The sequence below is a fragment of the Pinus tabuliformis genome, chromosome Q (genome assembly GCF_031772625.1).
Source record: "Pinus tabuliformis cultivar Carrire ecotype Pingquan chromosome Q, CPIR1, whole genome shotgun sequence".
In the NCBI taxonomy this organism is placed as follows: Eukaryota; Viridiplantae; Streptophyta; class Pinopsida; order Pinales; family Pinaceae; genus Pinus; species Pinus tabuliformis.
The window spans coordinates 676345661-676489839 of NC_142296.1; the positions used below are offsets into that span (position 1 = coordinate 676345661).

The 144179-nt window shown below is 36.5% G+C and overlaps 1 pseudogene; it reads right to left on the bottom strand.

Moving 5' to 3' along the window:
* Positions 1 to 754: 754 nt before the first annotated feature.
* Positions 755 to 95656, bottom strand: LOC149221350 (DNA gyrase subunit B, chloroplastic/mitochondrial pseudogene; annotated as a pseudogene).
* Positions 95657 to 144179: the final 48523 nt, after the last annotated feature.

The following is a 144179-nucleotide window of genomic DNA, read 5'->3' on the forward strand; positions in this document are numbered from 1 at the left end:
TGTAGTGTGACCATGAAAAAGAAGAACGTTTTCAAGAGACCATTCCACCAAAGTAGCGACCAGTGAAGTAGTTCATGAACTACAAAAGTTTGCATAGTCATAGCTTCACAAAGTCACATTACTTGAATTATCTCTTGAGGCATAAGAATGTCGTCTCATGACCTATGTGGGAGTGAGAATCACTGAAGGTCACATAGTCACACGACAGGGTTGGTCGCATTTTCTGCAATGTCGCCTAAGGCATTGAAACGTGACCAAGTGACCTGGCTAGAAGTTCAACATCTTGGAGATAACTCAATTACAGTGAAGTTGGTCGCACTTCCAGCTAGGACTCTTAAGACACGACTTTGTGACTTCTGGGATTTCCAAAATAATGTTACCTGTTGGATATTTGGTGTTGTATCAATCGGTAGCTTCATACTAAGTGGGGTACTATTACAAGGCTCACCACAAATGATAATCATACATTTGCAAAATATTACAAATTTTTTTGTTTACTACTGGAATACAATATGCTTTCCCCTCACTTCCCCAAAAAATTCCTTTAACACTAGCCTTTGACCTTACTCCATGATAATACAAACAGAAAAGAAACATCACCAAAAAAATCTACTCTCAAATTCAAATCTTACAACAAAATGAACAACATACATGGCTTCTAACACATTTAATTTTTTTCTAAATAAATGACTTTTCATAGCCACAACATGGTTGAGAATATACTTCAAAATATCATCTCTACTTGGGGTTTCTCTTAAATATCAAGGTTAAGAATGTTGATTTTAGATGCAAATTTCTCAATAAGTGTTTTTCATGGTTCCACCCAATTTCCCATTAATAAAGAGAAAACCTCATTCACTTCTGGAACATCTTCCGCTGTTAATTGTTTTAGCTTCCTTGTTCTTGGATCAAAGGTTGTCTCCCATAATTGTAAAGTCATCATCGCCCCTAATCCTTTGAAATGTTGAATGTTATATGATGCATTTGACGGAAAAGTCTTTTGCAATTCCTTTAAATAATCATCATAAAAGAACTAATGAGCTTGCATACTCCTTTCAACCATGTATAGTGGTGGAACTCCTAGATATATGGAACCTTCCTAAAAAAGAGATTTCTGATATCTAAAAAAAGATTGCTAATATAAGAGTGTGAATATGAGCACCATCTACATTAGCATTTGTAAGTATAATGATCTTATGATATTGTAAAGCATTTTTCTTGAAATCCTCGCCCTTCACCCCAAGTCCTAACCCAATGATAATATTTTGAATTTCTTCATTTGTATACATAGCTCCTTCATATTTACATTCAATGTTCAATATCCTACCACACAGAGGTAACATAGCTTTAAATCTCCTATCTCATCCTTTTGTTGTGCTACAACCTATAGACTCTCCTTCAACTATAACAATTTCAAATTCATGAGGATCAAAGGCAGAACAGTCAGCCAACTTTCCAGGAAGTGTAGAGGACCTTAAAATGATTTTTCTCCTCAACAATTATCTTTCCTTTCTTGATGCCATGGATGAATTGTAAGCAACTAAATCCTTTGAGATAATGTATCTTAGATCTCAAGGATTACATTCCGAATAATATATAAGATATTCCTAAACATATTGGTCCACAATCCTCCTCACCTCTAGATTTCCTAACCTTGTCTTTGTTTGCCCCTCAAACTTTGGTCTTGAAACTTTAACTAAAATTGAAAATGTGAACCCCTCCCTCACATGCTCACCACTTAAGTTCTCATCCTCATTCTTCATAATATTTGGATTCCTTCCAAGGTTATTCTTTGTATGGTCAATGCAGATTTCACACCATCCATATGAGAAATTCCATCACTTGTTTAGATACATTTTGCATATCCCAATAAGGTTTTTGTACATGCATCAAAGCACCATTGAAGGGATAAGTAAACAATGACTCCATCTCTTTCGCTATTTAAGGAAATTGGTTCATGAATAGGTGCCTTGTCACCGTTTAACCAACAAACGTATTCAACTAAGCCTCCAACATAGTGATATTTGTTATAGATTACATTTGTTGTATCTAAATTCTCCTCCTTCAAGGTTATCTTTAACTGTGGGTTCAGAAATGCATGCTCTTTAACACTTCCATCTACTATTTTATAGTCAAACTTTTTCATTGTTGTGAAGACTTTTTGATCTTGCCAAAACCCTACACATGTTCCTTGACAAAATTTGGATTCATCTAAAACATCATGACAAGTGAGTTCAGTCATTAGCTTTCCACACACAGAGGTTTGATCCCTTTCCTTTCCATCATGCCAAACTATCACTTCAAATTTCTTAGACAAAGTATTCACTATAGAAGCACCAATGCCATGCAATCCTCCAAAAACATTATAGCCACTACTTACCCCACCAAACTTGCCTCTAGTATCCAACACCATCAAAATATTCTCTAAAGCTGACTTCTGTGTAACATGATGTAAATCTGTGGAAATACCTCAACTATTATCTGTGATTCTAGCAGAGCCATCAAGGAAGATAATAACATATATGCATGTTGCAAACCGAGCTTTGGCCTCATTTATGGCATTGTCCAAAACCTCATAAACCAAATTACGGAGACCACGAGATTGCCACCTTCCAATGTACATCCCTCACCACTTTGTTACTAGGTCAAAACATTCCAAACCCTAAATCTGTCCAGCATTATAAGACTTTTCAATAGCCGGATCATATAAAGGCTCTGTGGAAATAGTTGATGACAAAAAAGCCTATATGGTTGTAGAACATCTTGCAAGTGTGACTTTTGTAATCCTTCTGAAGGTGCATTCTCTCTGGCATTAGAGCATCTTAGCGATGTCATGTCAAGGGAATAATTATGAAACTATAGCATAGTTCACTGTATCTCCACGAACTCTTCAAATCACTTATTGAAAAGAAGATGAGATGAAAATAAGTTATTTTGAAACAATGATATTTTTGTGTGAAAATAAATGAGTGAAAAAATTAATTCATTTGACAAGCCTAAATAATAAATGATCCAAACTAAGATTTTATAAATTATATTGGTGGATAAAATCATGCTTAAGTTTGGAGGTAAACTCAAAATTCAAGTTCTTTCATGGATCTATCAATGTAGTTGATTTTGATATTACATAATGCCCAGGGTGATGATGCAGTCATAGAACGAGTTCCTTGAAACATTTACTTTAGTTGGACTATTGATTACCATGATATAGGGCTTCGAATATAAATGGGAACAAGAGCTTTGTTATAAATCATAATGCACACGTTGTGATGAGGAACCAATCATGAACCTAGGGCCATATGACATGCAATAATTTCTTCCATGATGCCTGAAAACGTTGATGGGAATGTACTCGCAGAGGGATGCGAACTAGGTTAAAACTGGAGGGAAATCACTTTTTTTTGCCAATTTAGGGTGTCCGCCAAAACCTTAATATTATCAATTGTAAGGAAAGCCAAATTGAATTTTTTCTTGCCCAAATATAGCACATCTATATATCGTGATGCATATCATGGGTTTCAAAATCATGGGATACTCTTAATCACATCAATGGAGATGTTGACCTTCAAAAACCTAAGACAATCGAAAGGCCTATGCCTAAGGTAAAACATATGTGTGAATGCAATGTATGAGGAGTGAGTCGGTGCATCAACAAGTTTTTCTAGGAAGGGTCACAGGGAGACTAACCAGTTGAAGGCCTTATCGAAACCCTATTAGCCCGGTTCAAGCAGTGGGGTACCCAAAATTTTGATATGTACAATACTTTTAGGTGGTGTTGTAGCAACTACAACATTATGAAAAAACAAAATTAACATGAACTGAGGATGAACATGTCTATGCATACCTAGAAGAGTATGATCGTAAGTTTACCTCATAAGTCTTGACATTGTCCCATGCATTATCTTCGATTTTTCATAGGTTCAAAATCATCTTCTTTTTTAGTCCAAATTAACTAATAATTAATTAGTTGTTGATTTATATTCCCTTCATATTGAATAACAAGGGTGGTGGAGGAACAAGAGTGCTTAATGAGATCACTTAGTCATGCTGGAGAAATTATTATTTCAAATTTCCTAGCTGTAATGGGGTGAAATAAACAAGTGTACCATAAGCATGAAGATGATCTGAAAAAACTAGATGGGAAATATGACATAGACTTTCGAGCCACTCTTTACCTAAACTCAAGTGAATGGTAGAGTAAATGTGTAGTGCTTCATTACGTGTTTATTAGAAATCAAAATATTGATGTTAGGTCCCTATAATACTAGTGTAACCCCTTATTGTTATTAGTACAACCCCCTTATTATATTGGTGTGCCCATGTAGTCCCCATATAGTTATTATTGTGCCCCATACAAGCCCACTATTGTAATTATTGTTCCCTTACATTATTATTGTTATATCGGCTCTGATTATATTATGACCCCTTAGACTCCTATATACAGAAAGGAGGTCTTGTCATTTGTATCATCCAAGAATATTTCATTTGTGTAATGTAAAGGAGGTTGCCTGCTTGAAGAGGCTGAATTCTAAGAAGTTGATCTATTAACATTTGGTATTAGAGCTTTGGATTCTAGGGTTTCACTGCTCCAAACAGGTCATCGTGCCATTTTCACTATAGCCTTTTTTTTGTGACATTTTAGAAGCTAATAAAAAACCCATTTGATTCAAAATCTTTCTAAACCTCGTGTCCAAATTTTAGATCTTGTCTCGCTATCTTTTAGGATATATGATCTAAGGAAGTTATGGTTTTTGCAAGCTCCAGAATTTCATCTAAAACAGGTCATCATGGAATTGTCACTATAACTTTTTCGCTACAAAGTTTCAGAACCTAAACAAAAAACCCATTTGAGAAGAAATTGGTTTGAACCTTGTGTCCAAATTTTAGATCTTGTCTCAGTACATTCTCGGATATATGATCTAAGGAATGTATGGTTTTTGTAGACTCCCGAATTACATCCTAAACAGGTGACCTTAGGAAAATCGTCATAACTTTCTCGAGCATCAGATTGAAATTTCGTTAGATGTCACAGAAAGAGGAAAATGCGTATTTTGCTTTTGTATAATTTTCAGAACCTAAGGTTGAAATAGTGACACGTGGAATGTAGTACAATTTTACTCTACTAAACTAGTCTATAATTAAGTGATCACGGGAGATTGGGAATAAAGCTTTCCTCAGGAATCCAATTGCGATAAAACTCGCAAAGTTAGAAATAAGACTCAGAGTGCTATTACAAGCCAAACTTTCAGAACTTAAATACCTGAAATTACAGAGTTATAGTCGTTTCAATATCGAGCTCCTAAAATCAAGAAAAAGCAAGATGAGGAAGTTTGGTGGCAAGGATCCGGTAAATTGGATACTACACATGGAGAAATATTTTGATCTACATGATTTACCACTATTACAAAAGGTATGTATTGCATCTAAATATTTAGAACCAAATCAATTTTTATGGTATAAAGGGCCTTTGTTCTTGTAAACGACTGTGACATGGTCAATTTTCACAGAGGAAATGATAGAACATTATGAGAATATAAAGAGAAACACCTTCTTTAGCCAATTGATAAATATCAAAAGAAAGGGTTCAATGGTTGAGCACATTGAGGACTTCATAAAATTGAATATAAGGGTAAATGATATTCCAGAGAAGAAAATGGTTGATGTCTTCATATGGACTTTAAAGGATAGCATTCAACACAAGGTTTGTTTTTGGGAACCTGATTCATTGGAGAAGGAATTCAAGTTGGCAAGAAAAATTGAAAGCGAAATTATGGAAACAATTTATCCCACCACTCATGACTATAATTATGGAAGTGTTTTTTCTCCTAGCCTTCCACAACCTACAAGTTTTACACCACAAAAATTGGAAAAAAAAGAGAAAAAGGGCTTTGTTACAATTGTTATAGCGAATACACTAAAGGTCATAAGTGTGTTGAGAAGAAATTATTTTGCATAGATTATGAATAGGAGGAAAAAAAGGATGAAGAAACATCAAAAGAAGAGGATATACACCAAGAACCAACCCTAGAGGAAGAAGAAATAAATCTGACCATATCTTGTAAAGCATTGGCAAGAATTACCACTCCTCAAACGTGCAATATAAAAGGACATATCAAGAAGAAAAAGGTTCAAGAAGTGAAAGATCACATCGAGAAAGAAGAAATGAATCCAACCATATCTTGTGATGCATTGGCCGGAATTATTATTCTTCAAACTATCAAGATAGAAGGACATATCAAGAAGAAAAATGTTCAAGAAGTGAAAGATCACATAGACCATCAAGAAATGAATCCAACCATACCTTGTAATGCATTGGAAGAAATTACGACTCCTCAAACTCTCAAGATAGAAGGACATATCAAGAAGGAAAATATTGAAGCAGTGAAAGATCACGTCAGGCATCAATAACATCTTCTCCAACTTTTAAAGGATAACGCCACTTTGTTGCAGAATTGAATGAAACAACAGGCAGATCAACATCACAGTGAAAGAAGTTTTGATGTAGGCGATTGGGTATTTTTATGACTACATCTCAAGAAAGCTATTTATGAGAAGGAAATGTTGGAAATATAACATGTGATTAATAAATTATGACCTTACCTAATGGGAAGACACTTCAAGGTAAAATGGATCACGATGGTTGTAAATACTTTTTAGAACAAAGATTATCTTTAGAAGAACAGAAAAAATGGGTCACAAATATGTTGGGTTATGACTTCGTTATATACCTGGGGGGGATAATATGGGGTACAAAGGGAGGTACCCAAGGGAATAATGTAATAATGGGATGGGCCATAGTAATAAATAAGGTGGTTAACTCGTATCATGTAAGGGACCGCAAGTAGTTAGTAATAATGTAATGGGCCCATGGTATTAGATAGATGGTATTGAGGGAACCATGGTAATGACCCATGGTATTGTATGTATGAGGCCTATATAGAGGCTAGAGACTCCACATTGAGAGGTGTCAAGGAATATTGTATGAACATGCATATGGCTTGTGGAGTGTTCTTCTTCCTTAAGGAGTGAATGTATGGTGTTGCCCTACCTTAAGGGTTTTATATTAACAAAGAAGCATTTATCTATATTTAGATCTTGTTATTTCTGGTGTTATCTACAGTTATTGGGTATATTGGTATCATTTCATATATTTGCAGGTCATATCTATAACAAGTGGTATCAGAGCTATAACAGACTTTGAAATCATCTTCAAAAAAGGGAAGCAAAATGTTGTTGCAGATGCACTCTCAAGAAATGATGAGGATGTGGAAGTATTATTTTGTGCTATTTCTATTATCCAACCAAAATGGATAAACGAAGTAAGGTATGAATGGAAGAAGGATGAAGAAGTGTGGCCACTCATTCAAAAGTTGCAGAAGATCCCAGTTCAAAAAATATTGTCAGAACATGACGAGGAAGGAAAAATCATATTGGAGCCTGGAGTAGTCACAGAAACAAGAACTCGAAAAGTACAAAATCGATCAATTTTAGAGTATCTCATCATGTGGAGGAACATACCTGCTAAATATTCCACATGGGAGGACAATAATTTTATACATAAGCATCAAGAACTACTCAAGCATTGAGGACATCTTTCGAAGTAGAGGGGCATGTTAGGTCCCTATACTACTAGTGTAACCCCTTATTGTTATTAGTATGACCCCCTTATTATATTGTTGTGCCCATGTAGTCCCCATATTGTTATTATTATGCCCCATGAATCCAACTATTGTAATTGTTGTTCCCTTGCATTATTATTGTTATGTCGGTTATGATTTTGTTATGACCCCTTGGACTCCTATATATAGAAATGAGGACTTGTCATTTTTGTCATCCAAGAATTGTTCATTTGTGTAATGTAAAGGAGGTTTTCTGCTCGAAGAGGCTAAATTCTAAGGCGTTGATCTATATTTTCTATCTTTTTGTGAGGTGGTTTCATAACAATTGGGAACATGAAAGAGAAATATAACTAAACTAATTACACTCTTAATCTAAATACATAAGGAAAAATATGAATAAGTATAGTCATACTTCTAATGTAAACAAGAAAAAAATGTATTTCCCACAAATATATAAATGTCACAGATGAACAACACGAATAAGAGTGCAGCTAGATTATTAGAAGAAAAATTCATCCTAGTATGTACATCTAACAAGTTTGGAAAGATAACCTAATTTACAAAACTCTTACTTCGGAATTGTTCCAACCATATGCCTACAGGGTCATAAAAATCAGTATGTATTTCAATGAATGATTGAAATTAATGCACAATAAGAGCAAACATCAGACTAGGCTTGAATGGTACATTTTCAAATATAGAATTCTATTGAAAACTAGTAATGTTAGAAATCTTCTTAAGCACAGGAACTTCCTGATATTTTTCAAATGAATCAATAAAAGATGGATAAACATTTAAAATATTTTTAGTGTTCCATTGCTGGCCAGAATACAATGATGCACTCTCAAGTGCCATAATTTGTGGTAAACTCATTTAAAAAGAATACATGAAGTGGCCAAACACAAATACATAAAATTTTAAAATAAGAAGTAGTTGATGATCATGCTTGAAACTATGGAATTTTTTTTCATATAATCTTATTAATGTACTTCACAAGTGTCTCAAATTTGAATGCTCAAAGTACCAATACAGTGTCTTTAGAAATTTAAAAATGAAATTCGAAAGAAAAACAAATTCAAAACAAAGGAACTAAAAATAAAACAAATTAAAATTTACATTAATGTTACAAATAATGGTACAACACGACTAGGATTCATTTGAAAAAAATTCCTTTCCGGAAGCATCAACATAGATTATGAAGTTAAAATTATTGTTTGCATTCACTTGTGGGGATGAGAAAAGTTCAAGATTATGATTTAAAAGGACTATTTTGTCATTGTAGAATCATAAAATGGAATGGAGTTACAAATATTGATATCACTACGATTATTTTGAGAATGAGAATGGATCAAAATTATTTCTTTATTAGTGTTCCTTTCATCTTCAAAAATAGATTCACTTCAGGAATTGGTAAAATGGGATTAGTTAAAACCATTCTTGATGAGAGAAGAGGAACAACATTTGCAGTCTTCAATTCATGATCATAAATAATTTCGTTAGTGTTCTCTTCCTCTGAATAAAATAAATTATAACCAGGCAGATAATTAAATTCCAGATTGAGAGAATTTCCAAGATAATTATAAATATTGTTAACTAAATTTTCTCTACCCATATCATAAGTAAAAAATAATTCATTGTTAATAACAACTCCTCTGTTATCTAAAATTAAAGGTAGCACTCATTGATTATGAATTATACTATAGTTACTAAAAATATCAGGATAGAGAGAAAATGAAGAAGTTGAAGATATATACCTGAAGGTTTCTCTATTTACGGATGATTGCTCATTTTCCAAAATAGACTCTTCCACAATTATTCCATTGAAAAATTCAAATTTCTGAACAATGTATTCACAAAAACCAGTTCTTTTTTTCATTTGGATGATCTTTAAATTGTTGCTAAGTTGCTCTGTAACTTGAAATTTATTATCAACAAAAGAGGGTTCTAAATTAATTGCAACAATAGATTGTGCATTGCTAACACCCTCTCGTTGATTTAATTTTTTGTGATTTATTTTATGTTGATCTAATTGATGTTGATTGTTGCTAGTGTATTCTATATCTTGTTGATTTTCCCTTTCATCATATATAGCAACATTATTTAAATTTAGAAAAGATATGAAATCAACATCATTTAATTGAGTAACAACAATTGCTTGAGATTGACAAGTAGCATTTGCAATTTCAATTTGTGGGGAAGTGGAATTATCATTTTGAGAATTGAATCATTATCAACAATGGATATACTTTCTGGCTCTTCATAATTATCATAGGACAAAGACACTAAATGTATGAACCATCCAATTAATTGGAATTAAGGAGGAAAATATCTGGACTAAAATTGCATTAAAGTTACTTTAAATATATTATAAAAAATATCCAAAGTCTCACCTTTCATCCTACACAATTATTCTAACTTATCACACACCTTTTTGTAATCATATTCCTGAAATTCATGAAGGAAAATCATCGAAAAATTGTCCCAACTATGTATGGAGGAAATTGGAAGAGATAAGCACTAGTCTTTGGCTTTTCATGCCAAAGTGAAAGTGAAAATCCTGCAAATAATATCTTCATAATTATTGAAATTATTGCAACTTAAAATAAATTGAAGGAGATGATTAAAAGTAGATGCCTTACCATTATAATGTATATTAGACACGGTCTGGATTACCTTTATTGGAGTAGTATTTGGATGAGGTCAAATAAAAAAACTCCAAGGAGGTATTTTAAATGGAGCCATAGTAATAAAATAAAATTTTAAAGCACAAAATCATCAGAGATACAATTTACTTAGGCCCTCCTAGCGCAAAACATGTTGATGGTCCCAAATGACCCTATCAACTCATAGGGGAGACCACCTGGTCGGGAACTTAAATCAACTCCTTCCTTGTTTTGAATCCTGGTTCTAACCAATGACCATGAGCCCTGTAATCCATAACCTATATTAACTATCCACTAATACTTATGAATCCTAACCCCATATATGTTATCCAATATAGAAATTAACCACTATTACTCTTAGAATCCCTCTAATTTAACCCTAAGGTCCTATATGTTTTAAGTTTATTTTTCCACTACAGAGTATAACCTCTAAATATTACAACATCTTATACCCTTAATAGATCTATCTAAATCCCTACATGTTCCATCCCCTATCAATTGATGAACTACAACCACTAAAAGGTAACCTTATAAATAATAATACAAGTAATCCCTAAACATTAACCCTTAACACTTGTATTTCCCCTAAATCCTAAACCCAAAACCTTAACCATTTGTACTCCTAATAAAAAAATAAGTATCTATCCTTTATCATTATCAACCCCAACCATAATACAACTAACACATTGCCTTATCACCATTATTCCCTAAGCCCTAACCAACATAATCCTTATATATAAACCCTTATAATACATCACTCTTATAATACTTGGTTCATTTTTACCTAAATCGATTTCCTTGGATAACATCGTAACCATTACAACCCTCAAAACATATAATTCTTGGCCCTTAATTATAGCACCAAAGTGTCATTATTCTAGTCCTTTAACCTTTAACCATTCTAAGCCTTAACACGTATAAATTCTAGATGTTACTATTGACCATTATAGCCCCACAACCCCTATAAATAAAACCACTATTGTATAACCCTATAACCATATCACGTAATCACCTACTCACTAACCATATATGCTGACGAAATAAATCAATATATATATATATATATATTATATTATATATTATATATTATATTATATTATATATTATATAATAGGTATGGTGTGGACATTGTCGAGCAATATTTGGGCATTCAAGAAGGGGGTCTATCAAGCAAGTAGAGCATGAGGGAATTCAAGAAGGGTGTTTTTCAAGCAGGTGGTGGCAGGTGTGAGTAGGTGGTGCTGCACAGAATTTCTAGGTGGCGGGATGTCTACACGGGCAACAAAGAGATGGTGGTAATCTAATTTCATTTTGTTTTCCTTCTTTTTCCATAGAGAATAATTTATTACTTTCACAATAAAGAAGAATTTCTCTTTCGCCATAGAGAGGAATGCATAGAGAAAACTCGTTTCAACCCTAATCAATAAAACCATGAATCAATCAGTAACAAAATATCATGATCAAAGAGGCAAGGCCTCTATAATATCTTTAGGGACACATCAAATCATGAGAAGCATATTCAATGATTCCTATATTCAAAGAAGTTAAAATTGGGATGAGATTTCTACATACATTAACATGAATGAATATTCATTGATGTTAAGAATGTCAATTTGATTATATGTCTTGGTCTCTAAAATGATTAATCTACATCAAAGTCCTAATTGTACCACTTCGACCCTCCATCATGTCAAATTTTTTACATCCATATCTATCTTAAAATATCCAAAATATATTATTCTTAGCATTGTTCTCACCTCCCTAACCAAAGTGATTTAACCCTCCTAGTGGTTCCTTTCTTTGCACTCAATACATCTGGCCCAACATGTCATGGCTTCTATTTAGCCCTCCCCTAGGTAGCTGAAGTTATTTTTCACTCCTAATGTTCCATTCTCTAAACTAGATACATCTGGGCCAACTCGTGATGCCTTCTATTGATCCATACCCTAGGAAATTAGGATTGGAGGTTATTGGTTGAATGATTATGTTATCACAAAATCTCCATTTTGTTGGATTGAATGTTATCCTAATTATTCAAAATTATTTTCCTTACAGGTTTAGTATAGTTTTTTTAAGGGATGGATTCAACTGTTGTTGAGTGTTCTATTACAATAATGTTTTGGAGGTGATCTGGCTATAAATGCATGCAAGCCCTAGGTGGTTTCCAAGTCAAAAATGCAAGTTGTGCTTGTTTTGTAAGTCCTTTATGTTACAGGGAAAAGTGTCTATATAGAACTGCTCTATCCCACTAAGATGTGATAGCTTCCTTAGAAACAAACAAAGTAAAGCTATTTTCATTTTTCCTTTATGAATTATAGATAGAGAGGAACAAAGAGACCAACCTCTGTCTTGCGCTAATCTCCTGATTTGATTCTTGTCTTCCTTGATAGTCTTTCGCTACTTGCTCCCTTGCATGCCCAGCTTCACAAAGTACCTGTAAGATCACAGTAGCATAGCAATATACAAAGACATAGATCTATAAACATAAAAAATCTAGGATCAGATGTAAATTGACCATACAAATGTAGAAAATATCAATGACACAAGAGTAAGGAGGAAAACTTGAATAGCTTTTATTGATAAACAAGAAAGAGCCAAGAAGAGTTACAACCAGTTGTTCTGACCCAGCATCAACCTCTCAGCAAGAAAACCCCTCTTCACCTCATACAAAGCTTAGATCACCCAACAATCTGATGTTTGTCTCAAGAAACCAACAACAATTCCTTACAATATGCAAAATTCCAGCCTCTGGATCTCTGGGATCAGGGATCCATATGTAGATAACTGTGAGGGAGATGAGTCAGCTTATGATTTGATTAGTGTCTTCCCTCTGATAGTTCTTGCTTCCACTTGGAGATTGATGATCTCTTACTCATCCTTGGTCGAATTAAGAGAGGCAAGTATCGCAGGAGAAGTTTCTGGAAGCTTCCATTGCCTCTCCACCTCGCAGAATGACACTGCCATTTGTCATTTCTCGCCCATCGCACCCCATAGAAGGGCTTTTTGAAATGCAACGCACCCACACAGTGTATTTAGGTGAGATGCAACGCACTTGGCCAGTGGAGAAGCTGAAATGATCCTGTTTTGACCAATTCTGAGCAGTTTTTCATGGAGAACTTCTAGGAGAAGCTGTAATTTGTTGACCTTGTTCCTTTAGGGGTTAGAACAACACTTTTAGGGACTTATGAGCCCTTGGTTTATGGACATTTCATGCTTGGGGTTGTAGGGCCCGAAAATTTCTATAACAGTTGCCCCCTAAAGCATGAGATCGTTAATTTTTTGATGTCGGGTGAAATGCTTTATTATGAGGATCCGAAGTTCTTTCAAGCTGGGAGGAGACCTGTAATAAGATATAATACAATACATTATCTTCATAATATTTTCATGATCTAGCTGAGGCGAGCATTCCCATGCTCAGTTTTATAAATTTATTTTCATGTACATAGGACAGACAATCGTCTGAGTGTAGACTGATGATTCTGGTAGAGCCATCATCCCTTTGATTGGATGATTATCTATGCAGCAATGATGTACATTTGATGTCTTGATTTCCCTGAATATATATTGCAGCTTGGATGGATGAAACTAGATCCGGGGTCTTCAATCTCATTCGATCTTCACTCGAAGGACAAGTCGATCCATGTGAAAGATGTTCTGGAGTCGAACATGGAAAGACATCGCCTGATTACCAGCCAATGATGTAAGATGTTAACAGGCGCGAGAGGAATCACCGATAATGATAATGACCCTCAAGGTACTACAGTACAATTCACGTGGTGTGAATAAAGGACTTGGCGTCGAACACCACGCAAAATCTTTCGGTCGAAGGCCATTAATGTAAACCTGTCGCCGGAAGTGAGAAACTTGCCATTGAGGCATGCAAGCTTCAAAGTACTGAATGGGGTGTTCCTAGATCGACTTCTTGGATAATGAGCTGATCTCGACAAGAAGCGATCCGTCACAGGAGGGCCTTAATGAATCCCACATCAATGACACAGAACGGAGCAAATGATTTTAATGGAGGTGAAAATGATCTAGTGATATAAGGTTCAGGGTGGCGGTCATGAAAGAATGGAGTATAAATGTATGGTAGTGGGTGAGACACAGGTGAATTCTCTGAATGACTTCTCTTGAACATATCGGTGACACTGACGTGATGGATTGGTAGCATTAACCCTAAATGTGGATGGTATGATGGGACCATGGTGATGTGACCGGTGAATGGAACAACCCAACCCGACTTGGATGCGGAGTGAAAGTGTCATGTTCAAGAGCGACTTGCTACCAACAAAGTTTCTTCAAGTTTTCTTCCCAATTTTCCCCAATCATTGTTGACCAGTACCTCTTTATTTTTGTCAAGCTTGAGGAGGATAACATATGCTTGTTCTATAATTTTCCCTTCGGGTAAACCCATCGCTATGTTTTACCGAGCCTAGCGATAGTGAGACTTGTTCTCATCTATAGACAAGTTTGTCGCTATTAAAATTTTAATGAGTTTAATGACAAAGATAACTCGGTCCTTTTCAATTTTAGAGAGTCTGAAAAGGAACATAAAGGAAACTCCAAAATTCCTTTTTCGTCATCTACTCCCTTAAGTCCGAAAAAGTATAAAACAAGATAGAAGGGATGAATTTTCGATACTTTTAACGAGCCGAACAAAACAAGCACTTGATCTTTTTGTGTAATAATCTCTCAGGTCCAAAAAGATTAAAATTTAGAGGAGAGATAGCACTTCCAGTCCCTTTAATGAGCTAGAGAGGCCAATGGCTCGGCAATCTTTTCATATTTTACGAGTCAGTTGAAAAGAGCTTAAAGGAGACTCGTCTTTTGAGGAACGAGTGATAAAATGGGTAGCAACTAATTCCAGGTAAGGTTTGGAATTTTCCAATCACGGTAGTGTTACAAGGATGGCTAGTGAGATCACTCTTCGTAGCTGTTCCTCAAAATGGGTAAACAATCAAATGGAGGTGAATGATCGGCCAATGCAAAAGTGGAGGTGATGGTGCAAACACGACCAAGGCTTTAATGGCTGAAGTACTACATTCACGAAGGTTATTTACCGGGGAATAGTTCATTTTTTAATGAGCTTAAACGTGGGTGAAACATTTGCTCATGGCTTATGTTTATTTTTTAACGAGCTTGAACTATGTGCTAAAACTGCTTGATGCGGGTTTATTTTTTAACGAGCTTGAACCTTGTGGTAACACTGCTCGATTAATTTAGTCGTGTGATAAGAATGTCCCATTTAAAACGACAATTTTTAGAGTTTTTCCCCACATCCTTTCTTTATGCAAGTTAGGAAACGACCAATCCAAAAAATAGATAAATGATCACTCTTTGCTTGCATGCTAAAAGGTTTGCATGCCCCCAGGTATAACACAAAATTTCAAGGTTACCTCTTCTTCTTTCCTTTAAAACATTTGTTTTACTGGGAGAGGCCTACCTCTTACAAGTCACCCAAAGATTGTTCTATTCACAGCGCAAACAAAACACTTCTTCGGCGATGTCTACCGAAATAGACAAAGGTGAGTGAAGGAGGCTACTCCACTCATGTAAATTTGACAAGAGAATCTTGTTCTAGAATAACCCCTCTTCCAATCACGGACGGGAGTACAGACTAGTCATATTTTCTCGTGGAAACCTACACTATACCTGAAGTTTTCCTGCCGAAGCAGACCAGGTAGCATGCCCCCTGGGTTTCAGTCATGTCCCCCTGATTACTCGCGCTCATCAGGCAGACGGACTGGGGATTGAGACATTTCTTGCGTGAAAAGACCATTCAGGGATGGTATATGACTATTTGCTCTGTGTGATCCGGGAAATGAAAGCTGGTCTATGAGTTTGACCACTCTTCCTTCGTGCGGAAAACACATTACTCTAAAGAGTGAGGAGACAATCGCTCCCATGCAATAAATATAGTCTTGTCCAAGGAGTAGATTATACTCCAGGGGTCCTTGAACTACCATTACGTTCATTTGAATAGTTTTCCCCCTCAATGTTATGGGCACATTGGGAAGGATCCCTAACGGTCGACTGGTTCCTTTATCAAAGCCTGTTAGATTTCTCATCTCAGGCAAAAGCGATGGCGAACCAAGCGCTTTCCAAGCAGTTGAGGAAAGGATACTCACAGAAGCCCCTTCATATATGATGGTACCGGCCATAACCATTATATATATTTGAACAATGATTCAGAATGGTATAGTAGTTGGTAAACGGGTTCTGCCTAGCTGATTCCAATCGAAGGAGACAACTAGGTTGCTTGGTGGTGGGACCGAATAGACGGCCCGGTATGACTCTGACGAACTTCCTTCCTGCGGTAAAGGAATGGGTAAATTGCCCCCATGTTCATTGGAGTCTGTGCTTACGAAAAGAATTTGGACGGTGTCATCCTTGTTCTCTTCGGTGACTGTATCATCTGAAGGTAGAACCTCTGAAGGCAAGACCCTGTCAACTGCCACCTCGACCTTTTGAATTTCATCTGGTATGGGTTCAGATGGTTTATCTTCAATGATAGATGCTTCAGCCGACCACCTGAGCGGGCCAGCCGGATTTTCAACTAGTGACGGACTCGGCAAGATTTTTTTATATCCAGGAGGAAGTCGTAACAGTGAAACCAGACGATCGTCCAAAACTCTTTTAGCCTCATCTAAGAAGGGACAACGGTGGACGACATGATCGCCTTCGCACAGTTTACAAGGAAATCTATATTTTCCTTTTTGTCCTGGGGCTTCACTTTTACTAGTCGACGGTGTGTATTCAACATGATCACTAGAGGTTGACGACACCGGGTTGTGCAAACGAGGAGACCAGTCCCTTAAGATCCGAGGGATGCAAGGACAATCTCTGTGATAGTGGTCTCCTTTGCAAATGACACATGGCGATTTAGGCCTGGTCGGTGCAGTGTGTGGATTTTCGCTAGACGACACTCATTTGCCCCCATTCACTTTTGGCTCCTTCTTCTTCTTCTCTTTCTTCTTCTTTTCCTTCTTCTTCTCAGGTTCTTGAATTTTGCCTTTACCAGCCCCGTCAAGCGAAGAGGAAGGAGGAGAGGAAGAATTAGAGGAAGTAGAAGGTTGGTGGGTAACTCTGGAATCGTCTAGTTGCTGATTCGATTGTTCAGGAATTGCGGTGTTCTGAACGACAGAGGTTGAGAAGAGCCATACATGCAAGCTGATTGTCAGTCCTGGAAGCGACAATATGGCCATATGGGGTGCACCAACATCTCCCCAAGAGGAGAAGGGACTAGGATTTCCTCCAAGGGGAATTCCTTGGTTGGTGGATTCCATTTTCTCAACCCAAGATCAACGTAGGAAAGGGTAATGAATATTCCATTTAAAATAAATTTTAGACACTTTGACACAACTTGTTTTTTCAATTTTCAAGAGTCGAGAAAAAACAAAAGATGACTCTAGTCTCCTTTGATTTTTAATGAGCTTGAAGTGACAGTGTTTAGATGGACCTTTTCTGTTAAAGAGTCTAAAAAGGAATGAAAGGGACTGCTCTAGAAATCTAGGTAGAGGGATTACCAAACCAATCGCAAAACTGCAGAATACTTTTTACGGTACAACAGTCAATCTTCCCGAATGCTGTGTTCAGTGCATTGCGATCGATAGGGCGGCAGACACAGCTTCCTATGGATAAATGATTAAGCCTATTGGCGTCTCGCAAAATATACTCGACGGTACGTGGGAGCACAAGTCCATACTGGCACCTATCGTCTCAAAGTGGAGGAATCACCCAACCATCAATGAGAACAATAGTTACCATGCTTTACGACGCCGAAATATGTCTGTAGCCTAGACTTCTAAATTTTGTGCGTTAAGTTCCAAAGCGTTGTTAGATTCATTGAATTTATTTTATAGTTCATATTGTTTATGAAGTTTTCCTTTCAGGTTCACCGCGAGATGTAGATGTAATTCCTAAAATGCAATCTAAGATGATAAACAATCTTTTATCTTCTTTTTATGCAATGAAAATCCTAGCTACTAAGGAAAGAAAGACAAAATCTTTTCACAAAGAGCAAAGAGCACACTCTAAATGCACTTTCCTAAATCAAACCAATCAGACTGTCTATATGCAAATGCACATGCATGTATTTGTTTTCGACTTTCTTAGTATATAAATGATAAAAAGAAAGTTGATGCACAAATCTGAATTTATTTCCAAGTGACAAATATCAACAACTTTCTTCTCGAAATAAAAAATGGAGACGATCACAACACCTTACGATTTTGAAATGAATACTTGTTTTTGACACTAGAAAATTACAAATTCAGACCAAAAACAATAGTCACAGGATAACCGACCGTCAACAGCAATCAAACTCTTTCCTATGATCGAAATCAACACTTGCGACAGTTTCAAATCAAAGGACGACAATACGATTACCCTACTTTTGCAAAGGAGAACTGAAAATGACTCAACAAACACACAAAAACATTTACAATTCTTTTGTACAAAGGAGGCGGAATAACAACAAGGAAAAGGGGTTTCAGACAGACATATACTGATCACAGGCAGCAAAATTCAGGAATAGAACTGGAAAGAATGAATCACAAAAACTAAAACTGCACAAAGCCTAGTTTGATCAGCGCACCTGTAACACAGAGAATTTGAAATGCAGCGCACCTTCTCCACTCGGGAAGTGCGCTGAAGTTCAGATTGTCTGAACAGTACCTGCGCTGGGCCAGAAACGAGACTCTGTTTGGGTTCCGGGTCACAGTTTGCAGTTCAGTTCACGGGTTTTGGCTGAGCAAAAGGTAATCGGTAATGCAACAATCAGGGGTAGATCTAAGGAGGATCTAAGAGCTATCACAAGGGCAATCAGAGAGTTTGTGAATCAGTTGTTTAAATCATAAACAGGTCCCGTATATGGACTGAAGTAGCATTTATCTACTTTGCATTTGCTATGGCAAATGCAATTCGAATGCTACCTGTAAGTTTATGAAATAGACAACAAGAAAGATAAACAAGCCAACTAATTCTTCCCCAGCTGAGTCGTCATTTTGTTACAGGGAAAAGTGTCTATATAGAACTGCTCTATCCCACTAAGGTGTGACAACTGCCTTAGAAACAAACAGAGTAAATCTATTTTCGTTTTTCCTTTATGAATTATAGATAGAGAGGAACAAAGAGACCAACCTCTGTCTTGCGCTAATCTCCTGATTTGATTCCTCTCTTCCTTGATAGTCTTTCGCTACTTGCTCCCTTGCACGCCCAGCTTCACAAAGTACCTGTAAGATCACAGTGGCATAGCACTATATAAAGACATGGATCTATACTCATAAAAAATCTAGGATCAGATGTAAATTGACCATACAAATGTAGCAAATATCAATGACACAAGAGTAAGGAGGAAAACTTGAATAGCTTTTATTGATAAACAAGAAAGAGCTAAGAAGAGTTACAACCAGTTGTTCTGACCCAGCATCAACCTCTCGGCAAGAAAGCCCCTCTTCACCTCATACAAAGGTTAGATCACCCAACCATCTGATGTTTGTCTCAAGAAACCAACAACAATTCCTTACAATATGCAAAATTCCAGCCTCTGGATCTCTTGGATGAGGGATCCATATATAGATAACTGTAATGGAGATGAGTCAGCTTATGATTTGATTAGTGTCTTCCCTTTGATATTTCTTGCTTCCACTTGGAGATTGATGATCTCTTACTCATCCTTGGTCGAATTCAGAGAGGCAAGTGTCACAGGAGAAGTTTCTGGAAGCTTCCATTGCCTCTCCACCTCGCGGAATGACACTGCCATTTGTCATTTCTCGCCCATTGCACCCCATAGAAGGGCTTTTTGAAATGCAACGCACCCACATAGTGTATTTAGGTGAGATGCAACGCACTTGGCCAGTGGAGCAGCTGAAATGATCATGTTTTTACCAATTCTGAGCAGTTTTTCATGGAGAACTTCTGGGAGAAGCTGTAATTTGTTGACCTTGTTCCTTTAGGGGTTAGAACAACACTTTTAGGGACTTAGGAGCCCTTGGTTTATGGACATTTCATGCTTGGGGTTGTAGGGCCCAAAAATGTCTATAACACTTTAGGTCCAACAGTCCTCAACCTAAGAGTTAGCATGGTATTATGTCATTATCTTAACACATTTCAATTCAGATCTAAAGGTGGTGGGTTAAATATTATGGAACCCTTTTTATATGGGTAATATATAGAGTACGTTAGGCCATATACTATGTAGGCTAAAAAATATTTTGTGCAAAGTTGTTACAACAAAATGTAGACAAGAGTAGTCTTCAACATGTAGGTTGAAGAGAACTCTACAATAATGTTTTAAAGAAGTAGAAAAAATAAATCAGTAGGAGATACATAAATATTACATAATGAACGAAGATTCAAATAAATTCAATGCCTACATAAAGGAAAAACATAACAATCTGACTGAGCCACACACTTCTTAGAGAAAAATAGAACTTCTTGTTTTTTAATGAAGACTACTCCAATAAACTAACATGGACTCCTACCACAAAAAATAAAAAAGGGAAATATTATCCACATGAATAAATTTATAAAATTCATGATTGAGTAGAAAAAAACTCAGTATTTTATTACCCCATGAGAGTATATGTATCGATGTTAATGTACACAATTTTTAGTGTTTGCATTTCTGTCAATATTTATACCATGCCTTTCAGAATTATATTTTCTTATTTGATACATCCAAATTCTTTCTATGATTTTAGATATGAGACTTGAGTGTACAAGAAAACTATTTTATAGATCAGGTTGGGAGGCTTAATCATCGGGATTAGCTGTGAACCTTTAATGCACATGTAGTGTTTGAAATCAACGTTAAATATGAAACAAAGAGATTCTCTCAACAGGTAAAAAGAGTGGAATCAAAATTGTTCGTTACTTATGATTCTTCACTCTATTAACTCCTTTGACCAAAGAGGAAAAAGTAAATTGGGTTGCCTGCATGTTTATTGAACTATTTGTTGTAGGTCCACACAAGATAAAAAATATTGAATATAACAGTTTCCATTTAAATATTCATCAATAGAAGATATTGGCAAACCCATTGCATATAGTGCAATGATAAAATAACTGACTATATAGAAGCTTCAAAAATACCTCATTTCATCTACCATTTTGCACATCAAATTAATTTCATAAATCTTCATCCTAAGATCCAATAATATCAAACAATCAATAAGGTGATTTTTAAAGAGATGTGATTTTCATTTTTAAAAAAGCCTTTGTTTTTAATGAGACATGTGATTTTAATCATGTCTACGGGTCTCCATTTTTTCCAACCTAGTGCCTTGATATAAAACTTTCTTAGTGCCACGTATTTTTCCTATTATTTTTGTTAATTGATGATGCCATTGTTATGATGGTGCCACTATTTATGTGGTAATTTTTGTATACAAGATGATTCATATTTATGATTTCATGGATTACATGTGATTGTCTTCCTTAACCTAAAAAAACATTATGACACATTGTAATGCTTGAGTGTGTATTCTTTATCTACAATATGTACATGTTTCAATTGCATTATAGGTTACATTGTATTCTGAAGAATGGGTGGGGAATTTATATATGGATCCATATGGTTTTCATGTTTCAAGTCAAATAAATGTTAAATTTATGGTTTCAGAGGTAGATTTTGGAGGTAATGTCACTCAAAAAGGTGGCTAGGGGGTGACTAATCTACAAGTAATTAAAAAATATAAATACAATGTAGATATTTTCATTCATTCCTTCACATCACCAAACTTTACCCACAATATGTGGGTTGAATGAGTCTCATATTTTGGTTCAAAAATGCTAAGTAAATTAACAATTTTCTTGAATTATTTGTTATAACAACATTCTTAAAAAATATTACATAAAATTTCAAACATGGCAACTCAATTCACTAGGCATTGATATTATTACAAAAAAAAACAAAAAAAATGAATATAAGAGCATGTAACAAATAAAATGATTATCATTTCTCTTAATTATTGTACACTAGATTGGTTGCAAAGGAATGATTCACCTTCTAGTTGAATCAATTCAAATTTCATCCTTTGTCTAGGCTATCATATAATTTTTTTTCCCAATTTACAAGGGTGAGCAGTGGGGAACTTGACTATGGTTCCTTCGAAGCCTGAGGATCAACGAGGGAAATAGAGTAATTTGAGGTTTATGTAAGCCCAAATTAAATAGTATAAAAGTCCCTTCGAAATTGCTATATAAGTACCCATTTCCATATTTGGTTAGGTTTAGTATCGAGGGATAGTTTTAGTTTAAAACAACTTCTTTAACCAGCTATTCTATATATATTACAACTTATGGTTAATATCTATTTCAATGTTGTATTATTCCATAATACAAATGAATGTTTTCTCATACATGAGTTTTCACAAGTTATAAATATTGGAAGTTATTATGTTCCTTCTATATGTTGCTCTTTTGGATTGCTGTTGTAAAAATTATTTCTTTTGAAAAACAATTGCTTGGAATTGAATGTGTTTGTCATATGTGTGTTTTAGGTATATGTTCTTTTACAAATGTGATATATGTGTTTGAATTTTAGAATTATATATATATATATACACAAATTTCTATTATGTCGAATTTAATATTAAAATAGCACATAAATATTAATACATGGATATCATTATTTGGTTTATTTGAAGGTCACTACTATATAGAAACAATGTTGATATACAAGTGTTTGCAGTGGCCCGATAAAAATTTGGTCCCATGTGTGAAAATTTCCATAAATTACTCTTGTGCACTCTGTAGTTTTCTATTGTGACATTTCTAGAGTTTGTTTTTTTAGATTCATCATGATGATTTCTTCTAATTTTGTTTCTAGTAGGAGAATTTTATTTGGACATTTTTAGTCAATCATGTATCTTATTATTTTTGGATTTGTTTGAGTTCTCATTTCTCTAAAATCATAGGCAAACAATTTTTATTTTTTAATTGCTAATGTTTACCAACATTGCTATAGGTTTTTCGAGACATTATCTTAGACTCTAGAACATTTCCCCTATTTGATTACAATTATTTTGTTTCTTAATTAAATTTGATATGAATTTTAGTTTAAATTAGTTCTTCCTCTTTGTGTTTCCCATCTTTTTATTAAAGAGATTTCTTTCAGGTCTAAACTTTTCTAAGCACCACAAGAGAAAAGGTCATTGGTGAGGGTCATGTCTTTGACAGACCCTCAACGTCCGTCACCAATGTCGCATATGGTGACAGTCCTTCAAAACGCGTTGTTGTAAGTCTATATAGTGATGGTCCTTTAAGGTTTTTCACCAAAGCCATTTTCAATGACACTTTGGTGAGGGTCATTAAAGGCCCATCACTAATTCTCTATTTGGTGATAGTTTCGATGAAGGTCATTAAAGGCCCATCACTAATTCTCTCTTTACTGACACTTCTAGTGATGATCTTTTATTGACCCTCACCAATGCTCTTTTTGGTTACTTTGGTGATGGTAAAAAAATATTCATCATCATTGATCATTACAATGAGTTTTTGATGACTCTATGTACGTGTTATTATATTTTTTGTCAAAACATAATGATTTAAGACCATTGTTGTGGAGTCCTTTTCAATATGTGTCCAAGGCCATATTGGTTAGAGTAAGTCAGTTTGTTAAGAAATAATTAGTGTGTACCATTTCCCTCAAGTAATAAGAGTATAGGTTTCCTATGAGCCAACATATGATTCATCTCTATTAGGTTTATTATCTAGCAAACTCCCTTTAGATAAAGTTCCACTAGTGTATGTAGGAACTATATTATTTAATACGTAATCAAGCTTTGTCAATTCTATTAACAAGAGACACCTAGCACTCCTCAACACTCATGGAACACTTTAACATGTTTTGCCACACACTAACATTCCTTGGCACCTCACATGTCTTTAAACGTATTTATACTTGGATCATATTTGTACCTAGAAAATCTTGCCATGAGTAGGATGTCCAAGCACATGTTTGCATGCCCTAGTAGAGCATAACACTCACCTAATATGTTTTGACACGTCCTGTAGTCCCTAGGATGCCCTAGAACACCTTGGCATAATATTGCATTGGCATACATTAGCACTTGGCACACATTGGTAGTTGGCATGCATTGGAACCTATTATTAGTGTGCCTAGCATGCCCCTTTTGAAAAGGATAAAGTCCTAGCTTACTAACCCTTGTATCTGTTCATTTCCTTGCATTTTAGCTTGGTTATTACTTTTGTTCCCTTGACAATCCTTGATGCATATTGGCATACTCTGGCACCCTACACATCCTAGCATGTCTTAGCACCTGACATGTCTTGGCATGCCTTGGCAATATTTAGTGCATGTTAGCACACCCCGAAACTACCTAGCACATTCTAGCACTTCTTGACATGCCTTGATATTCCTTGGCATGCCTTACTGGTTCTTAGCATACCTTGTCACTCCCTCCTTGGCGGGACAACTATCACTCATTGACACTCCCCGACACACCCTCATATTCATTCACTTCCATGTATTTTTACTTAGTGCTTTGTTGTGTTGTCCGAGTACTCCCTAACACTTCTCATCATGCATTGGAACTCTCTAGCACACCTTATCACTCTTCGACATGCTTTTCTCCTTCATAGCATGAATCACACTCCCTGATACACATTGGCACTTGAAATGTGTTGCCATGTTTGGCATGCGTTGAGATGACTTGGTATGCTTTGGCGTGGTTTAATTTCAAAGTTATTTGAGATCGATTATTGGAAAGAAGATGAGAAGCAACAAAGGAAGTTTGGCACTTAGAATGCACTAACACTTTCACTTGGCACCTATTCGCACCTAGTGTTGGTGTGCCTAGCCTCGCCCTCATGGAAAAGGTAAATTGATGACTTATTAACCCTATTATGTTTTCATTTCTTGGTAGTTTAACTTGCTTCTCCCTTTTTCGCTTTTAAAGTCCCTATCGTGAATTGTCACACCGTTGCACATCTTGGCATGCCTTAGCACTTTGCACATCTTAGCTTGTTTGGCATTCCTTGGCATTATCTGGCACATGTTATCATGCCCTAGCATTCCCTAACACACCTTGGAAATCATTCCCTCAAAACTAGAATTACATTTTTCCACGAGTTGGGAACCTTACATTTCATAGAACAACTTGGCACTCCCTAGTTTTCATACCCTCATAGATAGCCTTACTGTTTTTGCAACATGGGAACCCAACCAATTCATTAGAAAAACAATAGTGTACCCAACCCAAAGTCTCCCTTTCTATGAAATTTGTTTGTCCATGCCTTATCACAACCATAGGCTTGCCTCCTGCAAGTCTTATTTTGAACTTCACCTAAAACACTTCATCCTTGGTACACCTGGAATTCACTAACAATCCTTGACACACACTCTTATTTATTCATTTCCAATCATTTTGACCTAGTTCTCCCTTTTGTTCCCATGACACTCCCTAACACTCCTCAACATCCATTGACAATATCTTCCATGTGCTAGCATGCATTTTCATTCCTTGGGATGACCTAGCACTCCTTAGCTAGCATGCCCTATAACTACCCTTACGTTTTTTAGACTTGGGAACCCAACCAAGTCCTGTGTAAACCACAAAAATTTAAGCAAGTTATAATTACTACAACTAGACTATGCCTTGTTCACCTAAGAACAACCTATAACACATCTTAGGCTACTCATGTCCAATCTCAACTCATACCTCTTGACAAGTTACCAAGCTAAGTCTCACATCCAACCATGGCCATAATTTATAAAACAACTAAGCAACACAGTTTACATCTTGATAGGCCATAACACCTAGCATGTTTAACAATCCCTTAGCACTATGTGGCACGTGTTAGCATACCCTACATTTATTGGCATGCTTTGCACTCCCTACAACTCCCTAGCACTTCCTGACACGCCCTGACACTCTAAAATGCCTTGGCAATTCCTAGCATATAACCTTGTCACTCCCTCCTTAGGACACTTGGAACTCACTGACATTCCCTATCACACAAGCTTATATGTTCATTTCCATAATTTTGAACTAGTTCTCCCTTTTGTTTTTGTGGAACTCCCTAACATTTGTTGGCATGAATTGGCACACCCTAACAACTAGCACATCTTACAATGTTTCCCTGTCACTCTAGCATTCCTTGGCACTACCTAACTATTGAAAACAGCAACAAGAAATTCTAAATATAGAAGTTCTAAATTTAGCACTTCTATAAATAGCATTTCAGGATACCTTCCTATTTTAGCTAGTCCCTGAACTAAAATAGAGCAGTAAAATTCGAATTTGATCTTAGCAACTATTTGTAAACTAATTAATTAATTTATCTTTAGTTAATTAGTTATAGAAAATCAAACATGAAGTCTATGTGAAGACATGCAACAATTTCTCCATTGATTGAGGAATTTATCCATCAGTTAAAGTGATAAGGATGAGTTGTAATTTGAGTTGTAATTAGTTAGCTCAGTTAACTGAGTTAAGTCTAGTTAGATTAGTTCAAATAGTCTGTTGAACTAATTGTGAATTCAGTTAGTTAATGCATGCATCCATGTAATTGCTACACTACAGATAACTGAATATTCTCTCATAAATAACTCATGCATGTTAGTTCAGTCAGAGACCTAGTTGAGATCAGATGGAGGGACAGTGTACTATTAGTTGTAAGAATATTCCATTGTGAATATCTCTTGCATGCAGAAGGAATTGATTCCTTGAGGATTGCAGAGTTACTTCTTCAGTTTAGTGAGTGTGTGATGAGGCCAATCACATATGTGGCATCATTGGACCCCAAGAAAAAATGTGCAAGGAAATAGGAGGCTTGGGGAGCTGAGGAAAGGCATATCTCTTGTCTATTTAGTCTGTGAGTTATATTGCTTGATTGCAGAGGGAGCAGGATAGCTTGAGAGTTGTTTCTTTTTGTAATCTGAACATATTTCCACTTGTATGATAATACAAAGATTGGGGTTTTAGGCTGAGGCTTTCCCTGGGTTATTCTTCCGTGTTCATGTGTGATTGATTTCTCCTCATATGTTATATGTGTTTTATTTTATCTTCCTCATATTTGATTAGGCTTCCATAAAGTTTGTTGTAGAAGTAGATCTTGTATTTTGCTTTAGTATATTGCATAATCTATTGATCTACAATTGGAATTTATACATGGTATCAGAGAAAAGGTGATCAAGGTGAAGAAGAATATACAAGAAGGAAGAAGTTCAAAGCTCCAGGTTCCTGAATATAGAAATCCAGTTCTTATCACATCTCAATTTCACCAATGGCGTTCAAGGGTTTAAGACTCGAGTATGCCCTTGATGTCAGCTCGAATTATATAGCCTGGAAGGATCGCATGGAAGTAGTATTAGAGGATAATGGTTTAAAGGACTTCATTGATCAAGAAGTCCCCAAGCCAGTAGCAGCTGATTCTACAAAATTGGCATAAAGGAAGAAATGTGTGGCTAGAGCAAGGAGAATCCTTATGGAGAGAGTTGGAGACCACATAGTCTCGAGTCTCCGTGGGAAGGAGATATCATTTTCAGTATGGAAAACATTGAAAGATCTATATCAAAACAGCGGCGATCAATAGAAGCTCGTGCTAAAAGACAAGCTTCAGAAAATCAAGTGTGAAAAGGGTGACACGATCTCTACATATCTAAACAAGCTCACCACCTGTAGGGATGAGCTTGGAAGTGTAGTGATCATGACAGCCGATGATGACATGATGAGTCTTACACTCCTCAATCTTCTTAAGAGCTGGCATAGCTAACAAGACTTCGTTAATGGAAGAGAAAAATTGCTAGGTTGAGAATGACTTTCGTCGGATCTGATATAGGAGGAGATAAAAAGAAGCACCAGAGGTGGATCCTCATCAAAGCAAGATGATGAGGAAAATCTAGCCTTAGCGAGTAAGGCAACGAAGGGGAAAGGGAAGGCATCCCATTCCAAATCCAATCTTCCCATGGTGGGAAGAAGTTTGACAGACAAAAGTGTGATGCTTTCATTGCCATGAAGTGGGCCATTGTGCTCTAAATTGTCCATAGAAGAAATCGAAGAAGGGATCCTCGAAGGGTTTTGATGGTGAGGCACTAGCCTCACACTTTGAGTTGGATTTCTCTCTTATCGCATGCATGGTTTCATCGATGGTGGGATGTGTGTGGTACCTGGACAGTCGAGCTTCATTCCACATGTTAGGTGATAAGAATATTTTCAGTACCTTGGAGGAGAAGGATCTCCCGATGCGGATCAAGATGGACGATGATGGAAAGTATCGTGTTTCAAGTGAAGGTGCGGTTGTGTTTCAGAGGGAGCATGGAGCTCCTCTCACCCTAACTGATGTAAAGTATGTACCAGGTTTGAAGAAGAATCTTGTGTCTGTTGCTATGCTAGAAGATAAAGGCTATGATGTAGTCTTTAGTAAAGGAAAGGTATTTCTGAGGCATATTGGCACTAGACAGACCAATCGAATTGGGATTCGAGTAAAGAATATCTACAAGCTAGAGGTAGCTGATTCTGCTGCATTGAGTTCCAAACCTGAGATGGTGCAGAATCAATATGTTGGTGAGCTACAACATAGAATATTCGGCCACTTGCACCATGGAGCCCTAAAGATCATGCAACAAATTTCTATCAGCCTACCCAAGGGAAAATTGGAGCAGAGGAATACATGCAAAGGTTGTACCTTGGGTAAGTATATGAAATCTTCCTTTTCGGATCGAGACAGTAGAGCTGGAGCAATCCTGGAGCAAGTTCACTAAGATATTTGTGGACCTTTCTCTATAGCCTCCACTGCTAAACAAAGGTGCTATGTTATTTTTATTGATGATTTTTCTCGTAGATGCTGGATCTAGTTTATGCAAAAGAAGGATCAGACCTTCTTGAGGTTTTGTGAGTTTAAAGCCTTGGCAGAGAAAGAATCTAGAAAAAAAATAAAATCCTTGCATAGCGACAATGGTGGAGAGTATGTCTCCCAAAATTTTAAGGAATTCTATGTTGCAGAAGGAATTAAACGGGAGTTGACGTCACCCCATAACCCACAGCAGGATGGGGTGGCCAAAAGGAAGAACCGATCAATTGTGGGATCAGCTTGAGCGATGTTGCATGACCAAAGCATACCACTACATTTGTTGGCTGAGGCATGCAATACAATAGTATACTTGCAGAACGGAACCTCGCACCGTATACTGGGAATGAAGACACCTTTGGAAGCTTTTTCCAGGAAGTGACCAGATGTGAGTCACTTCTGAATATTTGGTTCATCATTTTACTATCATGTGACCAAAGATGCTCGAAATAAGTTAGATCGAACAACTGATTTGGGAATACTTGTGGGGCACACGGATACACCCCACAACTATTTGGTGTACCTTCCTACCAATCAAAAGACAGTGGTACACAGGGATCTGAAGTTCGATGAGCAGAAAGCCATGCGAGTATCACTTGAGAGGGAGCTAAAGTTGCATGTAGAGGAGGAACTTTCGGCTCCTAAGGAGGAGGAGCCTCAAATTGATGCAGAGCAGCTACATGCAGAGCATCCAGGAGTGGAGACATCCACTCATTATGAGACTTCCAGAGATGGGTAGAAACGCTTAAGGGAAGCTGATAGGTTGATGCTGGATGTGCAGGAGAATGTGGGACAACCATATTCTTAGCACAGACAGAAGAGGTCACCAGAGTGATACACTAGGTACATGGCCCTAGTTGGGGAGTGTGTAGAGTTTGAACCTTCTTCATTCAAGGAGGCAGTGTAGAAACTAGTCTGGGTTGATGCAATGGTAGAGGAGTACGACTCTATCATTCAGAACAATGTGTGGGATGTTGTCCCAAGACCTCAGGAAGAGTCAATGGTTAGTTCCAGATGAATTTTAAATTTAAAGCAGGCAGCTCATGGTAGTGTTGAGAAACATAAGGCAAGGTTTTTTGCCCGACATTTCTCACAGGTCGAGGGGATCGACTATGATGAGACCTTTGCTCCCGTAGCAAGGTACTCATCTATCAAATCAATGTTGGCACTATCAGCTCAGATGGGTTGGAAGAACCATTAAATGGACATGAAGACAACATTCCTTAATGGGAAGATTGAGAAGGAGGTGTACATTGAGCATCCAGAGGGTTTTGAGACCTTTGATTGTGAGTAGCATTTGTGCCGACTCAAGAGGTCTTTGTATGGGCTGAAGCAAGCACCCCGTACTTGTTAAATTTGCAACTAGGGCCAAAATCCATGTGGGCTAGCTTATTTATGGTAACTGATATTTTTATTGGATCCCTCTCATCGAGAGGTGTAGGATTTATCCAAAGATCATCTGATTTCGATAAGTACATATGGAGATATGAATTTATTTAGATTATGGAATTATCATCTAGCCAACCAGCAACTTGAGTAGGCTCAAAAGCCCAATAGAAGTGTCTATTCATCATCCACGTTTTAGTATAAATTGGTGAGGATTTGAAGTCATTTGGACAAGTATTCTTGAGGTGATCTCCTCTCCACGTTTGGGGTTTTTGGAAGGAGAGAACCAAAAGATACGCTGGCCCACGGGTGATGCCCTAACAGCAGGAAGCCATAGGCATATGAGGATGAGTAGTAGACAGAGGCCTAATACGAGACACGCAGGTCCTAATCTACGTATTCAATGTAGACTCCTTCAATGTAGCAATGGAAACATATATTCATAGCTATAGAGATATATACATGCTATAAAGGAGTCACCTTATACGCTAATCATAAATATCTATATACAGTCCATGAAGAGAAATTTCATGCTGTTCATCATGAGGATATTCTTCTATAAATATATATGCAGGTATATGTAGACACCTATTCCACAGTTAAATGAAACATACCTCATATGTTGCCTAGAATAGTCATGCTCTGAACAGGGTCATACGCTGCGCAGAACAATCATGTTGTGAATGCAGTCAAAGGTTATACACTGCCCAAAACACATAGTCATGTTGTGAACGTATTCAAGGGTCATAACATGCAGTCAATGGAACAATTATAAATGCAGTCACGAGAGCTCTCATACACTGTGTAGAAGATCTATTCATGTAGCCATAAAAGCATAAAACTCACGCGTGAATATATTTGTATGGTTTCACTGTAATGAGGATTCCACATAGACATGGAAACTCATGCAAATATATACTCTGTCTCATGCAGCATTATATGATGTCACACATAGCATCATACACTGTCACGCGTAGCATCATAGACGCTGTCATATGTAGCAACCCTTACACGATGTACACATAACATATACACAGTCAACGCAGCAACCCTTACATGATGTACGCATAACATATACACAGTCATACACTATTCATGAAGACTAATGGAGATAGTCATTACACGCAGTCCATGTAGACAGTCAATGTGATATCTAATCCATTGTCATAGAAGGAACAGCTGGAATCATATAAGGAACAACTACGATGGGGAGCAAGCATAAATGGTCGCCACTGTAGATGGAAGAGCTACAAATGGAGGCACTATATTACGCTGTTCAAGCAAATCTATTCACAGTCAATGGAAACATCGAAGAGCATCAAGGAGACCTGCTTCGCTGTAGGTGATAGCATGATGTTAATCCAACACAATGATGCTACTGATAAATGGGTAGCATGATGATAAACAAGATCATGAGCAGCTTGATAAGGCCATGGAAGACGCAGAATGATGTATGAATGAACTAAATGATGCATAATGATGCATGATGACATGGAGCATGAGAACATGGACATGGGCAACAGTTGAATGAGAACGTGTATATGATGCACAACAGCATGATGATAATACACATCTGTAAGGACAGCAGCATGATGATGGGCAGCATGATAAGATCATGAACATGAAGGGCAGCATGATAACATCATGGACATGAGGGGCATGATGATTATCATGATTAGTGTAGCATGGTGCAGTATGCAGTGGTGTAGCAAGAGGACCAGATGCAGCATGATGATAGGTGAAGGATTCATCTTGAGAATCAGTTGAAGCAGAATGTCTTCAACTGATCGCATTGTTATACGAAATGATCTAATGCTAGATCTAGATAAGTCAAGCACTGACTTCTGTTGTAAATGTAATATCTCTCTCTCTTTCTCTGCTGAACTTTGAAGAACATAAAAGAAGAATTGATCAAGCGTTTCCCCACACATTGTGAGGTTTGTCCTTGGCTAGCACCACATCTTGTGTCCTCTTGTCTTGGCATGTCTTCTGCGATTTATACTTATGTTCTATCTGCAGTTTTATTTAATGCTGATGTGATTACTAACTGTGAATATTTAAATAAATTGTTCTAGCATAGAACATACCTAAACTTAACATGGAACCAAAGCTGAGGTGAAGACAATACCTAAGCAAGAGTGAAGGAGAAATCACCAAAGACAGTAGGGACAAGATAGAAGGATCAATGGGTTCCTCATAATTCACCTAGGGTGAAGTTGAAGCAGAGAATGTTATCAGAATGGCGCAGCGGAAGTTTTTGATGACCCATCCAAAGATGACTTCATTGGGAAATTGGGATCTAAGGGTGGAAGGAAAGGCAGATGCCTTGGTTGCTATAAGTTCAGTTGTCATGTGAAGGAGTGTCCGAATGGCAGAAACACATCTCTTAATGAAGATAACAATCATTCTAGGGACATCTTCAATGATCAAAGGAATGACTAGTAATGCAGGTCATCAAGGAAATGGTCGACTCTTTAAAGAAAGCAAGGAACCCTTAGAATCTCTTTTACATACCTGATCGCAAGAAGAACCTGGTGTCCATCTCGAAAATGGAAGTCAAAGGTTTCAAGGTGGCACTCATCGACGGAAAGGTACGTGTTTGAAAATATATTTTTTCAAAGATGTTTTCGATTTCAGGGTTGTATCAAGTTGTAGGATTTCCACTGGGGACCATATCCATTGACGCATAGCATCAAATATCTGTGAGTAAGATGGTGACAAGGATGCATGAATTAAAAAAGTGCATGAAAGTACATGTCTGAGATGTACCGAAGGAAAATCTTACAAGGGTCCATTCCCCTCATGTAGCTGGTCCACAGGTGTGGAACAACCCGAGAGGTTTGAGATTGATGATTAGGAATCTCACGTATGCAGGTGGAAGAAAACCCTCTATGGCTTGAAGCAAAGCATCCCAGGCATAATATTAGAGGATTGATAGCTGTCAGATGAAGTTGAGAGTGTAATTAATCCTAACCATTACCTGAAGGTTGAGGATGATAGACCGCTCATACCGGCACCTATGTCTGACAGATGTAGACCCTCTCATTAGTAGAAGACAGTGGGAGTTGGCTTCCTGATGTGGAATGTTAAACTGCAAGCCTGTGACTACCTCGAGGATCATAAGTTATATGGTAGTGATGTTGGACCAGATTTGGGAATTCCTCTGAGTTTAATAAGCTCATTTGCATTGATGTTCTTGGTGAACCTCCGTTCGGACATATGTTTTGCAGTTAGCATGGTGAGCTCATATTTCGTTGAGCCTCACTGGTTTGGTGCCTAGAATCATCTAAGATATCTTTAGGGCATAATCTCTCATGGATTGAGATACACTTCCAGAAAGATGAAATTGAATTATTATTTGAATGCTGAATGGGCAGGCAATGTGGAGGATCACTACAACACTTTTCAGTGCTGGTTCTCTTTGGATTCTACTTCGATGCAGGAAGTAGAATTCGGTCACTATAATCACTACCAAGACCAAATACATGGCTATGAGTATGATATCGTATGAATCTGCAGGGTTGTGGAAGCTCTTAAGTGAGCTATTTTTCTCAGTGAAAACCAGAGGTGGGATTCGATTATTGAGGAATCCCGTATTCAACAATTTCTCTAGAAAATAGACATCAAATACTGCCTTATCTGGGATATGGAAAGTCAATGAGAAAGGAGGCTCCATCACACTAAGATGATGTATAGGTCACTAAAGCCCCGTGGGAAAGGTCAAATCTGTGATTTTCTCAAACAACTTAGAGTCGTGAACAGAGCCTTGTACAAGGGTCTTGTATGTTGCATACATTGAGCTTTGGGAGCTCTGGGGGCTTGCGGTTCTTACTGGAAGAACATATGACCATAGGGTGACTCGCCCTCCCCTAGTGGTGCGCACTAGGGTAGGATGATTCGCTCTCCTGTGGACAAGATGATTTGCTCTCCTGTGGACAAGATGATTCACTCTCTTGTGGGACAAGATGATTCGTTCTCTTATGGGACAGGATGATTTGCGCTCCTATGTAGTAGGATGATTAATCATCCTGTAAGGCCTGCATTGATGTGTTCTCCATGGCGATTATAGCAGGATTGATGTGTTTTCCTGTGAGGCCTGGATTGATGTGTTCTCGATGGCGAGTGTAGCAGGATTGATGTGTTCTTCTATGAGGCCTGGATTGATGTGTTCTCCATGGCGATTGTAGCAGGATTGATGCGTTCTCCTATGAGGACAAGATTGATTAGTTCTCCTGTCGAGGCATCCTACCCATGCAGTCTGGGACTCATGGGAAGTACCTCTCATCTGATCAATGAGCAGGGAAATGAAGTTAGGGACCATAGTAGTACTGATGGACACATCGTTGTATCTACCATACTCCCTATGCTAGGATGACCTCAATTGATCTGGGGTCAATGATACTGGTCTGAGACCAGTGGTAGGAGTTGTACCATACTATCACGCTAACTTCGGGTCAGTTGAGACTGGTCTGGGACCAGTGGTACATACTTCGATACTAACTTTTGTGTCAGTGTAGGACTGGTCTGGGACTAGTGAGAGTGGTACATACTATGGCGTTGACTTCGGGTCAGTTGAGACTGGTATGGGACAAGTGGTACACTCTCTGAGCCTGCGATACTGGTCTGGGACCAGTGGTAGAAGTTGTACCATACTATGATGCTGACTTCAGGTCGGTTGAGACTGGTCTAGGACCAGTGGTAAATACTCTGAGATTGACTTCGCGTCAGTGCAGGACCAGTCTGGGACCAGTAAGAGTGGTACATACTATGACGCTGACCTTGGGTCAGTTGAGACTAGTTTGGGACCAGTGGTACACTCTCTGAGCCTGCGATACTGGTCTAGGACTAGTGGTAAGAGTGGTACCCACTATGATGCTGAATTTGGGTCGGTTGAGATTGGTTTGGGACCAATTGGTACACACTCTGAGACTGACTTCAGGTCAGTGGAGAATGGTATGAAACATTCTCAATCAACTCTTCTTCTTCATAGTTCAACAAAGCTAAGCAGAGCTGAGCAAAGTAGAGTCAGCAAAGCTGAATAGAGCAAAGATATCAAAGCTGAGCAGAGTTGGCCAGAGCAATGCATGGCATTGATGGCAAAGATAGTTCTATCAGACTTATGGATCACCGGATGGAGTTCTCCCTAGTTGACAGGGAGTGTTAAATTGGAAACTAGGGCCAAACTCCATGTGGGTGAGCTTATTTATGGCAGCTCATATTTTTATTGCATCCCTCTCGTTGAGAGGTATAGGATTGATCCAAATATCATCCGATTTCGATAAGTACTTATGGAGATATCAAATTATTTAGATTATGCAATTATCATCTAGCCGACCAGCAACTTGAGTAGGCTCAAAATCCCAATAGACATGTCTATTCAACATCCACGTTTTAGTATAAACTGGTGAGGATTTGAAGTCATTTGGACAAGTATTCTTGAGGTGATCTCCTCTCCACATCTGGGTTTTTGGAAGGAGAGAACCGCAAAGATAGGCTGGCCCATGGGTGATGCCCTAATCGCAGGAAGCCGTAGGCATATGAGGATGTGTAGCAGACAGAGACCTAATACGGGGCATGCAGGCCATAATCTACAAATTTAATGGAGACTCCTTCAACATAGCAATGGCAACATATATTCACAACTATAGAGATATATACATGCTGTAATGGAGTCACCTTATACGCTAATCAGAAATATCTATATACAGTTCATGAAGAGAAATTTCACGCTGTTCATCATGAGGATATTCCGCTGTAAATATATATGCAGGTATATGTAGACTGGAGACATATACGCAGGTATATGTAGACACCTATTCCACTGTTCAATGAAACATACCTCATATGTTGCCCAGAATAGTCATGCTATGAACAGGATCATACGCTACCCAGAACAATCATGTTGTGAATGTAATCAAAGGTTATATGCTACCCAGAACACACAGTCATGTTGTGAACGTAGTCAAGGGTCATAACATGCAGTCAATGGAACAATTATAAGTGCAGTCACGAGAGCTCTCATACGCCGTGCAGAAGATCTGTTCACGTAGCCATAAAAGCATAAAACTCACATGTGAATATATTTGGATGGTTTTGCTGTAATGAGGATTCCATGCAGACATGGAAACTCATGCAAATATATATTCTATCTCACGCAGAATTATATGTTGTCACACATAGCATCATACGCTTTCACACGCAGCATCATAGATGTTGTCATATGCAGCAACCCTTACACGATGTACACATAACATATACATAGTCAACGAAGCAACCCTTACACGATGTACGCATAACATATACTCAGTCAACGCAGCAACCCTTACACGATGTACGCATAACATATACACAATCATATGCTGTTCATGAAGACCGATGGAGACAGTCATTACACGTAGTCCATGTAGACAGTCAACGTGATATCTAATCTGTTGCCATAAAAGGAACAACTTCAATGGAGAGCAGGCATAAATGGTTGCCGTTGTAGATGGAAGAGCTTGTCACACGGAATTTGTCAAGGGTGCGGACACAGCTGACCTTCCTAGAAGTCTAAGACATTCTAATGACAAACAAGACAAAATGGAGTGATCTTTCTCTAAATACACCTTTTACAACATGAAAACTACAAGTGTTTAGGCTTACCTTATTCCAAAACGCTGTTGTTGAGGTCCGTTCTTGACGATCCGGATGAGCTCCTCCTTCAAGTCAATTCCTGCAACCACAAACAATCAAACAATTACCAAGCACTTTCATTTCATATAATAAAACATATATTCAACATGCAGACCAAGGAACACATGAAATAACTCATTAACACAAGCTATTGAGAAAAATAAACCAGTTTGTATTAATAACGAAACAAAGAAACTCTTACAACCTGGCCTTGGTGTTGTGCAAGTTCCTCCCAGGGTCCATCAAGGGTTTTCCTCTACTTTGACAAAGCTCACCCTCTTCCAAGTAGAATCAAGTAAAGACAATCTCTCCTCACAAAGGCTCTAATGGAAGACCTAAATCCTGCAGCATTTACCCAAAGAAAATGTATAGCTCCAACCTCTTCTCCTTCTGGCTCAATGCCTTTATTTATAGTGCTGTAAAGAGGTTATTCAGGTCCACTATCAATGGGATTATCCCCCTCTTTGGGTGGGATAGCTCCCTTATTGATGGGATAAGTTCCCCCTTAATAGAGATACATGAACCAACTGGAGGCGCGTCCATTTCATCAAACCGACCTCTAGAATGTTCTAGAAGTAACCACAAGTAACTTTTTCAAGATAAAACTCGCGCATTTTGCCTTTTACAGAGGGACGCACCTGTCCCTTAACATACAGAGCGTCCATGGACGCAGATTTTGTGAACATGGTCAGCGTCCCCGCAGGTAAGGCTAGAGAGAACCTGCGACCCCAGAGATAAACATAGTTTTTACAAGACTTTCTCTCTTCTTTGAGTTTGAGATGGATAACAGAGGCATGAGACTTGCCTAAGAGGGTAGCATGACTGTTGATTTGAGCCATACTAACTGTGAGTAGTCAAGGTGACATTTTTTAGTGTAACAGATTGCCCCCTAAAGTGCGAAGCCTGGAATAGATTTAGGGTTTTGTAATTCTAGGAAGGGTGAAGCGCTTTATCATTTCAAGGATTGTCTTGTGGATGGCCTGGTTGGAACCTGCAATTTTCAACACAAAATACATGTATAAGATTATATCATCACTGAGGTAGGCATTCCCATACTCAGATTCAAAACTTTAACTAATGGACTAACTATTCTGATACAGGAATGATCTTGCAGTACATCATTTTAATAGACTTTTGTAGACACAGTATGGACACAGCCATCTGTTTATGATTAGTCTACATAGATAATGAATACAAAACTCCTCGCAGCCTGGATGGTAGAAACTAGATCCAGGGTCTTTACTTCTACTTCCCGAATTGGTACGATTCTAGCCATGTGATTAAATGATTCGATGTCGAACATGTTAGAAACCACTTGATTACCAGTCGATGATGCAAACTGTTAACAAGCGTGAGAGAAACCACCAGTAATGTCAATGGTTCTCAAAGCACCAAGCACAACCCGTGCGATGTGAATAGATGTTTTGATGTCGAACACTTCACGGAATCCTTTGATCGAAAGTCAATGATGTAAACTGACGTCAAAGGCGAGAAACCTGCCATTGATGCATGCAGACTTCAAGGTGCTGTCGATTCCTAAGTCATCTTTCTAGATAATGTGTCGATGTCGATAGAAAGCGACCCGTTGCAGGCAAGCCCGCAACACGAAATCATTGTTCAAGTTGAAGAAATGTTGCTGTAAGGACTGACTCAGGGATGGTCAAATGGATGACAAGTATTTTGCAGATGAAAGTTTTTGCTTGCAGACCTCTTGAACACATAACGACACGACAGATGGCTTGGTGACGAATAACTCAAAGTTAATCCCCGGAACCCGGTTAAAGACTTTCAAAGTGGTTTGATCAACTGTGAGGTAAAAGATTTCCCAACCCAGGTGAATGAAAAGTGTCGTGTTCAAGAGTGGTAATAAAGTTTCTTTTGAGACAAAAGGTAACAAACAGGTTCATTCTTCTCTCTTTTCCCCCACCATTTCTGGCAAGTACCTCTTTATTTTTAACAAGCTTGAGGAGGATAACATATGCTTGATTATAAGCTCATCCTTCGGACGAGTCCAACCTAGTTTAAATTCAAACCCTAGGAAGGAGTGGTTCGTTCCTGTTTGTAATTGAACAGGTCCTCTACTGTAAAAGTTTAATGAGCCCAGTATAGGAGAAACTCGGCGTTTTTCAATTTTAGAGAGTCTGAAAAAACTAAAGGAGACTCCACGTTGAACTTTTTCGTACATTTGTGTCCCTCAAGCCCGAAAAAGTATAAAATAATACCTGGGGGAACCGCTTGATCTTGCGACCAAGGAGTACTTTCATAATTAGTGCCACTGACCTGAAAAGTAAAAAGCGGTCAAGGACACGTCGTTTTATTTCCGTATCGAGTTTGAAACGACAAAAACCCGGCAATCTTTTCCTGTTTTTACGGTCAGAAAAGAGCTATAAGGGGACCGTCTTTTAGTTCCGTTTTAACGAGTGTAAAAGAAAAGCTCGGCAATCTTTTCATATTTTAGGAGTCTGAAAAGGGCTTAAAAGAGAACTCCAAGGTTTCACTTTTTCTTAAGTTTTAACGAGTTCGAAAAAGGGATAAAAATGTACTCATGGTTTTCACTTTTTCGTAAGTTTTAACGAGTTCGAAAAAATGATAAAAATGTACTCATATGGCCGACTTTCAATTTAATTTACGAGCAGGAAAAGACGGAAAGAACTCGGCATTTTCATTTGTTTTACGAGAATGAAAAATAGCAAAATAATCTCGGGATTTTCATGAGTTTAACGAGTCTTGAAAATAACTGAAATTGACTCGAGATAGGTTTCATTTTTACAAAAGCTTGAAACAGATAAAAACTATGCTTCAAATTAGTTTCATTTTTACACAAGCTTGAAACAGAGATAAAACTGTGCTTGATGCCCCCTAAGCATAACTGTTAGAGCGCATGCCCCCCAGCTTTATTTCATTCAACTAAGGTGGATGAAATGAAGGTTCAAGAACGAGATCATTTGAAAGACTCGACCTAAAACTGTAAGAAAATTATGCAAAAACTGAAATAACTAACCTAAACGTACAACCTAACATCTATGAGGTCTAGTCAAACTCTCGACTCAATTAGAGGAGGATTTGTTTCATTTTTTAACGAGCTTGACACAGGAAAAGAACTATGCTCGGATTCAGTTTCATGTTTATGCAAGCTTGAAACGAAAAACTATGCTTGTTATAAGTTCACATGCCCCCAGCATAATGATGCAAATCAAGGTACATGCCCCCCAAGCTTCATTGCATTCAATGAGGTGGATGGAATGAAGCTTTACTTTCAAGATCTTGGAAAGACTTGTGGGAGTTGTTTCATTTTTTAACGAGCTTGACACAAGACAAGGAACTTTGCTCATACCTGATTCATTTTTTAACGAGGTTGACTCAGTAAAAGGAACTGTCCTCACACACACTGATTCATTTTTTAACGAGGTTGACACAGTAAAAGGAACTTTCCTCACAACCCTACTTTCTATAATCTACTATCTACCTGATTCATTTTTTAATGAGGTTGACTCAGTAAAAGGAACTTTCCTCAAACAAACTGATTCATTTTTTAACGAGGTTGACACAGTAAAAGGAACCTTCCTCGTTGCATCCAATTTCATTTTTTAACGAGGTTGAGAGAGGAACAAACTATCCTCGTACTAGCCTATTTCATTTTTTAACGAGGTTGATACAGGAAAAACTCTCCTCGTATCCAATTTCATTTTTTAACGAGGTTGAGATAGGAACAAACTATCCTCGTTCATACTGATTCATTTTTTAATGAGGTTGACACAGTAAAAGGAACTTTCCTCACAACCCTACTTTCTAACTATCTATATAACCTATCCTTGTTTCATTTTTTAACGAGGTTGACACAAGACAAGGAACTTTCCTCGGAACTCCTTGTTTCATTTTTTAATGAGCTTGACACAAGACAAGGAACTATGCTCATGACTTCCAGTTTCATTTTTTAACGAGGTTGAGACTAGAAGAAACTATCCTCACTACAGCCTATTTCATTTTTTAACGAGGTTGATACAGGAAAAAACTCTCCTCGTATCCACTGATCATGGCTTCCAACTGGAAGAAAGACATGTCAATGGACATACCTTGATCATGGCTTCCAAGAGGTCTTCATCAGAAGGAAGAATACTTCTTTGGAAGGAACACATGTCAAGGGACTCAAAAGGGATAAGAACATCGTGTTCAAGTAATCCCATAGAGTTTTCCATGTCAATTACCGGAGCTAAATCAAAGGAAGATGAGCAAACAGTGAGAGGCTCACTTACATCGGTAACTGAAGTCATGGGACCAGTTGCCACATAATTAACCCGTGGCAGGGTAGATACCACTTTAGAATCAGGAACATTTAGGGGTGTCATATTATTGGTAGTTGAAACAAGACTAGGGAATGAAAGCTGGTCTACAGTCACAATACTGCCATCGTGAGGGAAAGACATCACGCGAAAGAGTGTCGATACGACAGCTTTCATTGCATAAACATAGTCTCGCCCAAGGAGTAAATTGAAATCCAAGGGACCTCGAACTACCATAAGATCAATACAGACAGTTTTACCTTCCAAGGTAATAGAAAACTTAGGAAGGATCCCTAAAGGTTCACTAATGGTTCTGTTAAAAGCTTTCAGATTCTGCGTAATAGGCGCAAGCTGAGGGGAACCCAAAGCTTTCCAAACAGTTGAGGATAAAATACTAACAGAAGCACCTTCATCTACCTGAGTACGATGTATGTCCCTACCACCAGCCTTGACAATGATTTGGAAAGGGATGGAGGAAGGAAGACGAGGTTCTGTCAGTCTATTCCAATCAAAGGAAAAGACCTCAGTGCTTGGAGAGGGTTCTATAGAAACAGGTGAAATACCCCCCGGTATAGAAGAATCTGATGTAACAAGAAGAACCTGAGCGGTATGAAGTTCACTCTCTAAAGGGAAAGTGGGATCGACTGAATGTGAAATTGAATCGACCACTTGATCAACTAACGGATCATCAACCTGAGTGACATGAGTTTCACTCTCCAATGGAAGAGTGTGATTGACGGTACTTGAATTTAGATCAATCACTCCGTTAGATGACGGTAGGTTGGGAGAAAGTTTACGGTAACCAGTTGGAAATTCTTGCTGTAGAACAGTAAGTTTTTCCAACAATGTTGAGGCTTCATCCATGTGAGGGCAAATGTGAGTTTGATGACTCCCTTTGCATAACTTACAAGGAAACCTAACTTTACCCTTTTTCCCAGAAACCTGACTATCACTGGTTGATGGATCAATGGAAAGTTGATGAGATTTTTCTGACCATACTTCCAAGACCTTTGGAATACCAGGACAATTGACAAGGAAGTGGTCACCCTTACAAAGCCTGCAAGGGTATTTGGGTTTACGGTGCATGTCGGAATTTTCCTCAACACAACTAACACTTACAGCCATGGTTGGTTGGTTGACTTCTTTCTTATCTTGCTTCTTCTTCTTCTTCTTCTTCTTCCCTTTCTTCTTCTTCTTAGCCTCCTGGTTACTAGCATCAGGGCTTTTACCAGGCGAAGAGGAAGAAATGGAGGAAGAAAAATTAGGCGAAGAAGGTAAAGGGTCAACAGAAGGTTGGTCATGTTGAGATGGTGAACTCTGTTGAGGTGAAGCATCCGGTTGAGGTGGAACAATTGGAGTATTTTGGGCCAACGAAGTTGAAAATAACCATATCGGTAAACCTATTGTAAATCCAGGTAATGACAAAGTAGCCATATAAGGAGGACCAACATTTCCAAAGTAAGGAAAAGTACTAGGATTCTCATTAGGAGGGGTTCCTAGGTTGATAAATTCTGGAACATTTGCCATTATATTCAACTTCAGTGAATTTTATTAACAATTTAAAACTAAAATTAACAATTCACAATTCACACTTAACAACTAAAATTCACAATTCACACCCATGGTCTCTAAAAGTAAAAACAAACAAATTAACACGCGCTATCAAATCTAGGAGTCAAACCACACACAAACAGTAGCCTTCCGGACCGAAAACACTAGTTGGTGATTAAGCCCAACCTCGCAGAATCCAGTACAGAAATAGTGGGTGGAACAGTTACCCCGACAACCTGCTTAATGAATAGACTGGACCAAGTTCCTCCACTTTAACCGTCTCGAGTGAAGTGAACCCCCCAGAAAATCCAAGTGAGTATAGCCGACGTCTGCTCCAGGTACAGTGGGACCTTCCCTCCACCGTCACCTTGGGTAGAATCCTAGAGATTATGGTCACTAAGGTTACCAACGGCCACAAGTACACCTGGGGGAACAGTCTAAACTCCGACAGCATGCAAGGGCAGAGTAGCAAGCTCAATCCCCTTACCGGCTCCTTGACAGTAATCCAAGGTTTACCGATAAGTGACCCCTGGCTCCTCGACAATGGTTAATCCGAGGTTTACCGTTTGTAATACGTACTGTCTGGCGTCATTCTCAACGAGGGGGGAATGATCCCCTCACTGGTTCGGACACGAGCTCGTGCTTCTCCTTTAAGAGGAGCTTTCCCAGAGTGTAAATGTAACAATTGGATTTGATTCTATCACAAGATCGACTACTTGTTTGGTTTTACTGTCTTGGAGAGTTAAGTACTCACCTACTCCAAGACACTAGCCTAAGCTATGTTGGTGCTTCAGAGCCCTAGAAATGTAAAAAATACTAGATGAATTTTAATTAAGCGTTGTGTTATTAAGGCTGTTATTACTCAAATGGGTAAATGGAGATGAAACCAATGGTGTTATGACCCGACTCAACTGAATGCAATCGAATATGATAATGTAATCTTTTCAATTCGATGAATCCTAACTAAAGTAAGGATAGAGTTTCCATTCACTTCCAACAATGCAAAAAATTGATCACTAAGAGAAAATATAACAAATTCTCTAATGCACTAATTTCATCAAGAAAAACTAATGCAAATCAATTCCCAAACAATTTATTTTTATTTTTATTTCTGTGTAAATTCAAATCAAAGAAAGCTGATCTAAATCTACAATTGATTTTTTCAGAATGTAAACTATGCAATTGTAATCTATGCACAACTCACTTGAAAAGTATGCAAATGTAATCTATGCACATTTTTCATTAATATTCTGAAAATGAAAATTCTAATTGTGCAAATGTGATCTATGCAAAAGAATTCTCAAACACAAGACGATTCTAATGTGATCTAAGAACCAATCAAGTGCAAATTGAGAAAATTGGGTGAGAGTTCCAAAGATCAAAACATAAAAACACTCAAAGGCGATTAACACTCATACACAATTTAGCAAAAACAAAAGCAAAAAGATGCAAAATTGTGAAAAGACTGAGACAAACCTCCAAGTAATGATCAAAGGAAATCAAATCAAGAATTTCTCAAGAAAGAGACTCAAAACACCCAATTGATGAAAGCTAAGAGCAGGAACAAGCTTAGGTGAAGATTCTGGACAAGGGACTAATGAATCTGGGCAGAAAAAACTAAGAAAAAACAAAATCTAAGAGCAAAAAAGGCAAAAAAGGAGTTTTCCTAAATTTTTACAGGAAGACGCAGGCAACCCGTTAGCACAGGTGCGGGCCCGCTCTGTGCACACAGCAAAAGTGCGTCCAGGGACGCACTGTGCAGCACTCAGAGGATGCGTCCGTCTGAAAAACTCAAGAAAAACCAAAATAAAACTAATCCTAAGCTAACCCACCCAGAGACAGAATCACAGAGCCAAAACCAGAAAAATAAACCAATTTTCTCAAAGCAAAGTTCACATAAAGGAAAAGACTTTTCATTAATGGAATCCCCAGCGGAGTCGCCAATTTGTCACACGGAATTTGTCAAGGGTGCGGACACAGCTGACCTTCCTAGAAGTCTAAGACATTCTAATGACAAACAAGACAAAATGGAGTGATCTTTCTCTAAATACACCTTTTACAACATGAAAACTACAAGTGTTTAGGCTTACCTTATTCCAAAACGCTGTTGTTGAGGTCCGTTCTTGACGATCCGGATGAGCTCCTCCTTCAAGTCAATTCCTGCAACCACAAACAATCAAACAATTACCAAGCACTTGCATTTCATATAATAAAACATATATTCAACATGCAGACCAAGGAACACATGAAATAACTCATTAACACAAGCTATTGAGAAAAATAAACCAGTTTGTATTAATAACGAAACAAAGAAACTCTTACAACCTGGCCTTGGTGTTGTGCAAGTTCCTCCCAGGGTCCATCAAGGGTTTTCCTCTACTTTGACAAAGCTCACCCTCTTCCAAGTAGAATCAAGTAAAGACAATCTCTCCTCACAAAGGCTCTAATGGAAGACCTAAATCCTGCAGCATTTACCCAAAGAAAATGTATAGCTCCAACCTCTTCTCCTTCTGGCTCAATGCCTTTATTTATAGTGCTGTAAAGAGGTTATTCAGGTCCACTATCAATGGGATTATCCCCCTCTTTGGGTGGGATAGCTCCCTTATTGATGGGATAAGTTCCCCCTTAACAGAGATACATGAACCAACTGGAGGCGCATCCATTTCATCAAACCGACCTCTAGAATGTTCTAGAAGTAACCACAAGTAACTTTTTCAAGATAAAACTCGCGCATTTTGCCTTTTACAGAGGGACGCACCTGTCCCTTAACATACAGAGCGTCCATGGACGCAGATTTTGTGAACATGGTCAGCGTCCCCGCAGGTAAGGCTAGAGAGAACCTGCGACCCCAGAGATAAACATAGTTTTTACAAGACTTTCTCTCTTCTTTGAGTTTGAGATGGATAACAGAGGCATGAGACTTGCCTAAGAGGGTAGCATGACTGTTGATTTGAGCCATACTAACTGTGAGTAGTCAAGGTGACATTTTTTAGTGTAACAGAGCTGCAAATGGAGGCACTATAATACGTTGTTCAAGCAGCTCTATTCACAGTCAATGGAAACATTGAAGAGCATCAAGGAGACCTGCTTTGTTGTAGGTTATAGCATGATGTTAATCCAGCACAATGATGCTACTGATAAATGGGCAGCATGATGATAACTAGCACAATGATGCATAATGATAAATGGGCAGCATGATGATAAACAAGATCATGAGAAGCTTGATAAGGCCATGCAAGAAGTAGAATGATGTATGAATGAACTGCATGATGTATAATGATGCATGATGACATGAAGCATGAGAACATGGACATGGGCAACAATTGAATGAGAACATGGATATGATACAGAGCAGCATGATGATAATACACATCTGTAAGGACAATAGCATGATGATAGGCAGCATGATAAGATCATGAACATGAAGGGCAGCATGATAACATCATGGACATGAGGGGCATGATGATTGTCATGATTAGTGCAGCATGGTGCAATATGCAGTGGTGCAGCAAGAGGACTAGATGCAGAATGATGATAGGTGAAGGAGTCATCTTGAGAATCAGTTGAAGCAGAATGTATTCAACTGATCGCATTGTTATACGAAATGATTTAATGCTAAATCTAGATAAGTCAAGTCGTGACTTCTATTGTAAATGTACTATCTCTCTCTCTCTCTTTCTCTACTGAACTTTGAAGAACATAAAAGAAAAATTGATCAAGGGTTTCCCCACACATTGTCGGGTTTGTCCCTGGCTAGCACCACATCTTGTGTCCTCTTGTCTTGGCATGTCTTCTATGATTTATACTTATGTTCTATCTACAGTTTACATTAATGATGATGTGATTACTAACTGTGAAAATTTAAATAAATTTCTCTAGCATAGAACATACCTAAACTTAACAGTGCTTGGTACACCAAGATCGAAAACTATTTCATTGGGTTGGGATTCACCAAGAGTGAAGCAAATGCAAACCCTTACCACATCATGGTAGAAGGTAAGCCATTGATCATTGTTCTTTATGTCGATGATCTAATTTTGATAGGTGATGATCAGCTTATCCAGTCTTGCAAGGAGGAACTTGTAAGGGAGTTCAAAATGAAAGACATGGGTCTTATGCACTACTTTCTAGGCATGGAGGTGTGCCAGAAAGATGGTGAAGTATTTATGTCTCAAGGCAAGTATGCCAATGAGATACTCAGGTGCTTTCACATGGAGAAGTGCAAGGCCATGCAGATTCCTCTAGCTGGGAACTAGAGGAAGGAGGATGCTACTTCAGGTGAGGTAGTAGCTGCTACTATTTATCAGAAGTTGTTGGGTTCACTTATGTATCTAGTGAACACATGACCCAACTTATGTTTTGTGGTGAACTAGCTGAGTCAAGCTATGGTTCAGCTTACCAAGTTGTTTTGGAAGGTAGCGAAGCACGTGCCGAGATACCTCAGAGGCACATCTCAATTCAAATTGTGGTACAGATGGACAGAGGTAGTGAAGCTTTAGGACTTCACAGATGCGGATTGGGCAGGGAGTCCATCAAACTGGAAGAGCACTTCCTGAGGAATGTTCAACCTTGGTTTAGCTACAGTCTCCTGGTATAGCAAGAAACAAGAATCAGTTGCACTTAGCTCAGCAAAGGTTGAACACATCGCTGCTAGTCAGGCTGCATGTGAGGTCATTTGGATGCGGAAGATTCTAGTGGGATTGTTTGGTCAGAGGATGGATCCAACCATGATCTACTGCGATAATCAGAGTTGTATCAAACTCTCTGAAAATCCAGTTTTTCATGACAGGTCCAAGAACATTGATATCCGGTATCACCATCTTTGAGACTGTGTGGTCAACAAGATCATGTTGTTGTTTTATGTTTTGACCAAGGAACATGATGTAGATATTTTGATGAAGCATTGTCAAAATGCAAGTTCGAGTTCCATAGAGACAGGATTGGGGTTACTGATAATCCCTTTCTTGTTGAGAGGGAGTGTTGAAAATAGAAACAAGAAATGTTAAATATAGAAGTGTTAAATTTAGCACTGCTATAAATATCATTTCAGCATACCTTCCTATTTTAGTTACTCCTTGAACTAAAATAGAGAAGTAAAATTCGAATTTGATCTTAGCAACTATTTGTGAAATAATTAATTAATTCATCTTGAGTTAATTAGTTGTAGAAAATCAAACTTGAATTCTATGTGAAGACATGCAACAGTTTCTCCATTGATTGAGGAATTTATCCATTAGTTAAAGAGATAAGGATGAGTTGTAATTTGATTTGTAATTAGTTAGCTCAGTTAAGTCCAATTAGATTAGTTCAAATAGTTTTTTGAACTAATTGTGAGTTCAGTTAGTTAATGCATCCATGCATGTAACTGCTACACTTTAGATAACTGAATATTCTCTCATAAATAACTCATGCATGTCAGTTCAGTTAGAGATCCAATTGAAATTAGATGGAGGGACAATGTACTATTAGTTGTAGGAATATTCCATTGTGAATATCTCTTGCATGCAGAAGCAATTCATTCCTTGAGGATTTCATAGTTACTTCTTCAGTTTAGTGATTGTGTGATGAGGCCAATCACACAGGTGGCATCATTGGACCCCAAGAAAAAATGTGCAAGGAAATAGAAGGCTTGGAGGGCTGAGGAGAGGTATATCTCTTGTCTATTCAGTCAGTGAGCTGTATAGTTTAATTGCAGAGAGAGCAAAATAGCTTGAGAGCTGATTCTTTTTGTAACCTGATCATATTTCCACTTGTATGATAATACAGAGATTGGGATTTTAGGCTAAGGCTTTCCCTAGGTTATTCTTCTGTGTTCATGTGTGATTGATTTCTCTTCATTTGTTATATGTCTTCTATTTGATCTTGCTCATATTTGATTAAGGTTCCACAAAGTTTATTGTAGAAGTAGATCTTGTATTTTGCTTTAGTGTATTGCATAATCTGTTGATCTATTGTGGGAATTTCTACACTAACATATATTGTTACTCCTTCCTTACCACACCTAGAACTCACTAACACTCCCTGTCACACACTCTTGTTCATTCATTTCCATGTATTCGAAACTAGTGGTCCCTTTTGTTTCCTTGGCACTTCATAACACTCCCTGACATGCATTGGCACACCCTAGGACCTCACATACCTTGGCATGTTTCGCTAGCCTCTAACGTGCCTTAGCATTGTCTGCATATCTTGTTACTCCCTCAGCACACTGTAACTCACTGACACTTCATGTCACAAACACCTATTTGTTCATTTGTATGCATTATTTAACCTAGTGCTCCTTTTTGTTTCCCTACATGTGTCCAAGGCCATAGTGGTTAGAGTAAGTCAATTTTTTCAGAAGTAATTATTGTGTGTCATTTCCCTGAAGTAATGAGAATATAGTTTTTGTATGAGTCGACACATGATTCATCTCTATTAGGTTTATTGTCTAGTAAATTCCCTTTCGATAAAATTCCACTAGTCTGTGTAGTAACTATATTATTTAATACATAATCAGTCTTTGTCAGTTCTAGTAGAGATACCTAACACTCCTCAAGACTCATGGAACACCTTAACATGCTTTAGCAAAAGCTAACACATTCCTTGGCACTTCCCATGTCTTCTAACGTCTTTGTACCTAGAACATCATGCCATGAATATGATGCCCAAGCACATGTTGGCATGCCTTTTAGTCCTTAGCATGCTTTGGAACACCTTGGTGTGCATTGACATACATTAGGACTTGGCATGTATTGGAACCTATTATTAACGTGCTTAGCATGCCCATTTTGAAAAATATAATGACCTAACTTATTAACCCCCTTATGTGTTTATTTCCTTTCATTTTAGCTTGTTTACTTATTTTGATTCCTTGACATTCCTTGAAACATATTGGCATACCATGATACCCTACACATCGTAGCATGCCTTTGCACCTGACATGTCTTAACATGGATTGGCACTATTTGGCACATGTTAGCACACCCTGAAACTACCTATCACACTCTTTCACTTCTTGACATGCCTTGGTATTCCCTAGCATGACTTACCAATGCTTAGCATACGTTGTCACTCCCACCTTGGCATGACAACTAGCACTCATTGACACTCCCTAAAACACCCTCCTGTTCATGCACTTCCATGCATTTTGACCTAGTTCTCCCTTTTGTTGTCCTAGTACTCCCTAACACTCCTCAACATGCATTGGTACTCTCTAGCACACCATAACACTCTTAGACATGCCTTGCCACTTCATAACATGCATAACACTCCCTGACACACATTGGCACTTGGCACGTGTTCGTGCATGGCAAGAATTAACATGTCTCACATGTGTTGAGATGACTTGGTATGCTTTGGCATGGTTTAATATTAAAGTTATTTGAGATCAATTATTGGAAAGTATATGAGAAGCAACATAGGAATATTTTTCATTTATAATGCACTAACACTTGGCACTTGGAACCTATAGGCACCTGGTGTAGGTGTTACTAGCATGCCCATCATGGAAAAAGGTAAATTGATGACTTATTGCCACTCTTATGTCTTCATTTCATTGTAGTTTAACTTCATTCACCCTTTTGTTGCCTTGACAATCCCCGACACCTATTGTCACAACCTGGCACATCTTGGCATCGCTTAGCACTTGGCACATCTTAGCATGTTTGACATGCCTACGCACTATCTAACACATGTTAGCATTCCAAAGAATGGCTAGGAATTAATTCCCTCACATCTAGCCTTTCATTTTTACATGACTTGGGAACCTTACATTCTATGGAACACCTTGGCACTCCCTAGTTGTCATGCCCTCATAGATAGCCTTACTTTTTTTGCAACTTAGGAACCCAACCAAGTCATTAGAAAAACAATGTTCTGCCTAACTCAAAGTCTCCCTTTCTCTGAAATTGCTTTGTCCACACCTTATCATAACTACAGTCTTCCCTCTTGCAAGTCCTATTCTGAACTTCTCCTAAAACACTTCAATCTTGGGACACCTAGAATTCATTGGGACTACTTGGCACACACTCTTATTAATTCATTACCAAGAATTTTGACCTAGTTCTCCTGTGTATTCCCATGGAAGTACCGAAAACTCCTCAGCATACATTGACATTATCTACCATGTGTTAGCACACATTTTCATTCCTTGCCATGCCCTGACACTCCTTAGCTATCATGCCCTCTTAACTACCCTTACTTTTTTTGAGACTTGGGAATTAAACAAAACCCTACCTTGACTACAAGCTTGACCAAGTTACAGTTACTAGAACTAGACGATGCCTTTTTCACCTAAGAATTCCCTATCTCATCTTATTCTACTAATTTCCAATATCAGCTCATCCCACTTAACAAGTTACCAAGTCAAGGCTCATGTCCAACCACGGCCATAAAACAACTAAGCAACATAGTTTACATCTTGACATGCCATACCAACTGGCACATATAACAATCCCTTAGCACTATGTGGCATGTGTTAGCATCCCCTACATTACTTGGCATGATTTTCACTCCCTCGCACACCCTACACTCCTTGACATGCCTTGGTACTCTAACATGCCTCGACACTTCCTAGCATATAACCTTGTCAAACCCTCCTAAGAACACTTGGAACTCGCTGACACTCCCTATCAAACACTCTTATATGTTCATTTCCATGCATTTTGAACTAGTTCTCCCTTGTGTTTCTGTGGCACTCCCTAACACTCCCTGACACACATTGGCACACCCTGGCACCTAGAACATCTTGGCATGTTACCATGGCACTCTAGAATTCCTTGGAACTACCTAGCATACCTTGTCACTCCCTCCTTAGCACACCTAGAAATCACTGATACTCTCTGTCACCCACTCTTATTCATTCATTTCCATGCATTTGAAACTAGTTCTCCCTTGAATTTCCTTGGCACTCCATAACACTCTTTGTCATGCATTGGCACACCATAGCGGCTGACACATCTTTGCATGTTTCCCTAGCCTCTAGCATGCCTTAGCACTACCTAACATATCTTGTCACTACCTCCTTAGTACACCTAGAACTCACTAACACTTCATATCACAAACTCTTATTCGTTCATTTGCATGGATTAATTTGACCTGGGGCTCCCTTGTGTTTCCCTTACACTCCCTAACACTTCCTAGCACATGTTGGCACATCTTGACATGTGGCACATCTTGGTCGCGTTCCACCCTGACACTCTAGCATGACTTAGTGTTGCCTAGCACACCATGTCACTCTCTCCTTACAAAAACCTAGAACTCACTGAAACTCCCTGTCACACACTCTTATTCGTTAATTTCCATGCATTTTGACCTAGTCCTCCCTTGAGATTCCCTGACACTCCCTAACACTCCTTCGCATGCATTGGCACATCTTGGTATGCTTTGCTAGCACTCTAGCATGTGTTGGCATTGCATAACATACCTTGGCATTTCATAGCATACCTTGTCACTCCCTCCTGATAAAACATGGAACTTGTTGACACTTCATTTCCATGCATTTGAAGTTAATGCTCCCTTGTGTTTCCTTGACACTTAGTCCTAACACTCCTTAGCATGTGTTCACGCCAGAACTTAGCACCTATAACATATTGGCATGCCTTAGCGGTTGGCTTGTCTTGGCATGCCTAACATGTCTTGGAATTGTCTAACATGTGTTAGTAATTCCTGACATTCCCTGACAGACCTTGGCACTCCCTAGATGTCATGACCTCATAGATAGCCTTAATTTTTTTTCAACCTGGGAACCCAAACAAGTCATTGGAAAAACAATGTTGTGCCCAACCCGAAGTCTCCCTTTTTCTGAAACTGCTTTGATCAACCCCTTATTGTGACCATAGCCTTCCTTCCCGCAAGTCCTATTCTCACCTTCTCTTGACACACTTTGTACTTGAGACACTTGGAATTCATTGACACTCCTTGTCACAGACTCTTATTTGTTCATTCCTATGCAATTTTACATAGTTCTCCCTTGTGATGTCATGGCAGTCCCTAACACTCCTCGAAATACATTAACAATGTCTAACATGTGTTAGGATTCATTTTCATTCCTTGGCACGTAGTGAGAGGGCCACATAACCTCTAATTTCATGGGGTCGTTGTGTGGCTTTTCATCATTTTCCATGATCATAGAGATCACCCAAAGATATGAGATGGATTTACCTACTAATGATTTGAGAGGGTTCCTCTATGGATGAGAGAATCTAAGTCAAAATCACCCTCTATCCAATCTTTGTTAAGAAGAAATATGTGTAATATTTTCATAACAAAACCTTTCCCATTTATCTTTTTATTTCAAGTGAAATATCAATTTCTATGGGTAATGTCAATGTGTAAATCCTTTTGGATAAAATCATACAAAATTAAAGCTGGATTTCCATACAAGATGCTCCCAACCGTTATTCTAATGCACCTATGAATTATGTTCAACTCCCTACCAAAAATCCATTGCAAGTTATTCATGACTTTCTCTCTTTAGATAACAGATTCTAGCAATGAGGCTTGAGGATTGTTAAAACAGGACCATAAACTGATAAACATTAGGGAGGTATAAATGTTTGTACCATATTTCGATAGCACATTAAGGTTATTTGGAATCTATCTTTATTAACATGCATAACGTCCAATATTTTCAATGTCATCCATGTAGCTATCCCTCCACTTCTGCCCTCTGGCACTTATAGAGATTTCTTCAACATTATTTATATTCTCCTTTAGGTGTCTTCCATCCTGCTTTCATCAAGCTTCGATTCTTGAATGAATATGATGTATGTTTTTTCTAGCGTGATCTTTCTATTAAGTGACATTTGTTTAACCTTTGGACCTATTCCTCTTACATTTCATGATAGCATTTTCCTGAGGATGCAGAGGACTAGCCATTGCCTTTTCATTTATTATATATGGCATAGCCATAAATGATCATTGAACAATAACAAATTTGCTTCATGAAACCAACTTTTGGAACCATATTCAGTGGTCTCTATAAATGGAGCTCTCTAACCTAGGACAAGTGAACCTTCTTTAGTTCTAATGTCAATTAATCCGCTTTTATTCCTTAAACAAAGTTTAAAATATTTTGTTGACATCTCTTTGAATATTTGTGCACAAATATTGGAATTGTTTTTCATGATTCAATGACTTGGCCATACCAAGATATTTTCAGGATTTTTCCTTATCATCCTTTGTATGAGAAAATATCTAAATTCTTTGCTATATAAACTTAGGTGCCATCCTCCTTGAATGCTCACCATGAACGAAATTTTAGGTGTGGGAATGCAAACCATTCGAGCCGAAATTACATGCCAAATCTACTTTCCTGAATTGCAGGGATTTTCTCATTAGATTTTAAATGATTTTGGGTTTTTCAAAAAGAACTAATTCCCATGATTTTCCTATTTGTATCCAAAAATACTATCTTTTGGAATGAAGACTACAATCACCATTAATTTCCATTCATCCAACCTTATCTATTAGATTTGGAACTTAGCTCTTTATTCCACACGAATTTTGCAAAGACAAATTTTACAAACAAAATGACATCATATTATGTGATAACGTAGAGTCTCCATATAACTTATCTCTCATACATGTTGCATGTTACTTTTAGAGTCCAATTCATCATTATGCCCCCATGCCAAGTCATTCTATATGCTATGTGCCATTTGACTACTAGTTACCACTTGTTTTCCACTCCATGGTCATTGCTCTAGATTATTCTAATCTGGGATGGATACAAGAACAATATAAGGGAGTGGAATGAAGTGGGATCATCCCTTCTTCCTTCCTCCCATCAACACCCCCTTCAGATTGATTGTTGAGGAGCCAAAGAATCAGGATGTAATGGATGCAGAGAAATGAAGCGGGGTGGGTGGTGTGCTTGATGCATAACGACTAGATAAGGAAATGGATTTTCTTACTATATTGGGGATATCTATGACTTGGTCTCAACTCTCTTATAAAATCTAAGTTTTCCAATATAATTTTTCTCTCTAAACTCTCTAGATTCATGGGACATTTCGTGTGCCTTTTCCCCTCCATATTTTTGGATAAGACAATGGAGAGGCCAAGGAACTAGTAGAGGATAATTGATTTCATTGTTACATTTGCTATTGGCTTAACCATTGTGGCTAAAAACACCACATTTTTTTGGGGGGATTTTAAAGTCACATCAATAGCTACTCATGTGGAGGAAATGGAAGACAAGTCAATAGAGCTCATCTTCGATAAAAAATCAGGTGGGTATTGCTCAGTCCTGTTTCTGATAGTTATAGTCTATGGAAGTTTTTTATTGGAATTTGTTTGGAAAATATTATGCAGCAAGTCCTCTGTGTAATTTTAATTTGCGTGGGTAAGTGTAGGATTTGTATCGAACCATGAGTACATGTTCGGTCTCGTAAGCATGAAAATCAAACTTGTGGCAAGGGATTTTGTAGGTATGGACACTACTTTTTATGTCAGTATTAATGATCTCTGTTATTGAACGATTCAATCTAAAATAATATTAACAAAATTTCAATTTGAAATAAGATTAAGATTTGTGTCAAGTGTGAGACCAAATCAAAGTAAAATAAAATATAAATTATTTTTATTTTTTCATCCTCCTCTGGAATATTTGGGAGCCAAGTGAGTATTCATGATCTCTGTTACTGAACATTTCAATATGTAATAAGGTCACAATTTCTAATGTGAGTATTCATGGTCTCTGTTGTCGAACATTTCAATCTGAAACAAGGTCACTTCTTTTCATGGGAGTATTCATGATCTCTGTTATTGAACATTTCAACCTGAAACAAGATTTGTGTGTTTTTGTGAGTATTCATGATCTCTATTGTTGAACATTTCAATCTAAAACAAGGTCACTTATTTTCATGTGAGTATTCATGATCTTTGTTATTGAACATTTCAATTTAAAACAAGATTTGTGTTAGGTGTTAGACCAAATCAAGAAATAAAATAGAAACTATTTTAATTTCTATTATTTTAATTTTTTTCATTCTCTCTGTAGGAGTCAAGTGAGTTGTTCACAACCTATTGCATGGGTAACCCAGGGTAATTTTCCATGATACCAGTTTTTAGGATCATGAAACATCGAGAGATAAAGAATCACCGAGATATTCGAGAGAAGTGGTGGTGTCTTTGCTGGATCCCACTGGACACGGGGACATTTTCCTAGAGTCTTTCTCACCAGACAAGAAGAAAAATTTATCTGGAGTCTTTTCCATTTGACAAAGGACAAATTTACCTAGATTCTTTCAACTTTTAAATAGGTTACATTAATTAAAGATAGATACAAGACTCCACCAGACAAGAAGACAAATTTATCTGGAGTCTTTCCCACTAGACATAGGACAAATTTACCTATAGTCTTTCAGCTTTTAAATAGGTTATATTAAGTAAAGATAGATACGGGGAAAAACCATGGGTTCTCAAAAACTTAAACTTGGAGCTTGAAACCAACAGTTGGAACTTGAAACCATCTATCAAATGTCAAGTCAAGTTTACCTAAATTATAATTACTAAGCCACCAACTAGCAATTATGATTTTAATAAGAGATAAATAAGTTGTTGGTTGTGCTAATAAATTATAATTACATCTTTATTATATTATATAAATATAATACAAACGTAAATTTATCTACAAATTTCTATAATATATAATGGAAAACCTCATCCAAACCATTTCAAAAGATTTGAATTTGAATCGAATCTAATCATTCCTAAACTTGAATTGTGTGACAAAGCCTTTAATTGAAACTCCTTGAAGCTAAATTTAGGATCAACTTTCGAAGTCAAGTTAGTGGATATTATCATATAATACAACTAGTGTAGAATTTTAGAAAGGATATTCATTCAGTCAAGGTTGGAGCTTAAGTCGCTTGCCACTTCTCAATCTTATTGGTCAAGGAAGTCATCATGGGTAACACTTAGTCCATAGATACACTATTTTTTGTAATAGTCTTGTTTTTTAATTGTAATATAAGAAGAATTTCTTTCCCTTTAAAGGGAAAAAAACATTATGTGATATTGAAGGGGACAATAATTATAAATGGAAACAAATTATGTGAGATTGAATGGGACAAGAATTACAAAAAGAAATCTCAAGTGAATTCTAGTTTGTGTGGAGAGATATAGAATGAATTAAATCTCTAAATCAAGAAGTGACATTGAAATTGCTATAGCAGTTTGTAATTTTTAATCTGGTACCTTGAATATTGGAAGTTTTTGTAGTGATGAAATAAGCTAGATAATATTTTATTTGGACAATTACAATTTGTTAGAGAGCATATAGGTATGACCATGCCTTTGATTATCTTGTAAATGGAACTAATTTCTAAATTTGGATGGTAAGAAAAGTAATGCATAGTAGACAAACTTTGTGTTTATAATTTTAACATCTATTTAATGGTTTCATTTTAGGGTCATTGTTATTGATTCTTGTATTTTGACATCTTGAATTAATTAATAATGAGAAGCATTGCCAATTAGATTTATAGACGCTATAACTAGTAGGATTCAAGCATATATCTCATTATTCATAATTACATCATATATACTTACTATTTTTTACTTTTTGACATACAAATAAGTCTTTTAGAGGCATATTTTTATTTATCACAACATATTTACAAGGTCAGAAATCAATCTTTGGTGTAATTCATATTTTAGGTTTAATAATTATAGATCATTTATAGGCTATAAATGTCTTCAAAGTTTCACTTCTTAATTTAGTATTCAACTGAACATATTGAGTATCTTATACATAACTATTTTTCACTCCACCCACTTCTTGTAACTTCCGTAACAATTAGGTAGGGACATGCAATTTCGATGTTATTTTGCTTGTTTAGCAAAATATTTTCCAAGCCTTTACAACGTTTTATAATGTTTCAAGACCTAATTTTTTAAAGTCTAGTTCTTTAAAAGGTGCTAGCTCAATGGAAGAGAACCTTCTTTATAAACAAGATGTTGGTGGTTCAATTCCATCGTGCCCTGATATTCATATGAAATTGTGATAATTAGTTTTTGGTGACAAAGGCTCTTTTGACCATCACAAATGAGCTTATGATAACATTTTTTGACCCTCACCAATATATGAAATGTTTACTATCAATGAACGCCACCATATATATGCATCCACATTGATTACGATAAAAGGTCTATCACCATAAATCATTAGTGTTCATATGAAATGGTGATAGTTGCTATCTGTCATTATAATAATTACTTGTGACAGACCTTGAATGTCACCACAACACTGATATTTTTGGTAATGTGGCCATTGGTGACATTCATTTTTTGGTGACAAATGATTTTTTGACCATCACCAATGAGCTTATGGTCACATTTTTTGACCCTCACCAAAATATTAAATGGTGACAGTTAATGAACATCACTATATATATGCATCAATAGTGACGACCATTAAATTTCCATCACAGTAAATTGTTGTTGTTCATATGAAATGGTGACGATCGCTATCCATCATTATAATCATTATTCACGATAGACCTTGAATGTCACCAGAACACCTATATTTTTGGTGATGCGACCGTTATTGACGTTCAATTTTTTGGTGACAGACGCTAAGGTCTGTCACCATTGCTCATATGAAATGGTGACAGTCACTATCTGACATTATAAATCATTATTGGCGACAGATGTTGAATGTCACCACAACACCTATACTTTTGGCGATGCCACCTTTGGTGAAATTCAGTTCTTGGTGACGAAGGCTCTTTTGGCCGTCACCAATGAGCTTATGGTGACATTTTTTGAACCTCACCAATCTCCTTATTTCTTGTAGTGAAGGTATTCCAAATTCCAACAATAACTAACAAGGATATTTAGAAACTACTTACCATTCGAAAGTAAGACTCAATATAGGACATGGATAGGTTTCATGAAGAGGAAGCTTCCATAAATATCCATCCACATCCATGTCCACCCTTTAAATCATTTCCAGCTAAAGGCTTTCTAATTCTGAATTAAGTTGACCTTTTCTATTTGCAAGAAAGTTCAGCTACTATTTCTAAATGCTTAGATGACCTTGTTGGATAAGCCATGATTTCCCATTGTCATTCCGAACATTGGGAGGATCCTAGTCTTGGTGCCTAACATTGGGGGGATGCAAATCTTCACACCTAACAATGTAGGAGTATTTTTTCTTGTTTGTAATACATGAATTGATGAGCTAATAAATATATGCTAAACCAAATAGTGAGTCATTGAGCTATGAATGATCCCCTCATTCCTCATATAATTCATTGACATAGTAGCACAAAGTTTTAAACATAGACATTTTAATATTAAAAGTAAGAGCATGTGATATTTTTACTTTACATCTCTTCTAATGATAACATTTTTGGACTTAAGTGGAATAAGTCTATATCCTTTGACATCTTCAGAATATCCAACAAAAATACATTTTTCACTCTTAGGGTCTAAAGATTTATGTTTCTCATCTGGAATATGGGCCCATGCTTCACATCCAAAAACACGAAAATGACTTACATCTGGTTTAATTGAGCTCCATTCTTCTTCTGGAGTGATATTCTTTAAAACCTTAGTAAGAGTGCGATTTAGTATGTAATTTGCACAGTTAATTGCTTCTGCCCAATAATTAAGACTAAGTCCTTTAGATTGAAGCATACAATTAGCCATTTCCTTTAAGGTGCGATTCTTCCTTTCAGCTACACCATTTTGTTGTGGAGTATATGGAACAATATGTTGCATTTGAATTCCATTCTCAGTGAAAAGGTTGACGAATTTGTTGTTAACATATTCTTCGCCATTATCATATCTTAGCTTAAGAATTTGATGTCCAGATTGTTTTTCAACAAAGGCCTTAAAGGTTAAGAACATGTTAAATACTTCACTCTTGAGTTATAAGAAGTATACCCAAGTGCATCTGGAGAAATCATCAATGAAAGTTAAGAAATACTTGTAGCCAAAGAAGGAAACAACTGGAAGTGGACCACATAAATCACTATGCACGAGCTGTAAAGGGGCTGAGGCGTGCCAAGAGGCACGTTTTTCAAAACTGTCCCAATGATGTTTTCCAAGTACACATCCGGAACAAACACCATCTCTGCAAGATACCATTGGAAGACCTGTCACCATATTTTCTTTACATAGATTTTGAAGAGAGTGATAGTTTAAGTGACCAAATCGCTCATGCCAAAGTTTGCTCACTTCATCATTATGAGCAACAAATACTGAGGGAAGATTTGATGATCCAAAGTTGTGAAATTTATACAACCTTGTAGAATCATCAACAATGCCAATAGCTAAAATCTGTCTAGGATCTCTTAGGTCCTTAATTACAACATCGTGAGGTGAAAATTCAACGATTTTACCTTCACCTGAATGAGTTATCTAATATACAGATAGAAGGTTGCAGGATAAGGTTGGAACACATAATACATCTTTAAATTGACCATTGTCTATATGAACAGTTCCAGTCCCTACAACACTAAGAGATCTATCATAACCAACATATATATTTTTGGTGTTCAATCATTTAAAGAAGAAAACATGGATTTTTTTTTTGCCATGTGATAAGAAGCTCCAGAATCAATGAGCCACTCATGATAATGAGAAGAAGAAGATACATTTAGTGCATAGCCAGACCGAGATGCTTGACAACCACATGCAGAAAGTGCCATTCCTGAAGATGAAGTTGAAGTTGAAGAGTGTTCCAAATGGATGTTATGCTTCTTCATTGCTACTTCCAAGGCTTCCATCTTCTTAAAGCATTTGGATTCTAAGTGGCCATCTCGATTACAAAAGTTGCAATGTCTATCAGTCTTCTTCCCTTTGTTTTTATTTGTCTTATCATTTTGTTGAAATGATTTTTCATTTTGAGGCTGAAATTGCTTAGGACCCTTGTTTGGTTTAGGACCATTCTTTTTAGGCTACAACTTCTTAGGATTCTTTGGATTTGGTTGCTGTTGCGCGGCTAACGCTTTCTTAGAAGAGTTTCCAAGACTAATAAGACCAAGGCGTAAGAGTTTTTCTTGTTCTCTTATTAAAGAATCACAAAAAGAATCAAAGGAAGGGGACTTGTAGTCTTTTCCTTGAGAAATGAATGCTTCTCTTGTAGAATGGAAGGTAGAAACAAACACAGAGTAGGCTGGTCCCAACTTAGTAAGAATGGAATAGATAAGGTTACTATCTTCTTTCTTAACCTTAACACCTTCCAAAAGAATTCTAAGGGTCTTGAACTTGGACAAAAAATATTCAATACAAGAAAAATTATTGGGGTCCAATGTAAGCAACTCATTTTCAAGTTGATGGGCTCTAAGTTCATTTTCAATTCCAAAGACTTTAGTAATCTGTTTCATTGCTTCATCAGGAGCATCAAGTTCTGCAATATGGAATCTAAGATCTGGAGAAATAGACATCCCTATCAACCCACGTACTTGGTCTTGCCTATTTTCCCATTTAGCTGCCTTATCTTCATCTTTCGGTTTGGTCTCTTGGCCTGAGGCTATTTTGTAAAGACATTTACTTCTAAGTAAATCCACAAAGTAGGACCACCATTGGAAGTAGTTGGTGCTATCAAGAATAACTTGGCATGGACTTTCCATTTTAACAGAAACTGAAGCTATAGATGCTAAAACTAAGTGTTCCAGTGGAAAGATCTCAAAAAATTAGGCTTTAAAAAAAAAAAAACGGTTCTGAAAACGGCTTCTGGATGAAGAAGTTATGGATTTTTGAAAAAAAAATTGATGAAGATGCCGACGAAGTGCGGGAATGTGCGGAAATGAAAAATCCGCCCCCACAAAAAGGAGACTTGAACTCAAGACCTCTACTCTCATAAATTAACTTTGGACTAAGTAAGCTATACAAAACGTTTGAGAGAGAGAGGGGGGGCTTGAAGCTTTGGGTTGCATGCTTGCTTTGAGAAAGCTCTTTTTCCCTACAAAACAAAAAACACAAAAACCAACACGGACATACCAAAAAAAAAACCTTGCGTCTCAAAGTTAGCTTTAGCCGGACACTAAATATTTTTCTCAATGTTTCTGATTTTCCGAGATCACACTAAGGCGCAGCGGAAAAGAGCATACACATGAGAAAAATCCTTCCTTTCTGTTTCTGATTTGCCCAGATCACATAGAGTCACGGGGCTAAGAGCATATGCAGAAATGAAAGGTATAGATCTGGTAATAAAAAAAGCTAAATAAACTAGAACCAAAATAAACAGAGAGAAAATAACTGTAAACTGCAAATAAACACTATATACCTCCAGACCTTAAAAATGATATAGCTAGGGCTACCGGAAACCTTTTCGTATGAAATGAAAGGGGTTCCTCACTGGAACAGATGCTCCCAACACAATAGAGAAGTCCTCTCGGCTCGAAAGTAGTCAAAAATAGTAGATCTAGGAAACGGCAGTCCGATGCAGTTCTACCGGCTTCAGATTTGGATCACCAATGGACGCGGCCCTCAAATAGCTCTGATACCATGTAGGAATTTACAGGGTAAGTTCCTCAGATAGAACACCAAAGGACACCACTCACAAACAGATCACAGATCAATACACCAGTACTTTTGACGTGGTTAAAACCCTCAAAGAGGGAAACAGTCCACGGCCTGAGCCAACACGGCCACTTCAGGCAATTTATTAATAAAAGAATGAAAATTTACAGAAGATTCTCTCATAGATCGATTAACCTACAAATTACCCTCCATGCTCTTTAAATAGAGATCATGGACCAATCGGGTGTTAAGCCACGGATCAAGTGTCGGTAATACCGAGGAGAGAATGAACCGTCGGATCACTACATATCGTGATCGTTGGATTGTAAGTTACAAAATGCACATAGTAAAGAAACACACTTTACCTAACTCTATACTAGACCAAGTTATACTTAACTATTTCCTATGTGTTGGAATATCCTAACACTACGAATTATCCCCTCATTCCTCATATAATTCATTGACATAGTAGAACAAAGTTTTAAACATAGGAATTTTAATATTAAAAGTAAGAGCATGTGATATTTTATCTTAAAGGCTCTAACATAACCACCTTGAAGTATCTTTAAATTTCTTTGTATAAAAATAAGTTGCATGCTACAAGCCATTAATTCACTAACTTCTTCTCTCATTTGATGGACTATAGGCACAACTAGAAAGGTAAGTGTTATATATATATTCATCAAGTAAGGAAGTTCAAATAGAGTGGAGGAAGTTAAAATATATGTTATGTCTAACAGACAAAGATCAACTATAGGTGATAACATCAAAAGAAAGTTTCATAGACACATGAAATTATTTTCTTCCTAAATGGGGATCATGTTCTTATGATGCTGGGAGAATAGACGACATTATGATGCTCTTAAGGTATAAAAATCTAGTGAAAAAATGGTCTCCCGAGGACCTTCCTTAAGTAAACACTGATTTTTGTCTCAACTAGAGGATATATCACATTGCTCCATTAGTGTTACATGGTTTGAGGTTATTTTCCATGGTTGGACTAAAGGTTTGTTACAACATATTAACTAAATTCATGGATTATGTTAGAACCTACTATAATTACAATGATTGGATATGGTTTTTCTCATATATATAATGTGTATGGAGATACAAATTGGCTACAAATTATATACATCTAACAAATAATAATAAAAAAGGAGTGTTTATTTAGATTTACATAAGAATAAAATCATTTGGGAATATTCCAGGGTTTATAAACAGTAAACAACCCACGAAAAAAAATAAGAAACCCAATTTCATATTTGGGGGACATGAAGGAAACTATGTATTCATATGTGAAATAAAATCAACAGATGTAGGAGAAGTGTTGTTGATCAATTACAACTTCAACTAAATCAATAAAAGCATTGGTAGTATGGGGATGTATATAACCACTCATTAATTATTCTTATATTTTATGTTCGTCATTTAGAAGGATAATAATATTATGTAAAATTTTCAAACTATTTTCAATTAGATTTGCATTTTGTGGCCTCCTCATCGTCCTCATCCTTTCCTATGTAGCGAAAGTAAAACTACTAGTAGCTAGAAGCCTCAGAAGAAGAGAAGGACAAACTATCAATTTAACAATACATTTAGAAAAATAATTAGCTTGAAAATCTCTACAATAGACTAACATATGTATCATAAATGAAAAAAACTTGTTTTTTTTTGTTATTGCTAACAATAAGGTGGTGGTGTTGTACTTATGAAAGAACTAGTTCTGTGGTTTATCCTTGAATCATCATGTGTTATCAACACAGGGACAATTCCATGGAATTTTTTTCGTGAATGAAGAAGGAATTCCAATACAGGCACTGAAATTCCTGGGTAATTTTTTATTTTTTATTTTTTTTGTGTTGTCTATCTCAAGCATAAATCATCTAGATTAATTTTTTCAAACTAATGATAATAAGTTTTTGGATGTAGGAAAAAACTTGTTTTATAAATACATGAATGAAAAATTTTTGTTGATTTTTGGGCCCACCATATGCATAAGGTGGAAGTCCAAAAATTACAACCCAAAGAAAGAGTTTATGGACTACCCTGAAGGTCTAGTTAGGGTAGATACCTTTAGTAAAAACGGGGTCACCTCCAAACTAAAACCTATTTAAATATGTACGAGACATGTGTAGGGGTCACTTGGTAAAGAAATATTGGTATAAGTGCCCTCCGATGATTCCCATGGAGGAATGGAAGTCTCTCATCGATGACACAAGTGAGAATAAAATGAGAAAATAAGGAAAATCCCACCTTTCGCACCAAGGTAAATTACATTTTTAATTCAACACTTTCAATTTTCTTTAGTTTGAAATAAAATTATTGTATATAACATACTTGAAACTTGTCATAGCGTCCCCAACACTTTAAAAGCCACAAAGGATAGGCTTGAGAAACATGGGAAGCACAATCTAGGCCAAGGAGACCTTTTAAAGTTACAAACATGACTTGTAAGTACCCAAAGATCCTAATTTTTTATTTTTTATATCTCCTTCCAATTGTTTGGTAATTTCATGAGAAAAAAACAAAAACCAATACTCTTATGTAATGTCAGGAAATCAATTCAAAACTCAAGCCATGGAGGAAGACCTTTGGCTTGGTTTCATGTTCATCCTTCAAGTTGTTGATCCCTAAATAAGAGTGGGAGAAATACTAAGGCCCAATTTGAAGGACATGGTAAATAAAATTCAATCCAAATTAAACTTTGATTACTTATGAAATACGATCATGTTGGGTATTTTCCATAAATTTAATGTGTTTCCTTATTTTAAGTAGGAGGCAACAACATGAACGAGTACTCCATTGGTAGTGGAGATCAACTAAAAAATGTTGCTCATGTGAAACTCCATGATAGTTGGGTGTGACCCCATGGTAGTTCTTTAGATGAGGACCACAATAGTAATATGGATGTATATTAATCATATACTTAATAATTTTTTACTTATAAATTTATAATTCTAATTTTTTATACTTATTCATTTACGATTATGTAGTTATAAATTGTGTTCTTTCAATGGAAGACCATGTCGTACATCAGGATCCTCTACGAGAAGAGGATCACAAGGTAGTCATTCTAATGGTGTCAACTAGTGAACCAGGTAAATAATGACATTGTAAAGGTACTTTTTATTATTAATGAACAACTTCAGTGATATTTCCTTTGAATGAGTTCTTTGTATAAAAGAGGAAAATAAATGATAAATAAAAAATAAAAAATTTAAATGTTAGTTATGCTTATCTCCCATTTATGGTAACCCACTCTTGCCCTAAATGTGATGCAATGGAATATCATGTATTTTTATTGGTCATTCATTGAGAAAAATAAGGTATCAAGGATAAGATCATTATCCAATAGTGTTTATATTGGTCAATAAACCGACCCTATATAGGTTGCAAATAGACAATTGCAATCAAGTCACCGCATAAACTAGTCCACAGATTTTGAGATATAAGCATATGACAAGATAATTAAGATGAAGAAGGGAATAGACAAACCATGTAATTGATAAAAAATATTCACACCAATTGCTACAACAAAATAACAATGACATGTATTAGGAAATTTTATTAACATCAAAAATGTAAATAGCTTAATCCTCTTGCCTTTGATAGTATGTATATCAAAGAGGAGGTAATATTAAATACTAAGAACAATTCAAATATCATTCATGTCAATAATTTGAACTAGAATATTAACAAGTATATATTACACAAGAAATCAAAAGAAAAAATGTGAGAATTTCATACTCAAACTCCACAATTAAAAGTTACATAATATTGTATCTTTGCCTATGCATTGGGTGCAATCACGTGTTAAAATATGAATTTGTTTTCTCTCTGAATCACCTAGCCTCCAGACCCCTCTCGAATGAGAAAACACGGGTTTTATACAAATTTTTAGATAATATTTTTTCATAATTGTTACATAAATTCTTATAAAACAAATACATATTTCGTAGATATTTAATTATATTTAAGTTACGCAATATTATCATATAGGTAAATTTCCAAAGAAATTAACATGTTTTAAATAAATGTTGAATATTGAAAACACATTCACCTAATACATGTTCACTCAAATTATTTTTTGATGAATTAATTTCTCATGAATGTATTGGTGGATTTTAGTAAATCATCATCAAACCCTCAAGAATCTCACAAATCATAAATTTTTGAGTATGTTTCTACCTCCACTGTAAAACACTATAAATATCTTCAAACCATATCAACATCTCACGTTCTGGAGTGTATTGGTTACAGGGGACAATGCACAAGAGAAAATGCATATGCGAAGGTAGGTTAAATTCAAAACCCTAAATGTTTTATGCGGCTCTATAAACCTTGTAAAAAGTTGAATTCAATTTAGAATTAAGTTTATAAAGGCTTCAAATTTTCCATCAAACATGTAGTGGTTTAGAGATGAGAGCCATATTTAATTGATGGTTCATAAATCCCATCGCGTGGAGAGTTGGAGGGAAGTTAATGAGACATTTTTGATGTGATGAAATATTAACGGTGAGCTATATTCAATCCAAGGATGGTCATCCATATCAAGTGGTAAGGTGGTGGTCAGTTAACTTTCCTTATCTACCCCAATGACCTTAGAACGAATGAGTGGGGCCTCGTATGTCAATTCAATTTTTAATGTGATAATGTTGAAAAAGTATTTAATATGGGTTTTATGCAAAACTTGGTATAATGTTTTTGAAGCCTTTGATGACTACCATTCTCTCATTTGTCAACAAGCTTATTAAAATATGAAAAATGGTTTGAAATATTTCCTAGGAACCCATTTAAATAAATGTATTTAAATTTATTTGTTTTAATAATCATAAATGGATTCAAATATATTAGTGTTGAATTTGTTTTGCATGTAAGGCTTAGATATCTGTAAGTAAAGTTTAAAATTTGAAGGGTAATTCATGATAACATCAATGGTGTTAGGTTTGGGAATCATAATTCAGCAAACTCCTTCAACACTTAATTGTCAACTCGGGAGTTTCGTAAACTTAGAGGCGAAGCACAGGAAATGCCATAAATGATATGAACTTTTCCTAATTCTATTCCTACTTCTTAAATCACAAATTCACATAATCGAAAGAAAAATTATGATCAAGTAGCAATTGATACTCAATGAAAGTCTAATGATGGAATAAATGAAAATTACCTTTTCAGAAACTAAAATGGATTCTTAATTCATTGCAAACAATCTTAAGTAATGAAATGACCCTTTATATTTACCTTCAGTGAGACAATGTGATAAATAAGTTATTCAGTGTATCTGTCTTGTTTAAAAATATTATTTCTTGCACTAAACTATTATTCCTGTACTACAACAATGTTCTTGTACCAGAACGTTGTGCCTACACTAGAATGAGGTTTAGATATTGGAAGAATTTTTTATTTTAGTATTTAAGTTATAGCCTTTGTGTAGGAACTCTAAGTCTTCAGGCTAGAACACTTTGATCTTGTACTAGATCTGAGGTTCCTGCACTAGATAATCAATATTTTTGCACTTGGTTTCTAGGTTACTTTTGAAAAATAAAAATCATGTTAAGTGAAATAGAATAAAAAGAAAACAAAATTCAGAAGTAAATTCTCATAATAAGAAATATGCTTCAAGAAAACTTATATTCTAAACACAAAATGATTTTCAAAACATAAAGTAAATATTTATTTAAAACATAAAACTATTCTATACAATTACAAAAAATATCTAATTGTGTAAACAAACTTTTCCTGAGATAGTTCTGCATATAATTTATATATGTCTTTTAATGTTTTAACTAAGAAGGTTCATTTAATAATTAATCATGAAAGTCAATCCTTTCTTCAAAAGTGTTCAGTTCAAGCACATACTTGTAAGTTACTACACCATTTATTCCATATTCATCACAACACAATTAAATCTTAAGTGAAACCTCAGATAATAATAATTCCCTTAGTTTAGAAACAAACATCAATCTTGCAAGGAGGAATAAAGAAATTTTGCAAAAGAAAAGGAGTAAAAGACTTGCAAAAATGAACCAATGAAATCATCTTGCAAAACTAGAAATGCACTAGTACAGGAAGCATGCTTGTACCGATCTTGCGGAAATGAAATCAAGCACTACAAACGAAAGATTATGGAAATTGAAATCAAATATTTCTAAACCTGCACACCACAGATCCATAACACAATAACTGTAAATGAAATCAAATCTATAACTTGTGGTGAGGAAAATCAAAGTAAATAACAAATTCGCACATGCACTTTAAATTAAGTTAACACGCCTTAAAGAAAGGGAGAACAAGTTGGGTTGGTCGGGCCCTAGCCAATGAGCTTGTTTCCCTGTTACGAAATTGAGAAATGCAGTCAGTCAAAGGTTCATCACAATGCAAATGGAAAATCAAAATTTGTATTGGCACATTTCTTTATATTAGTTTCAGAAGAAAAAATACATCTTGGATGTGTGATCCAGTCCAGAGAGGTGATACTACAAAATAATTACAATCTCTTAGAAACAATTTACCATAGCATTACAGCCTAATTCCTATCAGAGTTTTACATTATATATAAGCCTTCAGGCCTACGACCGTAATGAAACCACAATAGTAGCTTAACTAATCCTTTCGACTATTTACAAAATATTAATATAAGATATCTGGCCAAGGTCCTAATCTTCAATCCACTCATTTCTCTCCTGCTCTGATCCCAACTCGAGGTCAACTGATCCTAAAGATACGCATCAGTTGGTGAGATGTCATAGGAGTGTAGGAATCCGTCAGTCGGTGCATGAATCCTACCTACACTCGAACATTCTATCACAATGATTAATACATTTGTTTATCAAATACTTTAGGAAAGAGAAACATTAGTTGCAAGGATAATTAAATGTATAAAATCGATAAATAAGTAATTAGGGCCATGACAAGCATTTAAATATGAAAATACAAAGAGGGTGCAGGAATGTGCATCATTTTGGAGAAATGTACAGGAATAAATAGGTTTTTAGGTTAAAATAGGGGTTTAGGTCATGTGTCTAGAATAGGATAGAGGTTAAAAAATAGAACAATTTAGCCTACCAACATCCTCCCATCCCTATTTTCTTGTGTGTGCTAACACAACCTTTACCTACTGCAAGAAAACCAAAACAAGGGAGCCTTCTTTCATTCCTATTTTTGTATGCTAATTAATGCTTTCACTCTCTTCCTATTCTTGCCTTGAGTCGTCTTGAGCCGTTTGATCACCTTTCTAAGACAGTCGTAGCACTTTGATGCTCAGAATTTCCATATCTTCACTTGGCATTTTTACTCCTTCACTTCTCCTTCCAGTTCTGTGTTCTTCTATTTCTGCACTATCCCTTGTTATTTCAAAGTCTGTTTCAGTACCTCCAACCCATGGATACGTTTCTTAAGCTCCTCTATTTGACTGTTCAGGTGGAGGGTGGGGTCTTCCTTAACGAATTGTTCTTGTGTAGGAGTTCTCTCGACAGTTGACTCCAGACCAGTGCTAACATCATCGAGGTCAATATCACCCTCGTCATTATCCTCCTAAATTTCCATATCATGAAGGGTTTCAGTACCTTGCACTTCAACATCCATTGGATCCTTTGTTGGGCCTTTACCTGCACTTTCATTAGGTGTTGGCATCCTTTTTCCAAGCAAAACTGACAAGGGTGTGATATCTTCTTCATCAATATCCCCCTCACTAATAACTGTATGAGCCACAACATCCAAAAGCATTGTAAGGTTGTCTGTGGCTGGTGAAAGAGGGTGGGAGTTGTCCAAATTAATTGTGGAAGTCGATTGAATGTGGGCTTCCTTCAAGGCGGAAGTCCTCTTTATCGAGCTTCAGGTCCTCCTTTTTGATGTAGATGGGGTTTCAACAATGATATTGCACTCCTATGCCTACACTAACTCTTCTTTGTTCTTAGTCTTGGTAGGCCACACGGTTAGGGTTTCAGGCTTACCCTTCTTTCTTGTAGTCTTCTTCCTAGAGGATTTCCATGCACCTCTTTTCTATAACTCATTCAAAAGTACTTCCCGGATCACATTCTTCACCTCCGATTCCTTCTTAACTAAAATTGAAATAAACCCATTATGGTATAAATTGCATGTGACTTGGCTTGTCTTACCCCTCTAAACTCCTTTTGACATTTTCTCCAAGTTTCTCAGCATAAAATAGGTGAAATTGATAAGCTTACCTGACACAAGATGCAGCAACAGTTGAATCTGATACAAGAAGGTTAATGAGTAGCGACCCCTCGTAGGGGAGGAACTTCTGTAATATGTGTAATAGGCCTTTCCATTTTCCTTGCATGGTGCTACGTGGCAGTCCTTTCTTCCAATTCACTTTTTGTTTTCAGTCGACCACAATCTGACGCCACTACTTCTTTTCAATCTTCTCCTTTTTGAACCACTACTTAGCTTCTGTAGGTAGTCCCATGGATTGTGATATAGACTATTCTGTTACTTCAAATTCTAGTGATCCTAAGTTGGCTCGACTCCCATTAAACATCCGATAAAACTCTAACGCCAAGGCCAATTCAAAACCATTAAATTTCAACAGAAACAAGAGGAACCCAAATTCTTGCAATAGTGGAAGATTTTTCTGGTATTCGAACATTTGCTCTAACTCTTTCACGGAACATGGTTCAATTCTCATGGGCACCATCCTCAAGTCACTGAACTCTATCTAAACCTTTTTAGAAAGATCACACAGTCAAGATTTAGGAGCTCTATCTAAAACGAACCTTGTGATAACTAAGCTATCCTATTGCCACTATATTGGCCACCTCCTAGTGGTCACGCCCCATCATTAAATGTATACCTTAGGACGAATGTGATACAGATAGGTTGTGGCACAAGAAGAGATAATCATTAGTGAAAACGGTGGTTAAGTAGCCAGGATTAATATGGTAGTCATGTGCGGTATGGTATGAGGTCAGGTTGTCATTAACAGGTAACAACATTCTTTTGAAAAAGGTAAGTATGAGATGATGGTTTAAATCATACACATCCCATAATCACTTCATTATTTCACACAAGGTGTATATGGTAATTTAAAAACAATAAGATTTCATAAATTAACTATCCCTGTACCTAAAAGTTTTCCTTCCTATTGTAGCAGATGCTGAAACAAAGCTTAATCATAATAAAAAAATTATTGAATAATATAAATATGGAAGTGGTGCAGTCATTCTTCCTGCACATAATTTTCATGAAACAAGAATAAACTTTTCATATGCACATTCTTGCACCAAGTATTCCTAAAACATATTACAAATTTTTTTCACTAAAGACCATTTTTCCTACACCAGGACATGTATTTTTTTACTCGGGAGTGCTCAGTAGTTCATATTCCTGCACTGAACATTTCTACACTTGAACAGATTTGCACCAAACAATCTTTCACTGAACACTCTTGCACTGAACATTCCTACACTAAACACATATACTTACAGCAGGGATATTGTGGCGAAAAAACTTCTGATAAAATTGAAAGGCTAGATTCTAAAGGATTTGTTGAATCATAAAGGAGATTTATTCACTACCTTTTTTTTATGAATACATGCCTTTTGATCTACTTCATAAGCTTGAATCAGATTCTGCAATATGATCCATGAGGGAGAAAAGAAGTGGGAAAGGGGGTAAATTTTTAGAATGGGAAGGAAATTGTAATAGGGAATTTAATAGTGAGACTCCCAAGAGGGACATATCAAAAAAGGGATTTGGGAAAAAAAATTCTTGGGGAGAAAGAGGAGGAACGAAATCGCATAGGGAAAATTTCCATGTGAAGAAAGGGGTGGTAAAATTTATGGGATAAAAAGAAGAAAAATATAGGGAATTTATGAAAATGGGAATAGAAGAAGCAAATAATTTTACCTAAAAATTTCTTGAATAGTGTTGAACTGAAAAATAAATACAGCGGGAATTGAGTGTTGCCTGAATAAAAATTTATGTGCCAACTATCCCAAACATGGATAAGGTCTTGGTTCCTGCACTTGAACCTGCTTCTTCTTGGTGACAATTAACACATCTAAAGATCAAGAAACATTCCCATGCTATTAAAATTTGATATTCCTTCCAGCAAGCTAGTTTTCAGGGTGATCCTTCTCCAATCATGTTAGTAAATTGATTTTCACGACCATAGGAAAAATATTTTTCTTTGTTGTTCTTGTAGATTTTTTTTTTTTTTTTCTAAATTTTTGTCATTTTTTTTTTTCTTTTTTTCATTTTAATTTCAGTAAAAAAAATAATCAAATTTGTAATAGGTTGCCATAGCCGCCTACAATCTTCAATTTTGATTCTTATTGTAGTTGATGCATAAAATCTTCCTTTGCGAGGGCCTGAAAATATACCTTAATCTATGCCCATTCACAAGGAAAATTGAATCTTGCCAATCAATAGTTTTGATCTCTACTCCTCTATTTTCAAAAAAATTCACCACTTCATAAGGTCCCATCCAGCGTATGTGGAATTTACAATTAAAATGTTTAAATATGGAGTCATAAAGGAGTACCCAATCACCTGGTTGGAATTTATTAGTCTTGATGGACTTGTCATGCCACTTCTTGCGTTGTTGTTGAACTAATACATTCTATTGAACATCATCTCGTCTAAACTCATATAACTCATTTAACTGTACTAGAAGTTTTTGTTGTTCCTCTGAGATATCTATCCCCAATTGAACTGTAGTCCTGAAGGTTTTGATCTAGAACTCTATCGGCAAAAAGGACGTGTTTCCCATACACCAACTCATATGGCATATGTCGTGTGTTGTTCATCCAAGTGGTCTGATATGCCCATAAGGCTTCCGATAATATGCTGGCCCCATACTTCCTATGCATTTTCATGGTCTTGGTGACGATGAACTCAATTACCTTGTTTTTGGATTCTACTTGTCCATTTTCTTGCGAGTGGTACGGTGTAGATTTCTTATGTTGAATTCTGTATTATTCCATCACACCCTATACTAGATTAGAAATAAATTGCAGCCCATTGTCACAAACAATTCCTCTAGGCACACCCAATCTATTAAGTATATCAATAAATAAAAAGTCTACAACAACTTTTTCAGTGGCAAAAGAAACAACTTTAGCTTCTACCCACTTTGTAAAATAATATGTACAAACCAATATATGTGTTTTATTTAAATATGTCGGGTTTATAGGTCCCAAAAAATCAATAACCCATTTTTCAAAGGGCCCAATCATAACCCGGGGACATAAAGGCATCTCATTGACTTGTTCAGAATGACCCATTCACTGACAACTATCACATCATTTGACATATTGTTTGGCATCCTTAAACAAGGATGATAAAAAATAGCCAGCCCGAAGAATCTTGTATGTAGTCCTTTTATCAGCGAAATGGCCTCCGCAATGTTCATCATGGGTAGATTTCACAATTTCAAACACTTCTTCCTCTGTTACACACCTATGGATAATGAGATCTAGTCCAGTGTAAAAGAGGTCTCCTTGAACCCAAGAATATGCAGCAATTTTCTGTATAATATTCCACTTTCCACCAGCAGACAAGTGAGGTGGTGTTTCTCCAGTGACTAAATAGCTATCTATGTAAGAAAACCACAGGGATTTTGTTGACACATCGAAAATATGTTCGTCAGGGAAATTATCATCAAAAAGAATTAATTCACCAAGATTATTTAATATAGAAGGACAATCTGCTACAAAATTATATTCTCCTGGTCTATCAACAATAGTAACATTAAATTCCTACAACAAAAGTAACCACCTAGTCACTCTACTGCTAGTCAATGGTTTATTCATTAAATATTTTATTGTGGAATGATCAATATGAATAAAGACTTCATATGCTATAATGTAATGTCTAAATTTATTAATAAAAAAAGTGACAACTAAAAACTCCTTGGTTACTGTATAATTCAGTTCAGCTGGTGAAAAGTTTTTACTGATGAAGTAGATAGCATAGGACTATTTGTTTTCTTCCTGTCCTAAAGATGCACCAATGGTAGCATGTGAGGCATCAGAAGAAATGTGAAATGGAAAGGACCAGTTTGGTTCTCTTAAAACTAGTGTCTGTACTAATATTTCCTTTAATGTCTCAAAATATTGTTGGAAAGCTGTGGACCAACAAAACTCACTATCCTTAGCTAAAAGTAAAAAAAGGTGCGTAACTATCCTACAAAAGCTCTCAATGAATCTCCTATAGTAGCCCGCATGTCCCAAGAAACCTCTCACTTTCCTTTGTGTTTTGGGTGCAGGAAGGCACAAAATAACTTCTATATTAGTTGGGTAAAACTGGATACTTTTGTCGGAAATGAGGTGTCCAAGAACTACTCTTGCCTTGAACATTAACCTACACTTTTTATCACTCAAGGCAAGTTGCGCCTCTTGGAAATGAAAAGTAATTTTTCGAGATTTTTGAGGGCTTCCTAAAATGAATCACAAAACATAAAAACAATCATCCATATAGATTTCCACACACTCAAGGTCATCAAAAATAGCCAAAAATGCCCTCCAAAAGGTGGCTGGGCATTACATAGCCCAAAGGGAAACACTAGATAGGAAAATGTCCCCCATGGGCATATAAAGGTGGTTTTGTCTTGATCCTCGGGTGCGATCTATAGTTAGTTGTAACTACTAAATCCATCTAAAAAGGAAAAGTACTTTTTACCGGTGAGGGCATGAAGCACCTGATCGATGAAATGAAGGGGAAAGTAATCCTTGAGAGTGGCTTTGTTTAGTTCTCTATAATCAATGCAAATGCGCCATCACCCATATTTCTTCGGGACCAACACTAATGGAGAGACCCACTAGCTATTAGAAGTAGGATAAACAAAATAAACATCTAACAGTTTTTGTAATTATTCCTTCACAACATCTCTTAGAGCTAGGTTCATACACCTTTGGGGTTGTTAGACAGGTCGGGCTCCTTCCTGAATATAAATGTGGTGAGTACATGTTTCAGGAGGGATGCCTTTCATGTCATTGTAGCCTCATGCAAAGGCATTAAGATGGTTAAGATGGTATTGCAACAAACTAAAAATCTTCCCTTGTTGAGATGAATCTAGGTTTGAACTGATATGTAAAGATCTGCATCAACTAATTTCAACAAGAGTGGTTTCGAGTTTGAGAGTGAAAATAGGTGTTGCTAGAGACTGTGGTGAGGAAGGTTAGGGATTGTGACTTTCCTAAAAATCCAAACTAAATATCTCACACAATGATTCAATATTTGGCGTAATGTCTAGATTATTCAGGAAGTCTTATCTCTCACCCTCCTCAGTTGACTCATTATGATCAGGTGTCATAGAAAATGACTGAGTCTCCTCATCGCTATTGTAATCTAGCCAGGAGGTATCTCAAAGCTCCTGGATAGATCTAGTAGGTGGATATAATGTGACTTTCTTCCTAGAGTCCTCATGTGAAATGTACATGTCACCATAATGGCATCTAATGTAAGCATCAACCATAGCAAGCCATGGTCATCTGAAGATCAAGGGATGTACTCCCACAAGATTCTTTGGCTGAAGCACATTGAAGTTTGCGGGATATTCCCAAGAGTATTTCGAAACAACCACATTTTCCAACACTCCTTCTAGCTTGATCTTAGATCTGTCTACCAATTTAAGCATAGTGAGAGTAGGCAAGATGATCCATGTTTTGCTTCATCAAAAAATTAATGGCTACCCCTAGGTCTATAAGCACATTGGAGACAAGGAAAACACCTATCTGAACAAAGAAAACAAGGTTTCCAGGGTTGGTGTATTTTTCCATTTGCACACACCCTGTCATCAACTCTACTGTTCTTCCAACAAATTGAATAGTTTGGGATTCTAATCTTTTCCTTCCTAGCTTCTTGAGACATAGTTCCCTAATGATTTTGGTACAGATGGGGATACATTTGACAACTTGGAGTAAAGGACCTTTATAAAAATATTCCTAAGCTTAGAAGCCAGAATAGACTTGTGAGTGGAGTCATTCTTCTCCATAACTAGCTTCTCTAGATAGGGAGTCCATTTTGAAGAAGATGGAAAAGGCTCAGAAGGTACTGGGATAGGCTGAATGGTGACATTTTTCCTAGAATGGCTAGGAGTTTCCTCCTCGACTTTCTCTTCAATAATCACCATGGGTTGTTTTTTTTTTTCTGATGTTACTACCTTCGCCGATCTCAGTCGGAGGTCATTGACCCAAATCAGCATGGACTAATAAATTGGGTGGAAGAAGAAAGTTCATGGAATGTATCATTTGTAACAATTTATTATTGGGATTTGGTATGGGTTGAGTAGGAAGTTGAGGTGGTTGAAAAGGTGGAGGTAAACGTAATGGTGGCATAGGATTACTTAATTGGGACAATGATGGTTGTGGGATTGGGTAAGGTGAATATGTAGGAGGATATGATTGCGTAGGTGTAGGATAGGAATGATGTGAATGGTTTTTCCCTCTCCAACCTTGTTGCAAAGATTGGGAGGGTTGTCCATACTGATATTGGTTCCCATGCTGCCAATGTTGTGAGTGATTAGCGTTAGGATAGGAATATTGATGTGCACTATAACTAAAAAAATGTGGCGGAAGTTCACAAGCCATATCTGCACTTACCTATGGCCAATTCCTTCATACTCCCATAGCATGCAATGACTGAGGTTCAGGCTGCCCTTCCTTGAATATTGATTTCATTCCAGGTATCGAAGGGTATTTTTTAGTGGCATGGTTCTCTGCACAAATTATGTTAGGTCCCTATACTACTAGTGTAACCCCTTATTATTATTAGTACAACCCCTTTATTATATTTTTGTGCCCATGTAGTCCCCATATTGTTATTATTGTGCCCCATAGAATCCCACTATTGTTATTATTGTGCCCTTGCATTATTATTGTTATGTAGGCTTTAATTATATTATGACCCCTTAGACTCCTATATATAGAAAGGAGGCCTTGTCATTTGTATCATCCAGGAATTGTTCATTTGTGTAATGTAAAGGAGGTTGCCCCCTCGAAGAGGCTTATTTATAAGGCATTTATCTATCTTTTCTATCTTTTTGTGAGTTGGTTTCATAACATTTGGTATCAGAGCTTTGGATTCTAGGGTTTCGTTGCTCCAAATAGGTCATCGTGGAAATGTCGCTACAACGTTTTTGCTACAAAGTTTCAGAAGAAAAATAAAACCCATTTGATACAAAATATTGTTGAACCTCGGGTCCCAATTTTAGATCTTTCCTCGCTATATTTTAGGATATATGATCTGAGGAAGTTAGGGTTTTTGCAAGCTCCAGAAGTTCATCTAAAATAGGTCAACATGGAATTTTTTCTATAATGTTTTTGCTAGGAAGTTTCAGTACCTAAAACAAAAACCCATTTGAGAAGACATCGATCTAAACCTTGTGTCCTAATATCAAATCTTATCTCGCTATATTTTTGGATATATGATATGAGTAATTTAGGGTATTTGAGACTCCCAAAGTCTTCCCACCTATTCGTGATCATGATCATGTTATTCATTTGATTCCAGGAAGTGTTCCTCCAAACATAAGGCTTTATAGATATCCATATGCCCAAAGGAGTGAGAACACATTCAAAAGTTGTAGAAGATACCAATTCAAACAATATTGCAAGAACTTGACAAGGAAGGAAAAATCATATTGGAACATGAAAGAGTCACAGAACCAAGGAATTGACAGCTACCAAATAGACCAATTCCAGAGTACCTCATCAAGTGGAAGAACTTACCCACTGAAGATTCCACATGGGAGGACAAGAATTTATACAAAATCATCAAGAACTATGCAAGTGTTGAGGAAAACACTTTTTGAAGGAGAGGGGCATGTTAGGTCCCTATACTACTAGTGTAACCCCTTATTCTTATTAGTACAACCCACTTATTATATTGTTGTGCCCATGTAGTCCCCATATTGTTATTATTGTGCCCCATAGAAGCCTACTATTGTTATTATTATGTCCTTACATTATTATTGTTATGTCAGCTTTGATTATATTATAACCCCTTAGACTCCTATATATAGAAAGGAGGTCTTGTCATTTGTATCATCCAAGAATTGTTCATTTCTGTAATGTGAAGGAGGTTGCCCCCTCGAAGAGGCTTATTTCTAAGGCATTTATCTATCTTTTCTACCTTTTTGTGAGCTGGTTTCATAACAAATTATGCATTTATTAGTTCCTTTAATATCGTCAGGACATTCTTTCAAAGGATGATTTTTACCACATTTTGGACAAAAAATAATTAGTGACTCTTGTTCTTTTTCAAGTTTTAGCTGAAATTTCAAAGATTCTATTTGTTTCTTAATAGTATTCATTATTTCAATTTTCATATTTTCCATTTTATGCTCCAAACCAATAATCATAGCATCAATAGACCCAAGTTTGTTATTTCTACTTCGAATTCCTTTGCCGGATCCAGATTGGTTTCTTGAGAATTTCCTGCACATGTCGCAAATTTTATCAAAAGGTTTTTGAGCAATATCCCCTTGCTCTAACAAATTTAAATTATTCCTAGCATCATGAGCAAGCCCACATAAGAACAAGGTTCTAATGGTACTTAGATAAATTTTGTGTTTCGACCTTTGGAGGATATACAAAAAAATTTCCAAATAGTCCTCTAGGGTCACATCATCAGCATGTACAATGGTTAAGTTCTCATCCTACACCTCTTGAGTTTTATAATATTCCTAATATTTTAACAAAAATACTCTCTTCATTTTCTCCCAGGAAGCTATAGTAATCCCTGCTAGTCCCATGAACCAGCATAGTGTTGCGTCCTCGAGAGTTGTAGGAAACAACTTTAACTTCTCAACATCAGATCAATAATCATAGCTTTTGCATAAGATATCAAACTCAAATAGAAAAGAATCTAGGTCCTCGTGTACCTTACCATGGAAATGAGGAAGAGTCGATGGAGGAATATTCTTCATTTGCATGACTATATCAAGATCCATGATTGGAAATCTAAAGGTGGATTTTTCCTGATTTACTTTATTTTCCCCAGTTCCCTCGGCATGATCTTCATGTTCTACCATTTTAGCTCCAAATAAACCACTCTCAACATGCTGAGAAGGCTGACTATGGGTCAAATCAGTTTCAAGTCCAGCAATACCCTTCTTCCCCTTAGATGGTTGTGTCACCCCTGAACTATTATTTCTAGAATCCAAGTGGACAGTTCCTGTGTGGTGGGTTTGCATTTGTTTGGAATTTATTCCTACAAGAGAAGGCCCAATATGAGAAAAAGTTTCAGATTTATCAATGTTTCCTCAACCCTTATTGGGCTTCCAATCCCTACACTTTTTAGGCATTCATCTCAAAAATGACAAAATAAAAACTCAATAAAATGTTTTAACTAAAATAAGAAATCAACACTCATAAAATCCTTGAAACAATAGAAGCCCACTGCAGAAAAAATAATAGAAGACTTACCCCTATTGTTGGAAAAAAAATGGAAAACTCTTACCAATTTCAAAATCACCTCTCGGGCAACGGTGCCAAAATGTTAAGTGGAAGAATCACGTTTCAGTAGACTCCTTCAACACTTAATTGTCAAACCAGGGGTTTTGTAAACTTAGAGGTGAAGCACAAGAAATTCCAGAAGTGATACAAACTTTTCCTAATTCTATTCCGACTTCTTAAATCAGACATTTACATAATCGAAAGAAAAATGATGAGCAAGCGGCAATTGATACTCAAAGAAAGTGTGGTGTTGGAATAAATTAAAAGTACTTTTGTAGGAACTAAAATGGATTCTTCATTCATTGCGAAAATCTTCACGAATGAAATGACCCTTTATATTTACCTTCAGTGAGACAGTGTGATAAATAAGTTATTTAGTGTATCTGTCTTCTTTAAAGATATTACTTCTTGCACTAAACTGTTATTCCTATACCACAACAATGTTCCTGTACCAAAATGTTATGCCTGCACTCGAATGAGTTTTAGATACCGAAAGAATGTTTTATGCTTGTACTAAATTTCTGCCTTCATGCACGCACTCTAAGTCTCCAGGCTAGAACACTCTGATCCTATACCGAATCTGAGGTTCCTACACTAGATAATCAGTATTTTTGCACTTGTTTTCTAGATTACTTTCGAAAAATAAGAACCGTATTAAGTGAAATAGAGTGCAAAGCAAAGAGAATTTGAAAGTGATTTCTCACAAGAATAAATATGCTTGAAAAGACCTTATATTCTAGACAGGAAATGATTTTCAAAAGTTAAAGTAAATCATTCTTTAAAACATGAAACTCTTCTATATAATTACATAAATTATCTGGTTGTATAAATAAGATTTTCCTGAGATAGTTGTGCATATAATTTAGATCTTCCTTTTAATGTTTTAACTCATAAGGTTCATTTAATAATTAATCATGCAATTCAATCCTTTCTTCAAAAGTGTTGAGTGTAATTACAGACCTGTAAGTTACTACAACGTTTATTCCATATTAATCACATCACAATTAAATCTTAAGTGAAACCTCAGATATTAATAATGCCCTTAGTTTAGAAACAAATGTCATTCTCGCAGGGAGGAATAAAGAAATTTTGTGAAATGAAAGGAGTAAAATACTTCTAAAACTGAACCAATAAAATAAACTTGTAGAACTAGAAATGCACTAGTACTCGCATCATGCTTGTACCGATATTGCAGAAATGAAATCAAGCATTACAAAGGAAAGCTTATGGAAATTGAAATCAAATGCTTCTAAGTCTGCATAGCATGGATCAGTAACACAATTACTGTAAATGAAATCAAATATGTAACTTGTGAGGAAAATAAAAGTCAATAACAAATTCATATCTGCACTTTAAATTAAGTTAACATACCTTTAAAGAAAGGGAGAACAAGTTGCATTGGTCGGGCCCTAGCCAACCAGCTCATTTTCTTGTTACGAAATCAAGAAACGCAATCAGTCAAAGATTCATCACAACGCAAATGGAAAATGAAATTGTGTACTAGTGCATTCCTTTATTTTAGTTTCAAAAGCAAAAATACATTTTGGATCTTCAATTGAGCCTGAGAGGCGATACTCCAAAATAATTAGAATCTCTTGGAAAAAATTTACCATAGAATCACTTCCTAATTCCTATCATAGTTTTACATTACATACAATCCTTCATGCCTATGACTGTAATGAAATCATAACAATAGATTAACTAAGCCTTTCAGCTGTTTACAAAATACTAATCTAATATATCTGGTCAGTGTCATGATCTTCAATCCGTTGATTTCTCTGCCGCTCTGAGCCCAACTCGAGGTCAAATAATCCTTTAATAAAGATATGTGTCGGTTGGGGAGTTGTCACAGGAGTGCAGGAAGCTGTCATCTAGTGCAGGAATCCTCTTGCACTCGACCATTCTGTCACACTGAGCAATACATTTGTTTATCAAATACTTTAGGAAGGACAAATATTAGTTACAAGGATAATTAAAGGTATAAAATCCATAAATAAGTAATTAAGTCCATGACAAGCCTTTAAATGTTAAAATTCAAAGAGGGTGTAGGAATGTGCATGATTTGAGAGAAAGATACAATAATGAATAGGTTCTTAGGTTAAAACATAGGTTTAGGTCATGTGTTTAAAGTAGGATAGAGGTTAAAAAATAGAACAATTTAGCCTACCAACAAATTGTAATATTATATGAGGTAAAAATATTGATTTAACATTCATGAAATCCTATTTCCAATATTTATTACATACGTTCTCTTGTCGATCCTAGAGACGGTCTCTGGATTGCACGAAGACTAGTACCTCAAAAATCTAGAGTTGGTGCATTCTTGCAAGGAGACCAGTACCTCAGAAATCCAGATTTGGTGCATTCTTATTTATATCTAAAGATTTTAGAGCACCATTTGATGTCACTTATAATTTGAGTTTAGTTGGCTCAATTCAACTTTAGAAAGATAAAACTCATGAATTCTTATACACGAGAGATACACAGTAATATAGCCTGTCAATCAATGGTGGCCAATATCATTTGAGGAATTACAACTACCTTTTTTTTATATAGATATGATAATAGAAGAAATAAGAGATGAAATCCATCACATGGAGCTTGAGAACTCAATAATTCTACATATATTTAGATTTAGATAGAAATTATAGCAAAGAAATACTTGTGGATGCTAAGATACATGGAGCACATTTAAAGATATGACTTCCATAATTCATACAGGTATTATTCATCAATAGTTTGATTTAAATAAATTTTTATTTAAGAGGAAACATATCTAGTAGCTTCTCAACATGAAACCTAAGACGGACATGTAGTATTTATGAGACACTAAGGAGAAGATACATACTCAAATCCCAAAATGAAGGAATCACCATAGATATTGCATTAATATTATTTGAGACATACATGCCAAAAGAATCAGAACAATGCCTTGAAAAAACAATACGAAGTTCCTTTCCAAAATTCTCAACCTTCCTTTCGTCTCTCAAAATTGAATATATAGGCCTTTCAGACAAAGAAATTCCATTAGCGAGATATTCCTTTCTTGATTGAGTTAATCATGAAAAAAATTATTGAAACTCTAGTGTGTGGAAACACACAATTGTGCTTAACTAGAATGTACTCATGTTACAAAAAAAAGTAAAAGAATTAAGTGGAAATAACATAAAAGTAATTGAATTGACAAATTTGGCATAATCTGGAGGATCTTCAAGAGTGGTGAGACAATGCCGTCTATTTTGGAGTGTGATGTGCCCGTGGATCAACAACTTAGATTATTGGTGGATTAATAAACTATACACACCATTGCCATAAGACTCGAGGAGGGTGAGGATCAGAGTTGAATCTTTTGTAGCTAATCTTCAAATCACTTATACTCGAGTAGTCCAACCTGCTATGAAAAAGACTTCTAACCATCTCGAGTAATTTAAACTCTCTCTTTAAGAAATTAACCATCGTTTTACCCTTAAGAGTGGAATTTTTCTTATGGTATGAACCTGCCCTACTTTTAGCTTCTATCATTTTTTGATTATACTATTCTTGAGGTAGAAACTCCCCATGACGTCCCCAACAATCACCTAGCCCAAATTTCATGATTATGTAAAACTCTTTGTTGAAAGATACCACTTTCTTTTGTACCTTGACGAGGCTGTATTCTGCTCTAGCTCTGGCTTCTTATTTCAAAACCACTTTGGATATCTCCATCACAAAAGTGACCCTTTCCACTACATCCATAGATCTCAACTCTTCGGTTGGAGTTTCATTCACAAAACAAATAACTTCTTGGCAACCTAGCAGCTCTTTATACTTATATATTTGGTGTTACGACTCGTGATCCATACTCCCTGCTACTGACCCTTTGCTCATGTATTAAAGTCACATATTCCTAGATCAGATTCATTTCCTCAATAATCTCATCCCACACCAATCGCCTACCTCCAAGGATAGACATATTTCTCTTCAATCTGGCCTTCATCTCATTTATCTCCTATGTTGTAGCCTGTAGGGTCTCATTATCATGTTCAGCATTGGTAACTACAGCCTCTAGTTATTTTTCCTTCTGAGCTAACTTACCATTTAAAGTATCTAAGTCCCTTTGTGTCTTCTTCAGTTCGCTTTTAGAAAGTTGAATCTTAGTCAAGGCCTGGGTGAGGTGCTCAGTGGGGTTCTGGGGATCTTTAGGGATTTTTATCACACATACATGAGTTTTGATCTTCTTCTTCAATTTGACCATAGTTTGTTCCAAAGCCAATACTTCATATCTTCCATGAATCAACTCCTTCATCAGTTTCTCTTTCTCCATTTCAACTTGTGCGAACTCCTTTGTCTGGACAAGTTCACTAGTAGGCATCTTTAACCTATGCCTTAATTATTGATTTTATTTGAGTTGACTTGAGAATGACTTCCACAACTATTTTTTCATTTGGGTTTGCATCTAGTTTAATTATCAGCTCTCTATGTGATTTCTTTTGCAGATATAAATCTTAGGAGTTGTCCTTCTCCATTTTTAGTCTATTGGAGACTTTTTTTTATAAACGTCTCAAATTTACTGATGTTCATGAGGTTCTTACCCATATCATTATATAATGTCTCGCCTACTTGCTTATGTATGTTGACCTTATCTCACAAAGGGATCATGGTTATGTTGAGAGAGACATCTAGGGTTTTGAACTAGGATCATGTAGGCAAAGAGTGCACTGATGGATGTTGCAGTGAAATTCTCATCTCATCCCTCTCTAGGTCGATATCTCTCAACAATCGAGTGTGACAAGGTGTTTATTGGGAATCCATCACTCTCTATATCCTCTCCTTGACCTTTCTGTTTCTTTCCTCAATAATGTTTCCTATAGGCCAACTAGATCCTGTAGAAACAACATTGTCCTCAGGGTCTAGGATGGCTACTTCAGCGGTGGATGGAGCTGCAACTGGTGGTGGATTTTTTAGACTAATGTGAAAGCCTGGATAATCTGGCACTAGTTCCTCTAGCTATATGCCCACTTCTTCTTCCCCTTCTAGACATTGACTCCTAGCCTTTTTATTTATATGGGCTTCCTCCGTCTTGGTATCCCCAACTGAGTAAATGGTCATCTTTGATGTTTTTCCTATACTTATTGTGGATTCAGTCTCCACTTTGGTATTAAGAGTCCATTAATGAAAGTTAACTTTCCATTCAATTTCAGTCATAGGGTCATTTATGTAAGTTGATGCTTTAAAGTTTTCTCTCCTTCGGGTAATGATGCCTCGGGGATCATAATGCCAAGTGTCTCCCTTTTTGAGCTCCATGGACTTAAGTAAGTCCTCAACTATTTTAAAAGGCTGCCTTGTGTTTACCACAAAAGGACCCATAGGTTGTCTCATTTTAACAATGTAACCCTTCTTTGTTGGTAAAAAATGAAGCACGTCTACAATGAGTATATTTCGAATAAATCCAAGGGTGAAAATCCTCATAGGTATTAATATTGATAGGTGGCATGGACAAAGATCACAACTGTAAACCCGAACCTCTGTTTAATTCTCATAAAGGTACCAGTCTCGTATCATAGCATCCTTCTTGAGTTGGAGGAACTCTTTTTATTGTGGGAATTTTATGGGTGACAGGTTCCCATCGATGATCATGTATGCAATGGCTATGAAGGTCGAGATGAATTGGGAATACCTTTCGAGGCTGGGTCTTCTTCTTGCGGAGATATTACAGTCAAAGACATATTTCATTATTTGTTTGGAGAAAAAATAAGGAGGTCCAAACATTGTAATTCTTCAATCTGGATATATAGGAATAGGTAGAACATAAGGGAATAGTATTGAAAGTAAGAAGAGGTGGGGAAGTAATGAAGTTGAAAACATACAGTCGTGGATAGGTAGAGTGGGATGTTGAGCAAGAAACCAAGTTGTTTCATTTGATGCAGACACCCACGATGGCCTTATTTATCATGTGAGAGCTATCTTCACCCATTAAACAGGCGATTACAGACATGATGTGTCAAACAAACTCCTAGAAGAGGGTTATTAGGAAAAAATCCTCTAGGGGAAGGGATTTAACCTCATCGGCAAATATGTGGTTGAGGAAGCAATGCTGTTCATAGAGAGGGTGAGTAACAAAGTGATGGACTAGGGTAGCATCGGTGAAGGTCTTCATTGTGGAAAAAATAAGGAATATTAAAGCCCTTTAGATCAAGGCAGGGGTTAATTCCATAATTTTTGTCCTTGAGGTAGAAACAAAGCAGCTCTTGTCTTCTTGGTACGTTGCAGTGAGTTAGGATATAAATTTAGGGAAATGATGGAGTAAACGTGTGATTTGAAAATACAGATAAGATTCGAAAACCATAAAAGTGTCTTATTCCCTCACATGGTTTGAAAATAGGTCAAAGTAGAGGACGAAGATCTGATAAGAACAAGTAGGGCCTTCAATTTGACTCTCGGAATCCATGAAGGGCTCGAGACCAAAAGACTTGAAGTCATGGGTTTTAGTGGTTTTTGGCATCGTTTGATTCACTTTATTGAGTGAATCAAAGTAAAAATATAGGTGGTCGTGGTGTCGGGATACCTGAAGCCCACATGAGTATCTAAAATTGATGTTGAGAGTGGTCCTTATATGGTTCAGGTACGTGGAGCAGTAAGTGTGCATAGGTGACCAGGTGGGGATATTCTTGCTAGGACTATAGAGTAGTTATCAGGAAAGGTAGGCTTTAGTGACAAGTTACTATATAGTAAAGAAAGGACAGTCATCCATGTGATGACCTTAGGGATCAGAGGAAAGGTACATGGTGACATAGTGTTGGTCAGGAGAAAGGGAAGTGAAGAATAAGAGCAGGAGTGGACAACATTCTTTTACCTTTACCTTTACCTTTAGGCCCTGTGGCCACTAGTCATGAGGAGCCAACCAAAGGAGCCCATTTGGCAGGTGGTTCCCACCATACTATGACAAGTAGTCCTGTGACTGAAGTGAACTCTCTCCTTGCCCTTGTAACCAGTCAGGACCGACGGATTGGTGTTTGAATTTTCAATGTCGGCATTATTCCTCCCTTTAATTCTTGTGAAATTTACACCCGCAAAGTTCGTTTAGGAGCCTCATAGGATAATGAAGGACGATGATCTTGGTGAGAGAAAGACACCCTTTACCCTGTGCTCAAAATATCATCGAACCCCTTGATAATTTGGGTTGTGTTTTAGGTGTGAACCCCTGATTTTCAGTGCATGCTGCAATGTGGATTTTGTACCAAAAGAGGTTGGTACTTATGTTTTCTCCTTAAAGAAATTATTCCCTTTAACTTTAATAATCACAGTCCTTTTGCAATATTTGGAGAAGCGTATTAGGGATGGAGATAACATTGGATCCAATGAGGCATGGTGTATTGGCAAGAATGTGAGGACCTGTAAATTAACATCTTGTTCCTTGGCCATGGAGTCTTATAACTGAAAACTTTGCAGTGCTAGAAAAAAAAATAACAATAACTGTAAACATCAAAGAATATTTACAGATAATACAATAGTATTTACAATGAATGATGAGAAAGACCTTTAGTTCTGGAAATAACTTTTGAGGAACTTCCCATATGCTTGTAGTTCAAGTGGTTCACCTTCCGGGTTTTCCAATAGGAAAGTATTATTGCCTTTTTCTTCAAAGATTTTGAAGGGTTCAAACCATAATGGGTTGAAATTTCCATGCTTTCCCTTATCCTCCCTTCTAGAATCCCACCTAAAAAATTAATCACCTAGTTGAAGTGGACTATATTTTTCCTTCTTTTCAAACAAGGATTTCATTTTTTGATGATCGGTAATCAATTTGACTAACCTACTCCCTACTTTCGTGAAGCTCCACGAGTTGATTTATTCTACAGGTTATGGCATTCTGTTCTTCTTCTGCATCTTCCAATATTTTTTCCATCAGCATTGCAAGTTGTATAGGGAATATTTTTCCTTTGCCGTAAACTAATTCAAAATATGGTTTCCCCTAGATCTCTTAAGAGTGACCCTGTTAGCCCATAGAGAAAACTTTAGTTGAGAATTCCAATTTTTCTAATTTTCGGTAATTGTTTTCTTCAGGATCCTCACCACTATTTTTTTAGGACTCGGCTTGCTGATTTCACTGAATGTAGTATGTGGTAGAATGAACAACAATAATACTAAAATTCTGAACAAAGTTGATGAAATTGGCAGACTTAAAGACCAAAGCATTGTCAGTTACAATTTTCATAAGGAAACCAAACCTAGACAAGATATTCTCCTCAATTTTATGACCATGGTGTGAATTAGATTTCAGGATGGGATTGCCTCCACCCATTTTTTGGAATAATCAGTGGTTTTGAGTATCCACTTATGTTGGCCATTGAAAGGAGGATGTATTTCTCTTATAAAATATAGTCCCCACTATCTGAAAGGCTCCTCAATAAAAATGGGGATCAAAGGGAGGGGAGCTAATTTCTTCTTTTCAATAAATATCTGACACTTCTGAGAGGCCCAAACCTGAGAGTGAAATTTTCCAAAGAGTGTAGGCCAATAAAACCCAACATTTAGTATCTTATGGGTTGTAGTCTTTCAGCTATAGTACCCCTTGCAAACACCATTGTGAAACATTTCAATTACCTCTTGAGCTTCTGTCTCCACTATGCACAACCACAGAATCCCAACAAGGTCCTTCTAATATAGATGACCATTGGATATGAAAAACTTTTGAGCCTGTAGTCCTAATGTTCCTTACTTGGATTTGTCAATTTTTAAGAGGCACCTTAAAAATATTAGATAATGGATGATATCTCTATACCACGTCGATGTTTCATATTTAATATGGATTTTTTGGATGCATGTTTTGATATTTGATTGTTGTATTCATTCTTCATCTTCTCCTACCAATAAATTAATCCCCAAGGCCTGGAAATTAGATTTTGATATGATTTTGGCTAATCCCTACCCTTTTATGAGCTTCTTAGGGTTAATGTCCTAGTTGTATTCTTGGATTTTAGCAATTTACCTTCCTAATTTTCCATCGCTATTTCATTGTACCAAAATGTCTTTAACAAATACTATCGAAATAGAAGCTACAATGTTGGATTGTAATACATAAACTCTGAAGGCCTTCAATGGTTTGACAAAAGACTAAGCATGTTTCTCCAAGATGTTATACTTCAATTTAGCTTCTCCCAATACTTGACTGAAGAAGGCTATAGGCCTGTCGTGACGCTCCTTATTCTTTTGTAACAAAAAAACAACAATAGTATGAGAGGAAGCAAAGGAAAATATGTAAACACGTGTTGAATTATCAGGGCTGACTAACATGTGTACTTATACAAAAGTTATTTTGATTCTAGGGAAGGATTATCGAGAATTTGAGATCCACTTTACTTCATCTTCTATTTTTAGCATATCAGTGATACCTTTCACTATTCTAGCATAGTTCGGTATATACATTCTCATGAAGTTAATCCTTCCCAAAAATGCCTCAATCTGCTTCTTGTTCCTAGGTAAGGAAATGTGGTTAATAGCCTCCACTCACTTGGGATCAATTTTTACCCCCTCATGTGCCACCATATTCCCTAACAGTTTACCTTTACTCAAAGTGAAATAAGATTTCTTTGGATTCAGAGATAATGCACATTTCATGCATTTACTGAAAGTGATTTTTAAGTGCAAGATATGTTCCTCATTTGTTTAGAGAAAATTGTGATCTCATCTAAGTAGACCACTACAAATTTGTCTTGTTATCCTACAAATGGCCCTTTGAAAATTTTCTACAATGTTTATAATGCCGAAGGGCATTCCAACATACATGAAGGTTCCCCAAGGTAGGGTGAAAGAAATTTTCTTTTGGTCATGAGGGTGTAATGCTACTTGTTTATACTCTGAAAAGCCATCCATCATGGAAATCCTAGCTAAGCCAACTACCTTATGTAATATGTATTCAATCTTAGGTAATGGGTAGTTGTCTTTCAGTGAGGGTTTGTTAAGAATATGGAAATCCACACACAACCTTATTTCACCATTCTTTTTCTTGATCAGAACCAAGTTTTCCAGCCCCTCAGAATATCTCAAAGGTACTATCGTTTTAGCTTGAAGAAGCTTCCTCACTTCCTTCTCAATGGATGGAAGTAAAATAGGATTGATTTATTTGATTTTCTGCTTACAAGGTTTCATTCCACTTTTTAAAGGAACCTTATGTTGAATAATGTTAGTATCAATTGTGTTCAAATCATCATACGACCAAGCAAACACATCTTTATAGACTTTAAAGATGTTTAAATACCTTTGTTTGTATTGTGGAGGGATCTCTTTTGACAATTTGATCGTTCAAGGTTCATCCTCTGAGTTATTGTTGCAATCTTCCACTTGTTCATCAACTCCTTGTTCAACCATTTTTGAGGCTACATCATTTGTCTTGAATAACCTTTCCAAAGAAAATAGACCACAAGGGATAGTGTTACCCTTTAATTGGAAAACTCTATGTCCTAAAATAGTTTCTTCCCAAGCATTTGACCGCTCTTTTGTTAGTTTTTAATCTTCCTAGCCAATAGATGAATTCAAAAATTCTCTAATGACTTCTATAAAGCACTTGATATTATAATCACTCTAAAAAACCTACCAATTACTCTAAAAAACCTACCAATTTCTCACATTATTAGGCACAACGGGTCTGTACTTAACTTCAACCTCATACCTAAGAAGTGGATTTATGGGTGGCTTGAAATTGCCGATAGTTATAGCAAGTGAGTTGACCATTCAATTCCCTTCCATAGGTACGAATTGGACATTGAACACTAGGAAGAAGTTTTCCATCAAGTCCCACAACTCATTTCTCTAAGCCATTATCCTTGGGATGTTTATTGTGACATTTATTTTGTATTTTCGTTACCACTAGGTTGGAGTCTCCATACACAGTCACGCATTCAATATTCAAATTCATTGTTGCTTACCAACCTAATAGTAATGCCTCGTATTTTTCCATGTTATTTGTTCCTTCGAATTCCAATTTAAATGAAAGAGGGATTGAGCTACCCTCTAGATATACTATCAACACCCCTGCTCTATTACCTTTGTTAGAATTAGCACCATGAAAGTACAACTTCCATACTTTTCCACTGTCTTTCAGAAGATCATTTAATCAGGTTGTTGGGTGTACTTGAGTTTCTTCTAAGATGAAATCATCTTCTTCTAGCATTAGATAAGAGAGATCAATCTCTCTCCCATACAGAGGAGCATTATTCGAGCCATCAACTTTGGTAATTGTTTTATGAACCTTGATTCTCTATACATTTGTCTTTCTTCCCAACCAAAGATAGAGATGGTGGCATAAGTCATATCCAACATGATCGAACCGCCAATCTTTGATCCCAAAAATCTGGAAAGGAGCATACCAAATATTGAAGGGATATCGACTACTACGATGTCCATTACTACACTTTTTACTCGAATCCCAGCCAAGTTCACCACTAAGTCCTTTATCATTCCCAACCATTTTACTCTCTTAGAGTTGAAAGAGTAGATATCTTTGTATGGTCTAATTATTTGTAGGCTGATTTTCTCCATTAATATTAATGGAATTGGATTGTGAGAGCCACTTGAATCCAATATGAAGTTGTGAAGTAGGAGGTCATGTACTACAAGAGTAACATATAAAGGTGTAGTGGAGGGATATTTCTCTTCAACATGAGGTCCAAAGACTACCATTGGTATTTCTTCTTAGAGATTTAAATTTTCATGTGATGGGGCTAAAGTGGATGGGAGCATAAACTAGGAGACAAAAACTTTATAAGTGGGTTGTTTCAAGAGTTCAGTTAAAGGAACTAGGATTTTAACTTTCTCAAGTTTCTTTTGAAGATTGAAGACAGTTGGATCTTTTTTTGCAATACGAGTCTCTGTCGGTTCTCTTTCTTTTTCATAGACCTACTTAGGTGTGAAAGGTGCCTTCTCTTCTTTAAGGAATTCAGGCTTATAGAAGTTTTTATTTGAGGAATACTTCCTTTTCTAAATATTTGGATCTAAAGGTCCCTTCCCCTTGATAGATGGTCTGGGAGTATCTTGGGAAGAAGCATGTTCATCCTGGTCTTTTTCCCTTGATCTCTTTCTAGAGGAACAAAGATAATATTTCCTATGTAGTTGGGCCTACATGAAATCAACGAACTACTTGCAGAAATTGCCAATCTCTCCATCATTCAATGTTGCAGCTAAATCTTCCCCTTCTTCTTCAAAAGTTCTAATTTCTTGCTCCTCAACTGAGAAAGAGGAATACAATTACCCTTTTACTTCATTGGTGTCTTGTATCTACTCATCCAAATCATCCTCTATGTAAAATGGGGGATGGATATGGTATTTCTATTCCTTCCTTTCCCTTTGTAGTATCTGTAATGGAGGTCTTCTATATTGGGAACTAAAGCCTCGATTACAAACTTGGGCATTCTGTGTTTGGAGATTTTTATTTTCTAGTTCCAACTCAAACAATTTATTTGATAAGTTTTTTATTAACTTGTCCTTTTCCTCCAACTTCTATTCTTGGGACTCTTTTGAACGAGTGGAGGGGGTTGCTTCCAATTTACCTTTATTCTTTTCTCTAGGATCATTTTTCTTCTTGACTTTTCTGTGGATGTGAAGTTGGCTTCTACCTCAAGAGAATCAATTTGGATTTGATCCAAAGTACAAGACTTCCTTTCTCTTAGTGTGAACCAAACATAGATTCAAAAGCCCTAACAAAAACTACTCAGGCATTGATCGGGGAGCTTTAATTTCAATAGGTAGGTTGTTGTATTGCTTATTAAACCTTTTTATAAATTATGAAATATCTTCATTAGGTTTCTTCTCCATGGCAGTGAACTCAGTGAGAATGTACCTGTGATCTCTCTTCTATCCCCACTTCTGCATCAAGGAGCTCTCCATCTCTTCTCAAGTGGCAATGGAACCATCTGGTAAGGATTTAAAACACTTCATGGCTTCACCATCAAGACACTGGATGAAGATCCTCACCACCACATCTAAGCACTAGACATTTAAATCTTCTGAAAATGTACAAAAGATTTCTATATGTCTTTGTGTGGAGATATCATCTCCTCCGTTAAACATGGGTAGGAGTTTGAGGTATTCATCTCTCATGGAAATTAAAGTTCTGGGTAGGTCTAATGGAGCATATTTGTTCAGTAGGAAGCCCGGGACAACCATCTAGAGTAATGGAGGTGGTTCTAAATTTATCAGGGCTCTCTATACTGTGAAACATTGTGGGAGAGTAGATGGATTGCTATTGAAGAAACCTTTACCCTCCTCAACTTGAGGGGGAGGAGGTAATGAGAAGGAAGGAGTGTTAATAGAATCTTCCTCTTCTTTGACTTCTGAGGGGATAATACTATGTATTAGACCACTTTCAGAAGGATATATTAGGAATCTAAGAGTAGATTCTGAGAAATGAATTATGGCATTATGAGAGTTGAATGAGGAGGCTTCAGAAAATGAGGAGATAGTAGCACCGGTGGTAGGGTTGTTTTCCTTCCAAACTCTTTTATAGATTATTTTTTCTCGATCAAATACAGATGGCTTTTTTTTAGAGGTATTTGAGCAGGTGTGGGGCCTTCTAAAAGCCAGGATGATATTCTTATGCTTTGGATAATGGACTCACTAAGGTGATGAATCTACAACCCAAACATCTTTGCTCACCTTAACAAAGAGTGTATGGATGTCATACCCAGGGGAAAAAAAATCTCTAATACATTCCTTGACAATGGCGCAAAAATATGTTGTCAATCCTAGAGACAATCTCTACATTGCAAGGAGACGAGTGCCTAAGACATCTAGATTTGGTGCATTCTTATTTATCTCTGAAGATTTTAGAGAACCATTTTTTGTCACTTATAATTTGAGTTTAGTTGGTTCAAGACAACTTCAGAAATATACAAATCATGAATTTGTATACATGAGAGATGCACATTAATATAAATTCTCAATCAATCTTGGCCAATATCATTCAAGGACTTACAACTAATTTTCCTTGATATATATCTATCTATCTATATATATACACACACACACACACACACACACACACAATAGAAGAAGAAATAAGAGATCAAATCCATAACATAGAGCTTGAGAACTCAAGAATTATATCTATATCTCTCTCTCTCTCTATATATATATATATATATAGATTTAGATAGAAATGATAGCAATGAAATACTAGTGGATGATAATATACATGAAGTGCATTTAAAGTTCTTATTTCCAAAATTCATACAGGAGTTCTTCATCAATAGTTTGATTTAAATGAATCTTAATTTAAGAGGAAACACATCTAGCAACTTATTAACATGAAATCTGAGATGAACATGTAACATTTATGGAAAAAATTAGGAGAAGAGGCACTAACATCCAAAAATGAAGGAATCCCCATAGATATTGCATTAATATTCTATGAAACATACATGATGAAAGAACTAGAAGAGTTCCTTCATAAAACAGTACGAAGCTCCTCTTAAAAGTTTTGAACTTTTCTTTTGTCTCTCAAAGTTGAATATATGGGACTTTTAAATAAAGAAAGGCTATTAGTGAGATATTCCTTTCTTGATTTAGTTCATCATGACAAAACATATCAAAAGTCTATCTTGTGCAAATGCACAACCATGCTTAACTAGAATGCATTCATGTAATAGAACAAAGTAAAAGATTAAGTGAAAATAACATAAAAGTGAATGAAATGCCAAACTTGGCATAAGCTGGAGGATCTTCAGGAGCAATGAGATGTTGCGGTCAATTAGGGAGTATGTTGTGCTTGTAGAACAATAACTTGGACGATTGTCAGATTAATAAATTTTTCACACCGTTGTCATAATACTCAAGGAGGTTGAGGAGCAGAGATGAATCATTAATGGCTGATATTCAAATCAATTATACTCTAGTAGTCCAACCTTTGAGGAAAGAAACAATTTAACCATACCGAATAATTGAAACTCTCTCTTTAAAAAATTCACCAATGTTTTACCCTTAAGAGTGGCAGCTTTCACATGGGATGAACCTACCCTACTTTCAACTTCTATCATTTTCTAATTGTATTTTTCTTGATGTAGTAACTCCCCATGAGTACCCTTGCATTTAGGTAGCCTAGTCTGCATGATTCTGTAAAAATCTTTGTTGAAAGAGGCCACTTCCTTTTGTACCTTGATGAGGCTATGCTCTACTCTAGCTCTGGATTTTTCTTTCAAAACCACTTTGGAGATCTTCAAAAAATCACTGACCGTGTCAACTACGTCCATAGGTCTCAACTCCGCGGCTGGAATTTCATTCATGAAATGAGTAAACCTTTGGAAAATATGGGATCTATTTATACTTATCTCTTTTCTATTCACAATTGATGATTCATACTTCATGATAGCGACCCTTTCCTCATGTATGAAAGTCAAATATTCCCAGTTCAAATTCATTTCCTCAATAATCTCATCCCACACCAATTTCCTAGCTTCAAGGAGAGACAAGTTTCCCTTCAATTTGGCCTTCAACTCATTTAACTCCTATGTTACAGCCTATAGATTATTACTAACATGTTCAACATTGGTAACTGTGACCTCTAGCTATTTTTCCTTCTAAGCTAACTTAGAATTTGTAGTATCTAAGTCCCTTTGTGTCTTCTTCAGTTCAATTTTAGAAAGTTGAATGTTAGTCAAGCACTGGGTGAGCCACTCAGTGGGGTTATGGGGGTCTTTAGGGACTATTATCACACATACATAAGTGTTGACCTTCTTCTGCAATTCGGCTACCATTTGTTCCACAACCAAGACTTCATCACTTCCATTAGTCAACTCCATCAATTTCTCTTTCTCCATCTCGACCTTTGCCAACTTCATTGTCTGGACATGTTCACTGCAAGGAAACTTTAGCCTATGCCTCAATTGCTTATTTTACTTCTATGTTTATTGGAGAAAGGCTTCCACAATTTTTTTGTCATCTCGGTTTACACCCAGTTTAATTATTAACTCTTTATATCATTCCATCTAGAGATATAAAGATCTGGAGTTGGCCTTCTCAATTTTTACTCTATTGGAGGAATTTTATATAAATGTCTCGACTTTACTGATGGTCATGAGGTTCTTACCCAAATCATTATACAACATCTCCCCTACCTACTTATCTAAGCTGACCTTATCTAACAAAGGTAAATTGGTTAAGTTCAGAGAGACATCCAGGGTTTTGAACTGGGATCCTATAGGTAAAGACTGTACTAATGGATGTTGCAGTGAAATTCACATCTCATCCCTCTCTACATCCATAACACTCAAAAATTGAGTGTGATGAGGTGTTTTTTAGGAAGCCATCACTCTCTCCATCCTCTCCTTGACCTTCTTGTTTCTTTCCTCAATCATGTTTCCTATAGGCCAACTAGTTCCTGTAGCAGCAGCAGTGTCTAAGCAATGTCCTTAGGGTCTGAGATGGCTACTTTGGCAGTGGATGAAGTTGCAATTGGTGGTGCAATGTCCAAAGTAATTTGAAAGCCTAAATGATCTCGCACTGGTTCCTCTAGTTGTATCCCCACTTCTTATTCCTCTTCTGGACCTTGACTCCTATCATTTTTATTTATATGGGCTTTCTCCATCTTGGTATCTACACCTAATTCAATGGTCCCCTTTGATGCATTTCCCATGTTTACTAGGGATTCACTCTCCATTTTTATATTAAGAGGCCATGAATCAATGTTAGATTTCCATTCAATTTTGGGCTTAGTGTCATGTACGTAACTTGATTCTTTGATGTTTTCTCTCCTTCGGGAAATGATGGCTTGGGGATCATAATTCCATGTGTCTCCCTTTTCAAGCTCCATGGACTAAATTAAGTCCTCAACTATTTTAAAATCCTTTCTTGTGTTTACAACAAAAGGACCCATAGGTTGTCCCATTTTAAATATGTAACCCTTCTTTGCTAGTACAAAATACAACAGGTCTACACTAAGGATCTGTAGAATAAATTCAAGGGTGAAAATCCTCATACGCATGAATACTAGTAGGAGGTATGGACAAAGTTCATAGTTGTAAACCTGAAGCTCTATGTAATTCTCATAGAGGTACCAGTCTCCTATCATAGCATCCTTACTGAGTTGGAGGAACTCTTTTTGTTGTGAGAATATTCTGGGTGGCAAGGTCCCATGGATGATCTTGTATCTAGTGGCCATGAAGGTTGATATGAATTGGGAATACCCACTGAGGCGAAGTCTTCTTCTTATAGAGATATTCTAGACAAAGACAAAAAAAAATTGTTTGTTGGGAGAAAACACATGGAGGTCCAAACATTTGAATTCTCCAATATAGGTATATAGGAATAGGTAGAAGAGAAGGGAATAGTTGCAAAAGTAAGAAGAGGCAAGGAAGTAATGAAGATGAAAATACATGGCCATAGATAGGTAGAGTGGGATGTTGAGAAAGCAACTAAGTTGTTTCATTTTATGCAGACACCCAAGGATGGCCTTATTTATCATGTGAGAGCTACCCATTAAACAAGAGATTACAATGAGGATGGGTCGAATGGACTCCTGGAAGAGGGTGATTGGGAAAAAATCTGCTGGGGGATTGGATTTAACTCTGGGGGAAAATATTTGGTCCACGAAGGACCATTGTTTAACGCGAGGGAGAATAAAGAAGTGATGGACTAGGGTAGTGTTAGCGAATGACTACAATATGGAATAAATAGGGAAGATTAAAGCCCTCTAAATCAAGGGAGGGGATACTTCTAGAACTTTAGTCCCCGAGGTAGAAAAAAATAAATTCTTGTCTTCTTGGTACGGTGTAGTGAGCCAAGATATAAGTTCAGGGAAATTATGGACTAAAGGTGGAATTTGAAAATACAAACCATAGTCGACAACCCTAAAAGTGTATTCTTCACTGACATGGTTAGAAAATAGGTCAAAGAGGAGGTCAGCGAGCTGATAAGAACAACGAGGGTCTGAAATTTGACTCTTGGCATCCATTAAGGGCTTGAGAGCAGAAGACTTGAACTCACAGGGTTTACGGGTTTTAGGAACAAATTTCTTGATTTTCTTGAGTAAATAAAAGTAAAAATATAGGTGGTCACGGTGTCGGGTTACCTGGAACCCATAGGAGTATATGAAAGCGATGTTGAGAGTGGTCCTTATATGGTTTAGGTATGCGAAGCAGGAGGTTTTACATAAGTGACCAGGTGGGGATATTCTTGTTAGGACTGTAAAGTATCTGTCGGGAAAGGTAGGCTTTAGTGATAAGTTACTATATAGTAAAGAGAGGATAGTCATCTAAGTGATGAATGTAGGGATCATAGGAAAGGAATGTGGCGTCATAGCGTTGGTCGAGAGAAAGGGAAGCAGAGAATAGGAGCAGGAGCGGACAAAATTATTTTACCTTCACCTTTACCTTTAGGCCCCATGGCCATTGGTCGTGAGGAGTCAATGGGAGGAGATAATCTAGTAGGTGGCTCCCACCATACTATGACAGGTAGTACTGTGAGCGGAGTGAAATCTCTCCTTGCCCATGGAACCAATTAGGACCATCAGATTGGTGTTTGAATTTTGAACGTCGACATTGTTCCTTCCTTTAATTCTCGTGCAAGTTACACCTGTGGAGTTGGTTTAGGAGCGTCAGAGGGTCATGAAGGATGGTGATCTAAGTGAAAGAAGCATGGCCTTTATCGTGTGCTCAAAGTATCATTAGGTCCTTTGATCAGTTGGGTCGCAGTTAGGTTTCAACACCTGATTTGCAATACATGTTGCAATGTGGATTCTATATCGAAAGTGGTTGATCCTTATGTTTTCCCTTTAAGTTGATTATTTCCTTTAACTTTCATAATCGCAGTGCTTTTGCAATCTTTGGAGAACCATATTAGGACTAGACATAACAGGTTCTTTAGGAAATTCAACCCTCCCAAATATATAGGAATTAAGTGATTTTCTTAAAAAAATAATTTGTTTGAATATCTAATTGCCCCATTTGTTGACAATGTTTCCTTATTTTTAGGAGTTCTTAAGGATAGTAATTATATGTCCATTATATTTAGTCTCATTCACTAGTTAGTGTTATTTAGTCTTGTAATTGTTTGTATTTTGAATTTTCATGCCATATATATAATTAAAATAATAATTAAGTATTCCATATGCATATTTATAATATGACATTTCTTTAAAGTCACTTAGCTAGAAGCCCTATTTACGTTTTTTCTAATCCCTTTTACTAATTTCCCTTTTGTACTTTAGGGAACGATTTGAATCATAGGAGCACGATAAGAGTTCAAATGACAAGGAAACATAAAGAAACACCATGAGACGAGACCTAGTTCATGAGACGAGACCTAGGGCAGGTTCATTTTGTTGACAACATTCGGCTATGATTGGCGATGATGATCCCTTATGGAGGATCAAAAACATAGACAAGAAGCCTTTGTATGGGCATGGAGTTAGAAAAGAAAATTAAAAAGACCAAAATGTAATGAAGGGAAAATCTTTTGCATCTTAAAGGCTGAGTCGATTGATACGAAGAACAAAAATGGAATAAATGTGAAGTCCTAGCACGTATAGATTAACAAGTTCAATGATTATTTACATACATAAAATACATCTATTTGTATATTGTCTATCAGGGTAGTTATAATAATGGTTAAGGTAGATGATCATAAAAATGATAAATGTATGACTTCATACGAACATCGAGCGCTAGAAAAATTCATACGTGCTTACAGTTAATGATTAAGAAATTACCTAAACCATGGAGCTAATTAAGATATATAAGATTGACTTCCATTTTTTAGTTTATTGAGATGAAGGAGGCAAGTCGTCGAGAATTTTGGTTCCCTTTTTGGTTTGTAACATGAGTTTCCAAAATTGGATGTCATTCAACTTCCAGTGAGCGTCCATAGCCTCGACGGAGTCATCCACTAACCTGAGATGAGGTAGTCTCTGGATTCTTGTTTTCTCTTCGCGTTAGATGTTATTCATTCAATTTATGTAGTAAATATAGCATTCATGAGATGTGAGGATTATGCACTAGACTTAGTCCAATACTCCTGACCTTTCTCCACTGCAAATGAGAATCTATGGCCTTAGTGGAGATGTTAGCATGTCCCACCAAATTCACCTCAAAAAAAGGAGTGGGAGGATTACATGATAGAATTTAATCTAGATCCACTAGGCTTGCTCCACTACCAATGAATGTGTATAGCATAAAATGGAGATACCAAGATGCCCCACCCAAGAATCCATTGATTCCTATTCGTAGGGTAGTATGTTTATTAGGAAGGTCTCATGTATTATTGTGATATGAATAACTTGTCCTACCAAAATTTCAAAAGAATTTTATGAAAGATGAATCTTATAGTTACAGGTCTAGCCTTTATGACTTAATGTGATCTCTTAGTATTTATGCGTAAGTAGAATGGAAAAGGAATGTGGTGAGGAATATTCAATATGAAGGTGACATTACTAAGCGATTAAGATGTGAGCCCTTTAAATATTGTTACACCTTAAACATGATTCACAAACCAATTCACTAAATATGTTTTTAAAAAACTTGTTAATATAGTTCATACTAAACACTCATATATGTGTATTTCATTCTACTCTGATAGCAAAAGATGCTTCAAGATGCAAAAAACCTTCATTTTTATTCATTATAAACCTACAAAGCATAAAAAGTTTATTTATACACATAACTTATATACAATGTGTTTTAATGACAATATTTATCAACACTATCAAAAATCGATTGAAACCAAACACAAATATTGTCAATGGTGAACTTCTTGCATTTAGGCCTCAATTTGATCAATAATAATAACATATTCAAATGTTGATAGAAGTAGTGGAGAAATTGTTTTATGAGGACATCCATAAATATACTCACATTTGATTGGAAACAAGCAAAGGCCTTTTCAAATTAAGTGTTCATCCACATTTCAATGAAGTCCCAGAGGCTTGTGAATGTCTAATGAAGAAATTCTTGAAATATTAGCAACTTTCTCGTGGGAAATGCTTTCATGGATATCATTTATTGTCACAAAGTTAATCATGTCAAAGTTTAAAAATAAATAGATCGAAATAAAATTAAATACATTAACAACCATAAGATCTATAGTATAATCTTCCTCTTGTACCATATGATCATCCTAAACAATTTTTTCATCATGTAGTGATGTTAAATTAGTTAAATCATTATGTTGAACATATTCATTTACATCAATGGAATTTAAACAATAACATGATGTAAATTTATTTTTGTAAGTTGATTATTATTCAATTCAATATTGTGAGAGGAAATTGATAAGTTGTCTTCATATGTTTCTTATATAGGTGGTTTTGAAAAATTGGCATAGATCTCACATATAGAAGAATCTAAGTTACTAAAGATATCACTACATGTCATTTCAATATCTTCCACTACTGACGATTCATCTACATAATCATAAATGTGTGATGGTGAGATGATTATTGGTATAATTTCTTGGTCAACATTATTACCCTTAGAAGAATGAAAAGAAAAGAAATTGTATTTATCATTGGTGTTTAAACTATTATATTCTCAAAGGCTCTCTTAAGATTCAACCTTAGATGTTACACCTAGTCCTTCTAAACATTCATTTGGTAAACCAAGAAATGGTAAGCATTTTCATTAGAATCACCATATTTCCAACTCACTATTTCATCATTTATATAAGATTCATCTTCCTGAAATGTTGAATGAGATTATTCACAATGTTCATCTAGTAAACAACAAAAAATTCCAACAAGTGTAGTAGAGGGATATATAGTTGAATAATAGTCATAGAAAATGGGATGGAAATCCTTTAAGGATAAAATACCTGTGGGAGGAAGCTTTTGATACCAGTGTCGAGCTCTGCCTTCTAATGACATCATGAATAATTTCATCTGTATGTCCTCATGTTCGAACCCCATCCTAGGAAATGAATCATGAAATAGGATGAGATGTTCAATCGGATGGTCATCCTCATGTTCATGGAAATAGGGTAGATAGTTATCCCATGTTCCTATATGTGGTAACTCATTTGGAAAACCAGCAATCTCAAAAAAATCCAAAGGAGTAAAACATGATGCAGTCCAAGAAATAACCATTAGTAATTATAAATAACGGAGTCTGTTATATACCTAGGGGGGATAATATGGGGTACAAAGGGAGGTACCCAAGGGAATAATGTAATAATGGGATGGGTCATAGTAATAAATAAGGTGGTTAACCCGTATCATCTAAGGGACCACAAGTAGTTAGTAATAATGTAATGGGCCCATGGTATTAGATAGATGGTATTGAGGGAACCATGGTAATGACCCATGCTAATGTATGTATGAGGCCTATATATAGGCTAGAGACTCCACATTGAGAGGTGTCAAGGAATATTATATACCACTTTGATACCACTTGTTATAGATCTGAACTGAAAATATATGAAATGATACCAATATACCCAATAACTTCAAATAATCACCAAAAATAATAAGATCTGAATATAGAAATTCTTCTTTATTGATCAAAGCCTTAAGGTAGGGAAACACCATACATTCACTCCTTAAGGAAGGAGAACACTCCACAAGCCATATTCCTATTCATACAATATTCCTTGACACCTCTCAATATAGGCCTCATACATACAATACCATGGGTTATTACCATGGTTGCCTTAGTACCATCTGTCTAATACCATGGGCCCATTACATTATTACTAACTACTTGTGGTCCCTTACAGGATACAGGTTGTTGGAAATAATACTGAGAGGGGGGGGTGAATCAGTATTATTAGATCAGATAAAACTTTTCAAATTCACACTCAGAAACATACACGCTACTTCAATTAAGTGAACCCGCGTGTACACGCTACTGTGTTTATTGCAACTATCGTATATCAAGAGATCTTATGATTTAGTTAGCTTATCTTCAGTAAATGCATCATAACATTATTAACCATATTAACAGTAAACAGGTGCAGTATAACAGAACAGATCATCACACAAGAGCCACACACATGAACACCATGATATAAGGTGGAAACCCAATGTGGGTGAAAACCACCTGCTGCAATTCGTCTCTTTCTTCTTTAATAAGAAACTTCTTTTACAATGTACTGGTGCAGTCCTTTACCAGCACGCAGGCTACAACCTGCAGAGGGCTACAACCCTCTTAGCTCTTGTACTAGCCGATCCATTTACTAGTACGTAGGTGCCTACCTACAGAATGCTCCAATCTTTACTCCCCTTGCTCTTGTACTGGCTGATATGATTACCAGAACGTAGGTGCCGGCCTACGATGTACCTGGGACCACATTTCATACATTTTCATACTAGATCCATAAGACAATCACCTTGTAGTACAACCTGCATCATTAATCACTGAAACACTGAAACTCTGTCAACAACATAGTCACCAGAACACAGAGCAGACTACAGAACTCTGCAATAACAGTCAGACCCAGCTGCAACTTCAAATATCAAGCTTTACAATGTACACGCTACTTGGATGAACCCAACCTGCGTGTATACGCTCTTTTTCGAAGGTCAACCCGCGTACAGATCTAAAAATATTTCCTTATAACTTTGCAGCCGTACCAGACATCAATCATACTATAACACTTATAGAACATTATTTTCGTCAGTATGCAGATCTAGAATAAGCATAATCAACCATATAAATATAGTTCATTTCAAACCATTTGATCCCGATCTCTCCTTAGATCTTGTTCTCCATCAATTGATGAGATCTCTCCTTAGCTCAGATCAAGCAATACATCATCAACCAATAACCTTCATACTGGATCTAATACTTCATCAGATATTCAAGACTTTTCAGATACATTTGCCTAATGATCTTCTTCTCCTTATATAGCCTTAGGCCTTGCTCAATACCACGGGCCAAAACCATAGAAATCCAATACCGTCAACTTCAAACCTAGGGATCAACACGTCCGTCGAGACACCATGGTCCAAAACCATAGGCACAACTTCCAAGGAATAACCGCCATTGACCAAAGATAAGTTTTCCACATACACGCTCTTTTACTGAAGCGAACCTGCGTGTACACGGGACTTGGTATATAGCGAACCTGCGTATACGCGACTTGGTATATAGTGAACCTGCTTGTATATGCGACTTGGTATATAGTGAACCAGCGTGTATATATTTTCCTTCATACTTGTAGACTGTCCTTCTGCACTATGATTTGTCATCAGTGTGATTTTCCATCAAGGACAACACTTGTCTCATAATGCCAACAATCTCCCCCTTTGGACTTGATGGCAAAGCTGACTTGTTACACTTAGAACTATCATCTGATTCCTTTGAGCTGTCCTCCATTAGTCACATCTGACATCGCTTCTGAAGATTCATCCAGTTATACATAAGTGAGATATTCTTCTATGAGAGGGTTGCCATCAAGTACAACACATGCATCATAATGCCAACAATCTCCCCCTTTGGACTTGATGGAAACAACACCAAATCACTCTCCCCCTTTGACATCAAGGGCAAAGGGTGGACCAAGATGTTCTCTTCCTTTGCTGAACATTTCGCTGTCCATACTCCCCCTGAGTATCTGTTAAAATCTCTGAATGATCTCCCCCTTTGTATATGCCAAAGTGTACCAATCTGTCAAAGCTCCCCCTGAGTACATGCCGAGTCTCTATAATGTTGAAGTGTGTTGTTCATGCTCTTCCTGACTGTAGGCAAGATCTACAAAAGATGTTCTTCAAGAAGAACATGACTCTATACATCATAAAAGACCTTCCTATCACCAAAGACTCATACATACATCCATCTCTCAACTAAGTGAGGATATACAAAAATTGACTCATCCACCCAACCAAGTGGGGATACATCAAAAGTTTACATATGACAACCAATCATATTGCATCAATCATCCCAGGCATAGTGGGGAAACCAAAATAGGTTGTTACATGACCTTGACACCATGAAAGAGATACCACAAAAGAGATATATGACATAGAGACGAAAGAACTAGACCAAGACTTATGAAAGTTACCGGCAGCATCTGATAATCACCATTCAGATCAGCAACCAAGAGATCCTTCTCTTCTCCTTTCGCCTTTGTTCCACTTGAAACCAACAACAAATGTGAACTAGAACCAAAAGCTTTAAGATAATGCCAACAATGCATCATTGGAAGATTATCTACTCCCCCTGAACCTGTGCCAGATGATCTCTGTCGGACCCATATCAGACTTTCTGCAACCAACATCTGTCCCTGCTGATTTCCTTCAAAACTCCATATACGCGTCTGCATCCACATAAACAAGCGTATATACGCGGATAGGCCTTATGAAGCTCGCGTACAACCATTTTCATATCAACAACCTGTAAATGTCCTGCAGCAAGGTATGTCGGAACATAGATGTCAACTCCTCCTTTTAAACATCATCATGAAATCATTCACATTACATGTGAAACCACCATAGCCATTACATCAACGTCAAGATCTACATGATCCAAGTATCATTACTTGGGAATATATGTAAGTATCAACCTATCATCATATAGATAAGAACCCATCACCATGTCTCCAACAAAGCAACTTTGAGTAGTCATCCATGTATCAGCATTATGTATCTTGAGCTCAAGCTCATTTGACAAAGCTTCTTAATATCATCAACAACGACAATCCTTATCCACAAGAGTGCTTGCATCATAACTGTATGATCTTTATGCATATGACGACAACAGCATATGAGTGACTCATCATCAAGTGAGGAAGATGTGTATTCAAGCTTTGTACTTCTTCTTATCTTTATGAAGATCACTATGTAAGCACCATATATGCATCATCAAAGAATCAACCGTAAATATGATCTGAACATCTACTATGTAACTTCAAGAATTATATGAGAGTTTATCATAGACAACTCACAACCATATCATAGCAAGATATATCATTTAGCCATATAATCATCATCATCATGGACTATTAACCATAATGCCAGCAATGAATTATTAAAGGCATATGCTCCCCCTCAACCAGTGCCATCTGTTAGATCTGATCATGCATATATCAGCAATAGGCATCAAAACATCATCATCCTCAAGTTAGGATCAAAACACTTCTAGACATCATACAAGTAACAAAACATTTCCACACATCCTCAGCAGACTGTAACCAATAGAGCAAATAATAGACTGAATCATATCAGATCCTTTTTCTGATCCTGTCCCCACTACTTTTCCTCAGACTGACATATACGCGACTTTGCAGTGTCTAACTTATGTATGTACGCAACTTCCCTTTAAGGAACTTGCATATGAGATTCAGAACACTGAAGTTTTACACTTTCAGCTCCCCCTGAGTCTGATATGTCTGTGATGTGCTGTGTCACAGTACATTGTGCTGACTGTACTTCCTTCTTCCTCCATATCTTCAAGTGTGATGAGGATTTCTCCTTTTGGTGTGATGTCCATCCTTTGTTCCTGCATTCCTTTGCTATATGTCCAAGCTTGTTGCATGCATAACATCTTACATGTTCCATATTCCTCCTGTAGCAATCAGCAGCTTTGTGACCAAACATATTGCAAGAAAAACAATATCCATTAAAGTACCTTGAATGTGATGATCTTTCTACATGATGGTCTTGAACCCTTCTTCTTCCACATCTAGCTGAAACATGTCCAAGATTATGACATACATAACATTCAACATTATTCATAGGAGGAGTAAAAGATTTTCTTTGAGGAGTCTTTTTCCTTGATTGTTGATGGGGTTGACCTTTCATCTCCTTGTTGATCATTTTAGTTTTCTCTTTAGAGTTCCTTGCCTCACCTTGTGAGCTAGATTCACCTTCAATAGATTCATGAAAACCAAGACCAGTCTTTATAGCAGGAGACCTTTGACTACTAAGAATATCATCCAAGACTTTAGAACTATCTTGAAATCGTAAAAGCTTATCCTTTTCTTCTAGTTTACCTTTCAAGATATTTACCTCAACCTGAAGCTGTTCTTCCTTTTCAAGAGATTGCTTTTTCAAATATTCTTCAGCTTTCCTTCCTTATTCCATTTGTTCCCTTAGTTTGAGAATCTCATTTTCTTGTTCTTCATTCAGATCCTGCTGCATTTGATGAACTCGGAAGGCACATTCTAGTTGAGATTTTAAGCTAGTGACTTCGTTTTCTTGTTTTGCAATAGCTTGGAGTAGATCTGTATTCTGCTTCTTTGATTCTTCAAGATCTCCTTTTAGAGAGCGGATCGAGGCTTCAAGACTTTCATAGTAACTGGATCTATCTCTGAGTTTCTTGATGGTTGTGCTTCTTTCATTGACTTCATCTCTTAATGATGTCACTTCACCCTGCAACTTTTGACATTGATTTTCTTTGTCCTTGAGTAACTTTCTTACCTTGTTTCCTTCCTCTGATTGAGCTTTTAGTTTGGTAACTTCTTCTTTGAAAGCACATTCCCTTTTGTTCAATAGATTTTGTTGATCTTTAACTTTTTCTGTAAGCCTTCTAAATACTACCTCTATTTGATACTTTTCTTGCTCACCCATAAAAGCATGTTCAGTAGTTTCACTATCACTTCCATCACTTTCACAAGGAAATATAGCAGGAACATCAGAGGATAACACATTCATACCTGATAATGATTCTGAATCTGAAGAGCTTCTTATACCTAATCCCCAATCGATTCTCCCACTGTCATAGTCCTTCTGAGATGTCTTCTTCTTCTTATGAGCTTTCTTCTTAAGCTTCTTTTCCATTGTTCCACGGATCTCCCTCAAGCGATCAAGCTTCTATCAAAGGACCGGCTCTGATACCAATTGTTGGAAATAATACTGAGAGGGGGGGGTGAATCAGTATTATCAGATCAGATAAAACTTTTCAAATTCACACTCAGAAACATATACGCTACTTCAGTTAAGTGAACCCGCGTGTACACGCTACTGTGTTTATTGGAACTAGCGTATATCAAGAGATCTTATGATTTAGTTAGCTTATCTTCAGTAAATGCATCATAACATTATTAACCATATTAACAGTAAACAGGTGCAGTATAACAGAACAGATCATCACACAAGAGCCACACACATGAACACCATGATATAAGGTGGAAACCCAATGTGGGTGAAAACCACCTGCTGCAATTCTTCTCTTTCTTCTTTAATAAGAAACTTCTTTTACAATGTACTGGTGCAGTCCTTTACCAGCACGCAGGCTACAACTTGCAGAGGGCTACAACCCTCTTAGCTCTTGTACTAGCCGATCCATTTACTAGTACATAGGTGCCTACCTACAGAATGCTCCAATCTTTACTCCCCTTGCTCTTGTACTGGCTGATATGATTACCAGTACATAGGTGCCGGCCTAAGATCTACCCGGGACCACGTTTCATACATTTTCATACTAGATCCATAAGACAATCACCTTGTAGTACAACCTGCATCATTAATCACTGAAACATTGAAACACTGAAACTCTGTCAACAACACAGTCACCAGAACACAGAGCAGACTATAGAACTCTGCAATAACAGTCAGACCCAGCTGCAACTTCAAATATCAAGCTTTACAATGTACATGTTACTTGGATGAACCCAACCTGCGTGTATACGCTCTTTTTCCAAGGTCAACCCACGTACAGATCTAAAAATATTTCCTTATAACTTTGCAGCCGTACCAGACATCAATCATACTATAACACTTATAGAACATTATTTGCGTCAGTATGCAGATCTAGAATAAGCATAATCAACCATATAAATATAGTTCATTTCAAACCATTTGATCCCGATCTCTCCTTAGATCTTGTTCTCCATCAACCGATGAGATCTCTCCTTAGCTTAGATCAAGCAATACATCATCAACCAATAACCTGCATACTGGATCTAATACTTCATCAGATATTCAAGACTTTTCAGATACATTTGCCTAATGATCTTCTTCTCCTTATATAGCCTTAGGCCTTGCTCAATACCACGGGCCAAAACCATAGAAATCCAATACCATCAACTTCAAACCTAGGGATCAACACGTCCGTCGAGACACCATGGTCCAAAACCATAGGCACAACTTCCAAGGAATAACCGCCACGGACCAAAGATAAGTTTTCCACATACACGCTCTTTTACTGAAGCGAACCTGCGTGTACACGTGACTTGGTATATAGCGAACCTGCGTATACGCGACTTGGTATATTGTGAACCTGCTTGTATACGCGACTTGCTATATAGTGAACCAGCGTGTATATATTTTACTTCATACTTGTAGACTGTCCTTCTGCACTATGATTTGTCATCAGTGTGATTTGCCATCAAGGACAACACTTGTCTCATAATGCCAACACGGGTTAACCACCTTATTTATTACTATGGCCCATCCCATTATTACATTATTCCCTTGGGTACCTCCCTTTGTACCCCATATTATCCCTCCTAGGTATATAATAGAGTCGCGAGGTGAAAAAACAAATAAGAAATATATACACTTGAAATGCTATAAGGCACATAAAAATGTGACCCTATTCAACAAGAGATCACAAACTTAACCAATAAATAAGTTACCAAAGGAAACAAAAAATATTCCTTGATTCCCCAACAATGGCACGAGAAGGTGTTCGTGCTTAGATTTTCCCGGTAAATGAGGACGACCTAAGACCACATGCGTAAGGATCCTAGATCTTCCCTCTCTAGGTGATAAGGGCTAGCCTCCCCTTCACGAAAGGGGGTAATCCCTAGTGATAATGTAAATTAAATAATTATTCAGTTTAGGAAAATAAATAAGGCGATCTGATAGATATTATGAAAAGAGGTATAAAGTGCAAACATCAAGGTGGGAGATACATATACATCATCTCATGGATGATATCAAAACATAACATTAATTATACAACATGGAAACAACATTCGAGCATAACTAAAATAAAGGAAAATAAATGATTAAAGATAAAATGAAAACAATTAAATGTTAGTTATGCTTATCTCTCATTTATGGTAGCCCATTGTAGTGCTAATTGTGGTGGAGTGTAATATCATGTATTCTTCTTGATCATTCACTTAGTGAAATAAGGGTATCAAGGATAATATCATCGTCCAATAATGTATATATTAGCCAATAACCTAACCCTACATAGGGTGCAAATAGAAAAGCAAGGTCAAGTCACTACATAATATGGTTCACATATTTTGTGATATAAGCATATGAAAAGAGAATTGAGAGGAATAAGGGAATAAACAAAACATATAAATCATAAACAATATTCACACCAATTTCTGCAACAAAATAACAATGACCTGCATTAGGAAATTCTATTAACAACAAAAATGTAAAGAACTTAGTCCTCCTCCCACTCATAGTATGTATGTCAAAGAGGAGGTAAGATTAAATACTCAGAAAAGTTCAAATATTGATTGTGTCAATAATCTAAACTACAATATTAACCATTATATATTAAATAGGAAATATAATAAAAACGCAATACATATGGAGGATGGAATGAGATCTGCAACAAAAACCATTATGGTGGCAAGGCAGTAAAACCCTCGGGAGGAATGCAGGGAGAGCCAAGGGGCAGAAAACAGAACGGACCAGCAGGAAACAGCAGAAAGCTAAGAGACAAAAGGCATGACAGAAGATGTCAGGAGGGAAGAGATCCCCTCCTATCGGGATATGGTGACAGGAGATGGCCAAAACAGCCAGATGATAAAGGAACAACAAAACGTAGGACCAGTGCTGGGAGCAACCTGGCAAGTAGGCAGCAAGGGAAGATTCCTGCCATGCGCAGAAGAGAGACCCAGGTTCGTGATTCCAGCGACTAAACTGGAGAGGTACAGATGCTACATGAGGGATCGTGCCCTTATCTGCAAGTTCGCAGGAGTCTGGCCGTCGGGAAGAGATCTTACCAAGTGAATTCAACAAAAATGGCAGCCCCAAGGCCACATCGAGCTTAAGCTAGGAGTGAAAGGCTTCTTCACGGTAATTTTCTCAAACCTACAAGATGAGGAAAAGGTATTTGAAGATGGCCCATATTTTTATTATAATGCTGGTCTATTTATGCATTTCTGGGAGGAATGCTACAACCCTGATAAAGAAACATTTCTAGCAGCGCTTGTCTGGGTTTGTTTATTTGGGTTACCTATAGACTTCTGGGACCCGGAAATTTTGGAGGGAATAGGAAACTCAATAGGAAGTTTTGTGAAAATAGCAGAAACCACAAAGAAAGGAAGGTACACCTCGTACGCTAGGATATGTGTTTATATGAACCTAGCAAACCCCATCCCAGACTCTGTGGAACTAGAATATCATGAAGAAGTTTGGCAGCAAAACTTAGACTACGAGCACATCCCGTTTCGATGCCGTAGGTGCCATGTCCATGGCCATCTAGCTAAGGAATGCCTGATTACAAGGGAAGAAGAAGAAAGGAGAGGCCCCTTGCAAAAGAAAGAGCCAACAGATCAGGAAGGGTACCAAGAGGTGAAAAGCAAACGAAAAATAAATAAGGAACTCCCAGAAGAAAATAGGAAGGGAAAACAATCACCCCCAGAGAAACCAAACAGCTTTGCATTACTATAGGAAGAGGGTGAAGAGGAGGACCAAACCATGGAAAACCAAGAGGATAAGGGGTCAGAAAATAGTGCGAGCAGTGAAAGAACCCACTCAAAAAGGAAAGCCCCGAGCGATCCAATGGAGAAAAGCAAGGAACATAATGAAGAAGTCGAACAGATGGAGATAGACTTGGAGACAAGCAGGGAAGATCTAAGTCAGGAGGAAGAAGTCCTAAGAAAGGTATTGCATGAATGGAGACACTTAGATGAGAGATTTATTCCAGAAGATCAAAAGAGGTTGTATGCGGATACCTTTCAGTAGTATAAATCCAAACTAGAAAAAGGAAAAGCCACACCAGAAGAACCCCAAGAGAGCCAGAAGGAAAGCAGAACTGATCATCAAGGACAAGGAAAGGGGGGAAAGAAAAAAAGAGGTAGGAAAAATCTCAAAGACTCCATACAACTCATCGGAGAAATGCTGGTCAATACAGGGAGAGTGGTCCCACTGTCAGCGGTGTTTCACAACCTATCCCAAGTTAACCAATGATTTTGACATCTTGGAATATTAGAGGCATAAACAAAAAAGATAAACAGAGACATTTGGCGGCAATACTGAAGAAGGATAAACCATAAATCATGCTTATCCGAGAAACTAAAGTATCAGGACAAAGGCTGGAGGAAATTCTCAATAAAATAAAACCAAGATATGAACAGGTATCCATAGACGCCAAAGGAAGTGCAGGAGGGATAGCAATTATTTGGAATCCAACAGAAGTCCTAACAGATTGGTCATTAGGAACGTCAAGAACCCTGACAGGAAGATTCAGGCTCATTGGGTAAAGCGAATGGGTGGTAGTCTCGGCTGTCTACGGGTGCCATACCCATGATGATAGAGGCCTGTTCCTTAACCAACTGGAAAAGCTAAGAAGTATGAACTAGGATGAGAGATGGATTCTGGCAAGTGACTTCAACATGATAACCTCCAGAGAAGAGAAAAAAGGTGGAATAAACAGAGAAGACCCAGAGATGGAAAGATTCAGAGACGTCCAAGCAGAATTAATGGTGGTTGATATCCCAACTATAAATGGGAAATACACTTGGAACAATAGAAGAGGTGGGCCCAAACAAATCACGTCAAGATTGGATAGATTTCTAGTCTCAGAGCATATAATCGAGTTGGATATCTTCTATGAAGCCTCTATCCTACCCTCAACAGGATCTGATCATTGGCCCATTAAGCTTGAAATAGCCTTGAACGATCTAAATAAAAAGAGGCCCTTCCTATTTGAGACCTTTTGGCTTAGAGCTCCAGACTTCCTAGAAAAACTAAGGAGCTGGTGGCAGGAAAGCAAGAGGGGAACGAAAGGTTGCAGAAAAATGCACTCATTCCAGCTCAGACTCAAAGAAATAAAGAGCAAAATCAAGAAATGAAATAGGGAAGAATTCAGTAACATTTAGCAGGAGAAAAGAAAACTTCAGTCCAAATTGGAAGGAATACAACAACAAATAATCATAGATGGACGAAATGAGGAGCTAGCCAAGGAGGAAGGCAGGGTAATCAATCAATTGGAGGAAAGACAAAAATAGGAAGAAATTCTATGGAAACAAAAATCTCATGTCCAATGGTTAAAAGAGGGGGAAAAGAATTCCATATTCTTCCATAAAGTAATGCTGAACCACCACCATCATAACAGAATCTTCTCCTTGAAAGATAACCAGGGAAACAAAGTAACGCAGCAGAAAGAAATGGAACGACTCCTGGTGGAACATTTTAAAGACATCCTTACAGAGCCAAATGCCAACAGAACTGTGGAAATAGACAAGGTCTACCAACATATCCTTAAGAAAGTTACTAGAGAACAAAATCTGGCTCTGCTCAGGGTAATCACCAAGGAAGAACTTGAGGAAATGGTCAGCAAAATGCCAAAAATTAAGGCCCCGGGTCCCGACGACTTTACAATTGAGTTTTACCAGGCTGCCTGGAGTTTTATGGGAAATGACTTGCTCGACCTTGTGGAGGAATCTAGGTGTTCTAAGCGTATGCACCAGGGATTGAATGCCACCTTCTTGGCCATGATCCTGAAGAATGGCAACTCGGACGAACTGCAGGGCTTCAAGCCTATAGCCCTTTGTAATGTAGTTTACAAAATTCTAGCAACAGTCATGGTAAACAAACTCAAGCCGATCTTGCCAGATCTCATTGCACCGGAGCAAACAGGTTTTGTCAAAGGGTGGGAGATTACAGATGGAATTATTGTGGCATAGGAAGTGATACACTCCCTGAAAAATTCCTGCAACCCAGGTATGCTCATCAAATTAGACTTGGCCAAGGTGTTCGATCGAATTAGCTGGGGGTACTTGGAAGGCATTCTCAAAGAACATGGTTTTGAACAAAGATGGATAAAGTGGATCCTATCTATGGTAGGCTCCCCAGTGATGTCAATTTTGTTAAATGGCACCCCCACAGAAGCCTTCAACCCTTCACGAGGGCTAAGGCAGGAGATCCCCTGTCACCTTTCCTCTTCATCCTGGCTGTGGAAGGTCTGGGTAGGTTGATCAAGGCCCAAGTCTCCAGGGATTAGTTAAAGGGATTACAAATCTGTGGGAATGATCTCCCAATTACGCACGGGCAATTCATAGACGACGTGATGTTATATGGTAAAGCCATGTTGAAGGAAGCCCAAAGAGTGATTAAAACCTTATAAGAATTCAACCAAGCTTCCGGGACGAAGATTAATAAGGATAAATCTGAAATGTTCTTCTTTAACACCTCGCTGGCCGCCCAAAGGTTCTTGGCATGCACTATGGGATTTTGCATTGGAGCCTTCCCGTCAAAGTACCTAGGTATTATGTTGCATGAACACCAATTCAGGACAGCTAATTGGGAATCCTTAATTAAAAAATCAGGAACAGGATGGAAAACTGAACCTTTTGCTCGCTGAATGCCCCAAGTCGACTAATTCTACTGAAAGCTGTTCTGCAGTCTATCCCAATCTACCAAATCTCGTGCCAAGCTATCCCAAAGTCTGCAAGCCAAAAGCTAATTGCCATCTTAAAGAAATTTCTCTGGCAGGGAACCAACAAGACCAAAAAGTGGTCCTTAATCTCATGGGAATGGCTACGCAGGCTCTCCAAAGATGGAGGTTTAGGACTACGCGACCCCTTCGTTCTTAACCAAGTAATGGGTGCGAAGCTCTTGTGGAGGTGGACTCACGGAGACCATGATTTATGGAAGGTGATTTGTGAGAGGAAATATGAGGCGGAAGGGGAACCCACAGAAAGACTGAGAAACTAGATGAAGGCTAGAGGTTCCGCAATCTGGAACCTAGCGAGAGGCAATAAAGATCTGATAAAAGAATATAGTTTTTGGGAGATAGAGAAGGAGATAAAGCGAGATTCTAGGAAGAATCATGGCAGCAACGTGAAAGGCTTATCCATAAAGAAAACCTTCAAGCCATCCATGCTTTCACGACCTAGGATGAGGAGGCAACTGTAGGCAAATTCTAGAAACCAGGTGAAGGAGGATACTAGTGCAAATGGAAACAGAAAGAAGACTAGGAACGAGCCCCCGATTCAGACCAATGGCAAGAGTACTACAAAGAGATGGCATCCCATAAAGTGGCAAGGAAAACAGGGTCTGACATTCTAAGATGGGGCAACCGAATTCATGGAAATTTCTCAATAGCAGAAGCCTATTACCAAAAAGCTAAACAGAATCAACAGGTGGAGACAAATAAATGGAAAAATATATGGAAAATCAAACACTTGCTAAAAGTTTCATTCTTTGTTTGGACAATGCTCCATGGCAGAGTGCTTACTTGGGACCAAATGCAGAGAAAGGGGTGCCACGGTCCTTCCTGCTGTGCGCTCTGTAATTCACAGGAGGAGACCATGGAACATTTGCTGAACTGATGCATAGTAAGCAATACCCTGTGGGAAAGCCACTTCAAATTGTTTGAGTGCCACCATAGAAACTATCAGAACATTGTAAACACCATAGAAAATTGGCCAAGGAAGCCTTACCAAAACCCAGTGGTCAATCGTGCATGGCTGCTTTCCACCGGCTTCTTGCTCTGGAACATCTAGAAGGCCAAGAATGGCATAATATTCAAAGCAGAAAACAGAACTCCAGCAGACATATGGGAACAAATCACCAGGAACATGAGAGAAACAATCTTAACAGAAAGCTGGAAGGACGAAGACTGGCAGGCGTCGCAAATAGAGGAGGAAATTCTGAAAAGACTAGGGGTAAACCAGAAAATGGTAAGTGGGGGTGTAAAAAGTAATTTCCGGGACAGAGAGGTGGCAAAAAGCAACCGGTATCGCCATCCCCCGTAGGGGTTCATAAAACTTAATTTCGGTAGTGCCGCTAAATAGAACCCGGGAGAGGCAGGTATTGGGGGAATCTTCAGAGATGACAGCAGGGAAATCTTGAGAACCTTCGCGATGGACTACGGAGAGGCCACCAATAATGAAGCAGAACTGCATGCTCTAAAACAAGGCCTAGAAATCCCCATATAGGCAAAATTCAAGAGTCTCCAAATCGAGCGAGACTCAAAGCTAGTGGTCAACATGGTAAGGAAACTACAACAGCAAAAACCAGTAGACAAAATTAGTAAGAGCTGGAGAACAGCGTGGCCTGTTGGAGAAATAGGGAAAATACTACCCAGAATCGAATATCTCATCCCGTCACATGTCAGGCGAACGAGAAATAAGCCGGCTGACTGGCTTGCGAACTCGGGCAGTTGGAATAGAGGTAAGGAGATCGATAGCGAAGGCCCGGTTCAACTGCTCCCGGAGGAGCGAGATCGTCTTCAACAGCTGCTTGATGTCGATAAGGGTGATAATGGCATGCCTAAGGTGAACTGCCAGGATCAGGAGGCACGAAGCAACTGTAGGGAAAGATTGCAGTGGGTGGCATTGGACAGAACATTTGTGGGAAAGGACAAGAGTAATAGGCATGATGACACTGGCCAGATGATGGGGCAAGATAGGACTGGCTGAGGTGACGGGGATGAAGCGAGAACCAAGACGTCATCAACGAAAGATATGGAGCTCGTATGGAAAGTTGGGATAAACGACAGAGAAAGGACGACAGGTGGAATAAGGGGTACAGAAAGGACACGGCCGGAGCAGCCGGGAGAAAACCGGAAAAATGAAGCATAAAGAAGGATGGACAAGTTTTGCAACATCCCGAGGAAGGGACGAGGGGATGATCGCCAACGAATTAAATGGCCAAGTGGAGGTCTGGGGCAAGGACAATAGAAAGATAACAAACAACAGCCAAAGGTGGTAGATGGAACGCTCATGCAGTTTGGTGAGAACCATGAAAGAAGGAGGAAAGGTGGCAGCGTGCCTCAGTCACCAGACTTCGTCCCCAGCTCAAGCAAGGAAAGGTGGTATGTTCTCCCTCGTCCCTTGCTCCTGATAGCATTCAAATTTTCAATGCCTGTCCTAAAATTCCCCATCTCAGTCAGCAGTATATCAGTAGTAGAATAGACAGAGGCTGCCCCAATAATAACTTAATTCACCTCTCCCTCTCCAGAGCTAGGGGGCACTTAGGTGGTGAAAATTTGGGCTCCTATCGGGAGGCTCAGCCCATGCCCTGAGCGGAGAGGTGGGAGGGGAGGGTTGCATTGTTAAGCCTTGTCACGCTTCAAGACTGGCACCGTTGCCCTACCCATGTCAGTTTCCCAGATATCTCCCATGGTGCTATACCCGGAAGCTCCCCCTACCAGATGGATAGATCAGCAGTGCCTAGCCATGCTGGTCTGCATGGGATCTTCAGGACTGTAGAGAAAGGGTGGAGTGACATGAGCCACCTAGCAGGAAAAGTTGAGTTATGGCCCCGGACTGCAAGCCGGAACCTCCCCCAGGACAGACTTGCTAAAGCTTGGGCAGTAAGTGTGTGGATTTCAGCTGAATTGCATTTAAAAGGAACTGACTTGTGGTTTGCTATTCTGATAGGTAGTAAAGCCCCCATAAAAGCAAGATCCCAAGACCGCAACAAGGTGGCACCGAAAAAAGAAAAACTAACCAAGGCTCAGGAAGAAGGCACAAGTAGCAAACCAAGGAGAAGGGGCAAGAAGCTAGACTCAGACAAGAGCATGTGCACGATGAATACGTATATGGTAGGAAATTCCCCGGAGATCCGCACTCAAACCCATGGGTGGGAGAGGGAGCTGAGGGCCATTAGTGAGAACTAGGAAATTCCCCGCGGGGAATGGGAGGATCTGATCCTGGACCTAGGAAACACTAGCAGCATAAACTCTCTATTCAATAAAATGCTTCAAAAATACTGGATAATGAAACATGTGGTTGCTCGGGCAATGGAGATGAATCAGGCAGTCCGCGAAGAAGAGGAAGAGGAACGCAAGCAAGCAAAGGAACAGTTCAAAAGCCAGATAATAGAGGGATCAAAGAATCTAAAGAATTCCCTCGTGAAAGAGCTCGCTGCCGTCCAATTCCAAGTAGTGAGAAAACACTTGCTGCTGAAGAACATGGACCAAATGCTACTGGAACTGAAATGGACCATTGAGCAGAAGACGCAAAATCGGGGACCAGCGCCTCAACGTCTGCCCCGGTCAACTCGTCAGACGAAGATTAACTAAGCTAAGTCTTTAAACTACTCCTGTAGCTAGATTAGTTAAAAGAAGTCAAAAGCATGGTGATGACAGGATAAAAGAGAAAAACATTTTTAAATTTTGGTCTAGATTCAAGGCCGATAGTTGCCGGCCAGGTTTCCTCTGGGCATACTTGCTACCTGAACTTTAGTCTGCTGTAAATTTGTTTTCGTAATATGGAATGAGGAATGCCTAACTTTACACAAAAAAATTATTACATAGGAAATGAAAATAAAAAATATTGGAATGTCATACTCAAGCTGCATAATTAAAAGTTACACAATATCGTATCTTGGCCAATGCATTGGGTGCAACCAAGCATTAAAATATGAATCTATTTTCTCTCTAAATCACCCAGCCTCTAATGAGAAAATAGGGGTTTTATAAAAATGTTTTGATAACTGTGCGTAACTCTTACGTAACTTCTTAGAAAACAAATACATATCTCGTAAATATTTATTTCTCTCATAAATGGTTTTTAATTTATTCCTTTACCTTTGGACTTAGGACTCCATGCTGATTAGTCTTCCATGAAAGTAGTTTATCCAAATTATAATACTTCCTTGATTAAACATGTATAACACAAATAAGAGTTACCAATTGATAACAACAAATAAATAAACACATGAACAAAATTTTTAACTTTCCTCATGTGTTAAATTTGCTCATAAAACTCATAAGGGAAAAATAAAATGTAAACATTATTCACATATCTCATGTTCTTGAAAATGTCTTGTAGTAAAAATCATCTTGATATTTAACTTACATAATATTATCATATAGGTAATTTTCCAAAGAAATTAACAAGTTTTAAATAAACCGTGAATATTAAAAACACATTCGCCTAATATGTGTGCAGTCAAATCGTTTTTTGATTGAATAATTAATTTCTTGTGAACGTACTCATGGATTTCAAAGTAAACCATCATCAACCCTTCAACAATCTCACAAAATCATAAATTATGGAGTACGTTTTCACCTCACTATAAAATACTATAAATATCTTCAAACCATATGAACATCTCAAGTTCTTGAGTGAATTTGTTACAAGAGAAAATGCATAGGAGAAAATGCAAGGTGAAGGTAGGTTAAAATCAAAACCCAAAATGTTTTATGTGGATCTATAAACGTTCTATAGATTTGAAGGAAATTTATAATTACATTTATAAAGGCTTTGAATTTTAGAGCAAACGTGTAGTAGTCTGGAGATGAGAGTCATATTTAATCGATGGTTGATAACTCCCATCGCGTGGAGATAGGAAGGGAAGTTAATGAGCCATTTTGTGATGGATGAAATCTTAAAGTTGAGCTATATTTAATGGGAGGATGGTAATTCCATATTGAGTGGTAAGGTGGTGGTGAGTTAATCTTCCTTTTCCGCACTTATGCCTTAGTAAGAATGGATGGGGCCTCATATGCCAATTCAATTTTTAATGCCATAAGGTTTAAAAAGTATTTAGTATGGGTTTTATGCAAAACTTAATATAATGTTTTTAAAGCCTTTGTTCACTACTATTTAGCTCATTTGTTAATAAACTTATTAAAATATTATAAATGGTTTTAAATATTTCATAGGCACCCATTTAAATAAATGGATTCAAATTTACCTTTTCAATGATCATAAATCGATTAGAATAAATCACTACTCAATTTGTTTTGTACATAGGGCTTATATTTTTTGAATTAAAGGTTAAAAGTTGAAGAGTTATTCATGATAAGATCAATGGTAATATTATGTGAGCTAAAAATAGAGATTTAACGTTCATGAAAGTTTATTTTCAATATTCATTCATATGTTCTTTAGTAAATTGAACCCTTCTAAATATATAGGAATTGAGGGATTTAGATAATAAATAATTCATTTGTATATCTAATTCCCCCATTTTGTGGACAATGTTTCTTTATTTTGTGGTCAATATTTCCTTATTTTTAGTTTTTCTTAAGGATAGTAATAATATCTCAATTATATTTAGTAACATATACTAGTTAGCGATATTTAATCTTGTAATTGTTTGTATTTTGAATTTTTATGTAATATATAGAATTAAAATAATAATTAAGTATTTCATATGCATATTTATAGTATGACATTTCTTTAACATAACTTAGTTACAAGCCCTACTTATTTTTTGTTCTAATCCCTTTTACTGATTTCTCTTTTGTACATTAGGGAGCCATTTGAATCATAGGAGCACCATAAGGAGTCAAATGGCAAGCAAACATAAAGCAACATGCTCACACGAGACCTAGTTCTAAGTAGGGTCATTTTGGTGACAAAAGTATCATTGTGTAGCATCACCTTTTCTCAAAGTAGAAAGAGGATTACAACTAAAAGATTTAATTGAAAATCTCCTAAAAATTATAACCCTTCTTGTTTTAACTCCAGAGCATGTAAAGGATGAGGCTAGAAAAGAAGAGGAACATATATAGCCACATTCTCCACTACTAAATAAGGTAAAGAACACTATAATTCTCTTTTTATTAATGAAGTACTTGTAATAATAATAAGAAAATATATCAATTTAACATTTATTTCTTGATGTAATAGATGATCCACCCCTCTTGTAGCACCCTCCACATCATGAGTACAAAAAGAGGTAATCTAGAAGACTTTTAAAGGCCATAAAAACTCAAGGGGGGAAGAATTTATGGATGTCTTCCTTTCTTAATACATTTAGAAAAAAAATGATTATACTAGTTATATAATTAGAAACTTCATGTATCATATTATGAAACATATTTTTGATGATAAAATTTATTGACATAAATTATTTTGTGTCTATGATGAATGAATGAATGAATTTTATGTGGTATTGAATAATGGTTATATGTTTATTTATGTACAAGACCACATCTTCTTCTTTATAATTTCTTTTCTAGTGTTTATGCATGAATCTTAATGTGTTGGTTTAAACTATTTTCTAGGATATAGATTTGGTACTTTCGAATTGAGAGAGATGTGTGGAAGATGGAGGGGCCATAAGAGCTTCAACCTTCATGTAGTTGGCCCTATTAAGTAAAGAATAAATTAGGGTTCAAATAATCTTAGAGATAATCTCCATTGATCTAGGAGAAGAACAACAAAGTCAAAGTATATTTCTAATTGAGGGACTTTTTCTCCAACATTATATTATTCCAATAAATTATTTTCTAAACCAAGATGAGATTATTCAAGTATTCATGCACTTAAGTATTTTTAATTATTATTTAGTCATAAAAATGTTTGTTAAATTATTTTATTATTTTGTTGATTCTTAAAGTGTTGATTAAATGGGGAAAAATTTGTTACAAAACGTAGCAGTATAAAGCTTTGTTATTTACTAAGAGCAAGCTCTATCTACAACTATGTGACCTTTAATTGAGATACTTGTCTTATTATTATTACTATTATTTTATGTCATTCTTTCTCTTAAATATAGATGGTTTGAATAAGTTATAATTAAATATTACAAGATTTTTAGGTTTCTATATAATTTGAAATTCTCATTAGCAAGGAAATTTCTCACAAAAGATTTATATTTATTTAAAATTAATAGGTAATTCCCTCTATGAAATATGAAATTATATTTGTAATCACTTGGTTATGACGAATTTTGTGAACTATCGTGAACTCTCGTAGTCGCATAACTTTTGGTGAAAAATATATATATCTGACCATACTATTGTTGGCATTTTCATTTTTATGCATTACTGAAATTATTTTTGTTATGGATATCATTGACGCTCATCGTAATGCCTCTTACAAACTCCATTTCTATTGTATAATTGACACTTTGATCATATATATATATATATTTACTATTTGTGGACATTATTAGAATTTTATGGTTCATCATTATGAACTTCATCTTCAGGCTCAAAGGTAATGCTTTGGGATCATTTGGTAAGTCATATTTTTATGTTTAGTGATTTTTTCTTTCAAATTTTTAAAGCCCTATATGTTTTTTGGGATCCATGGAAATTGAAATAAAGTCCAATATTTGAATATTTTCATCTTAACATTATATAATATTTTACATTGCTCATATACCATTTAACTTCCTTTAAAGTGAATACCAAAGCTAAGTAACAGAATATCTTATGTCATAAATAAGAAATTGATAAAAAAAATTCAAATCAATTTCTTCTCTCAATCCCACCTTATCTGCTATAGGAGTGTTTGTTCTTACTCTCCTTCTATACTAGATCCCTTTTTGATTAATTGTTCAGGTTCCAGTTTACCTATTTGGGTTGACCCCCTATTTATTATTTTGTTATTTTTTTTTTCAAAAGATGCAATAAGCACGCGTGCTGGTTTATTATCACTTAATGTACGTTAATTACCAGTGATCTAGTTTGATCTTATTTACAAATATTTCTTACGGATAGAATATCTTAGACTTCGGTGATGGTTTTATGTGAGTATGAAAGGGTGATTTATTTTTGTTATTCAAATATATTGTTAAATACAATTCTCAGATCAAGGTCATTATTTCCTATGAACTAGAAAGTTCGAGTTGAAATTTATTAAATTCAAAGCAATTAAATGAAGTGGAATGAATTCTATGGTTATGTTTCATCTTATTACTTGTATATATTTCGTATGTATCATATTTATTACCTATGTAAAAGAGGAAGAAGTCATTCATTATGTCGAGGTTATATATGGACTTGTTCTAGATGTTAGGCAATTGAGTAAGTTCATAAATACTTTCAATTATGTTCAGGTAGACCATATAACTTTATAAAGATATTAGCATCTATGTGAAATTTTATAGTCTACGTTCCTTGAATATGATGTTTGCACAACATGTTTTGGCACTATTATGTGCTCATGCATTTGTAGAAAATATGCTAAGTGTGGTTGATGCATTTCACTCTTGAAAACCGTTGGAAAATATGATGTGAATGTTGTTGCAATGTGTTTTTTTTGGAAATTTGTTTCATTCAATGTTCTTACTTCATTAGTGTTAGAAATTTGATAATCAAACTTGTATTTGTATTCATCTCTAATAATCATGATATTGATAATTAGTTTTATATGTTTAATGTCTTTTTTCTTAGTTTATATTTGCATAATATATGTGCATAGGAAGACAATAAATAGAAGAGTGGTTTTGACATTTACAACTATGATGTAGGGTTGTATTATAGCTTTTCTTTAGCATGAATCTCATTATTTTTCTCTTCTTACAATCCATTATCTTTGGAGTTAACTAATGTATGTTTAAGAGATCATATTTTCTATCTTCCACTATAAGTTTTCTAAATTTATTATTTATTTTCAAACAATGTCATTTAGGTTTACTATTTTATATTAAAATTGCTATATTCCTTGGAAAGATTTAAACTCAAATCCCTTGTTAACCTTTATTGAATTATTTGGCCCTTGCTATTCTGTTTGGATTATATAGCTTATTGCTCAAAATATGATAATTATGAGCTTTCAGTTGAGTAGTCACTTATTGTGGTTCAAGTATCACAAAATAGAGATAGATTTATGTAATTTTAGTATTTTTCCTTACATGGAGAAGTTGTGTGCCTCCACCATAACCTGATGTTTCTAGCACAAACTAGCCTTCCTCAAGTAAACTTCCTCAATAAAATTATTTACTTACCATCAAACTTACTTTTAACATGCCAACCTCTTGCTCAAACACGTCATATATTAACAACATGGTTGTTCTTAGTACTTCCATGGTCGCATCAATAAAAAAAATGTTTTAGTTATGTATGCTGAGGAGCTATTTCATCCAAAGAAGTTAGAAGAATATTCAAGCCCATTTGTTTAGATACCCTTGCAAGAAGAAAAGAAGAAAATAAAAGCATGCACCTAGATATATGAGGATAGTAATAGTCATTTAGGTTTTTAGGAATCAAATATTGTTACTGTATGTATTCTAATTAGTGGCATTATGATGAAGGGTGCCTCTCATTATGCTTATTTGAATGATAGATATATAGGCACATAATATAGTATCAAGGTTTCAAATTTAGATATTCCTCATAGTGATGATTATAAAAATGGAATGGTTGATGACAAAACTAAAGGTTTTTCTTCCTGTAACCCAACTTCTACCACTTTTTTGCACCTCATTGTAAAGAACCTAACATTGATAAGGATGGAATTCCAATGGTCAATTTGCAACCCAATGAGAAAACTTATGAAGATTGTTTTAGAATACAAAAATCCAAATTCTTGGAAAATATTCAATAAGATGAAGAAACAACTAAGAATAACATTGACATAGATGTTGAGTAGAGAAATATTATTTAAAATATTTTGTCCATAAACTTTGAAATTTGGGAAGACAATTAATACCTAGTCCACACAACTTGGCTAAAGTGTTGCTTGTTGAAAAAGATATGAAGCCCAGTTTTCCAAAATACAAGTAAAGTTCATGAAATTCCATAATAGTGGTCAGTTAAGGTTTTCAGTTGCAAGTGAAGATGAATAAAAAAAGGAATCGAGTAATTTCTCTTTTTGATCCAGTAAGAGTGGAGCCTTCCATTATTCGAGAAAAAATACATAATGTACATTTTTTTTTCCATTAAGAGGGTCAAGAATAGCATCACCAGCTCTTTGAACACTCAAAAGAAAACTGGGTTGACGCAACCCCATACCTAAGTCAAACAAAATACAAAATGACTCACTCTCAAACTACCAATGAGTTAGGATACCTCCTTGCCTAACCTGAAAGAGAAATTTTAAAGGTTCTAAAGTTCTTTCAGGTCCACTAAAATAATTAAGTCTCGAGCAACAAAGAACTCGAAAGCCCTTGATGATGGGGGTTCACAGATGCTACGACCCACAATGAAACAATCTCTGACTAAAAACAAGCCTGAACCTGTGGTTGACTTAGCAACCTAAAAACCGAGTAATCCAGACCACGAAGATCCGATAGTCATAATCAGATTTTGGGTCATCAACTTGCCCACTCCTTAATTTTTCTTCTGGACCCAATGAGAAACCAAAACCGCCATTCTATAATTTTTCGGGTCCGTTTGAGGATTAACCTTCGATTATCTTTATGACCCGAATACTGTGCAATCCAACCCTCGTTGATCCGACGATCTTGAGCTGATTTCGAGGCGACAACATGCCCACTCTTTATTTTTCCATTTGGACCCGATGAGTAGCATAAACCACCACTCTAAAGTTTTTCGGGTCCGTTTGAAGGTTTATCCTACGAGCATTTATCCGCCCGATATCCATAGGATGTTGAAGTTCACTGCAATCTTTGGTCAGCTGCCTATCAACCTGCCCACTATTTAGCCCTTGCTTCTTCCTTGTGATTGGTTCACTTTCTACTATTTCCATTGGTCTATTTACTGCTTATCTTTCATAAATTGAAAATACTCCCTGTCTTCGATCGCTTGTCTCTGACAGTCCTCGCACAAATTCACTGAGGGTGTCGACTCCCAAGAATATCTTCTGTTATTTCTTGTACAAAGCACTCCTTCGTTCGCCAGAAAATTTGCTAACCTGTTGGCTGTTCTGCACACATGAACAAATCTGAGCGTTCTCTGGGTTCTGATGTGGGATTGTATACATTGATAGACCTGCAATAACTGCCACTGATTTGATACTTTTTCTGGTGCTGTGTCATTGCCTATCTTCTTGACTAAATTAATTATCAATTCAGAGTCTGCTTCTATGATGGCATTGTGTAAATTGGAGTTAATCAAGATTTCTAGGCATTGCTCTAAGGCCATGAGTTCTGCCATATTATTAGTGGCCTTCCCTAAATGACTATGAAAGATGACTTTTATGTATCCCTACTCATCTCTTATGACTCCACCATAATCAACCACCTGAGGGTCTCCCTTAGAGGCTCCATCTATATTAAATTTCAAAATGCCATGAGGAGGCGATTTCCAGAAGTCCTTCCCCATTGTTGTATGTCTTACGATCTTGCTTATGCCCTTGGGGACAGGAAACTGGAGACCCAAATGAAAGAGTATATGAGCATCCTGGTTTAGAGGAGGGTTCTCGGGGCGTTTGTTTAGAAGGGTGCTCACAGTTTCTTTGAGCTGTCTTATAATCTGAGCTATCATGCTCTCGGTTGAGCTAATTCTGTTATTGAAAATCCTATTGTTGCATTCTTTCCATAAATCCCAGATCAGAAAACCTAGTACTAGAGTCAAGACTTTATTGATTATTTCATTTTCTAAGAAGTCTTTGCTCCAGTTCTTCGAAGTGCGAGTGATGTTGAATTCGTCCCTCTCAGTTTGCCTGAAGATTGAGGCTACCTAATTCCACAAGGTAGAGGTGAATGCACAAAGGTTGAGTAAGTGATCCATCATTTCTTCTTGTAGACCACATAACTGGCATCTAGATAGACCAACTAAACCTATTTTTCTAAGATTTTCCCAAGTTAGAATTTTTTTATGTTGCACCAACCACATGAATAGTTTGATTTTCATGGAGTGTGGGTTCTGCCATAGGTCCTTCGATATCTTATCAGGGTTTGGAAAACCAAGCCCAATGGAAATTCTTTTGGTTTCTTTGAGGTTGAAGTTGACTTCATTGTTTCTTCCCCATCTTACTTGGTTAGACGATGTTGAAGTCAAAATCTTTCTCTGTTCCAAGATCACTACAAGAGCTTTCGCCCAGGCCTTCAAACGGGTCTCTTCACTATATACTAGGTCCTTCCATGTTCTCCATTTTCCCTAGAATCAAGTAATTTCACTCTCTCCTTCTAAGGAACAATTGCAGAATAAGTGGTCAAAAGCAGGAGAGCCTTTGGATGGTAGAAATGGTGATTAGAAATTGAAGGCATCATCAAATTATGCAAGTGCATGGAATCAAGGGAGTTCCAATATTTCCCAGCAATTATACATCTATGTCTTGCTTCTGGTAACCACAATCTGGATTCAAATTCTTTTGCTAATGTTAATACTTTTTATTCATGTTTAATATATTCAATAATTGTTTGAACTTTTTGATGGTTTTTATTTTATGGTTTCAAAAAATATTTGTTTTAATAATATCGAGTGGCTTCTAGGAATATGTTTATTTCTATGGGGTTTTGTTTGTACCTGTACATGTGAAAATATAAGTTTTATTTCTTTATGTATGTTTGTAACAAAAAACTAAATGCATGAGTGATGTATTTCTAATCAAGAACTAAATGTATGAGTGTTAAACAAAACAACATTTTAGCCATAAAATATAGAATATATAAAGTGCAACATTTAAAAAAGAACTTGAGTGGAAATCCCATTTCTTATTATTCACCTAATTTTGTTGTCATATTCTTTAGTGTTATTAGGGTGTTGTTAGAGTGAGGCAATTTTCTAAAGCAATTTGTTTTATATATTTGACAAATAAAGAAGAAATAAGGAAACCTCCAAGATCACCTAAACATACTTTTGATAGTAGAGGAAGTACAACTTATAAAAGTATTTGTAGACTGTAAGGTTAATATACATTTGTGAAGTAGCAAGACATGAAAATTCTAAGTTCATTTAAACATCTTTCTCATGGAAGTGGAAGTACAACTTCTACAAGTATTTGTGAATTGTAGTGTTGTTAGACCTTCATAAACAGGGGATGGACTTAAGAATGATATGGAATTAACGTGCCTTCGAATCATTAGTTCAAACAAAAGAATTCCTTAGCCATAGTAGGTAATGTGTGTAGTATAAATGTTGTCATATTAAAAAGATATAAAGGCTTGAACGTTGTTTTGTAGGTTTTGTACTCTTATTTATTAAAGGTAATATGTTACTCTTATTTGTTTAAGATAAGATAAGAGCATAAAAGGTGTGTGTATTCTTTAAGTTGAAGTATGTATTTTAACAAGTAAATCAGTAGGTGAAATTCCTAGCTAATTGGTAGTTTGAAAATAAACTCTGGAAAATGACTATGTTAACAATGGGACTTTATGGGGTTAAACTTATAAGATATTTACTTCAATGTTGTCTATAGAATTGAAAGCAATATATGCTAGTATTAAAAGCACTATATGCCAAAATGAAATCATAATTATTTATGAATGAGTACATTTGCCATCTTGTAGATATGGGAAATGTTCTATAGTATTTACAAATTCCAAAGATGAATATGGATATGGAATAGTTGGATAAAAAAACCTTCACACTTTCAACCTGCTGCTCACTCCCACTGTTGAGATGCCACTCGGAGATACTCTTGCTAAAGAAGTTATGGTCGAGAGTACAACTGAAACCAATTTGGGTATGTAGCATCTACCTTCCAACGTTTGCAAGTTTGGGGATACTTTAGATAATTCCAAAAATATTTAAAATCTAGTGGAGGGAAATAGAATATTAAAAAGGATAAGTGAAAAAAGAGAAAAAGGAAGAACACCCGCCCGACCAAACCCTAGAGGCAATTTGTTCAGAAGTATCAATGACTATGTTTCAACTAGCTAAGACTGTTATAAAGATGTTGGGTTTATGTTAGGGATTGGAATTTAGGATATTGGCACAAGTGTTGCTTCCTTAGATTGTAAGGAGAAGGGTTGTTACCCTTTAAGATCTAAAAAAATGGATAATAACTATGAATATTTAATGTCTTGGGGTTTATCTCTTGACTACCTTACTATCATTTTGTCTAAAGGAAATATTATCTCCAACGTGCTCAAGAAAGTGTAACCACTGAGGCTGAACAAGTTAAGAAGACTATGAACTCTCGAGTAAGTAGGTTGTATATTTAAAAATCAAAACTCCCATTCATTAGTCTTCCGATGTTATCAATCATATTGTAATCACTCATATGATATTAGATAATGTATAACCGTTCGTTAGTCTTCCAATTTTGTCAATCATACTCTCATTACTCATATGATATTAGATAACGTATAATTGTTCTAGGAAAAGCATGACTAATATTGCAAGTTCGTTGAAGGATGTTAGTTTTCATTGGTAGAGTGACACCCTTGTTTCATTGGTCTTTTTACTCGTATGTTCGAGATTATTGTTGGACTGACTCCCACTCCCATCGGTCTTAGGCTAACTGATTTCATATGAGGATGTATGATTTCATAAGTAGATGAAGCACTATTACCATTGATCATGGTAGACCAAAAAACCATCCTTCAGATTGGTGTACCAACAAAATAACAAGCATCAAAATTACGAAGATTGTAAAAATGTTCATAGTGATACTGTACTAGAAATTATGTTTAGTGAAATCTCCCTTTGTCATTATAGTTACAAAACTTCATTGCAAGAACGACAAAGGGCCTTCAAAAAATACTCCATTTTTATTATTGATATTGATGTAATAACTATGTCCCAAATACAAATGTTTAATTAGTGTAAATTTTTGTTCAATTAAGAATAATTAGAATTTTCACCAAAAAGTGCATAGACATGCCCATAGCGCTTCTATCTATCTATTACTTTATTCATTCAAATAAATTTTACAAACATTTTAGAACATACAAAATTTCATGTTTATAAGACATTACTAGCATGTATTTTGATTGAGAGTTGTAACATATTATACATGTCATGGTAACCATTTACATAAATAGCATTATAATATGATATTATGAACATTTTAAAACATATAAATTTTATAAACATTTTAGAAGATACAAAATTTCATGTTTATAAGACATTACTAGCATGTATTTTGATTGAGAGTTGTAACATATTATACATGTCATGGTAACCATTTACATAAATTAAATTATAAAATGAACAATATTTGATTGAGTGGCTCACTTGGGATGTTCCTATGTTCCTCTTGGGGCTGCCCCATTGAATTCGCCTCCTAGCTAACTAAGAATGACGTCCTAGCCCAACCCACTTTGAGTGGTTCCCTAGTCCTCCCAAACCAACTCCAACTATTCTTAGTGTGGCAAGGTTACATCTAGATCTAGCCTTCTCCAATAAATTAATTAAATTGAATAAATAGTTGTTTATTTTAGGTGCTATATCTTTCACCCCACTCAAAAATCCCCTAGGGAAACAAAAATAAATCCCACAAAAAGAACAAGAGCCCACTTTATTCTATCCCCTTCCTAGTTTTATGAAGACAAGTAGAACATATTATAAAATTTGTATCTATCTTTCAATTCATAAAAAGGAAAACCCAAATAATTTTCAATTCAAACTTGATTGTTGTATTTTTCAAATTTTATACCTTTCTACGACTAAGCTAAAAAAACCTTTGAAAGACACTAACCACTTGAATTTTGAACCCTTGTGAGCATATACAAATAATATTACATAAAAAGAAACAACAACAAAACAATGTGAAAATATTAAACTTGTATTTCTATTCACTTGCTATTGCAAAAATTCAATTATGGGGTGTCATTAACTTATAGAGATTTTTTTTTAAAGATATTCCTATATATGGACATTAATAACTTGATATAAGTACATTTTTGGTTAGGACATATGAATATGTATTCCAATGTTTAAGTGAAAATAGTTTTAAATTCCTTTTTTTATAGTAGAAAATAAACAAAAGCAACAATAAAAAATTGATAATTTACTAAAAGAATGCATCAGAACATTATTGGTAGGAACTTCCCAACTTGTATCTCAATGTTTACATGAAATTAGTTTTAAAGTTTTTAATAATTAAAAAATGATTACTCGGATGAAATTAAATAAATAAAAATTCTTTAATAAATATGGTTAATGTATTTACAATTTACAATGTATTTGAAATTTTATTTTTTTCTCAATCAATATAAACATTTTTCGAAGTGAATAATACATAAATTTTGTACTTCAAATCTCACTTTATATTCACCTCTTAATGCTGATCAAAATGTTATGTCCATGTGGCTTATTGATCACCAAAATTTTATGTCCATGGCTTAAGTGTAACTTGTCGTTTTATTTCCTACTTTTCCTTGGTAATTAACCTATCTTATTTTGAGACAATGTTTTGAAAGGCAGAAGACAATTGTAACTTGTAGTTTTATTTTCTAGCTTTCCATGGTAATTAACCTATCTTATTTTAAGATAATGTTTAGAAAGGCAAAAGACATTTGTTAGTGATTTGTGTCTCCATAGGTTCCCTCATTATTGTTATTTTATTTTATAAAAGTAAAATTACTCTAGTATTTTCTTGAAAATTGATATTTCACATTTTCATGTGAATAAATTAAAGAAAAACTTCATTTTAAAAATGTCCTTGAAATTTAATCTCTCTCTCTCTCTCTCTCTCTCTCTCTCTCTCTCTCTCTCTATATATATATATATATATATATATATATATATATATATATATATATATATATATATATATATATATATATATATAGATATATATATAATCACCGTATGAAATGTGGGCCTGGGTCCTCTCATGAGGAGATCATTTTTCGAAAGGAAGAAGACAATTGTTAGGTTAGTGTTTCCATAAGTTCCCTCAATATTGTTATTTTGTTTTGATAAAAGAAAAACTACTCAAGTATTTTTGGGAAAATTGATATCTCACATTTTTCTTCTAAATAAATATAAAAAAAGCTTTATTTTCAAAATGTGCCTAAAGTTTAATATTTATATAGAAAAAGGTAGGTGTTTAAGGCCTTAACCTCCCTTTCACCATGGAAAAGGATATGATCATATAAAATGGCTACCTTAAACATTTACCCTCTCTTTTGCTTGCCCTCAACTTGCCTTCTTGTGTAACTTTGGTCTTAGGGGGAAGCAAGAAGAGGACTGAGTCAATTTCAGTTTTTATTCATTCATGTTACTGCTAAGATATGCAATCCTTTACCTCTCTTTCTACTCTATATGAATATTCATAAATTTTGTAGGGTTGTGTTCATGAAGCACCATCATATTGAAGAGGAGGCATTTTTCACGTGTGCTTCATTCCTCAATTTGTCTTTAACTGGGGCCATGGTCTTGTTGCTCTTAGGGTGATGCACAATTAGGAATAGGTTAATAGGTAATTCCATTCTCAACAATCTTATCGATGAGCTTGGAGCACTAGTGTCATGAAAACAATCATGGAGAGAGTAGAATTTACAATGGATGGGAGAATTTTAGGTTATGTACCATGTTACCATTAAGTCAATGACATGGTGGCCAAGAAAATGAGCCATGCTCTCTAATAAATGGATGGAGGCATTTATGTTTGTTTTCAAACTAGGTTTGGCTACCTCTACACCAAGTTAACTGTAAAGGTTAAGAAAATAAAGGTTTATAAAGCCAAAGAAACCCTCGAGAATGAACCTCTCATTTTTGGTTGATGTTTTTTTTATTCTCACTATAATTTACTGATTATAATATTAATATATTTATGTTCATTCTACTCACACAAAATTGAAAGGATTTTCCAAAAAAAATAGAAAATGGATCAACTGTATCTTATGATAAAATGGTTTGGAATCCTTATATCCTCTATGGTGATTAGTTATCCATATGTTATCAAGTACAACTAGAAATGGATGTTCTCATTGGTTATATTGTAGATGATTGTATGAATATTACTCAGGAAATTTAAATGTTTGTTTAGGGGTAATACTAAAGTTTCTCACTAAAAATTTTAACCCATATTTCAATATGTCTGTCATATACAATAGTTTTCCTCTAGTTTCAATTTTTTCTATTAGAGGTTAAAAATAGAGAATCTTGATCCATCTTGTTATTGATAAAAATCAAGATAAATTTGAACTCATATTTCAATATGTATATCACATCCAAATAGTTTCCTCTTGTTTCAAATGATATGTTAGAGGTAAAAAATAGATAATCTTCATCCATCTTGTTATTGGTAAGAGGGTGGGTTATTTTGATGTCACAACCCAAGGTGATAATTCTATGTGTGGGGTTGGGTGCAGGTTTCTTGTATGGTGGCTAAGTTTTTGTATATGAATAATTCACATGGAATTAGGTTTAATATGGTGCTAGGACTGAGGAATAATAATTATCTTATGGCGCTGAAGTCTAATGAAACTGTCTGCAGATAACTGTATCCACACCTTGCAAACATTTGGGAATTTAGCACCTATGGTAATTTGGATGATTTCAAGATTCAGGTTGAACAATTTGATATTACAGCCTATTTATAAGCAGGTGAAGATGATTGTGTTGATTTTTCATAAGTTATAACATTTCGTATCATCTTGTCTATGTCCAATTAAATGCAGGGCTTGCTCAAGGAATACGTTTGAAGAACTTTGGGTTTCTGATGGAATCTATTTGTCACGTTCAATGCTATGAAATAGCTGTGACAACCTTTGATTGAGTTACAGTCTTAAAGAAGTGAAAATGGTGCTCTACAATTTTCGATTTTACATTGTTATTTTAAAATGTGAAAGAAAGTAATATTCTCTTTTTTCGAAACTGTGACGAAGGATGTGGAGCTGTGGTGATCGTTTTTGAAATATCTTGTTCTTATGCTAGAGGCCAGCGTACTAGTTATTCCTGGCAGAAATATTCAATCTTTTCTTTGGGCATGCTTTGGAGTCTGAAACAATACATTGTTGAGGGCATATTGTGAATGGATTGATAGTAGTTCTCATGTCATAGTTTGCAAATACAGTTCCGTGGTTTCAAGTGCCACTTCGAATGTTCATTGAGTGCAGGCAACAATAGATATATCTTCTTTGGGTGCCGCTTTGGGGCCAGTTGCTGATGTGCAAGAAATAATACTTAGATCTTAATTTAAGTGAACCTATATTAGTTTATTTTTTGGAGGTATCAACTTTAAACGTTTGTAAAATGCAGTCTTGTTCTAAAGATACCTCATATATGAATGGTGAGTACCTTGGGAGCATTGTGGAACTGACTCTTTATTTTTTTGAGATAGAATGCACATTTTTGAAAATATTTTAGTCCTCTTTTGGACAAACCTATAGGAAGTTCTAGCTATAATATGGATTTGCAGATTTAAGGACCTGTAAACCTCTATAAAGAACGTTCATTTTAAGCAATGCTTCCTAGAAGTTTTACTCCAGGCAAATCTTTAGATTGCAGAGTGCTCCCTTTCCTCATTGTAAGAGGTATGGACTTTTGGTTTTTTGATTGAATGATGTGACAATTATTTTTTGGACACAAAGTTGTGAAGGGATGGAATTTTTAGAGAAAATTTAAGGTCACATGGTGATTTTCCCGTAGAATACAATTAAAAAATTTGTAAAATTGTCAATTTTTTTTTGTTAAACCTGTGAAAACAGGTGGGAAGGAGTGAAAACAATCAAAATTGAAGGGTGACTCTCTTTTGAAATTCCAATCCCCTGTGATATGTTTCATAAAAAAATGTTCTCACTCTTTTGGCCCTTAAAACTTCTATTCATGATGCCTTGATTCAAAGAAAAGGTTGTAGCTTGAGATGTTGTGATAGTGTTGTTGAGCACTACCACAACTCATGCTTTAGATACAATTCCCTAATGTTGTGGAAAAGAAGTTATCATTGGCTATATTTTTTTTCATGATGTTTTATACATAGAGTAGAATTCTGAGTTCCTGAGAAAGCTTGTGGATGTGTAGAGACCTAAATATACTAGTCATTTTTTTTAAATGCTTTAATTCTTCATTCGCCATAAGTACAAGAAGTTTTAAGAGTGCTTGCATGCCTATGGGTTATAATAGAGAATGTTTTGGGAAGGTTCACAAAGGTGTAGACAATGCTCTTGTACACTTAGAGAGTGCTAAGAATCCTTGCATGTTTCACTTTTGTAAGGGGCTGGGACCTTTAATCTATTGTTTTTAGTTAAATGTTGTACAACATGGTGTAATTTTTACATATATTTAAATTTAATCTTAATTGTATTGATGCATTTATAGCTAATTTCTATTGTGGCTTCCCTACATTGTGGCTGGTTACTTACATAAGAGTGTTAGCCTCCCTCAAGATCATTACTACTTTTTAAAATTTGGACAAGACAAAGACATCATAGCTAACGAGATTCATCCCATCAAGAAAGATGTTAAAAATAACATATATTACAATCTCAAAAGTTATGAATGAATATATTTGACCTCAACAGTTGCAAATTTCAAGAACCACACCAAAACACCATTATGACTTGTAAAGATTGTTCAGAGGTAGGAAGTGTAGAGTTGTGAACGTAATTTCAAGAACTAGATCAAAACACCATAATGATTTGTAAATATTGTTGAGAGATGGGAAATTAGAAATAGAGTTGTGTCCCTTCATATGGCTTACACAACCTACAATAAAATGTCATGATTGAATATGTTTGACCTCCACTTTTGTAAACTTCAAGCACTAGACCAAAACATCATTATCAATTGTAAAGAGTGTTCAGAGATATGAAGTGTAGGAATAGAGCTTTGTCCCTTCCCAATATTGTGTACACAAATTATAATAAAATGTTATGAATGAATATATTTGACCTCCACAGTCACAAATTTAAGACAATAGATAGAAACATCATATCACTTACTTGTGAAGATTGTTAAAAGGTAGGAAGTGTAGGAATAGACCTTTGTCCCTCCCCAGTTGCAAGTGGTTTGGGCTTCAAAGTTGAAAGCCTCAAGACCCTTCCAAGGCCTAGTGTGTTTGTTGGGTCCTCATTCCCAAGAGAAGAGTCTAGTGACTGATTCATCAACAACAAGAGCCAACCCAAATTAGTTCATGACATGGAGGGATATTTGGAGTACATTGAATCACCTTGTCAGACAACTAGATATAGAGATAAGAAATACCCTTGTTTTATAGAGAATACAACCATTGTATTCCACCATCCATATTGGTTGTAATTTTGGTCCTTGGTAGACCAAAGTTACACAACCTATAATAAAATATTATGAATGAATATATTTGACTTCCATAGTCACAAATTTTGAGCAATAGACCAAAACATCATTATCACTTACTTGTGAAGATTTTTCAAGGGTGGGAAAAAACCTTTGCCCCTCCCCACTATGGTGGTCACAACTCAACTGATAATAACATAAAATACATATAGTACATAAAAATGAAAATAAATCAATCTAGATGACATACTGGAAAAAATACCAAACCTTGAACTAGACATTTATGCATCCCATGATTCCATGTACTTACTCATAAGCCATTGTGATAAGCTTGACCATATAATATGTTTTCTGGACTAAGATTTTGCATATCCTCAGTATGCTTGAGGGCTTTGTTCAATTCTGTGTAATGCTTCCTTTTAGAATAATACATACAAAACCACATAGATTAGCATTGTTGATTACTAATTTCAGTAATGAAAAGAATGAAGAGGAACCAAGTACCCACCATAGTACCCACTCTATGCAAGGGGTTTGGGCTTCAAAGTGGAAAGCCTCAAGACCCTTCCAAGGCCCAAGGTGTTTTTGGGTCCTAATTACCAAGACAATAGTATAGTTCCTCATTCATCAACAATAAGAGCCAACCCAAATTAGGTCATTATATTGAGGGTTATTTGGCATACACATAATCACTTTGTGAGACAAGTAGACATAGAGATAAGAAATACCCCTCTTTTTATAGAGAATACAACCATTGTATTCTACCATCCATATATGTTGTAATTTTAGTCCTTGTTAGAGAGAAGTTACACAACTTATAATAAAATGTCATGAATAAATATATTTGACCTCCACAGTTACAAATTTCGAGCAATATACCAAAACATCATTCTCACTTACTTGTGAAGATTTTTCATAGGAAGTGTAGGAATAGAGCTTTGTCCCTCCCCACTATGGTGCTCACAACCTGTAATAATGTGAAATACATATATTGCATAAAATGCGAAGAAATCAATCTAGATGACATATTGGAAAAAATACCAAACCTCCAAACTAGACATTTATGCATCCCATGATTTCGTGTACTTACTCATAAGCCAATGTTATAATCGTGAGTATATATTCTATTTTCCGCACTAATATTTTTCATGTCCTAGGTATGTTTGAGAGCTTTGTTCAATGTTTTTTAATGCTTCCTTTTGAAATAATACATGCAAAACACAAGTAGTAGTGATGATTATTAATTTTAATAATGAAAAGAATGAAGAGGAGCCAAGTACCCACTATAGTACCCACTCTCCACAAGGGGTTTGGGCTTCAAACTGGAAAGCCTTAAGACCCTTCCAAGGCACAGGGTGTTGTTGGTTCCTCATTCCTAGGAAAAGAGTCTAGTGGGTGATTCATGAGAAAAAAGAGCCAACCCAAATTAGGTCATGACATAGAGGGCTATTTATCATACACATAATCACCTTCTGAGACAACTAGACATAGAGATAAGAATTACCCCTAGTTTTATAGAGAATACAACCATTGTATTCCACCATACATATTGGTTGTAATATCATTCCTTGGTAGAGTGAAGTTTTGTCGCAACTCTATGACTAGCGTATTTACAAAATTCCTCTAATGGTAATCCTCACTCAAGTAGAAGCAAATAAATCCTAGCTTTCAACTATCCTTGGCTCTCGAATGAATCCCCATGCTTAATGTGAATATTTATACCATCATCTCAGCTCGATGGAATGACCTTCTTACCTTTTCTTAAGAGTCTTTTGAATGAATAGAGACGAATTCTTGGGGTTTTAAGTGATTTCCCAATTACCAAAAACATCTATTGGTCATCGTTGTAGAGTAGCCTAGGAGAAGAAAAAATGTCCATTCTTTGGAGAAAGCGACTCTTCAATGTTGCTTGATGAGATACCCAAGAAAACACACATGCACGGTAACGGTTCAACACATAGTGGAAGGAATATTTTCTTACGTGTGTAACCCAAGCAGATGTTAATCATCATTGGATTGGAGAGTAGGAACACAACCAAGGGAATTTGGGAAATGCATTCAAACATGACAAAGAAACCATAAATTTCAGAGCATGTGGAGACAATTGATTATGGACAAGTGAAGATAGCCTCATCCGCCAGAGCTGGGAAGTGGGTTTAGGTCAATGCCAAACAATATCGGGGCATTTTAAAATGAAGAATAGCCCGTCTAAAATGGGAGCAAGCAAGGAAGAAATGGTCTCAAAATAAAAGTAATCAAGCCCTTCGCAAAAATCACTTAAACAAGTCTCCTCCACAAGCACGTGGCAACAAGAAGCCCAAAGGAAAAGTCATTGATGATTTTGTCTTATATAGTCCCACATCCACACCTCTCACTTGGTCATATGATCTTTATGCGAAAGAATTGTTAAGTGAAAAACAAAGGTTGGAGGTTTAAGAAGCTAAAGGGTAGGAAGGAGATCATATAATTCATATGATAACGGCTGAGAACATGCGTTAGTAGAAAGCAATAAAATTTTAAAAGACAAGTGGCATTGCTACAGGAAGCTCTCCTTATAGGGAAGGTAGAATGGCAACACATGAAGGCAGATGTGCAAAACATAAAGAAATCTGTAGTTTAAAGCACGGAGGTTGTGAATGTGAAATCATCCCAAGATAAAGGGAAAAGGATTGCCCAAATAAACAATCATGAAGAGAACACAAGAGAAGAAACAAAAGGAGATTCCACCAAAGTTTCCAAAACTTGGGCTCAAGTTATTAACAATTCTGCTAATAAGGAAGGAGAAACAAATACTCAACTTGACAACATGCAAGATAGTGAAGGCAAGGAAAGACAAAATAGGACAACAAACTTAATTATTAAAGGGGTGAAATACTATGGGAAAAATGATTGTACTCTTGACCTTGCAAGATACTTCTTGAAAGACAAGTTGTTGTGGCAAGGACAAATATGTCAAGCATGGAGGGTGGTAAAGTTTAACGGGAAGAGAGCTAGTCCCGTAAAAGTCATTATGCCTAGCTTGCATGATAAATATATTATTCTAATCAAGAAACATCTCTTGTGGGGTTCTCATTTTTTCCTAGAAGAAGATTTAAATGTAAAAGAACAGGAGGAAACAAGGGAGCAAATTTTTAAAGGTTAGGGCAACAAGAGATGAAGGAAAGAGAGCATGAATGTATAAAGGCAAAGCTGTGATAGTGCAATTTGGACCTCCTTCCATAACAGAGTAGGAAGATGGTAATATAGAAGAGGCAACAAACTCTTCAACAGGAAATCAGAAAGCAAGGTTGGTATGGGAAAACAAGGACAAAGACTCAAATGTGAGTCTTGCATGTCAAAATAAATAGCAATCAAGACATACCCAGGTTTCATTAAGATTAGTTTTTTTGGAACTATAAAGGTTACCCATGGAGACCGGGGACCTGGGTTAGGGCCTATTACGGGAAATAGAGACATAATTTGCCTCATAGAAACATATGAGAATGAAGGGTGCAAGACATCTTTGTTTGAAGGATACTGGAAGATGGCAGTGTCAAACAAGGCAACAGGGAATGGCAAAGGGAACGGGGGTATCATGGTTTTAGTAAGGGAGAAAGAAGGTCGTCTTATTCAGTTAGAAAAAGAAGACTCAAATAAGCAATTCATTTGGTTTAAAATATCAAAAAATGGAAACCACATCAGAATTGCAGCATGGTATTTTGCACCACAGGTTTCAAAAAGCCACAAAGGTAGAGGGCTTGACCACAAAGATCCATTTGCAGCTTTAAAAGGAGATATTGCAACATATTCGCAGCTAGGTGAAGTCCTTATAGTGGGTGATTTCAATGCTAGGACTACAAGTGAGCAAGCTAGAATTCCTTGTTGTAATGATGATTGTGACCCTATTTGGCTTACAGAAGAAAGTAATCATCAGTGGGAAAGAATTTCAGAGGACAAGGGCTACAAACTCTTTGGTGAACAATTGCTTACTCTATGTGGGTCCTTTGATTTAGCCATTTGTAATGGCTTTACTAGATGGGAAAAGTCTGGTAATTTCACTTGCAATACTTATAATGAAGAAAGTGTGGTAGATTATGTAATTTTCTCGCATGGTATGTGTGAGAAAATGGAAGAAGTTTTGGTTGGAGATCAACTGTGGGATTTGAAATCAGATCACAAGCCAATTTATTTTTTTTTTCTCTTGGCTTGGAAAAGAACAATTAGAGTCAAAATTTCAGCATGTCCAACAAAATCTCCCACAGGCTAGAATTCTTTTGATGCCAGAAAATTGTAATACCTTCAAAATGGTGCTAGAGAGGCTCTTTGAGAAGGAGAAAATTACAATTCACAGCCTTCATAGTCATGAATTAACACATTTAATTCAATGCGCACTTGCAAAGTGCAAAAGAACACAAATTAAGAAGTCTGAAACAAATTTCTTTCCAGTTAATGCTTGGCTTGACGAGGAATGCAAAAAGGCAAGGAGAATATGGCAAGAGTCAAACAAGGATAACCTAAAACTCAAATCATACAAGTAGTTATTAAGCAAGAAAAATGCGGATTTCATGGTTTCAATGAGGGAAGAACTAATCTTCCTTAGGAAAAAAAATCCCAAATTATTTTGGAAGGAGCTCCAACCGAAAAAGATACAAATTGGAAATAATATTACAGCTTCTAAATGGTTTGACCATGCAAGAAAACTCTATGCGCAGGTTCCCAAGGTTGACCCTCCCCGCTTGATCAACATTGATACTGAACTCTTCATAGTACAAGAGGTAGAGATGGGTATCAAGAAGTTGGGTGTTGGAAAAGAAAAATACTTAGCTGAACTCCAAGTAGAATTTCTAAAGTTAGGCTCAAAGATTCTTGCACCTCACATTACAACAATCTTCAACAACATCATACAACAAGGGCTCCCCACAGATTAGTCAACTAGTCTGGGAATACCTCTTTTCAAGAGTGGTGACATCAATAATCCATCCAATTAGAGGTCCATCATGATAAACCCTTTGTTTGCAAAGCTATTTGGAAGCATGCTAGAAAACAAAATTAGCAAGTGGGCAGAAGAAAGAGATAAGCATGGTAAAGGGCAAGCAGATTTTAGACCTAAACATTCCACAGTTGATCATTCCATAACTTTAAGGCACATCATTGAAAAAGTTTGGGAGAAAAAGGAAGAATTCTTTTGTTGCTTTGTTGAGTTCAAAAAAGTGTTTGACTCAGTTCCTAGGGATAAACTTTGGTAGAGAATGAGGAAACTTGGGATTCCTAAACATTTGAGAGCAGCTGTGCATAGGTTGTATGAAGATGTGAAAGCCAAAATTAAAACTTCAGCAGGCATTTCTGAAAGTTTTACAAGCGATATCAGGGTCAAGCAAGGTTTCCCACTGTCTCCTACCCTTTTTGGTTTATATATCGACAAGCTTGAGGAGTGGTTAAATTCGGAAGGGGGTGATGGTATCTATTTGTGCAAGTTTGTTATAAGGCTTCTTTTGTATCCAGATGACCTTATTATGATTGCTAAATTGGCTCTTGGTTTGCAAGAGCACTTACTATCCCTTGAGAATTTTTTTAGAAGTGTGAGGATGCAAGTCAATATCAGCAAAATGAAAGTAGTGGTCTTCTTTAAGAAAAGAAAACATTACTAGCATAAGTTCTACTTTGAAGGAAACATTCTAGAAGAAGTTGCAGATTACAAATACCTCGGGATTGACTTCAACAAAATTCTAAGCTGGAATGGTTGTAGAAAGAAGAGAACTTTGGGGGATTGGAAAGCATTTTATGCTTTTCAAAATAGGTGTAGAGAGGTAGAGTTATGGGACTAGAAGACCACTCAAACTCTTTTTGGGCTTTTAGTGATCCCGGTGATTCTCTATGGTTGTGAATTGTGTGCTAGGAGTACCTCTGACATGCATTGGAAACAAATTGAGAAAAATCAGAAGTGTTTTATTACAAACAAATTTAAGATTAAAAGTGCAGTTCCTTATGATATCTTGTTAAGTGAAATAGGGACTACTCCTATTGAAGCAATTCCTATGGTGTGTGTCATAAGGTATTTAAAAAAAATTGAGCAAATGGAAGAGGGTAGATGGCCTAAGTTTTTCTTTAATGATAGATTGTGAAAGAGCAAAAAAACTTGGATGCAGCAAAATAACAAATGGTTTAGTAAATGTGGTATTTGCTTGAACGCTTGTCCCATAAATAGCGAAGAGATAAAAGCTTTTGTTATGGAAAAGTTCCACAAACGTACTTGGGATAATGATGCAGGAGCATCCGGCACCCTTAGTCAAAGGGAGGAATACAAAGAGGAGCGAAGAGGATCACATGGACCAGGGGAGAAAAACAAGGACTTTTCTGTTTTAAAACAGAGAGAAAAAAATGGAGTAGATAAAGTCTCGAGGAGATTTATTAATGAATCTACAATGTGTTATATGCATGCATGTAATGAGAGCTTTAAGGGCTTTTACTATAGGATATGGTCGGATCCTTGAAAGTGATCCGATCCAATAATCTAATGTTTCTTATATATATATATATATATATATATATATATATATATATATATATATATATATATATATATATAGATAGATAGAGAGAGAGAGAGAGAGAGATAGATATGAACTTGCATGTTCAAGTGAGGAGAGATAGAGAGCAATAGATAGAAGACTGTGAGAATAGCGTGTTTACAATGTAGTTGAAGGAGAACCTGTACTAAGGCTGAAATGCCTTAGATCTTGTAATCACTCTGTATATAATAAAAGTGTGACTTCTGTGGATTTGCACAGATCCATGTATTTATGTCGTTTCGTGTTCTATTATATATATGTGCTGGTGGTTTAATGTCTCAATTTCCTATTTGTATGTGTGTGGATCGACCATCGATCACAGTAGGATCGATGGCGATCAAATGAATGCTGTTATATGGGAGTCGTGATACGAATGCAGGTATGGCAGAGAACTGTGGCTTAAAGCACAGATTCCATAAAATGGTGGATGAATGTGAGCATGCATAGGAATTATATTGCATTGGCGAAGTTATTTTACAAGTGACAGTTCTGCAAGTGAATCCCCATTACACTAAGAATTAGCGTAAAAACCTTTACTGGATTCGAGAGTCCGGACTTGAAAAGTTATAGAACTTGGTCTATACGCTGATCAGTTTCGGAAGATGGATTGCAGATCGGCAAGTCAGAGAACCAGTGACACCGGAATGGTGGAACACCGATACGCCGATAAATAAATCAGCGATGGAAAGTCGAGATGACTAATAGCAATTTCGTCGATGAGCCAAGGGTAGATGAAGAGATGTCACTGATAAGCTCATATTAGCGATCGAAGTGATTGCTCTCAGAGATCGGAGGTTGGGTGATGCTGCAGATTTGCGATAGAATAAGGATCGAACCCGCTGATTGTTATAAAGGTGAGCTTATAATATTTGAGCTCCAGCCATGGGTTCTAAGCGGAATTTTCCCATGCAGTATTTGTATTGTGTAAAGTGTTGTGGCCGAAGGGTTAAGGCTAAGACCTGATATGTGTAATGCCTCTGATGGGGGAAAAGGCCGATAGTGTGGTGCTTCCGATTTTAACGTAAGTCCATGGTTTAAAGGATTAAAGCCTTATAAGCACTTCCGATAGGCTTAGTGGGTCCATAACCCACAGGCTTCAAGATCAATTTCTTCAAGGGAAAGGGATTTTGATTAACCCACAAAATCTCATTCCCATCATTTGGTATCAGACCAGACAAGATTCTGTGTGCAAAGGAAGATTAAAGAAATTCCTAAGAAAAGGATTCTAGAGAGAAAGAAGAAGAAGCGGGAGGTACATTTTTTTAAGCTAGAGAGTTTGTGGTCTTCTTGTCGTCCAGATAATGACAACAGAAGGTGAGATGACTTGCAGAAAAGTGCTCATATGGTTCCAGAGGAGAGAAATGAAGGATGCCAAAAGACCGAGTGAGGAGGGCTTGGTGAGGTATCGTGTAGCAGAAGGAGACTGTTACTGCAGAGGTTTGGTTGCAGCTCACAGAAGACCATGAAGGTAGTTCCATTGAAGAAATGCAATAGGTAGAATTGCTAAGAACAAGGAGAAGCATATGACCAGGAGGTCATAAATTTTTGTGCCCCAGGAGTTTGATGCAATAGAATCCAACACCCTTAATCAAAGAGAGGAATCCAAAGTGGAGCAAAGAGGAGCATGTGGATCAGGGGAGAAAAACAAGGACTTTTCTATTTTAAAACAAAGAGAAAAATATGGAGTAGATAAAGTCTTGAGGAGACTTATTAATGAATCTGCCATCTGTTATATGCATGCATGTAATGATAGCTTTAAGGGCTTTTATTAGAGGATATGATCGGATCCTTGAACATGATCCGATCTAATAATCTAATGTTTCTTATATATATTAGAACCTAGGTGTTCAAGTGAGGAGAGATAGAGAGCAATAGATAGAAGACTGTGAGAATAGAGTGTTTACAATGTAGTTGAAGGAGAACCTGTACTAAAGCTAAAATTCCTTAGATCTTGTAATAGCTCTGTATATAATAAATGTGTGACTTCTGTGGATTTGTGCAGATCCATGTATTTATGCCATTTCTTGTTCTGTTATATATAT